The sequence below is a fragment of the Talpa europaea genome (genome assembly GCF_964194135.1).
Source record: "Talpa europaea genome assembly, chromosome: 4".
NCBI classification, from domain to species: Eukaryota; Metazoa; Chordata; class Mammalia; order Eulipotyphla; family Talpidae; genus Talpa; species Talpa europaea.
Genome location: NC_140070.1, coordinates 118,999,314 through 119,143,492, shown reverse-complemented (window position 1 = coordinate 119,143,492; position 144,179 = coordinate 118,999,314). Strand labels below are relative to the sequence as shown.

The 144,179-nt window shown below is 37.6% G+C and overlaps 2 protein-coding genes across 3 annotated transcripts; one reads left to right on the top strand and one right to left on the bottom strand.

Moving 5' to 3' along the window:
• Positions 1 to 47,607: 47,607 nt before the first annotated feature.
• Positions 47,608 to 111,684, top strand: FXR1 (FMR1 autosomal homolog 1; the record flags this gene model as incomplete). 2 transcript variants are annotated; one of them, XM_084230993.1, is made up of 17 exons in its annotated part: positions 47,608 to 47,658; positions 68,252 to 68,304; positions 72,803 to 72,896; positions 84,670 to 84,741; positions 85,146 to 85,294; positions 85,525 to 85,618; positions 86,058 to 86,174; positions 87,499 to 87,669; positions 89,603 to 89,681; positions 93,645 to 93,754; positions 98,936 to 99,022; positions 100,587 to 100,794; positions 104,012 to 104,215; positions 106,043 to 106,243; positions 106,962 to 107,042; positions 110,657 to 110,748; positions 111,514 to 111,684. In XM_084230993.1, 17 exons carry the CDS (start codon positions 47,608 to 47,610, stop codon positions 111,682 to 111,684), a joined length of 2,034 nt encoding a protein of 677 aa, XP_084087119.1. The 2 variants fall into 2 exon arrangements, with proteins under 2 accessions (XP_084087119.1, XP_084087120.1); XM_084230994.1 differs by lacking the exon at positions 106,962 to 107,042.
• An 8,550-nt stretch (positions 111,685 to 120,234) lies between these two features.
• On the bottom strand, positions 120,235 to 123,788 carry DNAJC19 (DnaJ heat shock protein family (Hsp40) member C19; the record flags this gene model as incomplete). Its single annotated transcript, XM_084230995.1, has 5 exons — positions 123,743 to 123,788; positions 123,598 to 123,671; positions 122,578 to 122,657; positions 121,699 to 121,769; positions 120,235 to 120,305 (listed from the first exon to the last, which is right to left on the bottom strand). Exons 1-5 carry the CDS (start codon positions 123,783 to 123,785, stop codon positions 120,235 to 120,237), a joined length of 339 nt encoding a protein of 112 aa, XP_084087121.1. The 5' UTR covers positions 123,786 to 123,788.
• Between the last annotated feature and the right edge of the window lie 20,391 nt (positions 123,789 to 144,179).

Below are 144,179 nucleotides of genomic sequence, written 5' to 3'. Positions count from 1 at the left end.
CAAGTTGTGGCAGAGTGGGTAGGAATACAAATGAAACAAAATCAGCCATTTTGACTATTGAAGACAGGTATTCTCTGTAGTTTTGTATGATATCAATTTTCAATATTAAAAGTTTAAACAAAATTTTAAATATTATTATCAAGTGTTTTTTAAATTGAGAAAATGGAGATACCATTTGCAGATATATTTTAAGAAGGACCAAATGGGGGGGAGGGGAGAGATCTAGAAAGAGGGTGAGTTGTAATTTAATTTTCAGTTCTAAAAGTGGTTTGAAGTATCTGAGAGATGTTCAAGGGGAGATACTGAGTAATTACATACATATAAGGCTTGACCCTTGAAAGAGGTGCTGAACTAGATACCCAAATTTAGGATTTATGAGCATATGACTGGGAACTAATACAGTTACTTAGGAAGAATATATTACTGCATAAAAACAAGCACACAGTACACTGTTAAGTACCAGGTTCTATTCAAAAGTCTTTAAATAGGGCCTCTCTGGTGGCATAGGGGTTAAGTCTGAGTGCTATCATGCTGTCACTGCTGGGGTCTGAGTTCTATCCCCCATCAGGGAGAAAACCCACATATGGTGTAGCAGACCTCTCCTGCCTGCTGCTCCCCCTCCAGAGTGTATTTCAGTACATACGTCTGTTCTATTCCCCACTCTATCTCTAGTGAATACTCACACTCCACACCTTTGGCTTATACTCCATTTCTTCTATGCATAAATAAATCAGTAAATAAATCTCTTTAAAAATGAAGTCTTTAAACATATTTACTTATTATTAATAGCAACCCCATGAAGTAGATATCACTACTATCTCCTTTATTTATATTTGGAAACTGAGACAAATTAGGATGTAAATCTGTCTATATCGAGTTTAAGCATTGAAACCAGGATCCAGACCCTTGATGTTTGTCTTTGAAAAAACAGAACCACCCAGTTTCATGATCTAAAGAGCACTGATACTTAGAGGTAGGAATGTGAAGCCAGAAAAAGACTCTGAGAAAAAGCACCAAATATATAGGAGAGAAAAGTTTGACAGAGGTGTCAATATAAACCAAAAGATGAGAATGTTCAGGAAAGGAAGGGACCAATGGGCTTGAATGGTGCTAAAAGGTCAGGAAAAATCAATGCAAAAGTTAATTCTATCACTCATAGTAAGCTCAGTGCATGACTCACATTAAGATTTTATTTTCATCAGGATACTTTTCAATAGAATTATGATTCTAACTTGAAAATTATTTTTCTAACTTGAAAGATAAAGTACTAGTTTCTACTATTATTCTTATAAGAATAATAGCTTCTACTAATATATCTTGCTTCAAGAAAATATGAAATACATAAATCCAGACACTCAAAAATAACTTAAAGAAGATTTTTCTCTGGTTAACAGTACAATTCCTTTCCAAAGGGATTCACCTTAGGATTCTTTCATATGGGAATTTTTCCTAATCCAGTTGAAATATGATTCAATTTTCAAGTCTGTTGGACATGAATTTTTTTTTTTGGAACAGTAGTATTTAATGATTTCTAATAATAGTGAATTTTTCAAGGTTGTAAATATTTTCAAGGTTATGTATTTTTATGAAACCATGGGTTAACAAAATCCAATGATTTATTTACTGCAGGATCTCTTTTTTTTAAATAATAAATTTTATTTTTATATTCCCCCATACAATTGCAAACCCCCCATTCTGACCCCAATCCCTCCCCTCCCACCCCCCACCCCCCAAAAAGTGTCTCTGGTTCATAGTTTTTTGTTGATTTTGATTTTCACTTTCTTATAGTTATTCATTTTCCTGGTCCCTTATTTAAGTTTTCTAGATTCCTGCTATGAGTGAGACCATCCGGTATTTTTCTTTTTCTTTTTGGCTTATTTCGCTGAGCATGATCCCTTCCAGCTCCATCCATGTTGCTGCAAATTGCATGTGTTTATCTTTTTTGAATGCTGAGTAATATTCCATGGTATATATGTACCACATCTTCTTTGATCCAGTCATCTATTTTTGGGCATTTGGGCTGTTTCCAAAGCTTAGCTATTGTAAATAGTGCTGCTATAAACATAGGGGTGCAGGTGTTCTTTGGAATTGATGTTTCTGTGTCCTTTGGGTAAATACCTAGGAGTGGAATTGCTGGATCATATGGAAGCTCTATGTTTAGTAGGTCCAGAAATCTCCACACAGCTCTCCATAGTGGTTGGACCAGTTTGCACTCCCACCAACAGTGTAGAAGAGTTCCTTTTTCTCCACACCCTCGCCAACATTTGCTGTTGCTAGTTTTTTTAATATGTGCCATTCTCACTGGTGTAAGATGGTATCTCATGGTAGTTTTGATTTGCATTTCCCTGATTACAAGTGATGTTGAACATTTTTTCATATGTGTTGGACATGAATTTTTAAAGACATATCTGCTGTACTTGTGTGCTATGATTTTTAGATAGTTTAGTGTTTGCTAAGATTGGGAAGAGTTTAAACTTTTAGGAAGAATGAAGTTTAAAAACTATAAAATTAGAAGGATTAACTTCTCTTGATACTGAAAAAATATCTTCTTTAAACTTTCAAATCTTATTTTCAGTTTTATGAATAAATTGTTAAGATTTATGTTATTGGTTTCTTATGGAGAATCTTCACATTCTCAGGAAAACTTTTTGTGTGAGCCATGTACAATAATAAAAAAGATTATTTTAATTTTATATATGTTACAGGACAGGGAGAGGGATACCCCAAAACCCCCAAAACTGCCCACCCTAAATAGGTTCTGCCATCGGCCTCATCAAGACAAAACATACTTTAATGTAAAGGAACTTTAATACAATTAGTGTGCAATACAGAAAAAAGAAAGAATCGGGAAGAATACAGTTTCCAAATCAAGCATCCAAAGTTACCCATCCCCTTGTGGGTAAATGCCCAGTCAAACAGTGTTGGTCCAAAGCAGGGCCTCTGAGGCCTGAAAGCCTGCCACAAGTCTAAAACACCTTCTGGTGGATACTCATAGGAAAGGGTCAAAAACTGACTGGAAGGAAAAGACCAAAATCAAAATGAAGATCAACTCTGCCATTGTTAACCTACCGACAGGTCTCTTACCCACATCTGTTTCAACCAGGGGCCTCCCTGGTGACGCAAGGGGTTAAGACACAACCTATGAAGCTAACTGCAGCCACTGCAGCGTGAGTTCGATTCCGGCCAGGGAGCAACCCACATGGTGCAGCAGACCTCTCCTGACTCCTCACCCACTGCTCCCCTTAGCAGTGCATTTCAGTTAATCTGTCTGTTCTGTTCCCCACTCTGTCTTTGGTGAATCCTCTCACCCCACCCCACCCACACCTCTGGCCTGTAACCCCGTTCTTGTATGCATAAATAACTAAATCTTTAAAAAAAATCATAGAAAGGGAGTAGCCAGCTACATGGACATTGCTCTCAGGTGAGATCCAAATCCTGGGCTTGCTTCTGTATCAAAAACTTCTTCCTTTTTTTGTTTAAAGAGTTATTTATTAATGTGTACACGAACTGGGGTGTAAGCCAGAGGTGTCAGGGCAGGGGTAGGTGAGCAGATTCACCAGAGAGGGTGGGGAGCAGAACAGGCAGATCTACTGAAATACACTGCTGAGGGGAGCAGCGGGCAAAGCAGAAGAGGTCTACAGTGCCATATGAGTTGCTCCCTGGCCAGCCGGGGATGGAACTCATGCTTCAGTGGCTGGAAATAGCTTGATAGAGCTGTGTCTTTAACCCCATGTGCCACCAGGGAGGCCCTGTACCAAAAACTTCTTAATTTTGTTTATTATTCCACCTTGGGAGGTGGGGGGGAAAGGCATATAAAATGACAAGAAAATGGTTGTGTTCTGCTTACCAGCTGCTGACTGATTAAATGAATGCATGGTGGTGAATAAAGCAGTAACTGTCACTGTAGTTTGGTGTCACTACCTTGATTCTGAGATTAAACTCTGTCTTAGCACAGCATGGCAATCTAGTGATAAGGAGTAGATGTCTACTTCTAAATGAATGATACATGTCAACAATTCCTTACTTCTGATGAAGCAAATTTGTGGGAAATGGAGCTGTGAGGAGCTAGCTCATTCTTCTGACAAAAGGGAATGTGTAAGTCAAGTCATAATAATACTGAACTAGACCACCAGTTATCAAAATGAAATTTGTGCACTCCTAAAGTCTCCAATACCCTTACAAGGAACTGAAAGGCAAAAGCTATCTTTATAATAAAACTAAGAATTTATTTTTCTTCTTCACTATATTAATACATACTAGTGGTGCAAAAGCAATGGTGGGTAAAACTGTTGATTTCTTAGGAAGAATCAAGGCAGTGACACCAAACTACAGTGATAGCTACTACTTTATTCACCACCATGCACTCACCATAAAAATAAAATGCCAGGTTCATTTAAGAATGTCTTTTTAAAAATGATTAACTTTGTTGAATTCATGTATCTTATTAATATTCTGTATAACAAAATGAGAAATATGCATAAAGCACTCTGCTGCATACGGAAAGATGATGGTTGTCTAGGAGAAGAAAATTATGCAATTGAGTTATAAGCAGAACCTGCTTATGATTTCAGGAACATCATTTTTACTTGAAAAAGAGACTGACAGGCAAATGATGGATTATCAGATTGGGTATTTCGTAGACTTTTAAATTTTTTAAAGGAACAAGTAAGCCTGTCACTTCAGTGAAAACAGCAGATGGCATTTTTGCCTGTGATCAAACATGAGAGTTCAAAAGAAAATAAAAATTGTAAAAAACTGGAGACTGGGTCTCCCTGGTGGCACAAGGGGTTAAGCACAGCACCGTGAAGCTGTCCACAGCCTCTGCAGCACAAGTTTGATCCCCGCTGGCCAGGGAGAAACCCACATGGCAAGGCAGAACTCTCCTGTCTCGCCCGCTGTTGCCCTCAGTTGTGCAATTCAGTCAGTCCGCCTGTTCTGTTCCCTACTCTGTCTCTGGTGAATCCTCTCACACACCACCCCCCTGCACCTCTGGCCTGTAACCCAGTTCTTATATGCATAAATAATAAATCTTTAAAAAAATAAAAAAACTGGAAACAGTCGTCATGAACTTTAAGATTTCTTAACACTTAAAGACTTTTCTGATAAAATTGGTAGTAATATTAATGAAAATATTTTTATTATTTTTCATTGACTTGAAATTAATTATATAATTTTCAAGTGTAATCATTACGAATCAACATGTGTATATACAATATTAACAAAACAATTTTCTGATCTTATAACAAAATGGGACAACATTCAGGAGATCTGACTTAGACTATTAAGAATAAGAATTAGTAAGAATAACTCTATGAACCAACATTTTCCCAATAATTAATGAATGATGTCACAAAATCAGGCACTAATAAAAGATCCATTCAAAGTTCATGATAAATCAGTGGATTTTAGCAAACAATGTTTATTTATATTCCAGGTTGAAATTTACTTTTAATAAATTAGCACTTGCAGGAGCTTGGTGTGATAGACAAGATAATACAACAAGGGACAGAGTAAAGTAAATTGCCCACTATCAGAAATAAACTGCTGAGGGTTCAAATTAGAAATCTGGCTTCTAAACCTACCTCTCAAGAAAAACTTTCTAATAATATTGTTCCATCTTAGTGGTGGCATTATTTCGATGCTGAAGAAGGACATGGCTCCAACTGGAGTTCCAATCATCAAAACTTAAACTTTAGAAAGAATTGCTCTACAATACAATTTCCAACTTTTAAATGCTAAAACATTTTGACAAGCTCTACATTTAGTGGAACTTTTATTTTAAACTTCATTAACAAAAATCTACAAGGAATTATATTAAATGTACAGGCAATATATAATGCACATTTTGATTCAGGAGGCCCCATTGAAGAACTGAAATCACACACATGGGAATTCAAAGATCTTCATCTAAGCCATTGAAAGAGCTAATAACAGGGCTAGCACTCACAGTCGTATGAAAACAGAGGGCAGGCCTCCCCGGTGGCGCAGCGGTTGAGCGCTGGGTTGCGAAGCTGCCCGCGGCCTCTGCGGCGCCGGTTCAATCCCCGGCTGCTCCCCGGCCACCAGAGGAGGGTCCCACATGGCGCGCAGACCTCTCCTGCCGCATGCTGCTCCCCTCAGCAGTGTACTTTGGTCCTTCTGCCTGCTCTGCTCCTCGCTCTGGCTCTGGTGAATTCTCTCACCCTCCCGCGCTTCTGACTGTACCCAGTGCATGTACAAACAGAACAAACAAATAAATAAAACATGCCTCTAAAAAAAAAAAGAGGGCAATACTTCTTACCAGATGTGTAGAAATCTGAAGAGAAAGAGAGATAAAATATAAAAGTGTAAATGAGACAATTTTCTCTAGAAGAGAAAATTGAAGGTGTCTTTTCAAATATTCTAGGATTATTGGGAGAAATGGAACTCAGTCTAATCTCCTTTGTGAAGGTGATACTATGCCGATTTAAACCAGTATTCCAGATATATCTCATTTCAACTCAGAAATATAACAGGACCGTATTATTTCATTGCCAAACCACACCTGGAATTGAAGTAAGCAAGAAATTAAAATAAAAATGGCTATGTTTTATGGGTCTGCTAATACTAAACGGCCTGTCCTGCCACCACTGTTACCTACATTTCTAAATCCTAAGCAAGGTCAAAACGGCCAGGTCAGTTAGGTACAGGAGCCCAACCCTGCACGGTGCCTTTCAAATCAATCAAGGGCACAAAGCTGGATCATGCTGGGAAGGCTATGCATCATGAGGTATGACCAGGAACGGCCAGGGTAGGGGGAGAGGGGGGCTGATGACCGATGCATAAAATGTATTCCCGATTTATACATTGGGAGGTATGACCTGGAATGCCTGGGTGGGGGGCGAGGGCTGATGTATAACAAGGGACCCCAGAAGCTGATCAGTGGAAGGCCTTGTTGATAAGATTGAAACCGAGGGTGGGGAACTAGAGCTTTATCTCAATTACAATACCAAGTCATCAAACAGATGAAAAGTGCCAGACTCACAACCCCTGATACTATAGATGACAGTGCACTTTTTCAAGTCTCACCCCTCCTTTTTTTTTTTTGTCCTCCTTCCTCTCAACTGATCAATAAAAAGGCCAGGATCTTGCTCTTCAGCAGCATCCTGCATTATGTAGCCTGCTCCACGACTCCCGTTTATCAGTGTGGTGTTGCCTGACCCAACAATGTTTATTAAAGGTGTTATCAGTGGTCACATTTTGCCCAAAATTTAGATTCAGAGAATTTCAGATTCAGCAGAAATCTTACACATAATCTACTTAATTCTCACTTTTCAAAGATGAGGAAACTGTGACCCAGAAAAATTAAGTGACTTCTTCAAGTTTTTCAGTAGTCAGTGCCAGAAATGGAACTAAAAACCACAGGCTTATTCTACCACAACTTGATCATCTAATTGCTTTTATCCTTGATTGTCTGTTTCCTCTCTGAACCTAGATTGAGGTTTTCCTAACTACAACGAAAAGGACACAGCATGCTAAAGGACTGGTTAAATAGAATCGAGGAACCCTATTTACCTTCAAAAAAAGAAGAGAAAGGTTTGTTAAATGCTAAGAAGTTCATAATAGTCTAGTCAGTTGACACAGGTTCTTAGGTTTCAATTACAGAAAAACATTATTGCCAAAGTCCGCAAGTGCTATCCTAATTTATCAGATTACTTCCTTACAAAGTGTGCTTTTGATCTATTCTTCCAAAGAAGAACAAATGTGCAGACTTCAATGCTTAATAAAGTTGAAAGCTTCTCCCTGGGGTAACTGAAATTTTTATCAAAGAGGCAAAAGACCTGGTTGCAGCTGCAACAAAGATGTGCCATATAAAGCCAAGTGGAAAGCAGTTATACATCATTGGTGGTACAGGGCCATTGAACATGGTCATATTAATTGGAATCTATTGCACAGGACATTCCACTACATGCTGGGCAAATGACCCTGAAAGTTTTGAGTCTCTCTAGTGTATTAAAAAAAAGTTCAGATGTAAAAATAATCATACAGATGGTGGATTCTCTATCCTTGAATGGGCATAGCTACCCTGAGATCTGGGTGGCTGGAAAATTTCTTTTTTAAATAATGCCCTTTGAGTGAATCCCCATATATGCATCTTCTTTTATAATCATTTGAAAACTTGTCTTCTAATAATTTCACACAGAGATTTCAGCATAGCAACATTCAAAAGAATAAAACTAATGAAACACAGCAACTTTTATATTTTCATTTTTACTTTGGTACTTCAGGAAATTTTCGATTAAAAGAGATGAGGCAGTTCAAATTGGAATTTCTTTGTTGTTCCTAAAATGAATAACTTCTAATCTAATAGAAAAATTAGAGAGATTTAAATCCAAGTTAGTATGGAACATGTTTCAAGGACATCAGGATGCAACTTTTATGCACTTGCGATTTAAATTCTTCTATCCTTAGATGCTCAAATTGTTTCTATTTGTAGGATGTGTGTAAAGATCAATCACCATGTTTGTCTTTTAAGCAGATGTCATTCCTGAACATTATCATAGCCTCTTTATCATATACCTTAAATTAAATATTAAAAGAAAACCCCATAATAAAATCAATGAGTAGCTTTAAAATGTTAGAAATATTGTGAAGATAAAGCCAACTGATTGTCAGAACTAATTGTTCTTACCATCTTTTTCTCATATTCCCAAATTTTTTCCATTTTTATAAATAAGTTGTCTAGAATGCAAATCAATAAAACTATACATGCTAAGTTAGATGGTGGTCAGAGGATGAATATCCTTTAAAAGTATCACACTTCAGGGACTCCCCGGTGGCGCAGTGGTTGAGCGCCGGGTTGCGAAGCTGCCCGCAGCCTCTGCAGCGCCGGTTCAATCCCTGGCTGCTCCCCGGCCACCTGAGGAGGGTCCCACATGGCACGCAGACCTCTCCTGCCGCCCGCTGCTCCCCTCAGCAGTGTGCTTCGGTCCTTCTGCCTGCTCTGCTCCCCGCTCTGGCTCTGGTGGATTCTCTCACCCTCCCGCGCTTCTGACTGTACCCAGGGCTTGTATAAATAAATAAATAAATCTTAAAAAAAAAAAAAAAGTATCACACTTCAAGCTGACATTCATTTACTCAAAATTGAAAGCCCCAAATTCTTAAATACATCAATCTGTTCATCAAGTCATACAATACAGGCTAAAAAGATACTATACTCTATTATGTCCAAGTTCTGTTTTCCCCTAGGGACCAACACATCGGGGTGACTGGATTTTTATGAACATATTTGTGCAAAGCAGAACACTCACAAAAGTCTAAACACAGAAATCACACGTAGAAACACATTTTCTTAAACTAATTAAACAGAATAACTAACTATACTTTTTTCCTTCCATAATCAGTGTCTCCTTTATACTTATCTTTCTACTTATAGGTATAATTTCAATGATTTCTACCTTTTGAATGATTTCTTCAGAATCAATTGCAACCCCCAAAAGATGGGCATTATAATTGCCAAAAAAAACAGGGAGGTTATTTACCACCAGATCTTATTAGGTGTGGAGAGTGTCTATATATAACCTACCTCTTTCCTAAGTATGAAATATCAATGAATGTAGCATTTAAGTTGAAGCAATATGACTCCTTGAGTCATACTCCATTGGGAAGAATGGAACTGATGAAAGACAAATGGCAAATGAAAGAGTATGATTATTTCACGATGGACCTTGCTTCCATCAAACAACTGCCAACAAAAATGTAATGGAAATGAGAAGGTTTACATGGAAGGGTCCATCAAATTTTCTCCTTATAATGAATAACTTAATCACTAGTTTCATGAATGATTACAGTAATAGTCCTATGTGGCTATAATTTACAAAAGTTAACAATATATTACAGGAATCATTTTCCCACCAAGTCACCTATGTTGTCCATTATATTTTTTTGCACAGCTCTCTACTAAAATTTACACAGTCATAATATTCTGAAGGCAAGTGAGCAACCACAATTCTGTAAATGATTTCACCGTAAAACATAGCCATAGCTAGAAAGTTGTAATGGAATATGCTCTTCCTACATTATCTAGTTTCATAAATGTATATTACCTAGTACTGTCCATACAATTTATCAGTGTGCACATTGGGTAATCAAAATAAAGAATTTTCAGCCTCCAGTTAGAGAACAAAGGTTTCGAAGCAATTGTGTTATTGCTGTATTATTTTTCTTAATGATTGACAACAGTGATCATTTTATCTACTAAAAAACCAACAAGAGAGATTTGAGGAATGCTTGATGACCTACTTAACTAAGAATCAATCACTAGCACTATGACAGAGTAGATTTGGAATCAGACATATCTAATTTGAATTCAGACTCTAGTGCATATAAATTCTACAACTAAGATCAGAATATATAAGTTCTCTAATCCTCAGTTTTCTCATTTTTAAAATGAAAATGATAATACATTTAATATAGGGTTGTTATGAGGATTAAATGTGATAATATATTTAAAACCCTCAGCGCAGAGTCAAACACATAGTAATTACAGGGATAAATGGTAGCTATCAGGGCCACCACCAGACTTTATAGTTCTTTTGAATTAGAAAAATGCCCTGTGGGTATTCAACTTGGAAAGCAGAGCATTAGATGGATTTTAGCCTCCCCTAGCTACCCCAGTCATGTGCTTCTGTTCTGTGGACAAACTACACAAATGTTCTTGGAGGTCTTGGGGGCTACTATTGATGAAAGTACCTGAAATTTCCATCATTTAAATAACTCCTGTGAATAAGTTTTTTCCATCTCCCTATGGAAGTCCCTGCTATATTGATTTTGATGGAAGTTCCTGCTTATTTGATTCAAATAAGAAGTCCTTTCTCATTTGAATAAGAAGGTGATGAGATGGATTATTTTATATAGCACCAGTGGGAGTATAAATCAATGTAATACTTTGAAGGGAAAAAATAACGTTCACTAAGAGCCTTAAACCAGATTATATCTTTTGGTCAAGTAATTCCATTTTAAGATCTTATTCTAGGAATAATCAGATATACAGATAAATATTTGAATAGTGTTATACATAATGGTGAATACTGAAAACTTTACAAACATCTGATTATAGTGAAATAAAGTACTTTGCAGCCACTCAAATTACTTCACAAACAAGTTTCAATAATAGAGCACAAGTTTACAAAATTGTTGAGTGAAATAAAGTAAGAATCAGAATTGCATATTTACGTGATTCCATTATAAAAATACATAGGAGGGGGCCTCTCTGACGGTGCAGGGGATTAAGCACCTCACTATGGGGCAATATGCAGCCTCTATAGCACAAGTTTGATCCCTGGCCTGCCAGGGAGCAACCCACATGGTGAGGCAGACCTCTCCTGTCTAGCCCGCTGCTCCCCTCAGCAGTGTATTTCGATCAGTCTGCCTGCTCTGTTCCCCACTCTGTCTCTGGTGAATCCTTTCACCCCTGCATCTCTGGCCTTTTCCCCAGCTCTTCTATGCATAAATAAATGAATTTTAAAAACTACATAGGAAAAAATCCTGGGATAAACTAACAGCAAAATATTTACAACATTTCTCCATGAATAGCATGATTGCACTTGATTTTCAATATCTTCTTAAGACATTTTCCATAGACTGAAGTTTTTTTTTTAATTAAAAAGAGTTAGTTTTAATTTTTAACTTCAATTGCTTATAACGGATGCATTAGCTCATTAACACTGATCCTTTAATGACTCAACTTAAAGGCTTTAGTGAGCATCATGAAAGAATGAGCAGATAAAAATGGTGGGAAGGAAGATAGCAGGAATATCTAAAATGGAGGTTATTCTGAATAGTCTGAATTGCAAAGGAGAGGCTAGCTGAAGATTTAATTTTGTTTTACAATGAGCAGTTAAGTAAACAGCATGAGGGATGTCTGCTTCTTGCCAAGGTGGCATAATGATTACCATATATACTTGCCTCCTGAAATAACCAACAACCAAACAAAACACATCCAGTGAAATTCATAAAGACATGAGCTTTAGATAAGAAAGTATAGTCACTTCTAAAAGAGAGCAAACACATAAAATAAGCTTTACAATTGCCCATCTTACTGTTTGGAGAGTTTCTAGGCTATGATACAAAAAGAGGTACCCCCGTGGTCTTCCTGTTTTAATGTGTTGGAGTGCAGAGTTTGAGGAACCAAAGCAGCTAAAATTTATACACCAAAAATAAAGTTCACAAAACAGAGTTCCAGAGAGGAGAAATCTGCACTGAATACTCCAGAGGTCTGCACAGGCTATTCCTAGAGTATTCAGCTGAATACTAATCAGTGCTTCTGTATAGGGAATCTACTCGGGGATGGGGAGAGTGGAAAGGGGAAAGGGGAACATTTAAAACATTAGAAGTAGAATTCTTGGAATTCACACAGGACTGGGAACAGTTCTGGTTTCCACTACTTAGATTGTAAAACATCATAATTCAATGGAAGGTTTTTGCCTCAGAAGTGGGACAAAATTAGACCAAGAATAAATACCATTCTGGTTTTACAAAAATTGATCCAGAAGAGAAAAAGAATTTCATGTGACTCAACCATATCCCAGAACAAACATCAAGACTCTTCATAAATGTATATTACTCTTCATAAATGTATATTTTCTATTCTATAAGAATAGAAAAATAGGGACCTCCCTGGTGGCGCAAGGGGTTAAGACATAACGCAGCATGAGTTCGATCCCCAGCCAAGGAGGTGACACACATGGCACAGCAGACCTCTCCTGTCTCACCGGTTGCTCCCCTTAGCAGTGTATTTCAGTCAATCCACCTGTTCTGCTCCCCACTCTGTCTCTGGTGAATCCTTTCACCCCTGCATCTCTGGCCTGTACCCCAGCTCTTGTATGCACAAATAAATAAATCTTTAAAAAAAAAGAAAAATATCTATTTTACCTACCAATTTAAAATTACAACCTTGGCATACAGTCAAAAATCACCAGGTGTTATGGATAGTGCCACTTATATGTGGAATGTAGAGAAACCAAATTAAAGGTCAGATAGAGACAAGCTTAAAAACTAACCCTTGAAAGCTGACAATAGAACTGAAGCATCCAGAGAGAGAGGGCTGTGGGAGGAGTAAAAACAAAGGACAGGAGAACAATGGACCATGGTGTTAGATTATGGGTAATTTGATGGTGGTGCATGATGATAACAATACTTTAGTGGGGGGATCCTATATTTCCAAAATACCAACTATAATGTAAGCCAGTGTTACCTCAATTCAATAAATAAGTTACCAGGTATTAGATTAAGTAGGGATATTATGACCCAAAGTGACAAGTAAAAATATTCAATAGAACTGATCCAGAAATGATGCGGATAATAGAAATAGTAGACATTAAAATATTTAATCAAAAATAAATAAATAAATAAATATGTATCTCACACATTACAAATGTGTTTTATGTTTTCAGTATGATAGAGGAAAGAATAAACATGTGGAGACATGGGAGATGTTTTTTTAAAGACACACATCAGACTTCTGGAGATGAAAACTACAATATCTGAGATGAAAAAATATACTACATGGAATTAGCTAAAGGAAGACATTGTAGAAGAAAAGATTAGTGAATAAGATAATACGTAAAGGGCCTCCCCGGTGGCGCACTGGTTGAGCACTGGGTTGCGAAGCTGCCTGCAGCCTCTGCAACACCGGTTCGATCCCCGGCCGCCAGGTGAGGGTCCCACATGGCGCGCAGACCTCTCCTGCCTCCCACTGCTCTCCTCAGCAGTGTATTTTGTCGTCTGCCTTTTCTGCTCACCGCTCTGACTCTGGTAAATTCTCTCGCCCTCCCATGCTTCACACTGTACCCAGTGCTTGTATAAATAAATAAATATTAAAAAAAAAATTGGAGCATTCTCATGAAACCTTTAAAAAAAAAGATAATACGTAAATATAGTCTATACAAATGAAAAATACAAGGCAGGGAGAGAAAAAAAAAAAACAGTAAGAACATCTATAAATTGAAGAAGAGTTTTGAGCCACCTATATAAATCTAATTAGGTGCCTAAAAGAAAGGAGAAATGGGAAAGAGAATAAAAAAATAATTAGAAGAAATAATAGTTGAAAAGTTTGCAAATTTAATAAATATCTTAAGCCCATTGATTCAAGAACCTCAACAAACCACAAGCAGAAGAAACATGATGAATATAAATAACAATTATAACAAGGCATAAATTGCTTATAACAATTTATATAAAGAAGATCATAAAATAGGAGGAAAAAAATATGAATAGATCAAAGATTATAGATTCCTCATTAGAAACAAAGGAAATTGGAAGCCAATGGAGTAACAACTTTAAATCACTAAAAAGAACAAATCATTGACCTGGAATTCTATGCTTGGCAAAAAAGGTATGTGCCAAAAATGAACACAAAATAAAATCTATTTCTGAAATACAAAAGCTGAAATAATTTCATCACCAGCAAGCAGGAGAGTACTCAAAAATGTTGTAGGAAGTTCTTCAATCAGAAAGAAAATGATAACTGTGATTTCTAACTGATAACAGTTAATTTCTAACAGATAGAAATCTGGATCTATGCGAAGGAACAAAGGGAACCAGAAATAATAACTACATGGATAATTATAAAGATGTTCTCTTGCTATATTTAAATCACAATTGACTTTTTAAAGGACAACTGACTTTTTAAAGCAAAAATAAACATTTTGTATATATGCCAAGAAAAGTACAAAGACTGGGAGGGAAAAAAGCAGAAGTATACTCTTATAAGCTTGTTTTACTAGATAAGTGATTTAATATCACTTAAAGATAGACTGTGATGGGGGCCTCCCTGGTGGTGCAAGGGGTTAAGACGAAACCTATAAAGCTATCCGCAGCCACTGCAGCACAAGTTCGATCCCCTGCCAGGTTGCCCACATGGCGCAGCAGACATCTCCTGCCTCGCCCGCTGCTTCCCTCAGCAGTGTACTTCAGTCAATCTGCCTGTTCTGTTCCCCACTCTCTCTCTGGTGAATCTTCTCACCCTCCACACCTCTGGCCTGTACCCCAGTTCTGGTATGCATAAATAAATCTTAAAAAAAAAAAAGACTGTGATGACTTTAAGATGTAAACTGTAAACTCCAAAGCAATCATTCAAAAACCTTCAGAGTTATAACTAATAAGCCAACATAAGTGATAAAATAGAAAAATAAAAATATTCCATTAATCTGAAGTAGGGAGGAAAATGAGGAGAAAAGTGAACAAAGAACAGTTGGCTCAAATAGAAAATAGCAAGATGATAGATTTAAATGCAAACATTTCAAAAATTCACATTAAATGTAGATGTTGTAAACACCCAAACTAAAAAGCAGAGATTGTGAGATAGGACATGGCTCAGTAATATCTGAAACCCAATTTAAATATGAAGTCAAATATAGGTTAAATATTAGCAGAAAAATAGACAGCATAATAATATCAACAAAAGTAAAACTGTAGATACTATATTAATGTGAGTCAAAGAAAATTTCAGAGCAAAGAATGTTTCCAGTGACAAAGGTTTCATATCATTTATAATGATATAGGGATCAATTCATCAAGAAGATAGTTATCTTAAACAGTTGTATACCTAACAGCAGTACTTTAAAATACATAAACAAAAAGTGATGAATGGAAGGTGAAATTGACCAAACTACCTTTACCATCAGAGATTTCAATTCCCTTTCCAATAATTGATAGAACAATTAATGGAAATTCAGTAAGGTTACAAGACTGTAATAACATTATCAGTCAACTTAACCCAATTGATATTTACAGAACAATTCAATCCATCACATCAGAATACACATTCTCTTCAAAGCATCTGGAACATTAACAAAATTAAACCATATATTCTGGTTCATAAAGTAAAACTTAAATTTTAAATGAAATGATACAAAATATGTTCTATGAATATAATTATTTGAAAAATCAATAACAGAAATATACCTAAAATATCCTCTAAAGTTTGGAGATTAAAAGACATATCTAAAAAACTAATACTTAAATCAATAGGGAAATCACAAAGTCTTTGCAAGTGACTTAGAGAAATGTAATATTTCAAAATACATGGGATACATCTAGAAAATATTGAGTAAAATTTATAACATTAAACAATGAATTTAAAAGAGAAGAAAGGTTTCAAATCAAGGTTTTTAAATTCTATCATAAGAAACCAGGAAAATAAGATCAAATAAAACCCAAGGTAAATAGAATAAAGGAAACAATATGACCACAACAGAAATCAACAAAATAGGAAACAGAAAAATACAGAATACATTTTTTAAAAGTTGATTATGTGAAAAATATTAAAAATGGCAGACAGAAGGTCACACTGAGCAGGAAAAATGAGAGATGACACAAATAATCAAAATTAAGAATGAGAGAAGAGGATTAACCACTGATTCCACAGATATTAAAAGGATAAGGAAATATTATGAGCAGTTTTAAATTTAACAACTTAGATGAAATATTAAAATTCCTTAAAAGATATAAACTACCAAACCATTTTCTTTGGAAACAGCAATTCTGCTCAGTAGGCAAAAGCAGGTTAGTATATAATTGAAAGAGAATAGAAGGAAGCATGGAAAATTACAGGGCACAGTCATAATGATAGTTTTTAACACCCAGAAATTTTTAGTTCCTTTATGATCAGTTCTTTAGCAAAAAGGCATCAGTAGAATCTGAGAATATAATTTTAAATGTGTCAAGTGAGATGGAAAGCATTTTACTTTTTTAATACCTTAAAAAAAGAAGTCTCTGAGCATTATATACTTTTAATGTAAGATCATAAATCAAAATTAATTTTAATTCAGTGATGGGGTAAAGTGACTGATTTCTTTTATTCTCCAGAATTATCATTCTATGAAATTTGATAAATATCTACAAAATTCATAAGTGGGCCTCCATGGTGGCTCAAGGGGTTAAGATGCAACCTAGGAAGCTGTCTGCAGCCACTGCAGCACAAGTTCAATCCCCAGCCATAGAGCTACACACTTGGCGCAGCAGACCTCTCCTGACTCACCCGCTGCTCCCCTCAGCAGTGTATTTCAGTCAATCTGTCTGTTCTGTTCCCCATCCTGTCTCTGGTGAATCCTCTCACCCCCCCACACTTCTGGCCTGTACCCCAGTTCTTGTATGCATAAATATTTTTTAAAAATACACAACATTTTTAGCAAAAGTTGACAAACCGATCTTAAAAGTAATGCAGAAATTTGAGTGACACACAATAACAAAAATAATCTACAAAAACAAAGAACAAAGTTGAACAGTGTACCTTTTCAAATTTTGAAATTTATGGCAAAATTGCAATAATAAAAACAACTTATTCTTCTTTGGAGAAGAACAAGGTATCCTTACCTTGTTCTTTCAAGAACAAGGTGAAAATACAGATCACTGAAATATAATTGAGAGTGCAAAAATAAACCCTTAAAGCTGGTTGATTTTTGACTAGGTTCATAAGATCTTTCAAAAAAGATGGTAAGGGATAAAAATGGACATTATATAATGGTAAAGGGATCAATACAACAGGAAGACATAACAATTATCGACACATATGTACCCAGTATAGCTGCACCAAAATATATAACAAATATTATCTGATCTAAAGGAAGATATTGACAGCAACACAATAATATTCAGGAACTATAACATCCCACTTACAGTAATGGAGAGATCATCCACACAGAAAATCCACAAGGAAACAACAGCTTTCAATGACAAGGGTTTAATGGATATAGAACATTCCACCCTAAAACATCAGAATACACATTCTTTTAAAATGCTTACAAAACATTCCCATGGATAGACTTTTGTTGGGACACAAAACAAATCTGAATAAATTTATGAAGATTAAAATCATATCAAGCATTTTTTCTGGTCACACTAGTATGAAACTAGAAGTCAATTGAAAGGAGAAAATCACAAATGTGGAGAATAAACAAAATATTGCTGAAAACAGAGCCCCCTTCTCAGTTTCTCTGTTGGAGAACCATCACCTTCCCATATAATCTTCTTGAGGGCCTCCGTGGTGGCTCAGCAATTAAGCACTGGGTTGGGAGGCTGCCCACAGCCTCTGCAGTGCTGGTTCGATACCCGGCCACTGGGTGAGGGTCCCACATGTCCCACATGTCCCACATGTCCCACATGTCCCACATGTCACACAGACCTCTCCTGCCGCCCGCTGCTCCCCTCAGCAGTGTACTTCGGTCCTTCTGCCTGCTCTGCTCCCTGCTCTGGCTCTGGTGAGCTCTCTCACCCTCCTGTGCTTCTGACTATGCCCAGTGCTTATATAAATAAAATAAATAAATAAATCTTTAAAAAAAATTTTTTTTTCTCACATTTTCCATTTTTTGGGTTTTTTTTTTTTTTTTGGAAAACTAATGTTTATTAGAGAGGAAACCCTCCCTTTTTCTATTTCTCTCTCCAGAGGGCTTTGTGTCATCCCTGGGTTTTATTTAAGTATTTATGTATTTATTACATCATCCTTCATTTTTGTACAATGTATGATTTCCCCTGAAATTTCCACCACCAGTTCACCCAGCACCGTAGTCCCTTGTGCTCTTCCCACCCCTGTCCTGATCCTTCTCCCTTTTCCTCCCCTACAGAATGTCTCTGGTCCATGGTTGCCTGTGATTTTGATTTTTACTTTAGTATAGTTATTTTTTTCTTTCCTGATCCCTTATTTGGTTCTTCTGCATTCCTCCTATAAGTGAAACCATGCAATATTTTTCTTTTTGGCTTATTTCACTGAGCATAATCCCTTCCAGCTCCATTCACGTTGCTGTGAACATTTTCCCTATTTTTTTAAGTTAATATAGTTTTAGGTTATTTGCAACCAAGGACACTTTTACTGACATAGTGACATGTGTTAAACTCTTTTTCTCTTCTAGTTATTTTTCTTATTTTATGGGGAGGCAGGGTAGTGGTTACTTATAGTGTGTGGATTTAACTTGTCTTTAAGAAGTTTCAGCGGACCTCATTTGTAAGCTCTAAACAGTGCCTTCAGAGCTTCAAGGAATATCGAGAAAACTAGTGAATTATGATTATGAATAAAAAATATAATTAAGATTATTAAGGGCCTCCCTGGTGGCACAAGGGGTTAAGACACAATCTGTGAAGCTCTCCGCAACCACTGTAGCACGAGTTCGATCCCCAGTCAGCCAGGGAGCAACCCACATGGCGCAGCAGACCTCTCCTGACTCACCCGCTGCTCCCCTCAGCAGTGTACTTCAGTCAATTTGCCTGTTCTACTCCCCATTCTGTCTCTGGTGAATCCTGTCACCCTGTCCCCGCATCTCCGGCCTCTACCCCAGCTCTTGTATGCATAAATAAATAAATCTTTAAAAAAAAATTATTAAAGCCTGCAGAACCTGTACCTCCTTGGTGGCCTAGGAGTTCAGTATCAGCAATATCACCACTATGACCTGAGTTTGACCCCTGGTCAGGGAGTTAACCCACATATGGCTCACCAGACCTCTCCTGTCTCACCCACTGCTCCCCTTAGCAGTGTATTTTGGTAAATCTTCCTGTTCTGCTCCCCATTCTGTCTCTGGTGAGTTCTCTCACCACCTGCACTTCATAGAAGAACACCCCAGTTCTTCTATGCAAATACAATTAAAGTAAATTAAAAAATCTGGAGAACCTTATCCCAAAAGAAACTATGGGCAATGTTCCCAGACTTTCCTTCTTAAGTCTCCCTAAATTATTTGTTTCTAAGATTGACAGATTTTATTTCTACTATATTTTGGAAATTAGATGGAATGCCCATATGTTTTAAGTAATAAACAGTAATGTATCTGTCTTAAAAACTAAAAAGAAGCTAAAAGAACTTGAATAAAGAGCACTAATTTTGTACCCAGCAGTATGCTAAACACATAGCAATTGGACCTAAATATAACTGCTATTTTCAGATGTCTGTTCAATTTCATAAGTAACATAGACATACATTCTATTATGGAAGATCCAAACAATCTCAAAGCTCCTTTCCTTTTTATAAGTATTAGCATACCCACACATGATTTTAAAATTGAGTCATCATGAATGTATTGTTCTGTGACTTACATCTTTAGTTAATTGCTATTTTGAAAAATTTCGAAGTCAGGGCCTCTCCGGTGGAGCAAGGGGTTGAGATGCAACCTATGATGCTATTCGCAGCCACTGCAGCATGAGTTCGATCCCTGGCCAGGGCGCTACCCACATGGCAGACCTCTCCTGACTCGCCCACTGCTCCCCTCAGCAGAGTATTTCAGTCAGTCTGCCTGTTCTGTTCCCCATTCTGTCTCTGGTGGAACCTCCCACACCCCACGCCTCTGGCCTGTACCCAGTTCTTATATACATAAGTAAATCTTTTTTAAAAAAAGAAAAAAGAAAAATTTCCAAGTCAGTGTACAAAGTTCATTTTAACAACTGCATAATATTCAATAGTGGAGTGCATGTAATTTATTCAATCATTTCTGTAATGGATATTCAGGTTTCCTCCAATTTTTAATTATTACAAACAATGCTACAAAGAACTATAAACATTCCTTTATTCCCATTTTTCTATAACATTAAAAAAACATTTGGAACAGTACCTAACCACAACAGCAAAATACGCTGGAACTACTCCCATATGCTTTCTTAAAGTTCTTTCTTTGATTATATAGAGAGAATTGTCTAATTTGAACAAATAGATCACTGCCTACAGGGACATTACCTAAAATAGTATGCTTAATAAATGTCTCATGTCTCAAAATGGGACTGCAATAGCTAAGTTCATGAGCTGACTAATCTGACTGGGAACGCAGGCTGGCTTTAGGCACAGTTTATTAGACCAAATTTCTTTTGCTCCTTCTTCCCACTCTTTCTTCCTTCTTCCCTTTCATACCTGTGGATATCACTAACCATTTATTAGACATATCAGAATACACATTTTAAATCTTGGTATTGCCATTAGCCACTGAGGTATATCTGTATAATAATTATTACACATGGATGACGATTACTGCTATGAGGTGTTTCTAATTTTTACAAAAAAAGACTAAAAGATCAGGTTTGAAAAGTGATTCAATTTTAAGCAGATACAGAATTACACTAGTCAAGCTGTTTGTTTTTCATTACTAGAGACTAGTATTACATTTTTATTGCCCGAAAGAAAACTCTGCCATGCTTTTCCAGTTATTATGTAGTCTATAAATAGATCTATTTTCTCATTTAGCAGAAAGGAAGCAGAAATTTGATAAGTTTTACATAAGGTATCAAATATTCCTGTGGTTCACAGGTCAACAAACCTAGCAACCACACCAAATCTCCCTCCCATATTACAGTCTGCATTAGCAGTAGTTCTTACTTTAGCAACCTAAGAAGAATATTGTAACAGAATCAAGGTCTGAAGGCAGCAGAGGGTATTTTTAGCCTTCTAAGGGTCATGTTCTGCTCTTTGCAGTTGTGGATTTCATGCATAAAAATTCAAAAACTACTTTTCCCAACTTCATAAAATTCTGAAGGCAAAAATCAATGAAAACTTCAGTGGGGTACCTAAAAGTAACAAAGTTTATAATTTTAAGTCTGATATTGCCTTCAGTAGTTATTCAACTTGTTTACCGTTGCCCTCAAGGTCTTCCTAGGTGGCAGTTGTAAAAGGCTTCTGTGATTTGGCAGTACAAGAACCCATAAAGGAATGAACACTAAGTTATTTCCAGTTAGCATGCCAGGTTAGTTATCAGTCAAGTGCAGCAATTGATAACATTCTTTATATGTGTCCAAGGAACTTTTCTAAACAAAACTACTTGCCAGGTTGAATTCAATTTAGCCATACAAAATATAGAAAACTACCAAAGGTTTTGTAAATAAATTTCTTAAAAGGTTATAAAAATTCTGGTTTTTTAAATCTAATAATACTCTACTATAGTTCCCATATTAACATATGGAGCAATTTCTTTGTTGTTTGACCAGTTGTCTTCAAAATATAGTAAGAATCAAGTTCATATTTGTATCTGCAAAAGTGCTTACAAAATTAAGAATTTTTTAATGCATTGATAAATCCATAATAGATTTTCTAATTCTGATTCATTCTAAATAATCTTAGGTAACGATCACATCTATTTAATACCATTTATGATTTATAAATGCTTTCTCAAATTTTGATTTTATGATCACAGTATTCTAATAATAGTCAAAATTTTGAAACATTTTACATTATTTCAGTAATCACAGAAAAATAAATGACTATTATTGTCTTTTAATTTTGCTGATATGTAATTTGTTTGATTCCTGCTCGGTGATAGCATGGAATTAGATTGTGAAAGGTCATTTTCTATGACTAAGATTTGCCAAACATTCACCACTGACCTCTTGGGCTGTTTCCATTTTATAGAGAAGGAATGCAAGGCATGGGGATGTTGGACTCACGCTGCATTTTAGTGACAAATCAGAATTAACAAATCATGCATTTCTGGCTGTGACTTAATCTACAAAATGATCTTAAATCCCAGTTTAGTGACTGAAGACAGAAATTAATCTGCTAATGCCATAATGCATTATTGCAGAAACTTGCTAATTTAATATTTTTCCTTAGAGGAAAAGAAAGACAACATATAAGAAATATAACCAATTAGCATAGAAAAATGTGTTCCTTCACAAAGAACTAAAAAATAGATATGTATAGAAATAAGTCTGCAAGGATATACACCACTTAATAGTAGTTACTTTTGGGAATCATGATTTCTGGAAGGGAAAACTTTGCTTTTTAAATTTAAGCATTTTTGTATTGTCCACATTTGCTACAACCAAAAAGTATGACAGTCAACAAATACTTACTGAAACTCTATAGTTTGCCAGCGCTGTATTTGGAATATATCAGTAACGAAAACAAAAATTCTTGTTGTTATGGAACGTAGATTCATCTTCTGCTACACTGGAGTTCAAAAAATAGCTGAGGCACCTTTAATTTCAGTTTAATTTAATTGTAACAGAAAAAAATTAACAGAGGAAACTGCTTTCTCAGGCAAATAAGTGATATCAAGTTTTGTTCACTCAGTTTTTATGACTAGAAGAATAAAGGATCCATGTGACTATATAAAAAGAAACAAAGCAAACAAATAAGATTTTAGTGATAGGTAATATCCAAATGTATAAATTATCTTTATCTTCAATACTAGCCATATCTTATGAATTCAAGAAATTATTCCAAAGTACCAATCACAAAACTTAAAGTAACCTCAAGTGGGGTGAGAGTTTATACTTGTAATAGAATATCATAGGATATGGTTTCTGTTGCACATTTGAGACGCATTTTACCTTTTTATAACTTGGGTGTCAGATGAGAAAAAGGAACAAGTCTATGAAGGAGATGAATGTATAACAAAGTACAGTCTGAACTAGAGTTTTGAATCTTAGCCCAACTGGTTAAGCAAATTTGCTGAACAAAATATTCTAAATATTCTAGAATGGGGCATTTGCTGCATTACAGCTGAATAAATCAAGAGGCCAAGCGAGTGCTTCAAAATCTCCCTTTAATTTAAAAATTGATTCTCATAAGACTCATATTTTCAGTTTAATATTTTCCATTATCACAAAAGTGACTCATATTGTTCCATACTTAGAAGGTACAGTACTAATTTTTATTTCTGAGCATATACATATTTTTCAAATGTCTTTCTGACATATACATGGAACACTATATCATTCATAGTGAGATTTCAATTGCATTTGATTTTTAAATGTTCTTAAATTTATACTTGAAGATTTCTCTGCCATATGCCAAATGCGTTTTATCTGAATTTGGTTTGGGATGCTACAACAAAGTTCTCAAAATGTAATATATGCCTTGCACTTTATCAGTCACAGGGAAGAAAACACTAATTTCCACGTATTTAACAATAACAATCATAGCGATTGAATACAATAAATCATACTAGAAAGAGCTATTATAGCACATAAGGTAAATCTGCATCATATATTAATTCCATTTTTATTCTGTTAATCTTGGATTTCATAAGCTAGAATACATATATTAAAAATATATGTATACCGGGCCTCCCTGGTGGCACAGCAGTTGAGCGCTGGGTTGCGAAGCTGCCCTCAGCCTCTGCAGCGCCGGTTGGATCCCCGGCTGCTCCCTGGCCACTGGAGGAGGGTCCCACATGGCGCGCAGACCTCTCCAGCCGCCTGCTGCTCCCCTAAGCAGTGTACTTCAGTCTTCTGCCTGCTCTGCTCCCTGCCCTGGCTCTGGTGAATTCTCTCACCCTCCCGCGCTTCTGACTGTACCCAGTGCTTGTATAAATAAACAAATCTTTAAAAAAAAAATATATATATATATGTATACCTCCATATCATGTATGTTCTTTGTATATTTTATGTATTTTTCTCTTAATTTCTTTTACTAGAAAACTAAGACCCAAAATAATAGCCATGGAGATTTCTAACAATTAAAAGAAGGCAATGCATGTTTCTGATGTATTTAATATTGTTATTTTTAAGTGTTAACGCTTACCAGCTAAGTATTCCAAGGTTTTTAAGTCACATTTTCCCGGGAGTGAGATGAATTATATTTTATAAAGTAAGTCAAAACATTCTTGAATCTTTTACACGAGTCTTCTAAAAGCTTCTTGGTAAAATCAAATGGTCATCCGAGAACTGATGAACTTTTTTTTTTTTTTAACTTTCTAGGATACTTTATTGTTAAGTTCTACTTTTGTTTTTACTTTCCCAAACCAGAAGTTCTACTTTATGGAGTATAAATTAAATCAAAATTAAAAATTTTGAATCCATGCCTAAAACTATTTATGAAACACAGATTAATTGAAACATATTGGAATGATTATTTCTGTTGTGTTAGGAAGCAAAAAGAATGTTTTCATTTTTTTCCAAATTCTAAATTAATTCAATGCCAATAAAACATATACATAATACAGTTACATGTCATTTTAGTAGTTTTCAATAAAAGCCAAGTGAAAGGAAAAAAGGAATAAGTAGCAATTATTGAAGACCTAAATTTGTCAGGTATTGATACAAATGTCTTTTTATTAACCTCGACTACAATATTATGACTTAGGAAATGTTACCATTTCCTAAAGTTAAGAAAGTAACTTCATTATTATACACAATTAGTAAGTGACTGCAATGCAGCCCAGGATTGCTGACTTCAGAAATTCAATTCTTAAGGATAATAGTCCCCTACCCATCTGATAGATTTTATTTTCTTGTCTCCTGCTTTATAGTTAATTTCCCATTTTCACCCTTGTTTTTCTTTTTCCTCCTTTCCCTTGGTTCTCTCCTTTTCCAATATGAATAGTGAAACACAAGAAAACAATAAATATTGCTTCACTGAATTGGGGAAAATCCATTGTGGATATTGTAAATATTTTACTTTACTTATTTTCAAATTCTTTAGGAGAGTGGTCGGACACAAGTGTTTTAAAGGATTTTATTGGTTAGATGTGTGGAGGAAATAGATGGTAAGTTGGATAAATTGAGCAGTTTTAAAGAGACTAAGTTTAACCAGCATATAGGGAAATTACTTGAGATACTACAGTAGGAGTTAGGCTTCATAACCACTGCCAGATCTACAGAGGAAGGCGAAATCATGGTTTCCAGAACTTGGAGACCCAGATTTGTAGGGCGGTGTTATCTGACAGGTCCTCTGTCTTCAGGCAATGGATGCAAAAGGTTCCCGGGGGAGTGAAGCTAGTTCCCAGAATTTGACCTTCTACCAGTTCAGACTGGGGCTATCTATAGACTTCATCCATCCACAGCAAGTTAGCAAAAAGGATGCAGTCAGATGCAAGTCTGATGCAAGTCAGATCAAAGGCAAGAGAACCTGCTGAAGAAAAGTGGAATGAGAGATCAGAGAAGCTAACAGAAGCTACTCAGCTCAAGGGTGAAACTGTAGTAGAAAGAGGCAGTTATTTCCTGTCTTCCAAAAGCCTTCATTTTTGCTAATGTCAGAAATTGCTTTCCCTGATTCAGTCCAACAGAATTCATGTAATTTATTCCTACAAATTGCATTTATATTAAGTATTTTATCTGTTCCTGGTTAATTTACCATTTTTTCTCACATTACTCATCATTGTTCTTACATTTTTACAATGTGTATTTTCTGTACTACTAGTGAAATATCAACATGTGAGGGGTTCACAGGTCAGAGGTGGCTTGGCCTTGTACTAGATAACACAAAGTTGAAATTTCCAATAGCCCCAGACTGTACTACTTACTAGCCTCAGGCAGGCTGTACTGCACAATACTTAAGAATAAGGGCTCTGATGTCTGACTCTGTTACTTGCTAGCTGTATCACATTAGGTAAATTATTTCTGCCTGTGTTATCTATTTGAAAACCATGGAGTAATGATACCATCTACCACAAAAGATAATTCCAAGGTTTAGATGAATTAAACATGTGCAGTGTGACTATAACAATGACTGACATTTAGTAGGCAGTGAAACAATGTGAGCTTTTATTATTATCTCAAAAAATGAATAGTTTTTGCCTGATGGGCTATAAGGAGACTATGTGTAAAAGTAGACAGATCAGTATAAATTATTATTAGAAAGCAACTCAAAGTAACTTTGAAATGATATAAAAAAATAACAGGAATATAGGGGAAACAAATAAGACATCAGTGTAAAAAAATAATAACAGTACAAAACACAACAAAGCAAAAACAGACAATTATAAACCAGAGACATACTGCAGGGAAGGAGGAGGGAGAGGGATCAGAGGGAGAGAGGGAGGAGCACAAGGGAGTGTGGTGATGGTGCATGGGTGCCTTGGGGAAGGAGATTCTACGGGCACTCAATCTGAGGGGGTGGGGGGAAGAAAATATGGTCTAAAAAATGTAAAAAATGATAAATGTTAAAATAAAAAAAATTAGAAAAAAACATTAGGACAGAAAACACAGATGTGTCCAATTTGCAAGCAAACAACAAACACAGAAACAAATTCATAGTATGGGATGCACATCAAATCTGCTCTACATTTAAGTTTACTATTGTATTTTCCCCATTCTATAATACTTAGCCAAGTATTTTTGGATCATCCCAAGTGACCACAAGATAGGAGAAATTTTTTTCTCCTGACTCCTCTTCAAAGCTTATCCCATATTTCAAATGTCTTGAACCAGCTGCCTCCCCTTTCTATTGCTCTAGCTCTGTTCTTATTTCATTTAATACCACTTAATTTCCCCTGCTACTAAAGACAATACCATTTTTAATTTCACAGTTTCCTAGTTAACTTTACCTAGTTCACACATAGGAACCTGGATTATTTTCCCTTCCTTGTCAGCTTTATTTCTGGAAACAATTTCTGCCTCATACAAAATGGCAGTCATTTTTTTATGTTACTCATATTCATATCTTACGTGGATCAAAAATTAACTGCATCAAAGGTATGTGACAATAGTTAAATAAAAGGGTACTATCAGTAATCTAATAAACTCAAAATTTCTATTCTATAGGTTATGACCCCCAGTAGGTCATATTAGTTTATTGCATAGATTGTGGTATTTTTTAAATTTAAATACAATGAAATAAAAATGTCATAAAAATATCAAAATGTAACCATGAAATAAGAGCAAGTATTGTTTCAGAAACTTGTTTTAGTTACTGAAGTGCATTTATGCTTGATCACAATGTGAAATGTATTTCTTACTCTGGTTTAAGATATAAAAAAAGTTTGAAAAGCACTCTATCACATTTACTTGTTTATGCTTTGAAAATGCATTATCCTATAAGGACATTTTTACTTTTTCAATTAGATTGTAAGCTGCTTGAGGTAAACACTGAGCTGATCAGAGAGAAACTAGTAATGCAGAACAGCCTCCTTCTCTACCCAACAGTGTTCAATTGTATGATAAAAAACAATTAAATGAAGCAGCTATTCCTTGATTTTGTCATTATTTATAGGACACTGGGAGCAGAAAAAATAAAATGTGGTCCCAACCCTCAGAGAGCAAGAGAAAGTTAGAAAAGGAGAGCAAAATTAAACAATTTTTAAGAGTTGACAAAACACATTGTTATATTCTGTCTCCTTACAACAACCTTGGCAAAGATTTAAGACAATTTGGTCATAATTGTGGAGTTCCAGGACAACGATTTCTTCCTCACTGGCTTTTCTTTCAGGGATCCTCATGAATGACTTAATTAATATGTTCTTAAAGTAAGGTTGACAACAGAAAAATATTTTGAAACGCGGGATTCTTCAGCAGTGCAAAAAAAAAAAAAAAACCCACAAAACAAAAAACCCTTTTTAAAAAATGAATTTTATATGCGCCTCCCCGGTGGCGCAGCGGTTGAGCACTGGGTTGAGAAGCTGCCCGCAGCCTCTGCAGCGCCGGTTGGATCCCCGGTTGCTCCCCGGCCACCAGAGGAGGGTCCCACATGGCGTGCAGACCTCTCCTGCCGCCCGCTGCTCCCCTCAGCAGTGTACTTCGTCATTCTGCCTGCTCTGCTCCCTGCTCTGGCTCTGGTGAATTCTCTCACACCCTCTCACGCTTCTGACTGTACCCCGTGCATGTATAAACCAAACAAACAAACAAATAAATAAAACATGCCTCTATAAAAAATTTAATTCTATTTATTTACTTACATGTTGTTCATTTTTGTACAGTATTATTTCTCCCTTCAGGTGTAGCCCCCATAGTTCTCCCACCACCATAGCACCCATGAACCATCACCATAGTCCCTTGTGCTCTTCTCTCCCCTGTTTTGATACCCCTTCTTCCCCCTCCCCCACTGTAGGCCTCAGAGCTATGGTTCTGCTTTCAAGTTTTGTCTTTTTCTTGACCTTTTGTTTGGAAAAACCCTTACCTTTTTCTCTAAGTAATAAGTGATGGTGAAATGAGTCTATACTTGTCATGTTCAGTATGTTTTGAGAATTTCTGAATAACTGAATATTTTATATTCTTAGTTCTCTGAATTTAAATTGACATGAAAAGCTTAATTTTTTATATCAACCTTTACATACTTATATCATTCTAAATATATGACTGAGCTCGATGTGCATTTACCAAGGGATTAGAATCCCAACTTTACCTTAACACCTATGAATGTATTTCCTCTTCTCTAAAGTAAAGATAAAGTTGTCCACCTAATGATCATCTGTTTGTAAATGTGTTTATAAAATTAATCACCTGACAAATGTCAAATTTATGAAGATTTACAAATGTGCTTTTAAATTATTACTGCCATATTTACTGACTATAGGTACATAATGTAGTTACTGTAAGATCTCAAATTAAACCTGACTTCCTTCAGGAAATAGTGTATTGCGGGCTGCCGCCCACAAGCCCATGATTATGTTATACCTTTACTCCGAGCTTTAATACAATAGAACCCTCTCCAGTCCCTATCTGGAACCTGGCTCATTTCACTGTAATAGCTTGTTCAGTCATCTTTCTGATAAAGTTCTAAGGGAAAAAGGATTCTATTGCTCTCACCACTATGTTCCACATGTGCCTAGCACATTATATACCATAGTAAAAGTCTAAAATATTTGTATAGATAATGCAAGTGATAGTTGGAGATTCTTCTCCACTTCATAATATTTTATTTTCAGTATTGAAGATTATTACTTAAAAAATTAATTTTATTGGCAGAGCTATCCTCAAGATTCTGATCACTTTTTTTTTTTTAAGATTTATTTATTTATACAAGAACCCAGGTACAGGCCAGATGTGCAGGAGGGTGAGAGGATTCACCAGAGACAGCGGGGAACAGAACAGGCAGACTGACTAAAACACACTGGTGAGGGGAACAGCGGGTGAGACAGGAGAGATCTGCCTCGCCATGTGGGTTTCTCCCTGGCTGGCCAGGATCTAACCTGCGATGCAGAAGCTGTGGACAGCTTCACAGTGCTGCGCTCAACCGCCTGCACTAATCAGGGAGGACTGATTCTGATCACTTTAGATGTCTCTTAATCATTAACATTTTTGCATGGAAAATGCAATAACAAAACAATGCCTTCACATTTCATTGAAATGCCTTCACACTACATGTGCCTATAAAACTAATGTTTTTGAATGACGTATCATCAAAAGGATGAAACTCAAGAGTTATCACAATTGTTGAGTTGCTATGAGTTTATTACATATTATTCTCCAAAAATTGTCATCATTTTCCTAAGAAGATAATTCTTACTAGAGGAGAAAACACGTTTCTGTTTCCTGGTCGTGGTAGAAAAAGAATTTTACAAAGCAAATCAGAAAAAGAAAGAAAATAAATCTAAAAGTGACTTTCAGAAAACAAAACTGAAATAAAATATCAAGACTACTTGGGTGTATAAACAATTTTTTAAACTTTGCAAGCCACTTCCCAAATGAAGTCATATATCATTTACTCATTCTCATGATGAAAACTAATTCAAGCATCATTAAAACAGTGTAATCTATTTATGGTTACTATCTTGATATTAGAGAATATATAGAATTTAACTGGTAAACTGTCAAATTCAGAGATTGAGATCTAAGCAGTATCTCCTTTTTCTCCTTCCCCACCCCCTAACTTGGGGTGGTGGTAAGGAATTCACATAATTTAAAAAAATTTCACTCAACATATACCCATCAAAAGGTTATTAGGTTCCAAGTAGAAGACTATGCCTTTTTATATATTTAGCACTTAGAAAATGCTTGAAATATTGTACATATTCCAGAAATGTGTAATTGCTGAATGAATGAAAAACTGTTTTTGTAAAAATCAGTTATTTTTAAGATTATACTAAAATTTTCGAAAATCCTATCTTACCTTCCACACAAAGGTGTATTTGGTTGCATTGATTATATTAGCCAATATATTCTAACAATGTCTGGCAGAAGAAAAAAAACCTTTATATGTGAATAAGAACCTAGTTTTATGCTATATCTCCTGCTCTTATGATTTCTTTTTTTTTTTTTTAAGATTTATTTATTTATTTACACAAGCACTGGGTTCAGTCAGAAGCGCGGGAGGGTGAGATAATTCACCAGAGCCAGAGTGGGGAGCAGAACAGGCAGACGGACCGAAAACACTGCTGAGGGGAGCAGCGGGCGGCAGGAGAGGTCTGGGCGCCATGTGGGACCCTCCTCTGGTGGCCTGGGAGCAGCCGGGGATCGAACCGGTGCTGCAGAGACTGCGGGCAGCTCGCAACCTGGGGCTCAACCGCTGCGCCACCGGGGAGGCCCCTGTTATGATTTCGTAATAGCAGTGTCTCTTTAATATTGCTACAATTCCTTGTAAATCATTTGCTTATTAATAGGAAACAATGAAAAACTCACAAAAAAAAGTTAAACCAAATCAAATGATTCATCAAAACTAAATAAAATGAAAATTTTTCTTTCTACCCTAAATTAGAGAGATTTTCTTTCTCATTTTTGCCCTACTGTATCGACCTGATTCATTGTTCCTTATACAGAAGAATCTTCCTCTCAACATCACCAAGTATACATTTAAAGCAAAACAATTTTAATCAAATTCACATGCAGATTATATGGGCCCCAGCCAATTCCTCTTATCATAATTGAGCAGAACTGTGGTAATGCCGTGCCTTATAGAGTTTTGGAATAATTTTCTTTGATGCACATTTCATATTATTATGAAATGATATGGCCTGTTTAAAAATATGCTTCATAAAACCAATTCCCTCTCCTGTCTTATTAACTCCTGAGAGGACTGGACAGTAAAATTTTTGAAAGTTATTTATTTTCATCTTTTTTACTTTGAAATTTCCTTTATATTCAAAATCAGAGAAAACATGATTAAATTTCACCTATGTTTTAATTTCACCTATGAGTATTTTTACTCATCTAAATATATTTCAAAGGTACTACAAAGATTATATCATTTGCAGTTGTCTTGCAAAATGCCTCATAGAAATGATAGTCAAAATTAGCAAAAGCAATTCAGTCTAAAATACAAGGATTTTCAGAGTAAAAGTGAAAATACTTATCATTTATTTACACATAAACTTTAACAATTTTAATGTACCATACATTCATAAATGCATATAAAAATCAGGCAGTCTAGAATAAAAATAATAATAGAATAAGTAACAATAAGCCCAATAATCTAGGAAATAAAATATTACTAGTATCACAGAAGCTCCTTTTTGCTCCTCCTGGGAAAAATCTTTCCTTTTCCTATCCCAAGAGGTAACTGCTATCTTGACTTCTGTGTTATGATTCTCTTTTTTTATCGGGAAGCAATTTTATGCTTACTGCTTAGATTTCAAATCCAAGCAACAAACAAATCCAAATAAACACATGCCTACACAAACGGTTATATTGCTGGTTATTTATACCTTTCAAGGAGAATGGAAACAGTTTGTATGTTGTAGACCTGCTGTAACTTCCTTTTTTTTTTTTTTCATTGTTTTTTTTTTTTTGTAATTTTTTTTTTTTTAATAGAGGCATGCTTTATTTATTTTGTTTGTTTGTTTGTTTGTTTATACATGCACTGGGTACAGTCAGAAGCGCGGGAGGGTGAGAGAATTCACCAGAGCCAGAGCGGGGAGCAGAGCAGGCAGAAGGACCGAAGTACACTGCTGAGCGGAGCAGCGGGCGGCAGGAGAGGTCTGCGCGCCATGTGGGACCCTCCTCTGGTGGCCGGGGAGCAGCCGGGAATAGAACCCGCACTGCAGAGGCTGCGGGCAGCTTCGCAACCCAGCACTCAACCGCTGCGCCACCGGGGAGGCCCTGTAACTTCCTTAACTGAGCTTTTGTCACAAGTCAGTGAGTAAGACCTTAGGTGAATAATAACAACATCTATCAGGAGAGTTATGCGGGTCATCTTGGAGAAGATGGAGACAGGAAGATGAACAAACATACAAAAGATCATTACTCAAAAATAATCATTAATATAGCCAAAACATGACAGGAAAACTATATACTTTTTTTTAGAAGTATATACAAAATTATAAATATACTGTGTGTGCCATGTGCAATATGCTAAATGTTTATTCCCCCCAAACTGATGTTAAAATCCTAACCCTCCTTCCCCAAGCTGATGGCATAAGAAGGTGCAGTCTTTGGGAGGTGAGTAGATCCTGCCGGTGGAGCCTTCATGAATGGGATTAATGTCTTTACAGAGGAGGTCTCAAAGAGCTCCCTCTCTGCCATATGAGGTTAGAGTGAAAAGACAGCCACGGAATAGGAAGTACATCCTCATCAGTCAGGGAATTTGCCAGCACCATGAACTTGGACTTTCTAGCCTCCAGAACAGTGAGAAATCTGTTGTTTATAAGTCCCCCAGTCTGTGGTATTTTTTTATAGCAACCCAAATAGATCAAACAATTTGTCTTGATTTATGTTAGAAAGAGCATCCAGAAGTTAAAAATATGATAGCAGAAATGAAAAAACTCAACAGAGAAACTGAAGATAAAGCTGAGAAAATCTTCTGGGGAAAAGGGTGAAAAGACAAAATAAACACTAGACAATAAAAGAAAATAATATTAGAATATCTGTTTAGGAAATATATTGTCTACATAGTAGGCACTCTTAAAAAGTGAGAACAGAGGAAAAAGGGGGTGAGAAATCATCCATTAAATCATTCAAGAACATGGCCCAAAAAGACATGTGGAACTAGATCGAAAGATCTTAGCTGGTCTAGTCTATAACTATAAACAGATCCATGCCAGAACAAATCAAGAATTTCCAGAATGCTTGAGACAAAAATATTACAACTTCCATAAATAAAAGAATGGTCCCATAGAAAGGATAGGGGATTAGAATTGCTTTAGACTTTTCAATAGCAACATTGGAAATAAGAAGATACTTGAGCAATGTATTTCAAGGTTGGAAGGAATATGATACCTGAATTAGTTTTATAGTCAGCCAAGCTACCATCAGCTATAAGAATAGAAGAAAAAATACTTCAAAACATAGAAAAAATGTAGAAGGGCCTCCCTGAGGCCTACTGTTGAGTCTCATTGTTTTCACCGCTGGCCTGAAATCCCTCCCTGGCCAGGGAGCTAACCCACATATGGCACAGCAGACCTTTCCTGTCTCACCTGCTGCTCCCTTATCAGTGTATTTCAGTAAATTCGCCTGTTCTGCTCCCAAGTCTGTCTCTGGGAATCCTCTTGCACTCTACACCTCTGGCCTATACTCCAGTTCTTCTATGCAAAAATTTAAAAAAAAAAAGAAAAAATATAAATATAAAAATATTAAAAAATATTAAAAAAATGTAAAAATTGAATTTTTCCCCCACATTCTAAGGGAGGAAGCAACTGAAGAAAAATGTGGTCTTTCAATCACAAGTTGCTCTAATCCAAGATGATGGTGAAGGGTGATTTCAGGATGATAGTTCTATTCTTGGTGAAGAGTAAAACCAATCCAGTTTAGAGGAGGCAAAAAGAGAAAACATTGGGCCTCCCTGGTGGCACAAGCGTTAAGATGCAACCTGTGAAGCTATCCGCAGCCACTGCAGCATGAGTTCAATTCCTGGCCAGCCAGGGAGCTACCCACATGGTGCAGCAGACCTCTCCTGTCTCACCTCCAGCTCCCCTCAGCAGTGTATTTCAGTACATCTGCCTTTTCTGCTCCCCACTCCATCTCTGATGAATCCTCTCACCCCTCCTCCACATCTCTGGCCTGTACCCCAGCTTTTGCATGCTAATAAATAAATCTTTAAAAAAAAAAAAAAGAAAACATTGTTGACAGAAACTTTTTCAAGATGAACTCCTTAGAATATTTGTTATGAATGAACTTCTGGAAAGGATATTTAGACAATTAATGAAGTTAGTTTTGGGTTGAATTGTTAAGTAGCTAGAACAGTAAGCATGTTTTTAAAAATGATTAAAAGCTGTAGGAAACTTATAAAGTCATCCCAGAGGGCCTCCCTGGTGGCGCAGGCGGTTGAGCACAGGGCTGTGAAGCTGTCTGCAGCCTCCGCAGTGCCGGTTCGATCCCCACCGGCCTCAGAGCAACCCACATGGCAAGCAGACGTCTCAGTCTTGCCCGCTGCTCCCCTCAGCAGTGTATTTCATCAGTCTGCCTGTTCTATTCCCTGCTCTGTCTCTGGTGAATCCTCTCACCCTCCTGCGCATCTGGCCTGCACCCCGGTCTTGTATAAATAAAAATAAATCTTTAAAAAAATAAATAAAAGTCATCCCAGAAAAGAATCCTCATTTACTGTGGGTGTAGAGTACAAAGCTCCTTCAAGTCAGACAAGAGCAGGATGCTTGATTGCCCTGGGGCAATAGGTAAACATCCCAGAGACAAGACCCGGACCACCCAGGGGGCCTGTGACTGATGTGCTTTTTGCCCCAACAACTGTCTGATCAGTGGGAATCCTTGTTAATATGATTGGAACCAAGGATGGGAGTCGGGTGTATATCTTTGGACTCACTCTCCCTCAAGCCCAAAATCCAGTGTTCTGTTTGACCCAGCTTCTGTCAATAAAAAGGCCAGCATCTTGCTCTGGGGGGGGCATCCTGCATTGAGCATCATCCTGCATCCTACAGCCTGAACCAAAACTCCTGTTTCTTTTATCACTGTGGTGTTGCTGACACAACAATTTAACTTGTGACCCAGCTCTTATTTATTTTTCCAACTTAAATTCCAGTAAGACTTAATTGGAGGAAGAACAATGGAAATTCTACATGTGCAGTAGAGAAAGAGAGATATGAGCTCCTTCATAGTGGGAAGCCCACATACTATTTAGGCATATAAGAGATAGTAAAATAATAATCTAAACCACTAAGTGTGGTTGTTGCTGGGAAAGGAGAAATAATTACTAAAGAAAGTTGGGCACTGCAGTTTCTAAAATTCCTTGACCCAAATCAATTGATCCTTTTCGCCTGTTCTGTTCCCCACTCTATCTCTGGGGAATCCTCTCACCTCCTGCACCTCTGGCCTGTACCTCAGTTCTTGTATGCATAAATAAATAAATCTTTTTAAAAAAATAGGTATAATTTTTGACAAAGAGAAAAACAAATGGAGATATGTAATTTTTCAAAGAAAAGAAAGTGTATCCTGTGTGTTCTATAGATACTCCAGAACTAAGTCTGAGATCTAGTAGCACCAGTGGTAACTGAGAGAAATAGCAGTATGTTCAGAAGGTGAATAGACACAATTTGATTCTTTTTTTTTAAAGATTTATTTATTTATCATTTATTTATTTATACAAGCACTGGGTACAGTCAGAAGCGCGGGAGGGTGAGATAATTCACCAGAGCCAGAGTGGGGAGCAGAACAGGCAGACGGACCGAAAACACTGCTGAGGGGAGCAGCGGGCGGCAGGAGAGGTCTGGGCGCCATGTGGGACCCTCCTCCGGTGACCGGGGAGCAGCCGGGGATCGAACCGGCGTCGCAGAGGCCGCGGGCAGCTTCGCAACCCAGCACTCAACCACTGCGCCACCAGGGAGGCCCGCACAATTTGATTCTTAAGATAGATTCCTGTTGAGGCTCACGTTATCAAACCATCTAGTTTAGCCCACCAAGTTGATTTGGTTTTAATATTTTTCATCTAAGTGGTGGTCTCCCAAGCAGGATGTTGTCCATTAACTGTGAAACTGTTTACAAACCAAGCAAATCTTTATTGGTCAGTCAAAAGTTTTTTATAGGCACTAAGTGGCAGTAATTCCTTTTAGAGTTCCTGAGTCAGTTTTAAAGGAAAAAAGACTCCCTGCCTTTCCTATATTTCCTTCTTGCATTCCCCTGGCAGTATGGTCGCATATAAATTATTTCTATTTCCATACATATGTGGAACTCTTCTGGACACTGCTATTCCCATGAGAATTTTCCTCTGATTATCATTCTAGACATTATAGCTAGTTGAGATTTTAAGATCATTTTATGTCCTTCAGTTATTGGAATGGCTTCAATTAATGTCAAGTTAGCTAACTAATGTCAGAGAGCAAGGTATCAAACACCCCTGAAATGGAAATTCTCTAGCTCAAAGTCCCAACAGTCTTCACCAGGAGGCATTCACAAGTTATTATCAGCACCAGTATACATCCCACACAGAGCCACTGCACAGGGAATATGTCGTCATCTCATTGCTGCTGCTATCCTACATTGTGTGCACTCAGGCAATGTTATCAATTTCCATGTCCAATTAACATTGCTTGAAGGGAAGATCTATATACTTTCTGTTTTACAATATGAGGAAGGGAAAATGTCCCTTAGTCAGACACAAAATGTTCATCTCCAAAATACAGTAAAGACCCAACCACGCCATATAAAGACTGTTCAAATATACCATTTCTCCTATATTTACCTCAATTCCAAGAACCCTTATATTACTAACTATAACTTCTATTAGGACTCCTTCAACAAGTTGCATTTTCAAGGTGACAAAACTAGACAGGGAATGTTAATTTATATAGAAATTTAGTTAGAGCCACCTGAGCCTTTGTAAGTCATGTACTTTTTAATTTTTCCAGTGTCATTACTAGAAGTAGCCCACAGACTTTAAATTAAATTAGGGGTCTTTTGTTGGAATTCTTTCTCTTGTATATCAAGAAAAGACTATAGAAAACATAAAAGAATACATTCAGGTTGGTCAGGAAATTCTAAAGTGAGGACTCCATTGGAGGCAAAACATAATAACCCTTTTAATTTAGAAAGGAGAATTCCACCTAATAGATTGTCTGGGCCCAAACTGAATTGCAAAAATGAATGTTTTTTCAGCCAATGGTACCAGAGTCATATGCTCTGGAGAACTACAGGAACGGGGTGCAGAGTGAAGATTATTGGCTTGAACCTGAGACTCTCAATATAGAATAGCTGGAGTCTGAACCAGTGGGTGAAACAGGCAGGATTACCTGTGTTGCCTTATAGACAAGGCTAAGATTACTTAAAGGTGAGGATGGAATATCCTAAACACCAGCTGCCCGACCCCTCACAGCAAAAACCAAGATAACAAATGAACACTTGCATAAACGAGTTTTTGCACCTGTTGCTAACAGGTGCTAATACTCTGCTGGAAAAGAGAAGAGAACAACTACCAGCCTGTGACCCTTTATCAACTAAAGTCCACAGCCAGCAATGCATGTAATACTCAAAAATAGCATAGGGGTGGAAGCTGACAGGAGACTGAGTAGCTGGCCTCGGAGGAGAGAATCATTATGGATCCCCATACAATTCTGGCACAGTAGGAATCTTGAATCCCTACTACTCACTGGAGGTTTTCCCCTTGGTTGCCCTTCTGCCCTGGTCCCTTTTAACCTGCTACCCATGACTATAATAATTCTTGGATTTCCTAAGCAGGTGCAAAAGCAACAGTCTGAAAATCTATCCCTATAACAATCCATAAAAGCTAAAAATGAAGAGACAACATATCACAAAAGTTGGAGCTAAGAAAACTCTGACAAGATTCTCAATCCAGTGGAACATTAGACTATACCTGAAGAGGAATTCAGGTGACAATTACAACATTTATGGAATACAAAAAAATAATGGAGGATATAAAGTAGCAGCATAATAAAGATGAAAATATGAGGCAGTTTTAAAAAGTAGGAATTAGACCTAAAAAATACTGTAACCAAAGTAAAAAATACTATTGAGGCCCTCAACAATAGACAAGTGCAAGCAATGGAGATAGTTATATATATAATATGTTTTATTATATACATGCGCAGGCACACATACATATTTAATGCAATCATATTCAAAATAACAGCAATACTTTTCAAAGAAATTGAACAAAAATATTGAAATTTATATAGATTTACTAATGACCGCAAATTGCAAAAGCAGTCCTGAGAAAAAGAGAGAAATAGAGGTATCATATTATCTGATTTCAAACTTTAAGGAAACAATACTAAAATCAATATAGTATCACCACAAAAAAGATGCATAGGGCCTCCCTGGTGGCGTAGGGGTTAAAGACAGTGCTATCAAGCCATCGCTAGCCACTGCAGCATGAGTTCGATCCTGACTGGCCAGGGAGAAACCTACATGGCACAGCTGACCTCTCCTGACTCGCCCGCTGCTCCCCTCAACAGTGTATTTCAGTAGATCTGCCTGTTCTGCTCCCCACTCTCTCTGGTGAATCCTCTCACTCTCCATACCTCTGGCTTATACCCCAGTTCTTGTATGCATAAATAAATAAATCTTGGGGCCTCCCTAGTGGTGTAAGGGGTTAAGACATAGCACTGTGAACCTACCCACAGCCATTGCAGCACGAGTTCAATCCCCGGCCAGGGAGGTGACCCACATGGTGCAGCAGACCTCTCCTGACTTGCCCACTGCTCCGCTCATCAATATATTTCAGTCGGTCAGCCCGTTCTGTTCCTCACTCTGTCTCTGGTGAATCCTCTCACCCCTGACACTTCTGGCTTGTATCCCAGTTCTTGCATTTATAAATAAATAAATCTTTAAAAAAATTTTTTTTTTAAAAAAAGATGCACAGATCAATAGAATAGAATCAAAGCTCAGAAATAAATCTACATGCATATCAGTACCTAACCTGTGTTAAAGCAACTATAACCATACAAAGGAGAAAGAACAGTCTCATTAAAAGTTAGAGGTGGTAGGGGCCTCCCTGGTGGCACAGAGGGTTGAGCGCAGCGCTCTGAAGTTATCCATAGCCTCTACATCATGAGTTCTATTCCCGGCCTGCCAGGGAGAAACGCACATGACGCGGCAGACCTCTCCTGCCTCGCCTGCTGCTCCCCTCAGCATTGTCTTTGGTCCATCTGCCTGTTCCTCTCCCTGCTCTCTCTGGTGAATTCTCTCACCCTCCTGCACCTCTGACCTGTACCCCAGTTCTTGTATAAATAAATAAGTCTTTAAAAAATAATAAAAATAAAAGAGGTGGGAATAAAAAATAAAAGAATGAAGTTAGATCATTCTCTAACTCCACACATAAAATAAACTCCAAATGAGTTAGAGATTTAGATAAAGACCTACAGAAATAAAATATATGGATAAAAAAATGGTAATTTGTTCCGTGACTTCAATGATAAAGATGTTTTTGGAAATTTGACCCCTCTGGTAAGAGAAGTAAAAACAAATAAAACTGGGATTATTTCAAATAAAAAAGAATCTGTATAGCAAAAGAAAATACAAGAGTATTAAAGACATCCCTAGGAACCCTCCAAACCTGCCTGCTTTAAATAGGTGCATCTGGGCCTCCCCGGTGGCGCTGCGGTTGAGCGCTGGGTTGCGAAGCTGCCAGCAGCCTCTGAGGCGCCGATTCGATCCCCGGTTGCTCCCCGGCCACATGGCGCGCAGACCTCTCCTGCCACCCGCTGCTCCCCTCAGCAGTGCACTTCGGTCCTTCTGCCTGCTCTGCTCCCCGCTCTGGCTCTGGTGAATTCTCTCACCCTCCCGCGCTTCTGACTGTACCCAGTGCATGTATAAAACAAAAAACAAACAAACAAATAAATAAATAAATAAATAAATAGGTGCATCCACTGCATCAAGACAAAACACATTCTAGTGCTTAAGACCTTTAACAGAAAGAAACTTCAATATAATTAGTGTGCAATAAAGAGAAGAAAAGGGAAAGACAAAGAATATAGTTTCCAAATCAAACACACCCAAAGTTACCCATCCCTTTGTGGGTAAATGCCCAGCTAAACAGGGTTGGCCCAAAACCGGACTGCTGAGGCCCAAATGTCTGCCACAACTCTAAGGCCCCTCTGGCGGGGACCCATAGGATAGGAGCACAAGGGGCCACCCAAGTCTGGAAGGAAAAGAGCGAAATCAAAATCTAGATAAATGCTGTCATTGTTAACTTCCGCATGGGTCTTTCACCCACATCAATTTCGAGAGTCTTCTTCCATGTCCCCCAAGTCCTCCTCCCTGCTCAGCTCCACCATTTCCTTGTAGGGCAGGGAAACTGCAACTCCCCTTTCCCTGGGGACCACCTTCTTACACTCCTATTGAATGGGAGAAAATATTCACACAACAGTACTGGGGTAGGTAAAGTATCAGGCTTTTCTGCCCTCCCACCATTGGGCTTAATGTTGGATCCTTGCAGCCCTGAATGCGCGCCTAATGGTGGACACCTGGAGTAGGATGTGGGCATCATAGGTGGGTACACCTGGGCTGAGAGACTGGGTGTATAAGGGTGGCGCAGCAGAGTGCAGTGGTGGTGGTGTGGTGTCGAGGATGGAGGGGTGCTGTGGAGAGTGACAGAGCGCGACGGAGTAAAGTGACTACAGAAGGCAGAGAGCATGAAGACAACAGGCCTGCTAGAACTGCTAATGAACCTACACAGTATGGGTTGGTTGCGTTACAAGTACTTTCAAAGGTTAATATCCAAGATATAGGGCCTCCCCTGGTGGCGCAATGGTTGAGCGCTGGGCTGAGAAGTTTCCCGCAGGCTCTGCAACGCCAGTTCGATCCCCGGCCACTGGTGAGGGTCCCACATGGCGCTCAGACCTCTCCTGCCGCCCGCTGCACCCCTCAGCAGTGTACTTCATCATTCTACCTGTTCTGCTCTCTGCTCTCATCCTCCCGCGCTTCTGACTGTACCCAGTGCTTGTATAAATAAATAAATCAATAAATCTTAAAAAAATAAAAAATAAAAAAAATCCAAGATATATAAAAAACTCACATTATTCAATAACAACACAAACAAGTTAATAAATGGGCAGAGAGCTGAAGAGACAGGGGATATCTAGGTGAAGGATAAGTGATTTTGAGGCTTTTCTGCCGTCCAGCCATTAGGATTGATGATGAATCCTTGTGGTCTTGAATGCATGCCTGATGGCAGACACCTGGAGTAGGGTGTGGGCATGCATAACTGGGTACACCTGGGCTAAGGCTGGGCTTACAAGGGTGGTGTCACGGGGACACCAGTAGAGCAGAGAAGCAGAGACAACTAGAGAATGCCTGAGAGCCCAGATAGAGTGAAGACTTGCTGGGGGCTGGGAGGCCTGCCAACCTCCCAACGCCTCCCCCCAGCACCCCTGCCTGCTGCTGTGTATCCAGTAAATCCCAGTAAAAGCCTGCAAAAGCCACCGAGGGCTCCAGGACTCTCTCCTTCTTTACCCATGTCTGCTGGGATCATAGAGATCCTGCACTGTGCCCATTCCTGCCACTACAGCAGGTCACTAAATATATGAAAAAAAATTTACCATCACTTCCAATAACAGATTCAGATCAAAATCATAATGAGATACCACCTATATCCATGAGAATAGAACATATTAAAAAGTCCTCCACCAACAAGAGCTAGAGAGGATACAGAGAAAAAGGAAACAGACTGTTGATGGGAATGTAAACTGGTATAAGCAGTTTATGGAAACCACTTTATTGTTTTATGGAAGGCAATCTGAATTATACCCTAAAAAAGTAAAAATGTAAATATTGTGTGACCCAGCAATCTCACTCCTGGGCATCTAACAAATGTGAAAACATCAATGCAAAAAGCTGTATGTTCTACAATGTTCATAGCAGCATTGTTTACAATAGCTGAGAAATGGAATGAGTCTAAATGCCCATCAGTACACAACTGGATCAAGAAGATGGTATATTCACACTGTGCAAAACTGTTCAGCCATAAGGAAAGATGAGAGGCAGCCAGTTTCAGCAAAAAATGGAAGGAGTTTGAGAGAATTATGTGTAATAAAGCAAGTCAGAATGCTAAAAAGAAATACTGGACATTTATGTAACAGAAGATTTAATTAAGTAAAATATTTACTTTATAGAAACTGGTGTACATCAGTGAGCACCATGAGGTGTCTGAGGTTCAGAGGGAAAGGGGAGGAAAAGGGACAAGTGGCTACAAGGGATAGTAAGGGGTGGGGAGTATAAAACTCTTAGAAAAAATTTCCTCTTTGAAAATTTTTAGATTTCCCCCCCCATGGAAATCTCCTTTTTACTCTAATAATTCATTATCTTATGACACAGAGTTTAAAGTAGAAAGCATAACTAATTCCATCTAATAAAATTTGTAAGCCTTTCCCATTAATTTTAATTTTAGAGACTTCCTAGCTGTTTGAGGGAGTTAATGTTAATAATTATTGTTTTACTACTAATTATTAATTCACAGGAGAACTCCTTGGATTTCTGTCAAGAGTGGGAGAGACCCATATGAGGCCCTCTCTTGGAGAGGAAGAGAATGTTGCAGAAAAATTTACTTCAGACCTTTGAGAGCAATTTCTTTCTAGTGCCCCAGTAGATTGCAATTGAGACATCAATTTCTGAGCCAGCATTTGATAATAGACTCCTATGAGGGCACCATGCTGAAGGTCCATGTTATTTTGGGTCTCTGGCCCTTGAGTTGTTGTAGTTGTAAAGTTAATAGTTTGGTTGCTTTTTCTTTACCATCTTGTTTAAGGTGCTTTCATAATGCTCGGCCAGCATCCCGAGTGTCCTAAACCACGAGTCCTCCCATGCAATTTTCTGACCTTTTATCAATCCACTGATCTCAGGAGATATTCTGTATAATGAGTGCAATTAGAGCAAGCTGGGTGACACCTTTTTATTTAATGGAACCGCAAATAGGAAAAAAATGGTTTCAAATGCATTATATGTCTGTCATAGTGTTACAGAGCAATCCCGATATAAAACAGGTTGCCTGACTACGGGTCCTCACAGTCAGGGAGGGACTTAAAAGGGACTTATTAATACTTAAGTGCAGGAACACACAAAAGGTTAATAAAACGCTTATTTATAAGGGAAGGGGAAATGAGGAAATATACAATTCAGGGAGAAAAGAGGGAGATAAAGTCTGAAATGTATCCTACCCATTCTGCCGACTTGGAAAACCAATGGCACGCTGAGAGCTAGTGGAAAGCCAAGAGCCATGAAGCCAAGAGAGAAGCCCAAGGCCCAGGTGTCTGATTTTATACAAACCTGGCAGCTTAACTCCGCCCTCGGACCCCAGCAACCCTCCCTTTGGTAATGATGGGATTTGTCATTTCCAGTGTCTTGATGGCTCTGGTTTGGAGTGGGGGTGGAGTCCACAAAGTCTGTATGGAATTAGATCAGGACATCATTTCCACCAACAATAGATTCAACCTGTTTGTTTCTAAGAGAAGACCTTAGGATTTACTTGTAAAGGTTCAGCTGTTACTATGTAAGTTGTTTCTTATCACTGAGCTGTTGAAAACTGTGGATCTAAAATATGGCTCTTGGGGTTTTTTTTTTTATCTTGCTTCCGGCAACTAACTTTGAACTTCACTATTTTCTTTTAACATGTATAAAGCTGATAAAGCTCTGGCAGACCTGGGACATAGACCCAGAAAATGACCTTACATTCCTCAAAAAACTTTTATGGTTCTATCTAGGTTTAGGAAATTCTCTAATTATGGCTCTTTGTTCAGTTTTTTACCGCAGGGTGAGGAGATACTGGATGAGGTTCATCTGTAACCTTGGGAGGTTTTATTTTATTTATTTTTTTTTAAATAGAGGCATGTTTTATTTATTTATTTGTTTGTTTTGTTTATACATGCACTGGGTACAGTCAGAAGCACGGGAGGGTGAGAGAATTCACCAGAGCCAGAGCTGGGAGCAGAGCAGGCAGAAGGACTGAGGTACACTGCTGAGGGGAGCAGCGGGCGGCAGGAGAGGTCTGCGCGCCATGTGGGACCCTCCTCCGGTGACCGGGGAGCAGCCGGGGATCGAACCGGCGCCACAGAGGCCGTGGGCAGCTTCAGCAACCCAGCGCTCAACCGCTGCGCCACCTGGGAGGCCCATGGGAGGTTTTATTTTAAAAGATAACTCTCTAATACTGTTTTGGAATGGAAAGACAATTAAGATCATGAATTAGTGGTAAAAGGGATGGGTCAGGGAGCAGTAGGAATCAAGTCAGTCATCTTTTGTTTTAGGTAACTTCTTGTGCCTTTAATTTTTTTTTTTTTTAAGATTTTTTTTTTTTTTTATAGACGCATGCTTTATTTATTTGTTTGCTGGTTTGTTTGTTTGTTTTGTTTTTATACATGCACTGGGTACAGTCAGAAGCGCGGGAGGGTGAGAGAATTCACCAGAGCCAGAGCGGGGAGCAGAGCAGGCAGAAGGACCGAAGTACACTGCTGAGGGGAGCAGCGGGCGGCAGGAGAGGTCTGCGCGCCATGTGGGACCCTCCTCCGATGGCCGGGGAGCAGCCGGGGATCCAACCGGCGCCGCAGAGGCCGCGGGCAGCTTCGCAACCCAGCGCTCAACCGCTGCGCCACCGGGGAGGCCCCTGCCTTTAATTTTTAATTAGCCTTTTGTAACCAGCCTTTTAAATGAAACTTACAGTCTTGAAGCCTTTTGTAACTTCTGCATAACAATCAAAGTAGGCAGGCCATTTTAACTGCAGAACAGGTTATCAGAAGCACTGGAGGGGATGGGGGCAAAGGGTGGAAGGGATATAATGGACTATGGCAATGGATTATTAGTACCTTTGCAAAGGTCTGAACCTGTACAGTGTTGTAAACCAATGAAATCTTGATTAAAAAAAAAAAAAAAAAAAAAAAAGGCTGGCCTCCCTCATGGCGCAGTGGTTGAGTGCTGGGTTGCGAAGCTGCCCGTAGCCTCTGCAGTGCTGGTTCTATTCCTGGCCGCTGGATGAGGGTCCCGCATGGCATGCAGACTTCTGCCGCCCCGCTGCTCCCCTCAGCAGTGTACTTCGTCAGTCTGCCTGCTCTCTGCTCTGACTCTGGTGAATTCTCTCACCCTCCCACGCTTCTGACTGTACCCAGTGCTTGTATAAATAAATAAATAAATCTTAAAAGAAATAAAATAAAAAAGGCATTTCATTTTGTCCTGAGATCTCTTATTCTCAAATGCATTTAAGAGTGATTTTAATTAGAATATTATCCATAATGGCCATTGTAATACTAACTCATTTTTGGTAAAATTTTGCCATGGTTTTAGATTTCTGTTACTTTCAGACTATAATTCTCAAACATAAAATAAGCAGCTGTGCAGGAAAAGTGGAAGATACAACTCTGGACCTACATGATCCCATATCTTTTAGGTAGGCCTTTGAGTTTCCTGGAACCAAACTAATCCATAAGCCCATTTGTTTCTGAGTTTGACTTTTGAAATTCTTCTAGCAAGAGCATTTACCTCATTTGTGCATTAACAGAAACCAATGGTAATCAAGAAAACAACTGTGTAAATCATTAGTAACTAATGAACAAGGGTGTGGGTACAAGATTTAACCAGTAGAGACCTCCCCCATCAGGCAAGGGGTTAAGCACTGCACTGCAAAGCAATCCGCAGCCTCTGCAGCAAGAGTTCCATCCCCAGCCCACCAGGGAGAAACCCACATGGCAAGGCAGACCTCTCCTGTTTTGGCCCGCTGCTCCCCTCAGCAGTGTATTTCAGTCAATCTGCCTGTTCTGTTCCCGCTGTCTCTGTCTGGTGGATCCTCTCACCGCTCCCCCCCCATCTCTGGCCTGTACCCCAGCTCTTGTATGCATAAATAAATCTTTAAAAATAAAGAAAAGAAGAAAAAATAAACTAGGGTATTATATACCCTATGGATCATAATAAGATGTTGTATAAAGTGTTGGGAAGAAGCCCTTAATGGTGATTATAAATCATTGATAGGTATTTCATTTGTTTACGTTTTCCTCACTAAGATCAACATTTTCAAATGAACATTGTGTACAAACCACTAAAATAATGAGCATTTTTGCAGCCCCTATTTCCTTTCTTTCTTGTCTTTGGAGACATGTTGGTCCAATCTTATATATTTTTTAGAAACTCTCCCCAGAAAGCATGGGTCGGTGGGCATTTCCCGGCGAGTATGGAGGGCCAGCAAAGCATCCTTTCAAAAAAGCTTTTCTGTTAAAATTATAACACAGAAACAAAAGTGTCCTAGTATCATTTCCAAAGGCCTAGCCTGCGGAACAAGTTTTAGTTCTCTTAAAACAGATAATCAAAGTATCTGTGTCTGAATGCTTATTGTATTAGGGTACTCTCCTAGAGAGTACCACTCGGAGAAAAATCAATCAAATTGATTCTGCTTTGATCCTATTTGTAACTTCGTATGCACTGCAGCAGGGGTAAACGAGGATTCTGCTCTTTCCCTGATTACTTCTAACAACGGGTATTAACTTAAACTGCTGCAGGTTGCGGAAAAACCCCAAGTTGAGAATACTTAAATTGGCTTTTACACAGATAAAGTGGTAACAGGTAGGGAGAGGACTCGGCCGAACCGAACCGTGTGAGAAAGCGCGAAACTGTGGATTTGTGTCAAGAGAAGGGCACTGGTTTCTAAAGAGCAAGATGCAAGAATGTGGGGCACACAGTTGACATATTTTTACGTCCCTTTCTCCCCCACAAAGATCGTGCCACTGGGCAACTGGGGAGCCCCCAAAGTTGACCCCCCCAGGAGGGCAAGCTAGCCCAGGGTTAACAACACTTCCAGAAGTTTAAAGGCAGAACGCCCAAGCGAAGCGCCAAGCGAGCCCACACGTGCGGCCCGCAGGGTCCACCCAGGCAGGTCATTCTCGGGGGGCAAGAGGTCCCGAGCGGCCCGACCTGGGCCCGCAGCGGGCGCTGAGGGGCGGGGACGAGGGCGGGTCCGCAAGGTCGCGCGATTGTGCCGGGAGGCGAGCGGCGCGCGGGCGGCGGCGGGCGGAGACCACGGCAACTGTTGTAAGCAGCGGAGGGATCCCACCGAGAGAGTCGGGACTGAGCGGCGAGACCCCGAGGGTGTGGGGCGGGGGATCCCAGTCCCCGCCCTGTTTTCCCCGCCCCTCCCCCCGCCTCCTTGACGCCCCTCCCCCCTCCTCCCCGCTGGTTGGAAAGTTTCTAGAATCTCTTCCCAGCGGCCTTTGCGGTTCCAACATGGCGGAGCTGACGGTGGAGGTTCGCGGCTCTAACGGGGCTTTCTACAAGGTACCGACCCTTTTACCGCTTTGTCGGGGCTTCCGGGGGCTGGGGCAGGCGCGGGGGAGGGTTGGCGGCTCCTAAGAGTGGGGTTTGGGGCCGAAAAGGACAACCAGGCCAAAGCCGGAGGCCGCTGTGTCCCTCGCTTCTCCTTCCTCGACCCGCGGTTTAACGGTCTCGGGGGCCCGGGCTCCGTTATGTTTTGAAACAAGAGGTCGGACACCTTTTGCGTTTTCCTACTCATGAGCCTTAATTTTGGATGCTTGTGCGGCTTTAGGCGGGCGGAGGAGGAGAAGCCGAACGGCTGCCGGGCGGCCGAGAGCTCGCCGGGAGCAGGCCTGAGCGCCTGGAGGTGGGGGAGTCGCGAAAGGAGGTGGTGGGATTGTGTGGTCGAGGCCGCTCCCCCGCCCCTTGGCCTGTGCCGGGCGGGAGCGCCTCGGCCCGCAGCCCCGACCCCTCCCCACCCCCTGGGGGGGGCACGTCGCGGAATCCTAGGAATTCACCTTTGTGCTAGGGTTTGGGGCTAATAAACTTTAGAGTCCGAAGGGGAGAGGGTACCGGATGGAGGGTTGGAATGGAGCGAAAAGTGGAATACCTTGAAATGTGGCGGGATGAAATATTTTTGCGGCCTTTGAGATTGGGCGGCGCCTCAGCCCCTCTGTTACGGAAGAAAAGGCGAGAAGAGTTCAGGCTTTGAAAAAGGAAGCGTTCCCATGTGAATTGGATCGGGGGAGACAGGTGGGGAGGTGGCTAGATTCTTTGTATCACTTGGCCGGTGTTTTGGGAAGGTGTTTTCCCCACCCCCCCACCCCCACGGGTTTTTTTGTTTGCTTGCATCGGGAAGGAGGCCATGCATTACTATGGATTGGTGCTGGTGAACGGAAGAGGAATGGAGTAGGGGCTTCAATTGTTGGGGTCACATCACTGAGAATGAAGTCCTTACCATTTGGCTTTTGCCCCTATAACAGGCCTTTCTGATTCTCCCTTTTTCCTAAAGTATGCCACGATGTTACAAGATCAATACAAGCCTCCCCAGCTGTTGTCTGTCAGTCATTCTCGCTAAGCCAGCATCTCAAATGTTTGAGAGTCCTGGCTATTTTTATGAAGGGCCTTCTCCTAACACAGGAGTGAGTATTGTGCTTACACAGTAAGTAGTAGTAGGCTCTCCGGGTTTCATTTCATCGTACCTTTTGTCCCAGAGGACTTATTTTTGTGGTGGTTAATTTCCTGTTTTTAGCGTTTTTCCTTTTCTAGGTTAGGTCTTAGTTATGTGGATTTGGTATAGCTGTGTCACGTGGTAATGGCATAGTGGGGAATCACTGTTGGCTTATAGAGGATCTCTAAGCTTTTTACAAGTTTAAATCTCTTTAGGTGGTCAACATAAAAACTGGTGGAAAGTAGTCTTTTACTGTGTGACAAGTTATATTAGCAGTGTAGGTTTAAAACGGTGTCAGAGCACTTAAATGAAATTCCAGTAGATATTTCATTGACTTCTGTTATTGCTATCTAGTGGTTGCGTTTTCTTAACAGCTGCAGATACAGTTGTGGTACTGTGCATAAACTGTTAAACTTTTGTCGAGGGTAGAAAGGTTTATCATTTAGTATCACTCTCCCACTCCTGAGTAAGTTTCAGATTCCTGACTAATTGGCTATACAGTTCTTGTAATGGAGGTGTGCACTTTTTTCCTGGTACATTGAAAAAAAGAAAAGGATTGCTTTGCTTTATTTTTCAATATGTAGATGATAGAACATTTTACATAAACCAGGTGTTTTTTATAGCAGATGGGCTGCTATACAAGCTACATTGGATAAGATTTTGAAATCAATAGTTTGAAAGTTATTTAGTAGAGATTGCAATTTTTTTTTTTTTTTTTAGTATTATTTTTTTTTTTAATCCCCAGCAAATCAGGCATTCCTGTTTGGAACTTTTAAAGTATTTATTGTTGATCTCTATCCAAATTTTCAAATCTATTGATTTTCAACCTTGGTGGTGTTAGCCATTTCTTTCTAACAAAGCAAGGTGGGGCTTTTTTTTTCTTTTACTAAAATAATTACAATTAAATATGCACAAGCAGTTTGCTATTTTTAACTATTTGAATTTTTGAGATTAATTTGCATATGGTAAGAACACCCCTTTGTGGGTGGGTGTACACTTACATGAACTTTGATAAAACACTAGCAGTTTTGTTACCATCACCTCTGTGACATAGAGATGGAATAGTTTTCTCATTTACAAAGTTGCACTCAGGCCTATTTATTAATAGTGTCTTAACCCCCAATTCCTAGAATGTTTCTGTCCCCTCATAATTTTGCATTTTCCAGAATGTCCTATATGTAGTCTCATCAGTGACTTTTGAGTCTGGCCTGTTGCATTTATTGTAGTAGCAGTAATTATTTTAATATTTGATCAGTGAGAGACTTTTTTTTTTTTAGGATTTGTTTATGCATACAAGAGCTGGGGTACAGACCAGAGATGTAGAGGGGGGAATGAGAGGATTCACAGAGACAGAGTGGGGAACAGAACATGCAAACTGACTGAAATACACTGCTGAGGGGAGCAGCGGGTGAGTCAGAAGAGGTCTGCTGCACCATGTGGGTAGCTCCCTGGCCAGCTGGGGAAGGAACTCATGCTACAGTTCCGGAAAGCTTCATAGTGTGGTGCTTAACCCCTTGCACTTACCAGCGAGGCCCATGATCAATGGGAGATTTAGAAGCTTTCAGGAAAAACCAACGTTGCCTTGAGATAACTGCTATTTATGTTTTCGTGTCTTTTCCCCCCCACTGGTGTTTCAGTGCACAGATGATTTCTGATTTCATCCCTTTACTCCCGCCCGTATATACACTTGACTAAAAGTCAAGTGTGAATGCCTTGAAAGGAGTGTTCTGTACACACTGATAAAAGTTTTTCTTGTGGAGCTGTAACTTCATCTCATTGGAACCAGTGAGGAGCTGAAGATCTGATCGAAAATTGAGATTTTTTTCCAGCAGGATTTGCACAAGTGATGGCTTGAAAAATACATAGCCCTGCTTTTTGTACTTATCAGTGGATCTAAACTAACTTGATAAAAAGGTTGGTATGGTGGGCTTCCCCTGGTGGCACAAGCGGTTGAGCGCAGTGCTGTGAAGCTGTCCGCAACCTCTGCAGCGCCGGTTCCATCCCAGCTGCTGGGGACGGTTTTTTAAAAAAAAAAAAGCTTGGTATGGTCCTGTTTGAAACTCTGTAAGTTTAGGTATGGGAAAGAATGGGAGATAGGTTAATTAAACCCTTGATAGGGGATATAACTGTACATGAAAGTATGCATTCATAGCTTTTCCTATCTGAAACAACAATTTAGTTATATTGCTGGTTATTTTGGGGTGCCTTTTTTTTTTAAGCTTTGCAATAGAATTTATGGTCTGTGTGATTATGTTAAGTTGTATAGACTGTTAGCACAGTCTTATTTTAGAACATTTCCATTACCCCCCCCTCAAAAATCTTGTGTCCATCTGGAGTTATTAAAGTACTTTTTAAAAAAAAAAATTATTCATTTAAGAACTGGGGTGGAGGCCAGAGGTATGGGGAGTGAGAGGATCCACCAGAGACAGTGGGGAACAAAACAGGCAGATTGACTGAAGTACACTGCTGAGGGGAGCAGTGGGCAAGTCAGGAGAGGTTTACTGTACCATGTGGGTCATTTCCCTGGCCAGTTATTGAACTCTGTGTCTTAACCCCTTGCCCCGCCAGAGAGGCCCTAAAGTGCTTTTTAACTGATGTATATGAAATTAAGCATTGCAGCTTGCATAGCCGTGGGCAGAATATAATTTAAATAGAAGTTGGATGTAAGTCACTCATTTTCTGGCTTATGTAGAGGAAAGTTTACGTGGTGTTCTAAGGAAACATGTACTCTCTAAGATGCTAAAATTTCAGGGCTTCTTTATTGTAGATTTAATTACTTTTAGTTAACTGATTCTGAGTATCATAATAGTTTTGTAATTTCCTTATTTTGCTTAATTTAATGTTAGAACAAATTTGAGACTAAATTATGCACTGGGTTTATTATCACTAACCGTGCTCCATAAAGTTACATTAAAGGAGTTGTGTTCTGAGTGTGTACCGTTTTTAGATTTAATACAGTATATTGTGTTGATTTCCTTGTAGAGATAAGTAATTGAGGAAAGATAATGGCTGTCTTAATGATTGCTGTTAAAAATATGCAGTTCCAAGTATTTTAAAGATAATTTTTAACTACAGATTTTAAAATGTGGTTTTTTAAAAGAATGTTAAGGAAGAATTAATTGACAAGACAAGTCAGTTTTTTTAAATGAACTATTTTTCCTGTAACCTTTATTTTAGTATTTCCGTAACAATAATATAATTATGAAAAATCCGAAAAGCAATAAAGGAAAAAGAAATCTACACAAAGATATGTTGTGAAGAGTTTAGCTTTATATACTTAAAGAAAAAAAAACTTTTTTCCCTATTTTTACTTTTAGGCACCTATGTATTTTCTGAATCATCAATTGCTAGTATGTGCTTTCTGTTAGATAAGTTTATTGTATGCTATTAAGTCTATACATGTTCACTTAAGTTTCTGCTTTTTTCCTGATTTTCTTTTTTTTAAAGGATTTATTTATGCATAAAGAGCTGGGGTACAGGCCAGATATGTGGGGGAGTGAGAGGATTGACCAGAGACAGAGTGGGGAGCAGAACAGGCAGATTGACTGAAATACACTGCTGAGGGGAGCAGCAGGCGAGACAGGAGAGGTCTGCTGCACCATGTGGGTTACTCCCTGGCTGCCTGGGGATCGAACTCATGCTACCGAGGCTGCGGATTGCTTCATAGTGCTGTGTTTAACACCTTGTGCCACGTGGGAGGCCCCTCCTGATTTTGTTCTTTCAAGGAATCCATGGAGTATATTATCTCCATTGTACATTTTAAGAAATTGACAATAATGATTAACTTGTCCAAGATTACACTCCACTGAAATGAGATTTAAGTCTAGGACTTCTCACTTACAGTTGCCTGGGTTAATATAGCATTAGAAGTTCTTTAAAAGGCAGTGGGCTTAAGTTTTAATTAGACAAGGCAGACAGTTGACTGGATCATAACTCAAGAAGTGCGTTTTCTGCTACAGTGTTAAGGATGGAGCAAACCAGCGTGGGTTTGTTTTTGTTTTGGTAGTGGGAAGAACAGTATTTGATGATTGAGCCCTAATTCTTGTATTAGTGCATTGTGAGACCTTGGTTTTTCCATCTTCAGTATGAGGCAGTTAGATTTCTTTCAACACAACCTACTAAGGGGTAGAATCTGCTAGGTATATGCTAGTTCACTAAGATTCCATCTAGCCTTTAATACTAGTAACTATTTATTGAGTACTCGGGCTCCATTAGAATGTGCAGGTACGTTATGTGAATTTCTCTTTTCAGCATCTCAGTCAGTGAAAAACAGTGTTAGCCACCAATTGAGGAAACTGAGGCTAAGCAAATCAAGTCCATAAAATTAATGAGACTGATTCAAGATTCAGAGTGATCTTTAAGATGCTAGAGAGCCTGATGTCTTTAACCTTTATAATTTGATTTCTTTTTGAAATAGCTGTGTGACTTCCCAAATTATCAGTTAAAAATTATTACTAATTAATATATTAACAATTAAAAGGAATGACTTGGGAGAAATTATTTGTTTTTACTTTACAAAAATTGGCTATTTCCACTATGGTAGCCACCAGTCATAGGGCTAAAGTGTAAAGTGGTCTGAGTTGAGATATGTTTTTGAGTGTGAATTGTATACTTGATTTCAGAAACTTAGTATAAAACACAATTTAAAAATACTTTCAGGCCTCCCCGGTGGCGCAGCGGTTGAGTGCTGGGTTGTGAAGCTGCCCGCAGCCTCTGCAGCACTGGTTCGATCCCCGGCTGCTCCCCGGCCACCGGAGGAGGGTCCCACATGGCGCGCAGACCTCTCCTGCCGCCCGCTGCTCTCCTCAGCCGTGTGCTTAGGTCCTTCTGCCTGCTCTGCTCCCTGCTCTGGCTCTGGTGAATTCTCTCACCCTCCCGCACTTCTGACTGTACCCAGTGCATGTATAAACAAACAAAAAAAACCAAGTAAAATAAATAAATAAAAACATGCCTCTATTTAAAAAATAAATAAAAATACTTTCAAGTATGTTGAAATACTTTGGATATGTTGGCTTAACTAGGCGATTACTACAGTTTCACCTGTTTTTACTTATTTTAATATAGCTACTAGAAATAAAAAAATTAGTTATATGGTTCAGTTTATAATTTCTGCTGGATAGTTCTGATTAATGCCATCCTTAGCTGTTAGATATATAATGTTGATTACATAACGTATTTTGGGAAATAATATGAAATGCATTAATATGCACATAAAAGCTCACTCAAATGTTTTTATATGGTGGCATCTTTTGCTAATCTTACTGCTTAGTATTTTTGAGCATCAAGAAATGCTTCAGAAGAGTCTTTGGTAGATAGTTAGCTAATAGTAAGAAACCGTGTTGTGATGGTTCTGTCAAATTTAATATAAACAAAATATTTACAGGTATCACAGTCTCTTCACAACTTATTCTCACATTTAAGAGGCTTGAAAGTCATCACCAAATTGAGCCAACATTAAATTTCAGTTAATAAATATCAGTTGTGAGCCTCCCCTTGTGGCGCAGCGGTTGAGCGCTGCAGCCTCTGCAGAGCCGCCGGTTCCATCCCCAGCCACCAGTGAGGGTCCCACATGGCGCAACAGACCTTTCCTGCCATGCCCACTGCTCCCGTCAGCAATGTATTCCATCTGTCTGCCTGTTCTGATCCCCACTCTGGCTCTGGTGAATTCTCTTACCCTCCTGTGCTTCTGACTGTACCCAGTGCTTGTATAAAAAATAAATAAATAAATAAATCTTTAAAAAAATAAATATCAGTTGTTTCAACTTGTCTCTCACACTTTAGCCTCAGGATTTTTTGCTTAGCTCTTTTGGAGGATGAATAGCAGTCTCTGACAGTGGTAACTGTTGAAGTTTATACTTATTCTTTGCAGAGGAACCTGGGTTCCTTTGTCAAGGTTTCTTCAGGTTCAGGAATCTTTCAGACCCCTCTCTTCATTTCTCATTTTGGCCAATTTGAGTAAAATGTTTCTCCTTTCTTGCTTCATAATTTTGCTTTTTCAGTTTTTCAGGTTATTTTAAAGTCTTAAATTATAAAGTGACTTGATATGTGTTCTTAAGTATATGTTAGGTCTTCTGTACAAATTTATTGGAACTCTTTGTTGGGGGGAAAGGATCCTGAACAGACTCCACAAACAGGTTTTATGGACCCACCCCCACCCCAGAACAAAGGGATTCAAGACACCAAGGACTACAAATCCCACAATGTCACCACCACTGAAGGGAGGGTTGCTGGGACTTAAGGGTGGAGCTAAGCAACCAGGTTTGGACATCTGGGGGGGGGGGGGGGCTGTCTTTGGTTTTTCACCAGTTTTTTGTGTGCTGTTGGGGTTCCAGATCAGCAGAATTGGCAGGACGCCGTCACCAATTTATTTCTCACTGAGTTGTTCATTTCTTCATCCCCCCCCCCTTTAAAATTTATTTATTTATTTATACAAGCACTGGGTACAGTCAGAAGCACAGGAGGGTGAGAGAATTCACCAGAGCCAGAGCAGGGAGCAGAACAGGCAGACTGATGAAATACACTTCTGAGGGGAGCAGTGGGCATGGCAGAAGAGGTCTGAGCGCCATGTGGGACCCTGGCCTGGCGGCCGGGGGCTGCGCCATCAGGGGAGGCCCTCTTCATTTCCCCTTTTTGTAAAGAAATCCTTTACTACCCTTTTTATGTGTACCTGCAGTTGAGTCTCATTGTAAGTTCCTTTTAAAGTGTGCGGGTGAGGACCCACAGTTATGCCAACCCATTTCACATTGGGGTTGCCCTGTAACATCTTGACTTCTGGAAACTCTGATTTGTTGTGTAATCTTAGCATTCTTGCATATACACAAAGCTAACTATCTGATTCCTTTTTTATTTTATTTTTTTAAAGATTTATTTATTTATACAAGCCTGGGTACAGTCAGAGGCACAGGAGGGTGAGAGAATTCACCAGAGCAGAGAGTAGAACAGGCAGAGTGACGAAGTACACTGCTGAGGGGAGCAGCAAGCAGCAGGAGAGGTCTGAGCACCATGTGGGACCCTCGCCCAGCCGGGGATGAAACCGGTGCTGCAGAGACTTCGGGCAGCTTCGCAACCCAGCGCTCAACCCCTGCGCCCCCGGGGAGGCCCCACTATCTGATTCTTATTTCAAACTGAATTTAAAATCTTTTTAGGGGTTATGTGTTAGGCTGGTCCGGTTAAGACGTTGTAACAGAACTTTTTTTTTTTTTCCCCAAGATTTATTTATACAAGAACCTGGGGTACAGGTCAGAGGCGCGGGAGGGTGAGAGAATTCACCAGAGAGAGCGAGTAGCAGAACAGGCAGATGACAGAAGACACTGCTGAGGGGAACAGCAGGCGAGGCAGGAGAGGTCTGCGCCATGTGGGTTTCTCCCTGGCCTGCTGGAAATCGAACCTGCATTACAGGGGCTGCAGACAGCTTCGCAGAGCATCGCTTGCTGCACACCCCCCCACCCCCCAGGCCCCATTGTAACAGAACTTTATGCTTGCAGAGAACTATAGGGAACTTCATCTCTCCAACAGGAAGAACTGATGATAGTTTTGGGTAGCTATAAACTTGTGAATGTAGCATGCTAAGAGCATTTATTACTAGTATGCAAGCATAGTATATATTTACACTTTCTTACAAAATGCTAACATTTTCATTGTCACTTTAAAATTTAGAATAATGTTCAGTATTAATGAGTGCTAAAGACATACCTTGAGTAATTTTTTTCCTTTAACAGAACTTACTGCGTCATCGTGTGCAGTGATTTCTGTAATAAGTGATATAATTAATAAATTGGCATACTTTATTTTTATAATGTATCCTTTAATTTGAAATGACTTAGTTATGTAGGGGTTTTTTGGTAAATATTTATGCATACAAAAACTGGGGTACAGGCCAGAGGTGCAGGGGTTAGAGTATTCACCAGAGACAGTGGGGAACAGAACAGGCCAACTGACTGAAAAACACTGCTGAGGTGAGCAGGGGGCGAGTCAGGAGAGGTCTGCTGCGCTATGTGGGTAGCTCCTGGCTGGGGATTGAACTAGTGCTGCAGTGGCTGCAGACAGCTTCATAGGTTGCATCTTTACCCCTTGTGCCATCAGGGAGGCCCAGGAATTATTTTATAGTGTAATAAAATTTCACTGATTACTTCCTAAAAGATTTATTACTTATTTCCTCCATTGGTGAATCTCAACTCTACATCCTTGCCAGAAGTGGGTTTTATAATTTCATTGTCATGTTTTAAAGACTATTTATGCATACAAGAACTGGGGTGTAGGCCAGAGGTGCAGTGGGGTGAGAGGATTCACCAGAGACAGAGAAGGGAGCAGAACAGGCAGATCTCCTGAAATACACTGCTGAGGGAAGCTGTGGGCGAGTCAGGAGAGGTCTTCTGTGCCTTGTGGGTAACTCCCTGGCTAGGTATCAAACTCTTGCTGCAGTGGCTGGAGATAGCTTCCTAGGTTGCATCTTAACCCCTTGTGCCACCAGGGAGGCCCAAGTTTTATATTTTTTATATGCTGAAAACTTTTCTCAGTAAGGCTCCCACATTTCTAGTTTTGGTTAAAACAACCTGTGTCCAGGTTAAACATAAAATTTCCTACATTTTCTTCTAGTTATAAACTCATCAATATAGTTGCTGTTAACCATATCAACACTTAATTTTGAATATTCATAGACATTTGTGATAGCACATTGTAGTAAATAATCTTTGTTTTATAGGGGAATTACTATTTTTTTCTTCTCAGTCAAATCGCTGTCACTTCTAGGACTGGGATGGGACTATGGTATTTAACATCCAGGAGAACTTGGTGCCATTCAGGGTTGACATAATTAAGAACCTCCTGATAATTGCTCTGAATGTCTCTGGGATTCTCTGGAAAGACCATTCAGAGTTCTTGGGGACAGGAAGAGAGGGGAGGGAGTGTAGCATTGTGACTTTTGGAGCAAATAAAGTCAGTTAGGACTCTGCTTTCTTTACGTTACTGCCCAAGACCCTGTCTTGTTTCACCTACCACATAGTAGTGGATCTGAAACAATCTTAGTTTCTTTAAATAGTAAGAATTTATTTCTGGGGCCTCCCTGGTAGGCTGGGGGTTAAGTCTCAGCCCTACTACCTTTATGGCCTGAGTTAGATCTAGCCTGGGAGATAATCCACATATGGCTCACCAGACCTCTCCTGTCTTGCCCACTGCTCCCCTTAGCAGTGTATTTCAGTCATTTTACCTGTTCTGCTCCCCACTCTGTCACTGGTGAATCCTCTCACCCCCTGCACCTCTGGCCTACACCTCAGTTCTTATACGCAAAAATAAAAAAAAAAAAGATTTTAATTTCTTTTCCTAATAAGGAATTCTTTCTGTATCTCTTTTTAACTATTACACAATCCAGAAACAAAATGTTTTATATTAAATACTTTAAATTACTTGCAAGAAAAGTTCCAGGAAGATTTACCATGCTATTTAAGGGAGGAGGGAGTAGTTTTACTTACTTCTAGCATACCTTTGAGTGCCTAAGAATACCTTAGTTTTTAGTTAAAGATTTAGTTCCCTTGGTTTACAAACTGAGAAACTTTTATATATAAAAATACTTATTATAATGATGAGCACCTGGATCTGAGAGCCCCTAAAAGCCTTTCTCAACATAATACTTTCTCATTTGAAGGCAGAGAAATACCAGAAGTATCATTCTAGATGCATTAGAGAGAAGTTAGCTTATTGTACAAAATAAATGCCTTAGCGACTGGGATATATGCTCTTAGAATCATAATTAAGAAATACTGCTGTTGTATTCAGTTTTCTTTTTTTAATCTCATAAAATAAGTCATGACACTTGCAGGTTGCAGGAAAGGACAACAGTTGATTCTGATTGTTGACATGTTGATTTGAGGTATAAAGTAAGCAATGGGTGCAGATGTTTGTCTTGTTAAAAGGGTATAGGTTGTTTTTCCAGGTATAGATCTGGGCGGTGGAAGAGCAAGGTACTTTAATTGTATCTAATGTGTCATTTGTAAGAGACACTAAGAAGAAATGTTAATTGGTGTGGCAGTTTTATCTTAGAGTTCTTATTTAAACATCATCTTTAAACATTTGCATACATATAAGGGAAAATAGAAGCCAAATAAAGTTTGATTAAAACATCTTCACAGTCAGAAGAATGTGTTTCTTCACACAGTATCTTCCTCAATACTTGGAGTGCACTGATGTTGCAAACGCATTTAAAGCGCTCTCCCTTTTAAAGAGCTTTCCTCTGTTTATAGTCAGGATTTTCTTTCAAGAATTTTCATCCACTATGCATATTTTGATACTAGTGCTTTCTTGATTTTATCAGAAGGTGTCAACAGTACAACCTTTTGGTAAGAGATCAGTCTTTCATAAAATGGTCCTTCATTGGTTTTCTGACTGAGATCATAGAAGGGTTGCAGTCAAGTGATTGCCACAGAAAATTCCAAGCAAGCTAAGTTTGAACGTGTTTAAACAGAGATGTAGCCTGACTACCATATGGTTGTCAGCTGTTCTATGCACCCTTATTAATTGTAAACAGCACCCTGACTTCAGAGATGCAGAGTACTTAGGAATTGAAGGAATGGAAGGGGTCCAATTGTAAATCAGTAAATTGATAATTGATTAGAGGCTAACAAGTGACTTTCAAATTCTTGGTGGCAGTTTTCAAACAAAAACCTGAGGTGAATTTCACACAAATTATGCTATTAACTTTTTTGTCACAAGGGTTGTATTTTTGTAAACATTGTAATCCACAGCAGTAAACTTGGACTTGATATAGTCAAGGAAAATGCTTAGTTAACCCATTCAGAAAGAAAAGCTCTGCAGGATCTAACAAACACTGAGCCCAGTGCATCTAATGTGTGATTTATTCTCATGTTTATTTTGGGAAATACAACATTATACCATCAATTGCAGTATTTTAACACATTGGAAAAGGCATCAAAAAATGTTGTTTCTAGCTTTTATGCCAAATAAGTAGAAGGGAAAATGAAAATCTGTAAATTTCAGTTGATGTGAAATGCCAGTGATCCTGAGAAAAACATTAAAAAATAAAAACATTGATAGACATATTAAAGCTAGAGTGACTCTTAACTTATATCAGAATTTTTTTTTTTTAAGATTGATTTATTTATGCATGCAGGAACTGGGGTATAGGCCAGAGGTGCCAGGGAGTGTGAGGGAATTCACTAGAGACAGCGGGGAACAGAACAGGCAGATTGACTGAAATACACTGCTGAGGGAGCAGCAGGCAAGACAGAAGAGGTCTTCTGTGCCATGTGGGTAGCTCCTTAGCTGTCCGAAAATCGAACTGCTGCAGTGGCTCGTGATAGCTTGATAGTGCTATCTTTAATTCCTGCACTACCAGGGAGGCCCCTACATAAGAATATTCTGTCAATAAAGTTTGAAGGAAGCAGTGACATGAGAATTTTTTTGCTTTTGTTTGCTAAGATAATAAATGTAACTAGAAGTTTGATTCCTGACCAATTCTTCTTGCTTCTACCATTTTAGATTATTGTCATAAAAAACCTAATCTTTTTTTTGAGGAAGGTTGTACTATTTTGCCCTCCTTTTGCTCAATCTCTTACCAGTCAAACTCTCCTCTAAGAATTTTGAAATTTCAGGTTTATAGCTTTTAGGGTATACACCTTGGGAATTTACATCTGGGCTACCATTGTGAACTATGTAATTGAGGATTTTAAACTGTGTGGTTTCTAGTAGTAGGTTGCTCACCTTTAAAGTCTGTTTTCACCTTTATAAGGAACATACATCTAGTGTTGCAATAAATTGTAGTAATAGGTCGGTCATTAGTGGGATTTTGAAAATTTTGAAATGATACTTTGCAGTCAAAGCCGTTACCTAGCCTACATATGTTAGTTCAGTGGAAATGCTCTCAAATTAATGCCTCTTAATAGATTTGTAAGTCACAACCCAAGAAAGACCTCTCATAAAATGATCAGATTTGGATAAGTTTTAGATAATATTGCTCCCTGGGTCTGGAAGGTCTAATAAAATAATTTTTTTTCCTTCAGAATCATTAAGTAATTTTTGCAGAGCCAGAGTCCTTAATTCATCTGTTTTCACTTAAAAAAAAAAAAAAAAAAAACTATAGTTACTGGCATCCCTGATGGCACAGGCGGTTGAGCGCTAGCACTGTGAAGTTGTCCGCAGCCTCTGCAGTGTGGGCTTGATCCCTGCCAGCTGGGGAGCTACCCACATGGTGCGGCAGACCTCTACTTCCTCCCCTCTGCAGTGTATTTCAGTCAGTCCACCTGTTCTGTTACCCGCTCTTTCTCTGGTGAATCCTCTCACCCTCCCACCTATATGGCCTATACCCTGGTTCTTGTATAAATAAATCTTAAAAAAAAAAAAAAGACACTATAGTTATCAGTTTTTCCATTTCTGGAAAGCATTCATACCATGTTTCTTTCTTTCTTTTTTTTTTTTTAAAGATTTATTTTATTTATTTATTTATACAAGCACTGGGTACAGTCAGAAGCACGGGAGGGTGAGAGAATTCACCAGAGCCAGACCGGGGAGCAGAGCAGGTAGAAGGACCGAAGTACACTGCTGAGGGGAGCAGTGGGCAGCAGGAGAGGTCTGCACGCCATGTGGGACCCTCCTCTGGTGGCCGGGGAGCAGCCGGGGAGCAGCCGGAGAGCAGCCGGGGATCGAACCGGCGCTGCAGAGGCAGCGGGCAGCTTCGCAACCCAGCGTTCAACCGCTGCGCCACCAGGGAGGCCCAATACCATGTTTCTTTAATCCCCAGTCTTGGGTGAAGGGGAGTGTCATTTTTCCCCCTAATCCCATAGCCATCAAGTCCAGAAACTTGATTTTTTCCAGCTGCAATGTTCTGTAATTTAAAAAATGTATCCTTAAGTTAGGCAGATATTTTTTTGCATTTTGTTCTTTGCACAGGCCACTTAAGCTGCCACCTCTCAATTGCCAAACACCTTATACAAATGTTAAACAAAATGAGGTTGATCTTTATACTCTGATGAGGGAGATTTTACAAGATATTTGGAAGGATGAAAATTAAAGTTCAGAGCAAATTGTAATACATGGGCAACATATTAAAGAAGGTTTATATCAGTGTATTAAACTTACGGCTCTTTTCTGTGAATTTTAAGCTTGCTCAGATGCTTTTGCTAACTCACCTGAGACTTACAAGTTGGGAATTTAACTGTTGTGTGTTGATTCATCCTCCTTGTATGTGATGTTTATCACATTTCAACTTTTAGGTAGTATAAACTTTTCCAGCTTTTTGTTTGTGATTTTTTTTTTTTAATATATAGTCAGGCTTTTTTTTTTTTTAAGATTTATTTTATTTATACAAGAATTGGGGTACAGGCCAGAGGTGCGGGAGGGTGAGAGGACTCATCAGAGACAGCGGGGAACAGAACAGGCAGACTGACGAAATACGCTGCTGAGGGGAGCAGCGGGCAAGACAGGAGAGGTCTGCTGGCCATGTGGGTTGCTCTGAGGCCCGCTTCACAGCGCGGCACTCAACTACCTACGCCACCAGGGAGGCCCATTTTTTTGTTAGTGATTTTTAGTGGGTTTGCATTTTTGGTTAGAAAGGCCTTCCTTACTCTAGTCACTTATTCATGAATAATAGAATGTTTATAGGTCTTACAAAGTTTGAACTTTCATTTATTTTTGGTGACCATCCATTTTAATTTTCCCCCCAAATTATAAATGTCTTAATATCATTAAAAAATAATCCGGTCTTGGGCCTCCCCTGGTGGCACAGGGAGTTGAGCACTGTGCGTGGTTGAGCACTGCACTGTGACGCTGTCCACAGCCTCTGCAGCGCCAGTTCGATCCCGGCCCGCTGGTGAGGGTCCCACATGGCCCGGCTGACCTCTCCTGTCACACCCGCTGCTCCTCTCAGCAGTGCATTTCATCAGTCTGTCTGTTCTATTCCCTGCTCTGTCTCTGGTGGGTCCTCTCACCTCCCACGCATCTAGCCTGCACCCCAGTTCTTGTGTAAAATAAATCTTAAAAAAAAAAAAAAATCCAGTCCTTCCACTATTTGTAATATCCATTGTTTTGAAATTTTTTTAAAAAGATTTATTTATCTACACAAGCATTGGGTACAGTCAGAAGTGTAGGAGGATGAGAGAACTCGCCAGAGCCAGAACAGGTAGACTGACAAGAAATACACTGCTGAGGGGAGTAGCGGGTGCCGCAGGAGAGGTCTGTCGTGCCTTGTGGGACTCTGCCATTGGCTGGGGATCGAACAGGTGCTGCAGAGGCTTGGGGCAGCCTCGCAGCCCAGCGCTCAACCGCCGCGCCACCTGGGGAGGCCCTGAATCTTTTGTTTTTAAAATTTTTGTTTTGTTTTGATTAAAGTACATTTTAATATTTGGTAGCTATTGGGCCTCCCCTGGTGGCTCAGGCGGTTGAGCGCCACGCTGTGAAGCTCTCCGCAGCCTCTGCAGCACAAGTTTGATCCCCACCGGCCTTGGACTCAAATGCACACTGCTGAGGGGAGCAGCGGGTGAGACAGGAGAGGTCTGCTGGGCCTTGTCTGTTGCTCCCTGGCTGGCCAGGTTAGGTCTGGGGATCAATTCCTGCTGTAGAGGCTGGCAGTAGCTTGATAGTGCTGTCTTTAACAAACCCTATTCCACCAGGGAGGCCCAGGTTTAGGTATAATTTTAAAGTAGATTTTATCATTTTATAAACTTACTCTTCTCTCACCAGGAGAACTAAGAATATTTCAGTGGAATCCATTTTAGAGGCATCTTGAAACTGTTATAATATCAGGATTTTTCTGAGAACTTGATGTGGCTTACTTATATATTCCTAGAATTTGTGTTTAGATTCATTAGCTGAGTTTCAAGATTTCTCACATAAATCTTAGACGTTTTTTATTGTTGTTAAGGGCATTGCTAGGACTTTATTTTGGTTTCTATCATAAGAATATTTTTCATCTATTTCCCAGCTGCTTGTTGATTTTAATGTAGAAACCTAATTGATTATTGGTTAATTTGCTACCTTACTGAAGCTTTAAGTTTAATTTTAGCTAGATACTTTTGAAAAAAAAAAAACACTTCAGATAGTGCTTTCATTGCTCAGGAATTCCTGCTTAACTCCTTATGGCATTTTTTTGTTTTTTTTTCCCTATATGACCTTCGATTGTTTTGTCAGGAATAATATTCTGAGATACTTTGATTATGCTCAGATGTGTTATATCCCCTTGTTATTACTTAATGATGCTTATTTTAAATTGTAGTTAAAGATTTCATTTGTACATGTGTTAAACTGAGTGAACAAATTAGAAGAATTTTATAATGATGCTTTATAATGATATGCAAATATTTGCATATGTGTAGGAAATAAAATAAATCTCAAGGATTTTCTTCTGGGAAATATTGGGTCAGATGAATGTTAAAAGGAAGATACAGTAGGAGACTAAATCCCTAAAGCTTGCATAGAGTTAAAACAAAAGCTCTCTCCCTGTGCCATGTGTAGACAAATGTACCTGTTATTTAGTGTCTCCAGAGTCTCAATGATCTTGTCAAAAAACTAGCCCTGCCATTTCCTGTCTTTTGAGAGTACAGGAATTTAGCATCAGTCTAGTGATTTTTTTTTATAATTTATTTTATTTTATTTTTTAAGATTTATTTATTTATTTATACAAGCACTGGGTACAGTCAGAAGTGCTGGAGGGTGAGAGAATTCACCAGAGCCAGAGCGGGGAAGAGAATAGGTAGAGTGACGAAGTACACTGCTGAGGGGAGCAGTGGGCGGCAGGAGAGGTCTGCGCGCCATGTGGGACCCTCACCTGGCAGCCGGGGATCGAACCGGCATTGCAGAGGCTGTGGGCAGCTTCACAACCCAGCGCTCAATCGCTGCGCCACCGAGGAGGCCGAGTCTAGAGATTTTTGACAGTACAAAATGCCTTTAAAATTGTTGACTGTGTGAAATAGACAAAAGTTTATAGAAATCTGGCCATTAGAAGTACCTTATACATAAAATCTAGGATTTGGGATTAGACCATGTTCCCTTTACTGTTCATTACAATTCAGAAACATTTTAGGATCTGAAGGGTATTTATAGTGAAAGTGAGTGTTCAGAACTGTATTTTTTTCCTTAGACTTTTGAAAAATGTATCCAAACAAAACTGATGCTGATGTTTGTGCTGGAAGTTAAATGGGAGTAGAGGTGGGAGAGATATTAAGCATTGATTTTTAGATAAAAAGGTTTCTGTTATAATGAAGAGTAGAATTTCCTAGTGGGCTTGAATTCTGATTTTGAATTTATCTTTTTGTTGTGTAAATTATACAGCAAAAATATTAATTTGTGAAACTTTCCAAACTGCAAGTGTGATGAGCTGCAATTGTCAAAGCTAAAAATATGGCTAACCTTTGATGACAAAGATATTTTAATATTTGGAAATTGTCAGTTTCTGACATACTCTTTCGTGTAGAAATGGCAAGGGTGTATACTATTGACTTGCTGGTGATATAACTGAAAGCGCTGACCCAAAATAATTGCTGAAAGTGAATGTTTAGGTGAACTAGAAATAGAAAAACTGGCCAGGCTGTCATTATTTATAGCACAGTCCAATAATCAGAGCTTGAACTGGAATGGCAACTCACTTTTTAGCTTTGGGAGGTGAAAGAGGGATAAAAAAGTCTTCAGAATTTTAAGACAGGAGCTATTATAGTAGCACCCTAGAAGTCCCAAGGAGGTATTCTGAGTTTTAGACCTCATCTGGGATATTTGCATGAAATATTACATAGTAACTAATCAGTTAATAAGCAGGTACTTGGAGTTGAAGAGACATTAGGGCCAAATTACAAAATAATAGAATTGAGTAGCAAATGTGGGAGGAGGTCACTGAGAGACTTTTAAATTTATGATTTACCTACATTCTGTGGTTGATTTATCCTACTATTAAAGAAACTAAGAGAACAGATTTTATTTCCATCTGTTACTTTCTTCTTTCCAAGACTCTGTATGTACATTTCCAGATTTTTAAGGTGATAATGGTGATTTGCTTGTTCTTTGAGCTTTTTTTTTTTTTAAGATTTATTTATTCATGCATACAAGAGCTGGGGTACAGACCAGAGGTGTGAGGGGTGGGGTGGGGTGGGGTGAGAGGATTTACCAGAGACAGAGTGAACAGAACAAGGGAATAAAACAGGCGTATTGACCGAAGTACACTGCTGAGGCGAGCAGTGGGTGAATCAGGAGAGGTCTGCAGCACCATGTGGGTAGCTCCCTGGCCTACCAGGGCATGGAACTTGTGCTGTAGAGGCTGCAGACAGCTTCATAGGTTGTGTCTTAACCCCTTGAGCCACCAGGGAAGTCCTTGTTCTTTGAGTTTCTACTGTTCAGTCTTTCTTTGCTGATTTGTTTGGAATAGTGTCTGACATACAGGAGGGAATTTAAATATTAGTAGTTGTTGCTTTGTTTTTTAATAAGGTATTCCCATCTGTGTAAATTTCCCAAATTTTATAGCATTGTGCTCTTTATTCATCTAGATTTATGCCATGAACTTCCTTTAGGATTATTTCAGAGGACTTTAGTGAGGAAGATGAAATAAACAGATTTATTCATTTCTGCCATGTTTTAACCAGGTACTGAAAGTATGTTTGCTAGTTTTTAGTGCAAATCCTGGAGTTCAGTGTGATAAACATGTTGTAATAAAGAATGTGCTAAGTACCTAGTGGTTAGGTTCCAAGTGTATTGTAAGCATTTGAGTGAGGTTGAGAATTTTGCAGTGACAATTGGCAGTAATAAGAATTGTTTACAGAAACATCAATTCCAAAGAACACCTGCACCCCTATGTTTATAGCAGCACTGTTTACAATAGCTAAGCTTTGGAAACAACCCAAATGCCCAAAAATAGATGACTGGATCAAGAAGATGTGGTACATATATACCATGGAATATTACTCAGCATTCAAAAAAGATAAACACAATCAATTTGCAGCAACATGGATGGCGCTGGAAGGGATCATGCTCAGCGAAATAAGCCAAAAAGAAAAAGAAAAATACCGGATGGTCTCACTCATAGCAGGAATCTAGAAAACTTAAATAAGGGACCAGGAAAATGAATAACTATAAGAAAGTGAAAATCAAAATCAACAAAAAACTATGAACCAGAGACACTTTTAGGGGGGTGGGGGCGGGAGGGGAGGGATTGGGGTCAGAATGGGGGGGCTGCAATTGTATGGGGAATATAAATATAAAATTTATTATCTTAAAAAAAATAAATAAAATTTCAGCTAAAATGTCAAAAAAAAAAAGAATGTAACTAGAAGATACATAAATATGAAAGGAAAAAAAAAAAGAATTGTTGTTTAATGTTACTTGTAATTATGCAAGTGCCAAGGACTGTTTGCCCCAGGTTATATAGTGGTAGAGTAAGAATTTGAACAGTTATTCTACAACTAAATCCTTTCTTCAGTGTATTATATCTTTTTCTTTCAGTTATACTAATCAAATGAATAAAAAGACTGATTTCAAAATTAATTCTAAGGCTAGAAAAGGACTAGTGATTTTTTTTTTATTGACTGTCTTTTATGTTCATTCCAAAATGGTTTTAAAGCATTTTGTTCACCATAAGCCTGTTTCGTTTTTGTTTTTGTTTCTTTAAGATATTTATTTATTTATTTATTTATTTATTTATTTATTTATGCAAGCACTGGGCACAGTCAGGAGCACGGGAGGGTGAGAGAATTCACCAGAGCCAGAGCGGGGAGCAGAGCAGGCAGAAGGACCGAAGCACACTGCTGAGGGGAGCAGCGGGCGGCAGGAGAGGTCTGCACACCATGTGGGACCCTTGCCCAGCAGCCGGGGATCGAACTGGCGCTGAAGAGGCTGCGGGCAGCTTCACAACCCAGCGCTCAACCGCTGCGCCACCGGGGAGGCCCACCATAAGCCTGTTTTATCATAAATGGAGGAAGAGAAGTTGGTAGGGGAAATGAGGTTAAATTAATAGCAAGGCAAGTTTTCAAAATCTAGCCAGTGCCATTTACTTATTTTTATTACCGGTATTTGTAATAAGAGTGAGTTCTTGCTCTCTGTTAGGTGCTTAATTTTTGTAATTTCATGAGTTATGATGAACTCAAGTTAAAACTATGCCCAAGAATGTTTAACTGATAGAATCAGCCTGGCATGTAAATCCTGACAGTCTGACTCTAGAACCTGTGCTGCATACTGCTTTACTCAAGTTTTAGTGTTAACTAATGCCTTTGATGTTTCAGGAATATGTTTTTATGTTTCCTCATTCCGAGGTGATGATACTGTATGAAAACTGAGGTTCAACGACGTTAAATATCTTACAAGGTCATATATCTCTTAAATGATGGCAATAGAAATCAAATACATATCTAATTCTAAGTTCTCTGTTATTTTCGGTACTCCATATTGTCTTTGTATTTCTTATATAGGCTTTTAGAGTTAATGTTCCTTTTAATTGAATGCTCATATGCCTTTGTTTTTTTGCAGGGATTTATCAAAGATGTTCATGAAGATTCCCTCACAGTTGTTTTTGAAAACAAGTAAGTTGTTTATTGATGGAATTCTTAATTTTAAAGACTAGAGGTACAAACTATTTGCTTTTAGGTGTTCTGAATTGGGAAATGATTTTGCTCTTGGGTGGGGGTATCTTTGGTTGTTTATCTTAAGAATTCAAAATATTCTAGCTTTGATAACTCTTCTCCTGCTTCCCCCCAATTTATTTCCCTTTTATATCATGACTGTTTTCTTTGCCAAGCCATATGTGAACATGAGTAAGTAGTTTTTGCAGAAGTAGATAGGGTTCATGAAATTATAATAGGCTTAATTTTTTAAAAGGAATAATTCTTTTTTTTTTTTTAAAGATTTATTATTTATTTATACAAGCACTGGGTACAGTCAGAAGTGCAGGAGGGTGAGAGAATTCACCAGGGCCAGAGCAGGGAGCAGAACAAGCTGACTGACGGAATACACAGCTGAGGGGAGCAGTGGGCGCCACAGGAGAGGTCTGTGTGCCATGTGGGACCCCCGCCCGGCGGCTGGGGGTTGAACCGGTGCTGCAGAGGCTGCGGGCAACTTCGCAGCCCAACGTTCAACCGCTGCGCCACTGGGGAGGCACAGTAGGCTTAATTTTTAATAGCTTCTTGAGACTCATTAATAAGATAAATAGTTTTTTGGAAAAGACATATCCAAAATAATACAGTGAATTTTCAGAAAATATTCCATTGAATGTAAAGTGTGAAAATGAAAAACCAATTTTACCTCCTACAAAGAGAGAATTTTTTTCCTGTTGGCCAGCCCTTAAGAATTTTAGATTTATGTCTAGTACTTTATTTTGTCTCACCACCAATCCATAAATCCTTTTAAATCCATTCCCCACCCCACCCCTTAGCTTCAGAAACTCACTTCATTTATTAATCTCTTATAGATTTTTTTTTTTAAGATATATTTATACATACAAGAACTGGGTTACAGGCCAGAGTTGTGGGGGGTGAGAAGACTCACCACAGGCAGAGTGGGGAACAGTACAGGCCGACTGAGTGAAATACACTGCTGAGGGGAGCAGCGGGTGAATCAGGAGAGGTCTGCTGTGCCATGTGGGCAGCTCCCATGCTGGGAATTGAACTCGTGCTGTGCATCTAGCCTAATAGGTTGTGTCTTAACCCCTTGTGCCACCTGGAAGGCCCCCTAATATCTTCTAGTTTTTGTAAATATTTTATCTGTCTGATTGTCCAGTATTTGTTTTTTTTCTGACTTTACTGCACATAATTCCCTTTAGTTCCCTTCAGTTTTCCTGTAAATGGCAACATTTTTATCTTTCCTTATGGTTGAAGACTAAGTATTCTATTGTGTGATTCTACCACATCTTTTTTTTGTTTTTAAAGAGTCATTTTACTTATGAATGCTGGGAACTGGGCTACAGGCCAGAGGTGCAGGGAGAGGGGGGTTGAGAGGATTCAGCAGAGAAAGGGAAGGGCACAGAATAGGTGGATCTATTGAAACAAACCACTGAGGGGAGCTGAAGGGAGCAGGGAGACAAGACAGGAGAGGTCTTGTCTGCACCTGCACCAGGTGCTCCCTGACCTGGGATTGAACCCATGCCCCAGTGGCTGGTGACAGCCACAGTGCCTTGACTCCATCCCCTGCACCATTGGGGAGACCCTTTTTATTTAAAATTAAAACAATTTTTTAAAAAAGATTTATTTATTTATTTATACATACATACATACAAGCACTGGGTACAGTCAGAAGCGTGTGAGGGTGAGAGAATTCACCAGAGCCAGCACGGGGAACAGAACAGGCAGATGAAATACACTGCTGAGGGGAGTAACGGGAGAGGCAGGAGAGGTCTGCGCACCACGTGGGACCCTCACCAGCGGCTGGGGATCGAACCTATGCTGCAGAGGCTGCGGGCAGCTTAGTAGCCCAGCACTCAACCGCGGCGCCACCAGGGGAGGGCCTAAAACTTTTTTTTTAAAAGATTGATTCATTTATGCATACGAGAGCTGGGGTGTAGGCCAAGAGGTGCAGGGTGGTAAGGATGAGTGGTTTCACCACAGGCAGATTAGGGAGCAGAAAAGGCGGATTGACTGAAAAACACTGCTGAGGGGAGCAGCTCCTGGGGAGACAGGAGAGGTCTGCAGTGCCATGTGGGGTTAGCACCCTAGCCATGGGATCGAACTCATGTTGCAGATAGATTCATACTGCTGATACTTAACTCCTTGCACCACCAGGGAGGCCCTTTTTCAAAAAAGTTTAAGGTAAATGCAGATCGTTTTTCAAATGACTACACCAGTTTACATTCCTACCAACAATATAACAAAGTTCCTTTTTCTCTGATCATCCTCTCAAGCAATTGTTTTTGTGGGTCTTCTGAATATGTTTCATTCTCACAGGTGTGAGATGATATCTCATGGGTTTAACCTGCATCTTCCTTACAAGAAGCAAGATGAACATTTTCCCATGTATTGGCCTGCATATCCCCTTTGGTGAATCTGTTTAGCTCGAATGCCCTTTTTTTAATTTTTCATTGTTGAATTGTATTAAATTTGAATATATCTTGGATATTAACTCTTTGTTCATACCAAATTGTGAATATTGACTAATTCATTTGAATATCTTTTTAATCTACTTAAATTTTCGTCTGCTGTGCAAAAACCTTTTAATTGACATAATGGTAATTATTTTTGTTTTTCATTTTCCATAGTGGTTGATTTTTCAGAAACATCTTTATCATTGATGTCATGAAATAACCACCAATGTTTTCTTCTATGTATATGATTGCTACAGGTCTAAGGCCTAAATCTTTTATCTGTTTTGAAAATTAATATTTGTGAATATGCTTAACTTTTATTTATATATATATATATTACATCATTTTTTTTTAAATGCATACAAGAACTGGGACACAGGCCAGAGGTGTGGGGGTAGGGGAGTGAAAGGAACCACCAGAGACAGAGTGGGGAATAGAACAGGCAGATTGACTGAAATACACTGCTGAGGAGAGCAGAGAGTAAGTCAGAAGAGGTCTGCTGCGCCACAGGGGTAGCTCCCTGGCCCGGGTTCGAACTCGTGCTGCAGTGGCTGAGGACAGCCTCATAGGTTGCATCTTAACCCCTTGCACCACCAGGGAGGGACACCCCCCCCCCCCCCCCCCCGCGCGCGCCATAGAATTTCCTTCACCATTGCACCCATCCACCATCACCACAGTCCCCTGTGCATCTCCCTCCCTTCCTCTAATCTCTCTCTCTCTCCTCCTCCCATGCAGGATGTCTCTGATTTATAATGCTGTTTCGTTGTGTTTTGTATTGTTTCCCCCCCCCCCGTTTTTTTCTTGGTTCTATATTCGTATAAGTGAAACCACCCAATATTTTTTTTTTCCTTCTGACTTATTTCACTGAGTATAATTCCTTCTAGCTCCATCCGTGTTGCTGCGAATGGGATTAGTTTATCTTTTTTGACTGTTGAATATGCTTAACTTTCAAAACGCTCGAATGTTGAAATGATGTTGTAGATCTTCCAGATGTCAGGTAGTAGTCAGAATAAGTATTGTATCTTTAATCACTTGAAATTAATAAGAATTAGTGTCAATTTTATAGGTACTTTATGGGCTAGATAGTATTGAAACTTGGGCTTGATTAGGAAGGGTTGTAAAGGAATTTTGTATAATTGAAGGTCAGAAATGAACTGTTCAACTTTTAAACTGCTGCTGACTGACAGGGAAACAAATGTTGAGATGATTTCTGTCTATGTGCAGTTGTCATTTAGGTAGTAATGATGACAATAAAGAATCCAGGAATCTTTTACTTGTTTACTGCTGTTTACCCCAGCATTGGTAGATAGAAGCTATAGGAATATTTTATGTGCTGCAGGTGTGCCTTCCAGACATGTGAGTTGGCTGTTAGGGCATACGAGTAGCAAAGAATTTAAAATTTTATCAACTCAGCTTTTTAAAAAAAAATATAAAAAATGCCAAACAACACTTAATTTGTTTTAATACATTTATATTTGCTGCAAGTATTAAAAGTAAACATTTTTTTAGTTTTAATTATAGTGAATATGTTCATTGTAGAAAAAATGAATGTTTGGTTTTTCTGTAAACATGTATATTGAAAAAGAATTATGCACTTTATATTTTATAATCTATGAAATTGTATTCCTTTGGATGAGTGATATATTTATTAAAATGTTTAAATTGATTCCATTACTGTTTATTGACCACAGTGTAGGTGTGACATTACTTTGAATTTAACTTATTGCTATGAACTTACCTATTTTATTTGCAGAATAATGTACGTATTGTTCTGTTATGATTAATAATTTGAATATAATTGCTATTATAAAGTTAAAAGCCATGTGAATGAATCTGTTCTACAACAAACTGCTTGGAAAAATACAATACTAAGTTGTAGTTCTTGAGAGCACGTTAAATGACAAGTTAACAGACAAATGTACATTGCTAAGCATAGAGTATCTAGCTTCCACATTAGGTACTGTTAGAATAATATATTTTAAAATATAATTCCTTTTCTAATCCTTCAGTTGGCAGCCAGAACGCCAGGTTCCATTTAATGAAGTTAGATTACCACCACCACCTGATATAAAAAAAGAAATTAGTGAAGGAGATGAAGTAGAGGTATGTATTTGTAAGTTTATTTGCTTGCCTGCCTGTACAAAATAATTTTTTTTTGTAGGAGAATTTGTATAGCTGATTGAGAATAAATCTTAATTCATTTCCTCTATTTCTACTGGTCATGACTGTGTGATGTTGCAGTGTTTGAGTTTCAGAGTTAGCACGGGGATTCATGTCTTCTGCCATTTTTAACTTTGTGGCCTTGGGCAAGTTACTTTTACTAAGTGAAGATAATTTGAGGTTAAGGATGATAGTGCATTTGAACAACTTTGCATGGAGCATGGTGCACAGAGAACTGTGTGGTGTTGGATGCTATTTTCCTTGTTTCTGGTAATTAAAATTTGTATTTTTGTTAAATATTGATAGTTGTCATGCTTTAATATAGTGATCATCAATACAGTTTACATGTAATGTGAAATTTTATAATTAGTTGTACTGTTATGTTGAATATTTTACAAATGTCTGGAATAATTTAATAGCACAGAAAAACAAAAAAGAAATAAAACAAAAATGACTTGCCAGAGATTGACAATACCTCTTATACCTCTGTTCTTGGCTTACATATCATTCATTCCCAGGTTCCATGATCTCCCTCCCTTACCCTCTTTTAAAATAAAAAAGTAATCATTTTGTACTGCTTCTTTGTATTTTTCTTTGTATTTTGCTTTTTTCACACTTAGATAACCTGTTTTTTTTTGTTTTGTTTTGTTTGGTTTTTTTTTAAGATTTATTTATTTACGCATACAAGAACAACTTGTATGGGGTACAGGCCAGAGGTGCTGGGAGTGAGAGGATTCACCACAGACACAGTGGGGAACAGAACAGGCCGACTGACTGAAATACACAAGCAGGAGAGGCCTGCTGCATCATGAGGGTTTACTTCTTAGTGGGGGGTTGGATAGCTTCATAGTGATGAGACTTAACCACTTGCACCACCAGGGAGGCCCACCTGTCTTTTTAATATTCTACCGTTGTTGATTGATAGGTCTGCTCTTACTAACAAAGCAACCAGGAAATGTCAAATAGTGGTGTAATGAGTTTGTTGAAGATAGAAATTTTATTATTGATTTTTAAGAAATTGATAAAGTACCTCTTAGGGGCTCATGTTTCTCATAAGGAATTGACTTGATAGTGTTGAGAGATTTTCATGTGTCACTTTTGCCTGGGTTATTATGTAAGATGGGGTGGGGAACTAGGAACAAAGGAGAACCTCTGCTGTTGAGCTAGTTATCTAAATGCTTTCGTAAACACTGACTGAATAGTACAAGCTTGGCACCAGACACAGGTCTGAGCACTTATAAATGGACTCATTTTATTCTTCCTAATTTTTAAATGGTAACTTTTGAGTTCTTCCTGGTAATTGTGGATGTTAAGCTAGGAACCAGGAAATTGAGCTGCTTTAAATTCCTGACAGCCTGATTGCATTTCTTTTCTAAAATGCTGTCTAGATTTTAATTACTTGCTTGTAATTTACTGTGTACTTTCTTGCTGGGTCTCATAACATGCCACAGATAATCTTGTCATGGAATAGTGAACGTACTCCTCAATACATAGTCTTCACATGACTCAGTTTTTTCCTTTGACAATTGGCTTTACCAAAATTTGTTCTAAATTTTTTTAGAATTAGATTTTATCACTTTACCATTCATTTATAAAACTGTCATTTCAGAAATACATCTTCATACTGTGACATGCACGTGCTTCACTCATCACTAAAGCTCCACTGTTACTACTCTGTCACTTTAACCCCTTCTACCTCCCATTCTCTTCACCCCTCCCCTTCTCCTCTGGTAGCACCCTATATTTCACTGAATCTGAGTGTAGGGTACTTTGTGGGATGCAATGAATTGTAGCATCAATGCTTCTGATTCCTACTGTACCATGCTAACTTGCACTTTAGACTCTGGTAAAAGTGTTTAATATTACATCCTTCCCTAATATCTTTCTATGAAGATGGATAAAAGAACTTGATTGTTTTTCAAAGTTTATTACTTTTGGAATTCTGGTGATCAGTTTGTTCAGACAAGTTACCAACTTGGTTTTGGAAATGCTCAAGAAGTAGAGGTCAATTGTGACAGTTTTTTTTCATACATTTTGTTAAGAAACTTTCTGGTAGTTTCAAAAGATTGGTGGAGTGCTGGGGCCATTGTTAGAGTGTGCTTTCCCTAATTCCAGTTTAAGGATGTCCTTTCCAGTAGTTCCTGGATGATCTGTGTACCCCACCTCCCTAATGTGTATAAAACATTGATGTTAGAGATTGGGTGACTCGGAAATTATTTACCACAGATTATTATATTTCATTTTGTTTCATGATTATTTCTGGTGAAATTTTCTCCTTAAAATTGTAAGAATCATCTGAAATCAAGATGTTATTTTTTTCACTGTTGAAATTGATATAAGGAGGAAGTTTAAAATTAATCTTGCCACCCACGGAAACGTTTTTGGGGGGTGAGGCCAAGATGTTATAATTCTTTAGTTAGAAATCTACCTGTGTAACCTGGAATGTTTAGCACTTGTAGTTAGTGTTTTATATTTTGAAGCAACTTCTTCTTATTAATCTGTAAATTTTTATAAGTCTGATAAAAGGATGCTAATGTCTTAAGAATTTTCATGTCCTTGATCACTATTAGTAACAGCATCTTTTAAATCTGTTTATTGGATGCTCAGTGCCTTGTGTGGTTTTTTTGGGGGGTGAGGGTCCATGTTTATAGTTTTTATAGGAAATCTTTGTATTTTATCTGTTTATACTGAGTTTTCTCCCCAATTTTAGAAAGACTGTTGAATGAATGGCTTTTGTTGTTGAATGGCTTTTGCTGCTAAGAAGTTGTTATTTTTATTTAGGTCTGCCAGGATTTTTGGTGTGGCCTCCAAGATACCCTTCTTAGTATTTCTATAGGTATGAATTTAAAATTAAAAACAAAACTTTTTTTACTGTAACTGAACTAAAAGCAGAAATGAAAGTAGAACTTCTGGAAGAACCATTTCTTCTTGCTGCCTCTTGTACTTTTCCTAGAACTTGACCTATCACTGGGCCTTGAGTAGTAAGAGCTGGGTCTTTGAAGATATCCTGATGAGGACTTTGTTTTTTAAGGATTTATTTATTTATGCCTTCAAGAGCTGGGGTGTAGGACAGAGGTTCGGGGCTGGGGAGAGGGATGTGAGGATTCACCAGAGACAGAGTGGGGAGCAGAACAGGCAGATTGACTGAAATACGCTGCTTGAGGGGAGCAGCAGGCTGAGAAAGGAGAAGTCTGCTGAGCCATGTGGGTTGGCTCCCTGGCCAGGGATCAAACTTGTATGCAGTAGCTGCAGATTGCTTCATAGTGCTGACACTTAACCCCTTGTGCCACCATGGAGGCTCCCTGAGGACAGTTTTGTTTAAGGAACTGTCCATATCTTGTGGATATGAGGTGACTGTACTTACAAATTTTTTTTTTTTAAAAGATTTATTTTTGTTTATACAATAGCTGGGGTACAGGCCAGAGACGTGGGAGGTTTGAGAGGACTCACCAGAGACAGAGCAGGGAGCAGAACAGGTAGATGTACTGAAAGCACTGCTGAGGGGAGCAGTGGTTGAGACAGGAGAGGTCTGCCACGCTGTGTGGTATCTTCCTGGCTGGCTGGAAATCAAGCCCGTGCTGCAGAGTCTGCGGAGAGCTTCACAGCGCTGCGCTCAACCCACTGCGCCACCAGGGAGCCCTGTTACTTATGAATTTTTACAAAGGACAAATCTTTGAGCTTTTCACAGTTTTCATTTTGCTGTTAACTTGTAGGAATAGCAGTCAGTTCAAACAATGATAGAACGTTTTCTGAGGTTCATCATCAGTGTGTTTCAGGATGACCACATTGCATCAGGGTCAGCTCCACCTTCCTGGGTTTCATGAACTTGCCCATTTAAACAACCACTCAAGTCTACATCTGAAAGGCTAGACTTTTTTTTTTTAAAGAGTGCTTAGGACAGGGCATATTTTTTAGGATAATTTTTAGTGTATTAAATCATTGGCCATTGTTTCTGCTAGTCACAAGTCTGTAATAGTAATAATAATAGTTAATATACACATGCTTTTTAAAGCATATTGTTTCATTTTAACATAGCAGCCCCCTGAGAACCTGTTCTAAACCTGTGCATACTTTATTAACCTTTCCAGTTTTCTGTAGCCTAAATATTGGGAAGTAGATAAGCATTATTAATCCTGAATATTAATCTTTACTATATCTTGCTGTGTTCACAGGGTGTTGCAAGTTTTAAGAACCCCTGTTCTTTTTTGGTGTTAGGAACTCTTCCTCCTCTTTGAAGAAGGGGAAAGGTGACTGATAAAGCAATTAGTAATAAGGTTTCCACAAAAGATGATAAGGGAGAGAGCTTTTTGTTGAGGTCTTAAGGCATTACTTAAAGATCCAACCTTAAGACATTTTCATTCTAGAAGGTCAGGAATGGTTGAATATTGACAGTTTCGTGTGGTTTACTCTGTAACATAGTTTTGCTATAAAAATGTTCAGCTACTTGAGGCTTATGTTTCAGTTAGCTTATGAGACCTCTATAAAGTTATAGAAAAAATTATAAAGTAGTATTTTCGTTTAAGTGTGACCCACTGATTTTGTAGGGGAGCAAAAATCTGTCATTTCAAAATCTTTGCAAAAGGTCAGAAGATTTTTTTTTTCGTAAAGATTTATTTATACAAGAACTGGGGTATAGGCCAGATGCGTGGGAGAGTGAGAGGATTCACCAGAGACAGAGCAGGCAACAGAACAGGCAGGCTGACTGAAATACACTGCTGAGGGGAGCAGTTGGTGAGACAGGAGAGGTCCGCCGTGCCATGTGGGCATCACTGCTGCCGGCTGGGATTGAACCCGCACTGCAGAGGCTGTGGACAGCTCCATAGCGCTGCGCTCAACCACCTGCACCACCAGGGAGGCCCGCAAAAGGTTCTTTTTGTAGGAGGGACTCTGAAGGCTGAGTGGAGGCTGCCTTTTGAAAAAGACATTTTGTGGTGGCAGTACAAATTATAGTAGGAAGTTGATTTTGAAAGCTCTGAAATTCAGAAGTTGATTTTTAAACCCAATTATTTGACTTAAAGTGGTGGCATATATTTAAAAAATCTTAACAATTAACAGTCAAAGTTTTTTCAATGTTGTTTAATGGTTGACTTTAAAGATTGCTAAGAAAATGATGTCTTGGCTTACACCATTGGAGTTAGTAGGAAAATGAAGAGTTCTTTACATTATCTTAAAATGGGTATATAATATGAGAGATATTAGAAGGAAAGTAAAAATTTTTTTCTTCAGTGATTTTACATGTGAGATGCTTTGTATTTAAGTATAGACAACTGCCTTGTTTAGCAAGTTAACGCATGTTACATGGGAAGCTTGATATTTCAAGCCAAAATAAAATTTTACAAGTTATTCTGAGTTTTCCCCATGAGCTTAATATATTTGATGTTAAAAACTTGTATTTTAATGATGAAGTTTTCTGGCTGAAGTATTAGCAAGTTTTTGTTTTTATGACATGTTTTTCCTTTGTCCCATCTTTTATGGCAAATTGTCAAGACTTCACATCATACAGGATGTTTTATTTCCATTAAAATTTTATTGCTTTACCTTTTGTTTTCAAAACTTAGATAAAGTTTGGACCTTAACATGCTTCACTACCCCTCCATCAGGCTTCATGAAGGCTGATATGCCGTCACTTTTTCCCTTCTGTCCCCACCGCCCTCTCTGCTGGTAACCACTGTGGTTTTTATAGAATCTGAGTTTTTATTTGCAAGTTTGTTTTTTAGATTATATTCCACAAGTGAGAGAAACTTTAATTGTATTTTACTTCCTGACTTAGTTATCATAATCACCTCAAGTCTCATCCATATTGACCCAAAAGGCACCATTTCACCTTTTTTTACATAGTCCATATTATCCCACTGAGTATATATGTTACAGTTTCTTTATCCTGTCATCTGTTGATGGGCATGTAGATTGATAACCGTGTCTTAGATATTGTTGAGTAATGCTGCTATGAACATAATAGTGCGTAAGTCTTTTCCATAGTAGTGTTTTCTTATTCTTCAGGTAAATACCTAGCAGTGGTATTGCTTGGTCATATGGTAGTTCCATTTTTAGTTTTTTAAGGCATCACTATACCCTTTTTATATAACGTGTGCACCAGTTTCCATCAATGGTGAATTTAACGGTCCTTCTCCACAACCCCAACACTTGTCTCCAGTCTTTTTGATGTAGCATTCTCACAGGGCCAAAGACCTGTATATTTTAATTAAAATGTTGGGATAGGTGCCTTGAGAGAAGTTAGGCAAAGGCAATAAGAATAATTCAAGATAGAATATTTTCATTGTATAATTTTTAAAATTCTGTATGTCCACAAAAGTTACATTATACACGTGGCTTACTTCTTATCTTTAAAAGTATTTGGTTCCTAGCAACCCATTGGATATTTTTAGCTGCTTGTATTTAGAATCACTCCGAAATGTCAAGTCCATGGTTAGTCTTAGTTCTTTGGAAAGGTTCATACATTAAAGATTTTCTTGGGGTTTGCCTATTTTCCAGGATTTATGAAATCCATTGTTATACTAATGCACTAATATTATTGAATTGGTAGATAAATTGCATTAGTGTGGTCTTGATGTTAAGTTTACTTTCCTAATGTACGCTTTCTTCATAGATGATGAGATGAAATGGTGGTTAATGAGAACAGTACCCAATAACTATCCCATCTAGTAGGAAAATGGGCCATTGTGGTTAACTAAGTATTCAGTTTAGTGGTGAGCATTATTTTGAAAATTTTTTATTGTTAATTTGGTGAAAACTGGTAAAAATTCTCTACCTTTGGTGTTAATACTATTATTTCTATTTGGATGTAAATGTCAAAAGTATAGTTGAACATTTATAATGTGACATTTGCATCCAGATTGGAATTTCATTTTGATTACAGTTTGATTGTGTGCAACAATTGAGAGATCATTTTGCAGTGAGATTTGACTTGAAGTGATTTCATAAAAAGGGTCTTGAAATAGGTTTTTGGAATACTCCTTGAACCTGTAGCCTTCAGTCTGAGTATTGCTGTTTGCACATTTCTCATGGGCAGTTCTTTGTCGATTGCTTTTTAAGTTCTTCCTTGGGCCATTCTTTTAAAATCTGAAATGCTGCTTTGCAATAGTTTGGAGATTTAAATGGAATGTGAAAATGGAATTTCTATGAAGTGCCCTTACTGCAATTGCAGTCAAAAATAAGTAGCCAATGGGCCTCCCCTGGTGGCGCAGCGGTTGAACGCCAGGCTGCAAGGCTGTCTGCAGCCTCTGCAGCACCAGTTCGTTCCCCGGCCGCTGGCAAGGGTCCCACAAAAAAAAAAAAAAAGTAGCCAACATAGTAATCTAGGGCATAATTTTCATGATTTTTTTTTTAACATTATGATGGGTTTTTTAAGTGATTTCTTTTTTTTTAATTGTGACATTCTCCATTTTTATCAAGAATATGCTTTGACTCGCAGAACTTGAGTGGAGCCAAATTCATAGTGTTTCAGTTCAGACTCTTAAATTTAATTGACTTTGTCTTTCAAGGGTAAAATCATTAATTAAGCTTACCAGAGATGGATGTAAGAATAAATGGAATATGGCATTTTAATGTTGCATGAGAAAGTTTTAAGGCAGTCCAGAATGGTTTCTTCTCTTTCCTGCCGGTAAATTTAGATGTAGGAATCCAGATTCCCAGAAGATTATCTGTGGTGAAAATAAAAAATAGAACAAGAGATTTAGGTACTATAAAAGCATGGGGTTTTTTTGGTGGTTGTTTGCTTGTGTTGGGTTTTGTGGTTTATTTATTTTTTTAACCTAGCAACTTGAGGCCTCTATCCAATATAGATCAACAGGAGATAACACTAGTCTGTTTAGCTGAGCTGCCTTTTTAAGAGACTGCTTGGAATGGGAACTTTTACCTATTCAGAAATCAAAAAAATAGTCATTAGCATTTAATCATTTGGGTTCAGCAGACCTTTTTTTTTTTTTTGAGTTTGAAATCCTGCTTTCTTTTTTTTTTTTTAAATAATAAATTTTATTTTTATATTCCCCATACAATTGCAGTCCCCCCATTCTGACCCCAATCCCTCCCCTCCCGCCCCCACCCCCCTAAAAGTGTCTCTGGTTCATAGTTTTTTGTTGATTTTGATTTTCACTTTCTTATAGTTATTCATTTTCCTGGTCCCTTATTTAAGTTTTCTAGATTCCTGCTATGAGTGAGACCATCCGGTATTTTTCTTTTTCTTTTTTGGCTTATTTCGCTGAGCATGATCCCTTCCAACGCCATCCATGTTGCTGCAAATTGCATGTGTTTATCTTTTTTGAATGCTGAGTAATATTCCATGGTATATATGTACCACATCTTCTTGATCCAGTCATCTATTTTTGGGCAAAAGCTTAGCTATTGTAAACAGTGCCAGCAGACCATTTTTATTGTTTTTCATATTAAGACATCATATGATTTTATAGCAGTAAGAATAGAATGGTGGTGGCCAACACTGATTTTTTTTTTTTTTTTTTTTTTTTAGTTTTTTACATCATTGTTCATTTTTAAACAATATTTACTCCCCCCCACCCTCTCAGGTGTAGTCCCCATAGAGTTTCCTTCACCAATGCACACGTGCACCATCACCTCAGTCCCCTGTGCTCCTCCCTCTAATTCCTCTCCCTCCTCCTCCCCTGCAGTATGTCTCTGTTTATAATTGTCTGTTTTTTTGCTTTGTTGTGTTTTGTACTGTTACTATTTTTTTTACACTGATGTCTTATGTGGTTCCCTTATATTCCTGCTATAAGTGAAACCATCCGATATTTTTCTTTTTCCTTCTGGCTTATTTCACTGAGCATAATTCCGTCTAGTTCCATCCACGTTACTGCAATGGCATGAGTTTATCTTTTTGATTGCTGAATAATACTCCATCGTGTATATGCCACATCTTCTTGACCCAGTCATCTATTTTTGGACATTTGGGTTTTTCCAGGTTTTACCTATTGTAAATAGTGCTACAATAAACATAGGTGTATAGGTGGTCTTTTGAATCAGTGTTTTTATGTCCTTTGGGTAGATCCCCAGTAGTGGAATTGCCGCATCATATGGAGCAAAAAATTGCTCCTTTTTTTTTTTTTTAAGGTTTATTTATTTATACGAGAACAGGGGTACAGGCCAGATGCGCGGAAGAGTGAGAGGATTCACCAGAGATAGAGCAGGGAACAGAACAAGCAGACTGAAGAAATACACTGCTGAGGGGAGCAGCTGGCGCGGCAGGAGAGGTCTGCTGTGCCATGTGGGACCCTTGCTTGATGCCAGGGATCGAACCGGCGCTGTAGAGGCTGCGGACAGCTTCACAGCGTAGCACTCAACGGCCTGCGCCACCAGGGGAGGCCCAGTAGCTCCATTTTTAGTAGACTGAGGAACCTCCAGACAGCTTTCCATGTGATTGGACCAGTTTGCACGCCTACCAGCAATGTAGGAGAGTAGGAGAGTTCCTTTTTCACCACATCCTCACCAACATTTGTTGTTGCTTGTTTTTTTGATATGTACCATTCTTACTGGTGTAAGGTGGTATCTCAGTGTGGTTTTAATTTGCATTTCCCTGATTTTTTTTTTAAAAGATTTATTATGTGTACAAGAACAGGGCACAGACCAGAGGGGGAGGGGGAGGTGAGAGGATTCACCAGAGACAAAGTGGGAAACAGAACAAGCAGATGGACTGAAATATACTGCTGAGGGGAGCAGCCCGAGAGTCAGGAGAGGTCTGCTGCACCATGTGGGTAGCTCCCTGGCCTGGGATCCAACTCGTGCTGCAGTGGCTGCTGATAGATTCATAGGTTGCATCTTAACCCCTTGCGCCACCAGGGAGGCTCGCATTTCCCTGATTATAAGGGACAACTTGGATATTTTTAAACTTAAGTATGGCAAATCTGTATTTTCCCTGTTTCGACAATACATCTATCTTTTAAGTTCTTTGTTACTGCTCATCAATTATGCATATAGTGGAACATACCCGCTTTATAAATATATTTATAATGAGTTCTAGCTTATCATTACTAATGGTTCCTCTTACCACTTCAATCCTCAGAATGCAATATGTAAGAATATTTTGGAACTGTTGATTTCTAATTTTATTGAACAAAATCTAGTCATATTTGTATACACAATTGCTTTTAGCGTCTTCACTTATGAATTATATCAAGTAATTTTGAAGCTTTATTGTCTGAGATTCTGTTTATAATTTCACAGTCGTCACTAGCATCTAGAGTGCTATTGTTTGTGTCTTTACCTCAGCCTTCTAATTTCACTAATTGTGAAAGTTCTAAGTTTACTTTTCTTTAAAATTAGGCATGAAAAATAAAAATTCTGAATTCTAAACTGTTCAACAATAATCAAAGTCTAAGAATGGTATCTCCAGTCTTTTTATTTTTTTGGAAAGATTATTAAACTGGAGGATGTTTCAGTTCACTGTAGTATTCTTCCAGGTGGTGATATGACCATTCTGTTTTCTTGAGACTTTTTTTAAAAAGTATAATTGATGCATGAAAATGAGATGGCAAAGTGTTTCAAGATAGAGGAAAAGTTAATTAAGATCATTAGATTCTATCTTAGATTTATAAAAGGGTCTCTGATAAATACAACTGAAAAATGGATGACTTTTATTTTAATAAAAGCAAATTTTTGTATTTTGGAAGACCTATAAGAAAGGACAAGCTATGAAATAGATGTGCTCATAAAAGAAATGCAAATGTTAAAATTGAGTTCAGGTGGAGCTGATCGTTGGCATATAGTCTTATATTTCCTCATAGCTTTTTTTAAAGATTTATTTATACATACAAGAACTGGGGTACAGGTGAGAGGTGCGAGGGGTCAGAAAATTCACCAGAGACCGGGAACAGGACAGGCAGACTGACTGAAATACACTGCTGAGGGGAGCAGCATCGGGCGAGACAGGAGAGGTCTGCTGCTCCTTGTGGGAAGCAGAGGCTGCAGATAGCTTCACAGTGCTGTGCTTTAACTCCTTGCGCCACCAGGGAGGCCCCAGAATTATTTGCCTGTTGGTGGTAGTTTTTATTTATATCACAGATTATTAACTTGTATAGCTTTCTCTGGCCATCTCTTCAGGGTCAACCTCAGTTTCTGTGATCGTCATTTTTGAGGGGGTACTTCTTACTTGTGTCTTCACAGTCCCTTTGCCCCCAGTTTTCCATGCATTACAAATATATCAAAGAAGCTGCATAAGAAATAGCTCTAATCCCTAATGGAAATTTTCCTAATCTGTAATATTAAAGCCCTGATAATTAGGTAAACAATATGCAATTTTTTTTAAAGATGGATTTTGTAAGATACTCCTCTGCTGTGGACTAAATGTGTGTAGGTTTTTATTCAATTAGGTTTCTTAGCTAGGGAACTAATGTCCAATTGAAGGACATTAAAAATTGGGTTTATCGTGTTAAGTTCTTATCCATCTGATAACTGAGGTTATCACAACGCAGTACTTGAAAATGAACAGTATTGAGAGAAACAGAAAGACCCATGTTTTATAACACTTACGTTTAGTAAACCTGTATGAATCTGGAATTTGATTTTTTTGGAGCAAAGTTGCTTAAAGTTTAAGTGTATGGAACCACAATTATGTTTAGTACACCTATTTCAATAAAACAGCATTCTTGATTCTTGAGTTCACTGGGATTTGACATTTATAATAAATCATTATTTACAATGTTGAAATCTTTTGGAATAAATGGATATGGTAATTTTCCCCCCTTAGGTATATTCAAGAGCAAATGACCAAGAACCATGTGGATGGTGGCTGGCTAAAGTTCGAATGATGAAAGGAGAAGTAAGTGATGCTAACACCTGCTTTTGTGATTGTTTCTAAGGAAATACCCCAATGGCTGGTTTTGTGTCTAAAAACGCACTTCAGAAATAGTGGATCACACTTTTAAAAATGAATCATATTTTTAATTTCTATTTGTGTCTTGAATTTGCAAATACCACAGCTGCCTTTGAGAGGTACTCCTTGAATATGTGATGGCTGCTAAGGTCCAGCCTTGTGTAAACCTGTTACCTAGTTTAGGAAAGTCAGATTAATGTCTGCCTAAGCTTTGCTTAGTACTTGTGCTGCAAAGGGGAGGAGTGGTGGTGTCAGTCTACTGGTTAAGCTGAGCACAGTAATTAGAACTTCATTTAAAACTCATTATTTTTGTTCAGATGGGGTTTTTAAAGTTTTTTGATATCTTTTAGTTTTATGTCATTGAATATGCTGCTTGTGATGCCACTTACAATGAAATAGTCACATTTGAACGACTTCGACCTGTCAATCAAAATAAAACTGTCAAAAAAAATACCTTCTTTAAATGCACGGTGGATGTTCCTGAGGATTTGAGAGAGGCGTGAGTAATTTTGTTTACTATTGAATTGCTTTGTGAATTGAGAGGATTTTCAGTGGTACAAAAATCTTTTTTCCCCGAACACCAGTCAAAAACTTGCAATAGAAAGTCTTTCTAATAACCAAAGTTTTAATGGGTGTTATAAAAAATGAAATATTAAGTTAGCAGTATAACTGCCTTCTGAATTTAATCTGTTGTTGAGATGTCTTACACATGAATTAATTTCTTTCTAGGTGTGCTAATGAAAATGCACATAAAGATTTTAAGAAAGCAGTAGGAGCATGCAGAATTTTTTACCATCCAGAAACCACACAGTTAATGATACTGGTAAGATAACTCTGTATTTTAAAAAGGTGGTTGATGGATATGGCACAGATTTTATATAATTAAGTATTTCCAAAGATAATCGCTAACTTGGTGCAAAGTGGATTAATACATTGTAGGAGAAAAATCTTGCAGTTAAAGATGTTAGTCTTGTTAAACTCTTTTGGAATAAAGAAGTAAAATGAAATTCTTAATATGATAATCTTACCACAAATTTTAATGTATGAAAACCTGAAGTTTCCTCCCACCAACCATAATTTGAGTAACAGACCTAATAATATGGAAAATCAGAGAAAAAAATGACTCATAGGGTATTGTGGGGGAATGTTCGGTCAGAAATGTGGAAGGTCAGAATCAAGGAATGCTTTATGTGGAGGGGGTCATGTTTGTATTATCTAGATAAACTATTAAGTTTTTGGGTGTTTAACTTCTTTGTTTCTAGTCTGCCAGTGAAGCAACTGTGAAAAGAGTAAATATTTTAAGTGACATGCATTTGCGAAGTATTCGTACAAAGTTGATGCTTATGTCCAGAAATGAAGAGGCCACTAAGCATTTAGAAGTAAGTAGATTTGCTCCTAAAAGATATCTTGTATGTCCCATTAAGTTTCATAAATATATTATTCAAGTTCCCTGAGTTAAACAACTTGATTATTAGGTAAGGCAACTTGGGACCTGTTTTGTGACTAAGCCTGGAGTCTTTGTGTCCTTAGAGAATTGATTTTTTTTTTTTTTCTATTTCTGTTCTCAGACCATAGCCTTTTGTTTGCAAAACGCTGCAGAGTTTTTTGTTGGGACTTGGTAAATGTGACAGCGAACTTAGAAACTCATTAACAATATTCATGAGAACTATATTGTTAGTTCTTATTTACTCTGTCCTTAATCTTTTCTTTTTTACCTCTTCCACCTGTCAGTCATGACACACTTCCATTAGTAACTAGTTCACTCTGACAGTTCTCCTGTAAGGGGTTGGAGGACACACAGTATGTTTTTCAAAAGACCATGTGATTGCTTCTCTATCTTGTGCTAAATTACTCCTGTTTTCCCCTCTTCTTCATTGTCACACTATCAGGAAATTTGTCTTATTGCCCTGAGACTTGCCCCTCCTTCTCCCCCCCAAAACACATATACCCACACACTTTCTTCGAGAAATTGAAGTGTTTATCCGTAATACAGATTTTTCAGTGCCTTTATTTATTTAAAATGATAAATTAAAAGGGATATGCAAATAAGTTTTAAAACATAAATCATCTGTTAGAGAACTGACCTATGTCATTAATTCTGGAAAATGTTTCAGAATTATTTTTCTATGGCTGTGATTAAATAGGTTGATCAATTTTTTTTCTCTTCCCATTATATATGATCCAAATGAGTTTCCTTTATTCCTTTTGTTCTTAGTTTTTCTTATTTGTGGCAGAATACACAACATAAAATTAACCATCTTAACTGTTTTTAAGTGTGTAGTTTAGTAGTGTTAACTATGTCCATATGGTTGATGGAGCAAAACAATCCCCTGTTCCTCCTTTCCTTCATCTTCTGGCAAATGTACTCTTTGCTCCTGTACATTTACTTTAGACTTCTAAATGCCACTATGATACTTTTAGGTATGACATACCATAGGTATGTCATGTAAATGGAATCGTACAGTATTAGTCCTTGTGACTAGTTTATTTAAGCATAATATTCTCAGTGTTTATCCACATGGTAGCATGTGTTAGAATTTCCTTAACTGAATAATATTGCATTGTTCACATATATAACATTTATATTTTCCTCATTTAGCAGATTTGGATTGCTTCTATTTCTTTATCATTGTAAATAATGCTAAGCAAAAAAAGATTTATTTTGATCTTTAATATTAAATTTTTATTTACCTCTTTTACTAGTGTACAAAACAACTCGCAGCAGCTTTTCATGAGGAATTTGTTGTGAGAGAAGATTTGATGGGCCTGGCAATAGGAACACATGGTAGTAACATACAGCAAGCTAGAAAGGTTCCTGGTGTTACAGCTATTGAGTTAGATGAAGATACTGGAACATTTAGAATCTATGGAGAGGTAAGCTGTGCTTTGTCCCCCCACTTCAAGTAACTATGGTAACATTTGTTAACTGTGATCCCAACTGGGTTTCCTTTATTCCTTTGTTCTTGGTTTTTAATTATGGCAAAATACACTTAACATTAAATTTTTCTTAACTATTGTTCGAGTCTATTATCTGGAATTGTAATATCCTAGGAAAACACTAATATTAGCTTAATATATAGTGTGTGAATGTGTTATGTATATTGAAGTCGATATTGTGTAATGGGGGAATGAAAGATTGAGTAATGTGTACCATATTTTAAATACCTTAACTCTTCTGAATTTGAGTTTTATGTGCGCCACAAATAATTTGCTCATATATTATTTGACTGCTTTGTGTCAAGCATTCAATAGCAGATAGCATATAATAGAAGAGCTTTTATAGAAGTTGAATTTGCACAATATTTTGTCACTGGTTAATTTGATAGTTTGAGTACACAGTAAAATAATCAATCTGAAAAAGAAAATCAGGGGCCTCCCCTGGTGGCACAGGTGGTTGAGTGCAGCGCTGTGAAGCTGTCCACAGCCTCTGCAGCATGGGTTTGATCCTGGCCGTCAAGAAACCCACATGGTGTGGCAGACCTTTCCTGTCTCGTCCACTGCTCGCCTCAGCAGTGTATTTCATTCAGTCTGTCTGTTCCCTGCTCTGTCTCCGGCGAATCCTCTCACCCTCCCACGCATCTGGCTTGTACTCTGTTTCTTATATGCATGAATAAATAAAAAAAATCTTTAAAGAAAACGAAAATCAGGCTTTTCATTGAGACTGTGCTTCACTATATAATAAAGTGAATTAGGCTTTTGTGGTGGTGAATTTAACGAAGTAACTAACAATTCCATTCTCCCTGAATTGGAATTATGCTTCTACCACTTGAATGGGCTTGGAAAAAGTTACTTTCCTGCATAACCTTTCCCATTGTAAAGTGAGAATAACAATAGTGCTTACCTTAAAGTTTATGAAATGTTTTTAGTTTTTATTGTATATGATATAGTAAACATGCAACACACTTGATCTGCGGGTGTTAAAGTGTAAACATTAAAAATGGAAAGTTAACTGTTAGACTGTGAGTTTTCTTTTACCTTCACTCTGGAGAAGGCCCCATCTTCTTGTTTTTAAAAATTGTATCTTAGAAATTACAAATTTGAATAATGTGATTTGTAGTTACTTTAAAAGTGAATCTCTGCAAAATCAGTTTTTAAAGTCATTTCCAATTTTGATAATGAAAAAGACAATGTAGATGGCTTAAACAATTTGAGAAACTTGTCTTTAACATTCAACTAGAGAAATAAAAAACTTGGAATCTAGACCAATATATGTAGGCTTTGGTTAATTTTTTTTTTTTTTAAGATTTTATTTATGCATACAAGAACTGGGGTACAGGCCAGAGATGCTGGGGTGGGGGGGTGGTTTGAGAGGATTCACCAGAGACAGAGTGGGGAACAGAACAGGCAGACTGATGAAATACACTGCTGAGGGGAGCAGCTGGCGAGACAGGAGAGGTCTGCTGTGCCATGTGGGTTGCTCCCTGGCTGGCCAGGGATCTAACTCATGTTGCAGAGGCTGCGGATTGCTTCAAAGTGCGATGCTTGCACCACCAGGGAGGCCCGAATTTGGTTAAAATTTGGCTAACATAGGCAATTTAAATTCTGTCGCTAATTTTGTTACAGTAGCTAATGTTTTAATTTTAATAGTACTTTCCTTCTAGCCTTTTAATGATTACTCTTATTTTTTTTTTTAGTACTTAATGAATTACTTGACCTAAAACATCACTTTAATGGGATAGGCAGAATCTGTACTATAGCATAAACATTCACATTCTTCTCATTTTCTTGTTTTGTTTTGTTTTTTTTTTTGGATTGTGGGTTGATTCAGGGTTGTATTTCATGTTTGTTTTCTGTCTCCTGCCTACAGAGTGCTGATGCTGTCAAAAAGGCTAGAGGTTTCTTGGAATTTGTGGAGGATTTTATTCAGGTTCCTAGGAATCTGGTTGGTAGGTACTTCTACTAAATGTTAAATACTGTTACATACAGTGACTTAACTGAAAATTAGTGTTGTGTTGTATCTGATGTTTTTCACTTAGAGTTATAGATTTTTTTGGATAACACTAGTTTTCATTTTTTTTTTAGTGAAAACATTGTCATTTGTTATCTCATTATTGTCATGTTCAAAAGTAAAAGTTTTCTTCTGTACAGGGTGACCCTCTAATAAGACCCAGTTTGTCATTACAGTTTAGTTTTTCTTAATCCTTTTCCTCCCTTGGGTTTTTTCATATTCTCATCTCTCATATTTTTTGGTTTCATTCATATATCCATCAGACTTGTCATAGTACTTTTTGAGAAGGTGTTTGTGATAATTTTTTTCTTTTGTTTAGTGCAGAAGAAAAAGTAACAGTGGATTAACAATAGGGTAATAAACTTCTACACAGTAGGCCCTGAATAAATAATAATTGGTTGTTGCAAAGGCATAGAATAAGGTAAGAAGTCATGGGCAGGAGAGAAGGCTGGTGATGATATGAGGGGAGGTTTCACTATTAAGCTTTTTTTTTTTTTAAAGATTTATTTATGTATACAAGAACTGGGATACAGGCCAGAGTTCGGGGGTGGGGCGGGGGTGGTTGTGAGGATTCACAGGAGACCGTGGGGAACAGAACAGGCAGACTGACTGAAATACACTGCTGTGGGGAGCAGCAGGCGAGTCAGGAGAGGTCTGTTGGGCCATGTGTGTGACTCCCTAGCCAGGATCGAACACATGTAGCAGTGGCTGCGGATAGCTTCATGGGTTGCGTCTTAACCCCTTGTGCCATCAGGGAGGTTCCCTTTCACTATTAAGTTCTTGAAACCATTAACGAAAACTATTGTATCCATGAATTATCAGTTAAGTGACAAAAGTTTGAGTCAAAGCTATATGTTCCATTTAATGGGATGAAATTTTAATAGCTTTGCTTCTTTGTCCTTTACATTGTGTTATTTGTCCTTGCAAATGCAGTTTTGGAAAATGGAAAAACTTGGATCATAAATTAAATACTCTGATTTCCAAGAAGTTTAATATAAAAATAAGCATCAACATTAGGTATTGACCTTCACTAGGAGGGGAATGGGTTTTTGTCACCTTTAGTGTCACTTGTTATTCACTTTCTTGAAAAAGTTTGAGTCCATTGATACATATTCCATCCACATTAACATATAGACCATTCATATGTCTAATTCATATTCATATGTAATCAGGCCTGGCCTGCCTTTAGGAAATGATTTCTTTGCTATAGGTGTGTTATATATAAAATCACGTGAAATGGGGAAGAAAAATCAAAAAAGGATCCATTGTGAAAGTTGGTTTGTTTTTTTTTTGGGGGGGGGCAATAACAAGTAATGTAATCTAGGACAATAGCCTGCAAGACAAGAATATGTATGTTTTCTTGTTATTCAGCTGTTATTTCCATAAACTCTCCAGTTCTGCACAAACATTTGCATAGCTATGACATACTGCCAATAAAATAAGCTCTACTTTTTCTGTTTTGTTAATTACCGTAAAGTGAATTGCTGGAGAGATGAATTGAGATGTTGAATAGAAGCTTAAAGATTTTTGTTTATTTTTTTTAAATGGTAAACAAAATGTTACTGACTGTAATTGTCAAATGAAATCCTCTGACAAGAAAGCTGCTTTTTGTTTGTTTAAATAATACTCAGTTATTGACACCTATCAATACTAACATTGTGGTTGCTGCTTTACAGAACATAATTTAACTTACGTTTCTTCACTTGTAAAAATGATTTGGAGATGAGTGTGTGCGAGGGAATCTGTTTTCTTTCCAACCCAACAATTCAAAGAAGATTGCCTTGGTCTTCCAGAGTTTGTGGCATTGTTAATTTTGAGTAAAAATTTCTGATATTTCAGAAATAAGGAAATAGGATAAATTGGTAGTTCTTGGATTCTTTATTTCTTAATTTGTGCAATGATGATGTGAGTACCTGTTTTGTGTCTTTTTTTTTTCCTTCTACCCTGTCTTGGTACTTTGGTGATATGGGTTGTTTGTGTACTCTTTAGAAAGTACACATTATAGCAATTATTATATATTGGTGAAATACTCAGAAGTAGTGTGACAATTTCACTTGGTGATTGTTTATAATAATACTACATTTCCCTCCAAAATATTTTATGGGTAAAGCAATCTTTTGCAGTATAGTATATTCTTAGTCCAAGTGAAAGAGAAAAAGAGGACTGAGAAGTAAAAGGGAATGATGACCATTGGTGGTAAGTTCAGAGAGAATTTCCTTATATATTTGGTTCCAAGAGTTCTACAATTAACCATTTTTACCTCTTCCAAATCAAAAGAAAACTTAGGTAAACATTGACTTGAAAATGAATTGAAATATTTCACCTCCTGGAAGCCTTCCTTAATACTTCTCTACAATGTCCCTTTACGCTCAATTTATACTACAGGTTTGCTTCAATTTGTCAATATACTTTGGAATTTAAGCTCAGAAAACAATTACTTAAAATATTGATGGTCTCTGGTCGTACTAAAAACTTGAAGGTAGGTTCCTGCCAAGGACCCCAGAAAGGTGATGGAGGTGCACTCACTGATTGTATATAGTTCATAAGAAGGATGGGACAAAGATTCTGGGGGAGGGACTATAGTCTTTCAACCTGAGGTGGTGTTTTTACTGAAAAGTTATTTGCTGCTTTTTAGTGGGCTTAAAGATGGAGTTACTACTTGAGCTTCACTGTGTTAACAATGAGGGTTGCTTTTATGTGCTGCTGCTAGGGCTGATCAGAGAAGACATAACATGAGAATTCCCTGCCACGCTCCATGTTTTTTTTATTTAGAACTTGTTCAGTTGCTTTAAATTTAGATTTCTAATGAGGGTGGAAGTTTCAGAGTAGGGACAAAATCCTATAATACTGTCTTTTCTGTATTGACTGGCTTACTGTTGTAATTGTTCCCTTATTTATTTTTTTAATGGTAACATTTCTCAAGCTTGCAATAGGAAAAACTTCCATTTTAACTCCTTTCAACAAAATTAATTTATTGTGGAACTAGATTGTTGAGGATGTGGACAAATACAGTATTGCTGTTAACTTTGTAAAAGGGTATATCTGTTCCTTATAGTTAACTTTACCTGAATATTTACATCTGTTACTAGGTAACACTACCCAGTATTGCTTTGTTATTTTATGAGTATATATTAATCTTTATAACTAATAAGTTCTAAGGGGAAAAATTTTCATGCCTCCCCTTTAGTTTCTCCTTTAATTATCGCATACTCAATAATTGCCGTTAGATAGACTTACAGGTTAAGTGTGGAGAAGATAAATAATTTGAACTTTGTCATTTTATATTTCTTATCTAGCATGACAGCATATATACATGGGTACTGTATTTGCATAACTGAGACTTAAAAAAATTCTTGGTGTAAATGTAAAATACTTGCTAAATGTAAATATTTTTATTTCAATGAAGAGACTTCATTTTCAGTGTATCTTCAAGTCACAGATATCTTCTGAACAAATAGAAACTTGAAAATAAAAGCAGTATTGGTGGATTTGTTTATTGCTTGACTTAATACATATATAATAAACATAATGTGATTAATGCCAAAAGTTTTATTTCCCTTTATCCAAGTTTTTGAAATGGTTTGGACTTGATTTTTAAAAATAGAAAAATTACATAGGTCATTAAAACATGTTTTAGACTTTTTATACGGTTTTATGTTTGAGCGTTGTCAATTAGTTAATTGACAATTAATTAATAATAGCCCCAGGGACACTGGAGTGAAGGAACTTTGAGAACAAGGATGAGATTCCTCAGTAGTCTGTTGGAATTACATAATTGAGAGCAAAAAGGTGTCACTTGACCTGGTTTTTATAATTTGATAATAAGCCATAATTTTGGGAGTGGGTGTTGAAAGGATAGCAGTATTGGTTTTTAACTTAGTATCTTTTCTCTTTATTAAAGGAAAAGTAATTGGAAAAAATGGCAAAGTTATTCAAGAAATAGTGGATAAGTCTGGTGTAGTTCGGGTGAGAATTGAAGGAGATAATGAAAATAAACTACCTAGAGAAGATGTAAGTATTTAAAATGCATTTGCCTGGTTTTTTTCATTTTCTGTTCTTTGCTGACTGATGTTTACTTTCATTTTGGAAATCATTTTGGAAATAGTTGTATCTGGTGAGCCAATTAACACTGATGTATTTTTAAAATTCTGTTACTTATAATACTGCTTTTATATTTAAAAAACAAACCATCTTTCAGTTGTAGGTCTTAGGTTCTTCGTTGGTTACTCAGTTTTTCATTAAAAAGGCCAGTTTTTGATTGAAGGTTTTCAGTTTGATAATTTCACAGTTTTATTTTTTTTTTTTTGAAAGGGTTTTTTTTTTTTTTTTAATAGCGGCATGCTTTATTTATTTGTTTGCTGGTTTGTTTGTTTGTTTTGTTTATACATGCACTGGGTACAGTCAGAAGCGCGGGAGGGAGGGTGAGAGAATTCACCAGAGCCAGAGCGGGGAGCAGAGCAGGCAGAAGGACCGAAGTACACTGCTGAGGGGAGCAGCGGGCGGCAGGAGAGGTCTGCGCGCCATGTGGGACCCTCCTCCGGTGGCCGGGGATTGAACCGGCGCCACAGAGGCCGCGCGCAGTTTCGCAACCCAGCGCTCAACCGCTGCGCCACCGGGGAGGCCCTCACAGTTTTATTTTTAAGAGTGTTAAAAGCTTTAGAACTTGACACTCAACAAATTAGTCTGTTTTAAAGGAATTCATGATAATAACTCATGCTTTTCTTCAGCGTCTAAAAGCTTGGTGCTTTTTAAAATTGGAGTCTTAAAGCTTTTATGTTGCTGATAATTCTGTTTTCTGGAATTTCTTAATTAGTATCTCTTTTTAAAATCAAATGTTAATATTTTACCCACTGTGCTGTTCTTTATTCCTCATACATCCCTTTAAGGATATTTCAGCTTTTTGACTTCAGTAGTCAACTCTGTATACTCAACTTTGTATGCCTAACTATATAAGTCAGAGATTATCTTTGAGTATCTTCCAGAAAATATACAATCACAATTTTGCACAGTATATTTCTATTTGGAGCATTTGTTAGCCTGTTGGATACAGTTAGTTTAAAAAAGGAAAACCATAGACATTTAACACTAAGGAATAGTCTCACAGTATTTGATGTTGTAAAGACAACTTGTTTAAGCTAGTTACTTAGAGTGTGAGGATAAATATACACTTAAAAAATAAATTAGGAAAAACAAATGTCTTACAGATGAGTACTTGGGTATTTTCAGTGATTTCATCCTATGCTATTTCAAAAAAGTATTGTAAAACTCAAGGAACTTTCACTTTTTATACACTTTCCCCCTTTTTTATTTTAATAGGCCTTTGAGATGGATGAAAATATGTGGCGTTATAATATTATGATTGTTACTTTATCTCCAATATATAAAATAATGGTAGCTCATTTGACATAGAACCACCACCTATTGGTTTGAAGATCAAGGTGTTTATTGTATTGGCCAGGAAAATTTCTTAGGGTGATCCTAATATGTAGTCTTACCTTAGTTGGATTTGTGCTGGTTGCTTTCTAGTAGTATTTACCATCTTGTTGGAAATTAAATAAAGTTTCTGTAGTTGTGATCACTACTATATTTCTGTGCTAGGGTCAAGAAGTACAAATGCTTACAGAGAACCCAATCAGATTATGTAAATAAGTAAGCAGGTTATGATGTAAAAGATAGGGAGAGGAGAGGATAAGTTGTCTTTCTATAAAAGAAAAAGATACTCAGCTTTAATTGCTATTTGGGAACACATGTATGTGTTGCTGTATCTTTGGCATTTTTAAGAAATGCTGAAACAGTCTCTAAAATTTTCAAAACATTGAGTGTTAGAAAATTTCTGAATGTTGGTATTGATTTATCTCAGGTCATTGTTTCACAATTTAAGCTGTCTCAATCCTCTGGGGACTCAGTTCTTTTACTTCGAAGTGTTTGGTGACAGACCACTAGCCTGCGATGCCTTTATCACCTGTATACCATAACAATTATTGTCTGTATAATTGGGTATTTAGTGATTTTTTCTTTGAATCTTTCATCAGCCCCTGTTCATCTTAACTGTCTCCTAGCCAGGGAATGAACTTCTTGAAGTCAAGAAACTAAATCTGAATTCTCATATTCTTCATACTTCCTAGGCACTTCACAAATACTTTTTAAATCATCTAAAGTTTTTAGAAATTAGATTTGAGGTTTTAATTGTTAAATATGCATATTTATATAAAATTTATAATAACATGGAAAGGTACAGTGTGAAAAATAATTGTATCTATGTCTTGTCTATATCTCTCTTCTGTGTCATGCCTAGTACTTTTTAGGCTGTTACCAGATTGCCTTTTTGTGTCTCTTGGTGGACTGCTTTTGTCTGTTTTACATAATTTTTGTCTTTTATTATTGAGCTGAAAATTCACTTACAGAAGACAAAGCTTAATTTTGTCATCCATGGATTTATTGGTGTTTTTTAGGTCCGCATTAGTTAGAAATCTGTCATGTGATCTGTAATGCTTAGAAATTAAGAAATTTAGTGCTTTTTATTTAGATATAACTATATATAACTTTGTATTTCATGTTTTCATATATGTGGAGAATATTTCTTGTTTCTTCTGGGTTGGCTTTTATTTTTCCTGGTGCAGATATGTAAATTTTTTTATATTGGGTTTTTTTTTGGGGGGGGGGAAGGGGGGCTTCATAACTTACAAATTGTGCAGGTTTTTTGTTTTTTATTTTAAAGATTTACTTATTTATACAAGAACCGGGGTATAGGCCAGATGCATGGGAGGGTGAGAGGATTCACCAGAAGATAGAGCTGGGAACAGAACAGGCAGACTGACGAAATACACTGCTGAGGGGAGCAGCGGGCTTGACAGAGAGGTCTGCTGCACCATGTGGAATCCTCCCCTGCCCGGCAGGGATCGAACCGGCGCTGCAGAGGCTGCGGACAGCTTCACAGCACTGAGCTCAACCGCCTGTGCCACCAGTGGAGGCCCACGAATTGTGCAGATTTATGGCACTTTTGGTGTAGTTTCTTTCCTGTTTGTAGATCATTCAGAAATCCACTTATATTTTTGTTCCCCAGTTTGGATTTTTGTGTGTGTGTGTGTGTGTACTCCAATTGGAATTTTTTGGTGTAAGTTATCCAGATCAGAGGTTTTTTGTTTTGTTTTGTTTTGTTTTTGTCTGCTAGTTGGTTGTCCTGATGCCATCTAGTAACTATCAACACTCAGTTTAATATTTTTTAAAAATCCAGAAATTTCACTGAAATAACTTAAGGCCATACCATCCTGAATGCACCTAATCTCTGAAATCGCTCTTAAATGAATTCATTCATTGTAATCATTTACTCTTGAAATGTTTTTCTTACTATGGCTATTCAATAGCCATTATTCCATAAAATGTGTCTTTAAGGATTTCTTTTTACCTGTCCTTTGCTTTGGAGGTAACAGTGATAATTACAGGTCAGAGTCAAGGCATTTGTATAATCTTATTCCTTGTAGATCATCTGTCTGGAATGACTATTTGGTAAAGTTCTGTTAATATTTACTTTAACCACAGTACTGTTTTTTGTGATTCTGAGTTTCTGCAACCTGGTATGGCATAATTCACGTTCAACTTTATATTCCTTTGTTTTTTATTCATATCACTAGTGCTATGCCATGAGATCATTACACGAATATTGAGTATTTTTTCCGAGATTTTGATTGCCTTTATAGCAGAGACTTTATTTTTATTCTTCAGCCTAACTTTTGACAATTGGTGTGTTATTTGGAATTAACTGGACATGAAATTAGCTGAAACAGTTGCTGATTTTGTGACTTTGGGCAAATTGTTTTCACAGCTCAGTTTTACTCAGTAAAACTGCGTAAATTTTTCTCAAAATTACCTCTTAATGAACATTACAAAGAAAAGTTATAGAATACATGAAATAGAATGTGGTATGTTTTTAAAATTTTCTTACATTCCCTTTTTCTTGAGGAATCATTTTTACTGATTTGGCATCTTTTTGTCTGCATATGAATGAACATAGGATGTATAATTCCTCACACATTTGAGTCCCTTGTTTCATGCCTTCAGAGTTGTAATTAGTTTTTTACAGTCACTACAACTTTCTGTAAATTATGTGATACCTTTGTTCTGTACTGTCTTTAGACTGCTTAGCTGGCCCTTAGCCCCTATCTACTTTTTTGATTTCTCACATCTAAAATTTACTAATTAAAAAAATTAGCTTATAAACAAATCATTGCGTAGTTTCTTATATAGATGCAAACTTTTTTGAGCCACATTTAGTTCTTATTCAGAACCTAAAATTCTTAAGCCCGTCTTTTAAAATAACTATTAGGAACTATTCTATAAAAGCAAGAAAATGAGCAGAGACACTGAAACTAATTTGGGGAGTTCATTTTGGTTTTTCTCACTATCCAGTATACCTTCCACTTTTTTTTTTAAAGATTTATTTATTCATGCATACAAGAACTGGGGTACAGGCCAGATGTGCGGGAGGGTGAGAGGATTCACCAGAGACTGAGCGGAAAACAGAACAGGCAGACTGATAGAAATACACTGCTGAGGGGAGCAGCGGGTGAGACAGGAGAGGTCTGCCACTCCTACCTTCCCACTTTTTAGATCCTCCTTTCGAAATTTGGCAAAGTAAACTAGGTCTGGTTTAACCTGTGACTAAGTATTTACCCACATCATTAATTGCTTTATTTTATATTGTATAAATAATTTGTGCTCTATAATGGTACTTGAAGTATCCCATCCAATAATACATAGACATTTAAGATTTTGTTTTCTGAGAATATATTTATCATAGGAATAACTTGGGCAATGCACTTTTTTTCCTTTAAGCAGTTACCTGTAAGTTGATATATTTAGTCTGGTAAATTCATGCCAGTTTGAAGGAAATACAACTTTAAAAGTTGATTTATGTACCAATTGGATTGTTGGGTTATAAATTAGAAAACCTGACAGAAATAGATTTCTTTAATTAAAATTTTTAGCACACTAAAAGCTAGCCCAAATTTATTGAAAAATCTCAGTATTTCCAAATTATAGTTATTTTCAGCAATTTGTTTTTACAATTTAAAGTTTAATTGCTATATAATTGCTGAATGATTTAGAAATTGGTATATCCAAATTATTTATTGATATGTCAAATTTAGACTATTTTAAAATATTACATACTGAGGGCATTGTGTTTTCTTACAGGGCATGGTTCCATTTGTATTTGTCGGCACAAAAGAAAGCATCGGGAACGTACAAGTTCTTTTAGAATACCATATTGCTTATCTAAAGGTTTGTATACTGTTCATATTCTTATTTCATTGTTGCTCCACAAATTGAAGTTAGACATCATTAATTTTATATTTGGTCATCGTAAATTTCAAATTAAAAATTTTTTGTTAATTCATTTTCAGTTATATTGTTTTTCTACTTGAGTTTAAAAATAAAGGTTCTTTTTTCATAATAAAATTATTGGCCTTATGTGTAATGTTTATCTTTCCTCTGACCTTTATATTTCTTTCTCTTTTCCTTTTTTTTTTTTACCAGAAACCCTATATATTTATCTTTAAAGATTTATACCTTTTTTTTTTTTAAAGATTGATTTATTTTTATACCAGAGCTGGGGTACAGGCCAGAGGTTGGGGAGGGGGGTGAGAGGATTCACCAGAGACAGAGTAGGGAACAGAACAGGCAGAACTACTGAAATACACTGCAGAGGGGAGCATCGGGCCAGTGAGGAGAGGTCTGCTGTGCCATGTGGGTTGCTCCCTGGCCAGGGATCGAACTCGTGATGCAGTAGCTGTGGACAGCTTCATAGGTTGTGTCTTAACCTCTTGCGCCACCAGGAAGGCCCCTTTATTTCTTTTCTTACTGTTTAAGAAATGGTCATTTTTATGTTTCTGTAATTAGTCTCTTATTTATGTATCTACATGTTCTATTTTGCTTTACCTTGTTTTTTTACATGCAAATAAGGCTTAGAACTAGGAGTGAAGTTGTACTTTCTTAGTATCTGTGGTATTGAATCGTATGCACCATCTCTATAGATATCATTCTTAATCATTTTTTCTAACATAGTCTGAGTTGATAAAGAGCAAGATTTTAGAAATGCCGCAAAAGTTATTAAAAGTTGAAACTGTCATTTTCTAATCTACTACTTATTCTTGTTTTTCTTGTTTAGAGTACAGTAATACCCTAACTTCCTGTCTGTAGGATGTTATCCTTTTAGTTACTCATCATTCCTGCTATGCTAATATTTTGAAAGCAACTCCTATAATGTCATTCCTTTTAAAAACTCCTTTTATATAATCTCAGTTCAGTCTGGTATTCTGAGCTTTGTCTTCCAGTACTCTATTACCTTTAGCCAAGAGTTTTACCTTCATATTCTGTAATGCCCTTAATTTTCCAATGACCAAATGTAGTAGTTCATCTGGGTCACAGTTCAGGTATCATTACTTTGAAAGGAAAGTACCTTTTTAATACCTTTCATAGAGGGTACTCATTTGGCATAATTCTAACTCCTTGAGGACTAACTGGTAATATGTAATTATTAGCTTCTTAATAAATAAATAGGTTACTTTAATGGTTGTCTGATAACAACTGCCCTCGGAGGTATAGAGCTCTTGTCTTTTTTTATATTGTATGTCTGTGGCACAAATAAGGCATCAGTAAATCTTTGGTGAATTGAGTCAGCGAATCACCTTGTAAATTGTGTTTACTAGGAACACAATTGTACTTTATGAAAACCTGTGAAAGATCACAGCTTCTTTCTTTGGTAGGGAATGTAACTCTTAGTTCTAGACTTTAAGAAGACAACAAGTTACATATAAAACTTAAACCCTTTTTATTTTAATTATAGGAAGTAGAACAGCTAAGAATGGAACGCCTACAGATTGATGAACAACTACGACAGATTGGTATGGGTTTCAGACCTTCTTCCACCAGAGGGCCTGAAAAAGAGAAAGGATATGCCACTGATGAAAGTACCGTCTCTTCTGTACAAGGTTCTAGGTCTTATAGTGGAAGAGGCAGAGGTCGTCGGGGCCCTAATTACACCTCCGGTTATGGTAAAAAGCAATTTTTTTACCCTAATATTTCTAGTTTAGGTGCTCCAGTGCAATTTGCTTGTTTACTTAGTCCATCACTTGACTTTGACACTAGGAGACAGATCTGAGATATGTTTTAATAGTAGCTGTGTCACACATAATGATAATAGAAAGTATATAATTCAAGCAACTAGATAATGAAATATTCTTTTGTTAAATTGGTAATTTATAGTTATGTTTATATGAGAGACTTGTTTTCCAAATATTTCCTTCGTACGGTTGTGTACATGTCCCAGTAATAACCAGTAATGTTAATAGTAGTGCAGCTAGGAAGCTTCTTTTGCTTATCTTCTAAGAAAAGTTTGGAAAAAAAAAAAAAAAGCTAATCACTGTGAAGATTACATTTACCAAGTCTGTACTTCATTCTAAAATGATACGTAATTGTTTCACTAAACAGTCTTGAGTATTAGCATCTTACATCTGGTTGTGAAATACATTTCACCGACAGCTATATATGAATATTTTCTATAATTGATTTCATTTGTCAGCCTGGGGTCTTCACCCATGTGGGAAGGGGCTTATGGATGATTATGTCAACAATTTGCTAATCCTAAATTCTCACTCTTCTTCAGCTTTGGGGTTGTTTCATTTTTCTACATTTGGACTTGGATCTTATTAGAGACCTGATATTTTATTCTTCTTAATTTCTTCTCTTTCTCTTTCCTTGTCTCCTCCACTCTGCTGTGCTGATGCTAACTGCTTTGGGAAAATATTTCAGCAGCTTTTTGAAAACAGAAACCATTTGGGGAAAACCAAAATACATGATTACAGTATACAAATTCTACATAATTCTATTATTGATGGAAGGATCATCTAATGATACCAGTTATATTAAATTTGTACTAACTTTCATTTGCTGTAGAGTTGGAAGATTAATCCCTTTCCTTTTGTGTCCTCTTATTTCCATGTTATCAAATTTCTTATTTTTTATTTGAAAGTAAATCCTATACTGAACCTGAAAAGCAAAATCCCAGCAAAGTAGAAGTGCTCAGTATGTAAAAAGCCAAGAATTGCAAACTATAATGGTTTTCTTAGAACTATATAAATCCAGTGAATAAATAGAAATTAAGTATATACTGAATGATTTTAGAGCTGCAGTTTACTAGTACAACTAATCAGGTTTGGTTTTTTGGATGATGGATTTATTGAAAAATATTTGTAAGGTTTTGTGGGAAGTTCGCTTATTAGGTTACTGCCAAAGTACTTTTGTCAGTGATGATAAGTTTACAAGAGACTAGTAGAGGCATAAGATCTGGATTGAAGAACACTATGGAAATTGTTCAGTAGATGGCACTCTTACCTCTGAGTCATTGCAGAATGTTAACATTGTATTTCTTGAAATAGCTGTTGAACTTAAACAGTGGGTTTGAGAGAAAAACCATTTGATTTGGTTATAGATGTTCTTGTGCTCTGAATATTAGAAGGGGTTTTAAGTGCTAACATATAAACTGTATAAAAAGCATTTTCTCAGTATAACATCTCTGAAATCAGTATGTGTCTTATAATGGGTGATGTCTTACAGCCTCAATTGGCAGCATTTCTTTACTAGCACAAAATATGTCTTGAAATGGGTGGAATGTTGGATTTTTTTTTATTTTAGCATACATGATTATTGAAAGTATATGAACCATACTGTAATTCTGTACCCAGAGTATTAGTTTTTTATTGGTGTCACAACATGTCAGAGTTAATGGTTTGAACAATACAAGTTTATTATCTTAGAGTTTTCTAGGTGAAACATCTTAAGAGTCTCAGCTACAAAATCTGACTTTCAGCAGAACTGTATTCTGGAGATTCAAGGGGAGATTCTATTCCTTTGATATTTCTAGTTTCTAGAGACCATGCCCATTATTTGGCTTATGACCCCTCTCCCCTTTCTAGTTTACGAAACTAGTAATTGGATGGGGGGGGGGGTCTGAGGGGAGGGGTCAGGGAATCCTTATTCTGCCATCTTTCTGGTTCTCTGCAGGTGAGAAAGGTCTCCTGCTTTTTTAAAAAAAAATTGAGATATAAATTAAATACACAACATTGGTTTTCTGATACTAAAGTCCATGTGGTTAGTTTGGACTTTACCTAATCCAAAGGAACCCCCTCCTCCCAACCCCCATGTTAATATCCTCAACCTTAGTCACTTTTGCAAAGTTTTTTTTGCCACCTAAAAATATTTAATGGTTATTTAAATATGAATAAAGCAGAACATTAGCCAGTTCATTAACCCTTTTCCCTTCTTAAATTTACTCTATCTGTGATCTACTTAAATTTATGATTTGCCCACTCCCTTTAATTATATTGAATATTGGATTTAGGTTAAGCTTCAGAAACCTACGTAATTTCCTCTGACACTTAGTACCAGAAATTCTGTGGAGTCTTTAAAGACCAGATATTTATCTTTAAATTTTGGTAATGGTTTCTGGCAGGGTTATATATTTGTAAATAAGTGATGAAGTTCTGACGCATACTAAAGGTTTTTCACTATGTGTGAAATGATAAATTGCCATTATTTTAGCATGTCATGACATCAGTTAATAAAGTGCTTTTTTTGTTACTTGGAGAAATAAAGTGTTTGGGAGATTCATTCTTTTCCGTGAGATTGTTTCCTAAGACTCAAACATGCATAGTAGAAACTAGGTATATTGTTCCTAAAATATACTTCAGGCTAAGTATTTAATCCATTCTATGTCTAATTATATCCACATTTAACACATGTGGAAGAAAAAAATAGGATTCATTGGAGAATTGTCTTTAAAGAAGAAAGGAAATTGGGTAGGCTTCACTCCTTAATCTCCCCCCCTCCCCCAAAAGCTGTCTTTCCTTTGAGTAACATTTTCATGTTTCTAAGTAGTATCAGGTGCTATATTCTTAGAGGCACTTTCTAGACATGATTATTTATAGCACTATTTTATGTACTACCAGTAAAAATACACGCCCAGTTAATGAGAGACCATCAATTATGAGAAACATTCTGATTTCAGAGGTTTATTTAAAATGTAGAAAAAATAAAGTGCCTCTTTAGATTGAATGAAGTACTGTAAGACCACACCAAATAATTGAACTATTCAATTCAGTCAGTAGGATTATTTAAATAATGATTTGCAAAAAATAATTTGAAAAGTTTGATTTCCCTTTTTTTTTTTTTAAAAGAGAAATTTTACTGGCTTTTGTTATCTTCTTTTCCAAGGAACAAATTCTGAGCTGTCTAACCCCTCTGAAACAGAATCTGAGCGTAAAGACGAGCTAAGTGATTGGTCCCTGGCAGGAGAAGATGATCGAGAGAGCCGACACCAGCGTGATAGCAGGAGACGCCCAGGAGGAAGAGGCAGAAGTGTTTCAGGGGGTCGAGGTCGTGGTGGACCACGTGGTGGCAAATCCTCCATCAGTTCTGGTAGTCTTTTATATACTATGTCAGCATCCTGTCTTTGTAAGCTGTATAAGTTTATGAAAGTTAATTTATTTCCCAGGACCACCCATTTTTTCAAGTTTCTCTTTCCACTCATTGTCTAAGGAAATCAGTGGAACATATACAATGTAAGGAAAAATTTATAGAATGTTTCTTAGTGAAGATTTAGCTGGAATATTCAGGTTAGAGAAACTTGTTAGCTAATGGTTTAATTGTTTAATGGTAGGATATTTGTTCATTTCTTTAGTTGGTGAATAATTGCTAACTATTTAGTAATTAGAACGTTCCTCTTCCCCCCCCCTCTCCTGCCTCCTAGAATTTTGGGGTATGTATTTGTTTGCCAGACAGATCCAGAGACTTTTAATTAATGCACAGAGATCTAAATACCTTTGTATATTAAAAAATTAACTGAGAAGTATTCTTTCCTATTGGCACTACTTTGTAAATAGGAAGAGACCACTTAAATTTTAATGTTTGAGGACTTGAGTGTTTAAAGGAGTAGAGATTGGAGGTGTTTAAGCAACTTTTTTACTCTTGTCATTTTGAATTTTTTAATGATGTAACAAGTGTGGTTTTTGATTTTAGCATAATGGAATGGAGAGGGGACAACTCAGGGAAACATGGACTAGATTTTATCAGGCATATAACTTTAATCATTTATACACTAAGAAAACTATTCTAAATGTCATATGCTCTATGAAAATGTATATAGTCTTAAATATTAGATAACCATAGGCTTAAATATATACCAAACGTGTTTACCAATCAAAATCTGCTCAAACAAATCACAAAATTTAGGCGACATTTCAAAAGGTATTCTCTAGTTCCAGTGATAGTTCTTGACTCCTAAAGTTTACTTTACAGTGTTATAGGGAAATGGTTTTTATAATTTACTACTAATTCACTATTACTAAGGTTGTTAAAATTACAGTATGATATGATGAATTGCAAAATAAATGTGCTTTACCTAGTGTTTATGATTAATGGATAAACTTAGTGTCTTTTGCAATGATGCTAGCTTGATAGCTGTTACCAAAGGAAATTAGAAAGGAAATATCGTGATTAGGTGAATTTCTTCTAAATTTTGATTGGTGGAGGCAATAAATACACATAGGTAAGATGGGTAATTTTTTTATTAATTATATCTTAAAGCTTCTCTACCCCCACCCTCCCTTAACCCACCTTCACTCTTTTCTCTGGAGATGGGACTACTAGTCAACATTCATTTCTTCATTTTCCTATTACCAGTTAAAATTTCAGCATTTATAAATCTCTTTATTTTTGTGTGTATACTTTTTTGATTGCTTCAGTTTATAATAATGGATTTCTGTGTCATTGAGTGCAGGTGTTGAGTGTTATTTGGAAGTAGTCATTTTAGCAGTACAAAGAAACAGCAGTCACCTTGAACTCAGTAAGGGGAATAAAAGCTCACTCTTAGAATTATTTCATTATTAGCTGAATATTTCTTTTCATTTTTATTTCTCTAGCCTCTGGACAGGAATAGCTAGGAATGTGAATGTCAAAATTAGCATGTAATAATGCGCTATTTCCTGACATATTCTGAAAACAAGTCAAAGAGAAATGGTAGGCTGAAATGTCTGCTCATCTTCTGCTTTAATTTTTCATCACCATTTGTAATTTTCTCATATTTTCAAGGTTAAAATAATGATATAGAGAACATTTGAGGGCTATATTTTTATTGGGGAAAATTTGAAGTTTAAGATTAATTTATATAATTCAATATAGATCAAAACATTCCTTATAACTGCAGCTCTCTTAAACAAATATTTCTTGCCTCTGACATGCATATAGTGCTCAAAGATCCAGACAGCAATCCATACAGCTTACTTGATAATACAGAATCAGATCAGACTGCAGACACTGATGCCAGCGAATCCCATCACAGTACTAACCGTCGTAGGCGGTCTCGTAGACGAAGGACTGATGAAGATGCTGTTCTGATGGATGGAATGACTGAATCTGATACAGCTTCAGTTAATGAAAATGGGCTAGGTATGTAAGCACTTAGGGAAAAGATATATATATTACTGTATGATGCTGTTACTGTATGATGCTTTTTTCATAAAAGAAAAATACAAAAAAATTCCCCAAACAAGCACTTCGCATATTGAAGTTTTCTTGGTGTTTACTTCAACAAGGTGTAGATAATTTTGTGTCTCTCTTACATGTCTAGTTCTCAGATTTGTAGAGTAAAAATATTTGAAACTGAGAGGTTTTATTAAAAGTGCCCTTTGGTGCCATTAAATCGGTATGAATATTCAAACTACAAGGTATTCTCATATTGTTCCCAAACTAGACTTGGGCTTTCAGCTTGCCTCTTTAAAACTTAATATAATTAATATAAATGACACTAGTCAAGGTATGTATATTGAATAGGCATTTATTTCCAAAGGGCTAAAAAGTCATTAACTTTGGCAAATTTAAACTATGTTGTAGAGGAAAAGTTTATTCCTTGAATGATGGTGATTTAAGTCTTAAAGAGTGTAAGAATTTAAAGCCTTAAATTTCCAGATAATTACATTTTTGATCTATTTGGAATGCTTAAAAGTATACAAAAATATATTTCCTGTCAGTAATGTATATTGTTTTATCTGTCTTGTTTAATGAAAAGGTTCTTGTTCCCCTTTCCTTAAATCTTTGAAGGAAATACTTTTTTTTTGTTTGTTTTTGTTTTTATCAGAATAGTTCATGGTAAACTTTGCAATTACAGATGATAGTGAAAAAAAACCCCAGCGACGCAATCGTAGCCGCAGGCGTCGTTTCAGGGGTCAGGCAGAAGATAGACAGCCAGGTAACTTGAGTGGACCTGTTGACAACACCAGGTCACAAGCATGAAAAAAAATGTCATATGTCTGCTTTCTAAATATATTATATTTAACATGTACACATGTGTGCATATACATTCAAGATGTGCATTGCATAAATTACTCAACTAATAAGACTACTACTCTTAAGAAAATGCATTCTTCCTTCACACTATAAATGTTTAGTAACCTGTCTAATTGAACTAATGTTGTGTCTCAATTTTTGACATGGAAATACCGTTGAGAAACTATTATTTTGTCTACTTGGCAGACTCTTCGAATTTGAGATGAGGCTTGCCATCCCAGGGACTAAGTTGTAGATTGTGATTGAGGTTGATTGGCAAAACTGGGCAGCTTTTTGCATGGTGCCTGCTTACTATATCTGAATTCAGCACCTCATTATTGTGGGAATTATAATACCCACATTTAAAAAAAAAAGTATAAGAGAAAAATATTTGAAAGTGTCTTTTTCTTATTAAGAGGAATGCATGTTATGTTTTGTTTATTGTAGTGTGATACCTTTTCCCTTACACCTACTAACTACTCAAATTAATAATACTTACTTAGTTTTAGAATGTTATTTATTTTAAGTAGTAATAATTTTTAGTGACTTCAAAGAAAATTGTTTGCTGTGTCTATTATTTTGAACATAATTCCATTTTCTGTGTACAGAGAATCACATGTATGTTCACAATGAAGAAATTGTGTACACCAGAAATAAACCCCTTTTAAACATAAATCAATTTTGCATTCTTTCCGAAGCAAATTCTTTCATGTCTTTTCCCCAAATAAATTCCACTATCTTTAGTATTTTAAGTTTAATGGTTGTAGACATATTAGGGAAGATAAAAGATGTTAGTTCCCACTATTGAAAAAAAGTTTGTTTTAAAGATAATTTGTAAATTTAAAAGGGATTAAATATTGACAAAAATTGAAAAGTTTCCAGGAAATGTTTCTTAATATTCTTTTTCCTGTCTCATTTATTTTAGATCAAGGTACTGTAATTCTTTCATTTTTTGAAGGCAGTACAAACAGTGAATACATTTTCTGGCTATACTTTATAAATATGAAAATTCAAACTTTATCAGTATGGGATTAACATAAATAACATTAACTAGATGAATTATCACTAAGTCATTTTACATAAAAGGAACAACTTAGTGGGTGTGTTACAGAACAGGCAGAGATTTCCATATGATGTTAATTGGGGTTTTCAATAATTTGACAATGATTTGTAATGCATTATGCATTTATTCCTATTTTACTCTGATTTTTTGAATTACCAGCTTTTTCTCTTTAAATTCCTTGCCTTCCTTAACGTCCCTCTTCCCACTCATCACGGGGAGGGGGGGGGGCTAACCAAGATAGGATAGGTGGAATAAGCTCATCATTTTCTCCTTGTCCCTGGGAGTAGTTCTAGAGGGACAGCCTCCACCTAAAGTTAATACCAACGTTCTTTATATATTTAAGACACACACTCTTGTTTTCATCTGCTCAGAATTCCTTGTTACTTTTAGTGTAGATTAAACAGTGAATATTTATAACTAGTGGGTTGTCGGAAAAGTCATGATTTATTTTTCTGTTTTTCAAGCAAAATTGCGTCATGATTTTTCCTACAGCCCAATATATATAGAATGAAGCAATAAACTGGTGTCCAATTTATTAGCTTATATATCCCTTAGAAGAAATTCTGTAGTCCAAACTATGCCACACAAATTGTTTTGTCTTTTCCCGTAGATATTGCAAGTATTTTTTATTCGCTATTAAATTTCTAATTGATTTGTATTATAAGCACTGACTATTCACAGATTTTTACTTGAATCAATTGAGATTATTTTTACTTTTACCTTCCTTTTTGGGCACTGGTATGATTTTTACCTTTCAGGTAATAAGTGCCTCTTAATTTACTTGATAACCATTTCATTATCAGTTTGTCTATGCATAATGGATGAAGGCTTCCTAGAATTGTTTCATCACTCTTAGGTATTCAAATTTATCAGTGTGTCTGTCTGTGCTGCAGGGTTTCCAAGCAGCAGAATTCTTCCAGTTGTGTCACTGAGGGCTGATCTTTGGCAACAATGAATTCATTGCAGTGAATTCAGTGTTCCCCAAACTGGAATCATTCCTAGAATGGTTTTGTCCCCATGTATGTGGAGATAATAATGAAGTAGACTGTGATAATATTTCAGTTTTAGAAACTGTTAATGTATTCATAAATTCATTTACAATGAATTTAAATAATTTTAAAATTCTCCAAAATAAGCACCCTAAGTTTCATATAAATTGGAAGAGGCAGTTTTACACGCAAAACATCTTTATTTAGTGGTGTTTCTAATAAGTGGTTTGTATTCTGAAAAAGTTGTTTCCTTGAGATTTTAAAAGACCAATTTTAAGATCTTGGATCTTATAAATGGTAACATGTTAACTCATGATTAAGAAAAAATGAATTGTAACTAGCTTTTTATTATAAAAATGATTTAAGTGTTTTCATATAATTTGAACTTGATGGACCAATTCTCATACCTAGTAAACTTTAAATAAATAATGTAAAGTTTACTTCAGTTTTCATTTTTTACATATGACCTTGCTCTATAATTGAAAATAGGCTATATTACACATAATCTGGCAAGTTTTTTTAGTTTCTGATAAAAAAATGATTCTTTGAAAGAAAGGTAATTATTTTGATACTTCTTTTAGTCAATGAATTCTAAATTTCAATTCTTTGAAGAGAAAGGATAGAGATAAAAAACTGAGGTCCAGTCAGTAGACCCAAAGGTCATTTGTTGTATTTGGATTGGCGCCATAGGGTGTTAGCTTGGGATAATCTTTTTCCTGAATCACTATTACCATCCACCTGCTTCCTTGTGCACACGTGGATATTCATGTGTGCGTGCACACACACATACACCAGTTCCTTGCATACTGGCAAAGTGAGTAGGAGTGGTTATTGAATTCATGGTGACCATTTTCACACCACAATCACTGTCCACATTTATTTGGGTGATGGGCTTTGATTTTGAATGAGCTCATAGTTCTTTTACTTGAGGTCACTCAGAAGAGTTTCTAGTGTGAAATGTTAAAAAAGGAACCATAAAATAGCACAAATGGGTATCTTGTGTTTTATTTAAAAATAAAACAACTAATGTATGTTTGAGTGAATCTCTTACATCTTTGATGTAAGTTTTCCAGTTGAAGTATACCACAATATGAGTTACACCAATTTTATCCCATTTTTTCCCCACTTATAATTGCAAACACTCTCTGGGCTTAGAATGCTGCCTTTTCTATTCTTGGATTGTGGATTTCTACATCAACCCACAACCACAGACTCAACCAGAAGCAGATGGCTGGATTCTTGTGAAAGAGGACTTTAATCTAGGGCTCCTCAATGTCCAGCTTAAAAATTTGCTGTTGTCAACATTAAATCACAGGCCAATTTTTCAAGCTTTGTTTTTGGTTGGAGGTGGTACCCAGCTTAAGAAAATTTTGAAATTGGGTAACCCACCACTAGTTTAATAAAAAATTAAAAATATTCTTTATCCATAAATAATCTTTAGAGATTTTTTTTCAACACCTGTAATTTTTTTCTCATCTTCAACAGTCACAGTTGCAGATTATATTTCTAGAGCTGAGTCTCAGAGCAGACAAAGAAACCTCCCAAGGGAAACTTTGGCTAAAAACAAGAAAGAAATGGTAAGGAGAATTTAACCTGTAGGTTCTATTGTTTTGGTTATATATTTTTTTCTTTTTTTTTTTTTTTTTTTTTTTTTGGGTATGATTTAGCTTTATTTTTACTTTTTAACTTACTGTCTTATCACTTGTTTCCCAAACTAGACAAATAATTTTAAAAACGACTACTCTTGATTTTGTTCATGGCCCCAAGTAACTGAACATATGCATGCTTGAGTCTGAAATTCTTTTCAGTTAGAACTTGAAATAGCAATTGGAAAAAATCGTTCTGCCTACGGATACTGGGCATAGAGACTTGCTTAATTTGTGGAGCAATAGGCTCTGTACCTTTTCTCAGTGATGGATATAGACTTTTAAGATTCAGTTCTTTTAAATGCTTTAAGGGACTTGATAATGTGAATGCAAGCTTCAGAATAAAAGGTGAGTAAAACAGGTGGTTTATTTGCTCTACATAGAGTATTAACTGTTTATGTTCTTTTACATGGTGTGTACTCCAGTGTTTAAAATTAGGTACAATTTCAGTAAACAAGTCCAGATTCTTCCTGTGGTTTAGGTACTGTTAGGTACTGGAGATAAAGAGTTGAAAGATTCAGAGAGTTGTGAATATATTGGTATTTGCTTTGAATTTTATTAATGTTTTAATTCTTTGAGCCATTGTGGTATGTGAAACTAAGACTTATTAGCTAATTAATGTTTATGTAGTTATTTTCCTCCTCAGCTATAGATTTCATTTATAAAGAAGTTGAAAAAGTTGTCTCCCTTTGGCAGGCAAAAGATGTGATTGAAGAGCATGGTCCTTCAGAAAAGGCAATAAATGGCCCAACTAGTGCTTCTGGCGATGAAATTTCTAAGCTACAGCGTACTCCAGGAGAAGAAAAGATTAATACCTTAAAAGAAGAAAACACTCAAGAAGCAGCAGTCCTGAATGGTGTTTCATAAACTGAAGAAGTTCCTAGTTTACAGTTCTTTTACATTACATTTTACAATAGTGCTTGTACAAGCTTGCCAAAGATAGAATATGGATCGCCAGTCTTTACATCGCACTTTCAGTTCCTCCATTTGGAATTCAGAAAGGGGAGGGATCCTGAAGAAATCATATGTTAAACATACTTTGACACCTACTGTGTTATAAAATATATCATCAGATGTGCCTTGAGAATAGTATATGTAACATTAAAAAAAGTTGCTGGCTATAGGAAATGTTATTTTGTTTTCAAAATATGGCAGAGATGGGGGGAGGTGGGAGGGGTGTGGGATCCCTAATATTCTTTATGAAAGCATTAGCTGCTTTTGTTACATTTTTAATAATATGCAACCACTTCTTCACCTGAGGAAAACTAGAATGAAATGCAGTCTAAAATATTTTGCACTGAATTGTAATTTCATTAGTTTAGTCTGGAAACTGGTCTGTCTTAATGTGTCTCTTTTTAAATGCTGTATGTAGAGGGAGATCTGCAGACCACTGGAATACATTTGTTAAACTCATCTGCAGGGACACTGGGTGATATTGGCAGTGACTGTTCTACATTGAGGCTTTGTTTGGTTTATTTATTAAAGTGTACAGTATTTAAAAATCAAACATAGCTTTAGTTAAAACACTAAGCTGAATTAGTCATGTCCAGGCATAACCTAAACTACTGAAAAGATCAATTTCCAGAAGGTTTAATTCTGTATAATCTACATGTTAGTCTTCAGTAAGGTATCTTTTTTCTTTTTCCTTTTTTTCTTTTTCTTTTTTTTTCCTTTTTTTTTTTTTTTTTTTTGGATTTTGGTTGTTTGATGTGCAATATGTTTTTGTATGCAGGTAGTAAATAAACTTTGATCTTCCATTTGCTGATTTTTAACTTTCTACTTTTTATACCAATTGTTACAAAGTAGTTGGAGCTACTTATAGATGTAGAATAGTATCCTGACTGCTTTTTATAAAAGCATCTATACTTGCTCACAAATAGTATTAAAACTTGAGTTGGTCAGTTAATCATTTTATAATGATCCTCTGAAATCCCAGCACTTAGAATTTTAGATTAGGGCTTGCGAATTGATTAGTCATTTGTAGTTAGGAAAGTATTTGTACATAAAATTCCAATAAAAAGCAACTTTTAGAAGGCACTGCAGTTTTTAACCCAGAATGACTTTTGCCTTTGAGGTTTTGCAAATTATGATGAGCAATTTTTAAATAAGGATTAGGCCACCAGTTAGCTTTTTTTCTCAAGGAAATAATTTTGGAGGCGCTCATGTTAATGATTGAAAATAAAAGTTTTCAGTATATTTTTTGACAGATGACTTTAGCAAGATGAAGTACGTCGCAATGTTTTATTTAAAAAAACAATGGCACATAATTTTATGAAACAAATTATAAAATATCAAGTAATTGTGGATTTATGGGAGGGTTTTACCCCACAGTATTATGTGGACCACTGAACAATAATGACCACTTTTTGTCATTTGGCATCTGAAGTTTTTTATGTGCATAATTTGTGCTAATTTGTTATGTGCATAAAGATGTTGAATGATTTTAGTTGACAATGAGTGAAAGAAATTTCAGGGTGTTTAGAAATGTAGTGTTTGCCAGGTCAGTGAACATAAAAACCTGGCCCTCAATTTTATAGTTGAGGTTAAGATGTGATGGTATTAAAAACTTTTTGCTAAAATTCTGAAAACTGAGAATTTTTAAGGTATGATGCGACTAGTGCCATCCTTTCATTTTGAATAACATTACCAAGAAGTTGATGCCCTTAATTTTAAAAATCTTACTATGCATCCCTCCCAGAAGCAAGTAAAATTGTTGACTTTTTAATTTAGTTTTCTTTAATAATTGGATTATAGATTAGCTATAAGGTACATGAATTTTCATCATTTTCCCCAATGGTAAAAATGGTATAAAGAAAAAACTTAATCCACGTGTAGAATATATTGACTAAAATCCCTCTTCCATAAAGATTATTTCAGTGGGAATAGAAAGGGAAGAACTCAAGTGAATATAGCAGCAGCAGTTCTTTAAAACTAGTTACCACACTCTAGGAAATACTAAGATTTCATTATGTGCAAATGACTAAACTTCATGTGATTTCATTTAGATAGGCTCGCTTTGGGGAGGTAAATAGCACGTGCTGAGATTCAGAAGTGAAAAGCCTACTCCCCAAAGGTTAACTACCACCGTTGATTCAGATAGTCTTCCAAACTTATTTTAAGAGGGGTGCATATCTTTTTGGCCACTACATCAGTAAGACAAGGTGTTGCTGTGGGTTAGTTTGCCAGTATATACGAAAGAAAAACAATGAAGCAAATAATAAAAATCTAAAGGTCTTATGCAACTCAAATTCTGTTTCAGCACATATGTGAAATGAACTAAATCATGAAGTGTAGGAGCTGAGATTACAAACGGTGTCTTTGAGTTTGGGATCAATACTTTTAAGCTTTCAATAAAACTTTACTCCCAAAGTTTATGTGTATTATTAGGTTAGTCACCATTGGTAAAATTATAGTAGTGGTAAACAGAAAAGGTAATTTAAAATATGTGGAATTAAGCAGCATATCCTACTGGTGAACTCATGTAAACAGACATTGCTCAGGGCTGAGTGAGGTTATTTAAATAACACCGTTTTATAGGTAGGTGTGCAGATGCAAGCAAAAGAATCAAGGAACAGGGAAACTGAGCACTTAGTGATAACAAGGCAAACACAGCTAGTAGCTTTATAGTTTGGATCCCCTTTAATGCCAGCCATTTTTGTGCCTCTGGTTCTCATCACCTGTATGCTAAAGGTATTTTTGTAGCTGTTGCTGCTGTAAGACTAGTGTTAGGGTTTCTGCAGTTAGTATGTTAACTGAATGTTGCAGTTATACTGGAAAATAGTAGCATTTGTGTCCTCAGATTGACACTCTGAGGTTGAACTGCAGCTATTAGGATACTTAAGGCTGTTCCTATTATGAACTTAGATGAATAGAAAACTTGCTCTAATGTAGTAAGTTGTATGTTGGATGATTGCTGGTTATTCAACATGACAAAAGTGTAATTTACACTTGGTTCCTACTTGGATTTGAATTAGATCTTTGGGTTTGGCAAAAGGCAAAAAAAGTAGTGTATTGTAAAGTCTCATTCAATCTTTCTACCATTGCTTTTAGGGGTTTCAATCCCCTATATTCTCAAGTGAATTTGCCAACACCTTATTAGGATGTATGGTTAAATGGGTAGCAGTCATTTATAACTCATGATAAAACAGAGTACTTGGGTTTTGTTTTGGAAACTTGTAATAATGCAGTAATTACAGTCTACTATTGCTAAACTTTTGGCAACTGGTGGTAAATCCAAAACTCACTCAACCACTGGTTGAAAAATAAATTATGCTGAATCGTTGGAAACTACCAATAGTAGCCCATTTTTGACCCACAAAAGTGGCATTTTCCTGTTGATCAAGCTAATACTACATTTTCAAGTATAATCCTTTAATCCAGCAAAAATCCAATGTCCCCAAACCCTTTATGTTGATTTGGAGATGCATATAGTTTATAAGGAAATATATTCTCTTTTTGAAATGGGTTTATCAATGTTTCACTTTAGATTCAGGTTCATCTGTATTCTTTACATTTTTAAGTACTGAAGTAAGATGTGTAAAAATGCCCCTGGAGAAAGTGTTGCAGCATTGTAAAAGTGTTTCCATCTGTTTATTGGCCTTTTTCTTCCTTTGTTAATTTGAAAAGACGATGTTGGTAGAACAGAATTGGGAGGTGTGCTATCTTTTTTTTGAATTCCATCCAACTAGAAAGGACTAGACTAGTTGATCTCGAAAGGATTCCAGTATTGAGAATAGTTATATGTGGGACCCTGGGTAACAACTATTTTTAAGTACTTTCAAGAATCAGGCTGAATTAATCCCAGCCATTTTTTTTTTTTAAAGATTTATTTATTTATACATACAAGCACTGGGTGCAGTCAGAAGCGCGAGAGGGTGAGAGAATTCACCAGAGCCAGAGCAGGGAGCAGAGCAGGCAGAAGGACCGAAGCACACTGCTGAGGAGAGCAGCAGGTGGCAGGAGAGGTCTGTGCGCCATGTGAGACCCTCCTCTGGTGGCCGGGGAGCAGCCGGGGATCGAACTGGCGCTACAGAGGCTGCGGGCAGCTTTGCAACCCAGAGCTCAACCGCTGCGCCACCGGGGAGGCCCTAATCCCAGCCATTTCTAACTTGGCTTTATGTAATCTAATACACAAAACAAAGGCAAGATTATTTTTCACTTCAAGTTTTAAAAGCCCCACTGTTAAGCATACTGTTTAATAGTTTCTTAAAATTGTCTCAGTGATGCGTGTGTTATTTTTGGGGATGAAATTACAGGGATATTTTCTGAATGTTTTATACCCTATTAGTGGATTGTAACGTACCTACTGATTTTCTGATTTATAGGCCATTTTCATTATTAAAATTTTCCCTAGATTTCCCAAGATGAACCAGTTTATACTTAATTGTTGTCTGGAGCTTATTCCTCAAACTCATTTTTCAATTTGCTGTTTTCTGGTTGTAAAGAAATTTGTACACAATACATATGAAATTCTATTAACTGAAACAATACTAAGGAAACAGTGTTAAACATGTTCCAGATTAAACCTTAACACTAGACTCCCTTGTCATTGGGTTAGGAATAGATAACATTGAATAGAAGCTCTTCCTAATAAAGAATATAGGCTAAGGCAGTATGTGTCTCTAAGTAGTTACACAGCATTGGGAAGAACAGTTGCCAGCAACAAAATGCAGAGCTTAAGTCATTCAAGTTTTTGGGTACTCAAGCTCTAGGTTACTCTCAGCCCAGGATCCTTCAACCAAAAGCTAACTCTAGCATTTTTAAGTAGTGTTTGTTACTTTACACCAAGCTTATAGGGCTTTTCTCTTATTTGAAGATTATGAATTAATTTCTAATTTTCCATTGGAATTAACATGTTTACGGGATAACTTAAGCTTAATAACATGTGACCCTTCTGCACACTTCTGAATGCAGAACAAACTCTAGGTAATAACCAGTAGAAAGATGTCATATAACTTCTCAGTGAAACAACTCAGTATTCTAGTGTAAGGTATTGAAGCTTACAAAGTAAGTTGACTATTTCATTGAAGCGTTCCCCTTCAGTGAATTTTTTGAAACCTTACTTTAAAAAAAAAATTTTTGTTTATGTATACAAGAACTGGGGTGTAGATCAGTGGTGTGGGGATTGAGAGGATTCGCCAGAGACCAGAGTGGGGAGCAGAACAGGCATGTTGACTGAAATATACTGCTGAGGGGAGCAGTGGGTGAGACAGAAGAGGTCTGCCAGTTATCTCCTTGGCAGGGGCTCGAACTCACATTGCAGGGGTGATAGCTTGATAGCGCTGTGTCTTTAACCCCTGTGCCACCAAGAAAGCCCTGAAAACTTATTTCTGATGTAAGGTTTTTAAGGTAGAGCATAAATTTTCAGTATGCTGAATGCAGTATAGCATTTCAGTATGGCCATAGTTCAATAGTAACTTCAGCTTTTTTTTTTTTTCCTGTAACTTAAAATAAGCTTGTTATTTTCCAGTGGTTTTGCTGCCTCCTACTATTTACCGTTGTGATTTAGAACAAAGCAAATAATAGCATAAAAAGCCATATAACCAGACTTACAGACTGTCCAGAAATTACATAGGTATGGACTTATATTCATACAAGAGTTTTCTCTTTTTTAAGTTGGAATGGTTTTAGGTCAAGATACTGATCTGCATAACTAGATGATTTCTTTTAAAAACTTCCATAGTAATTGCCATAATTTGAAGTTTATGCAAAGAGAATTTGATACCTTCTGGAACCACTTACTACTGCCTATTTTCATGCCTAGTAAAGCAGTTTTTATAAAAAACAGTGGAGAATTTATCCAATAATACCAACCCAGATCTGCCAGTGAAGTCAAAAGGGGAGGCTGCCTATATAGCAACAGACGTCTCTGGTATGCCAGACCTAATGTTAGGAATTTCCCCAAATTATATGTTGAGGACTTGTTCTGACAAACCACAAATGAACCTAGTGGTAGAGATGACACCCAAGACAGTTTCACTCCCCTGTGCAAGCTTGGAAACCCCTTTGGCTTTGTTTCTTTATCCATAAAATTTGGAGAAATCTTCACAATTTTCAAATCGGCCATTCTTTTCCCTCTTAACAGATGAAGCAGGAGAACCCTAAACACACAGATGGTTTGCTCAAAGCTGGCTGACTGTTAATTTTGATTTGAAACCCGCACATCCTCTTTTCTCGTGGTGTGTTCAACCATAGTTTCTTTCCTTTTAAAAAAATTTAAGCACCCACTGATAAAAAGGGTCCAAGCTAGATGTGTAAAAAGTACAGACTCGAACTCAGTACCAACATCCCTGGGTTATCAAACTAGGTTTGAGGAAGATCAGCCTTCCACTACGTTGCTTTGTGTGTTACTTAACCTAAGCTTTAACCTGTAAAATGTACTTAAAAATGGTAACTAGTCTACTGGTATACAGGGAAAATGCTACCTCATGGTAAGTCAATAAATGTCAACATTAACACAGTATTTGGTAATAAAATAAATATTAAAAGATGAAGACCCTTGGGCCTCCCTGGTGGCGCAAGGGGTTAAGACGCAGCCTATGAAGCTATCCACCACCATTGCAGCACGAGTTTGATCCCCAGCCAGGGAGCTACCCACATGGTGCAGCTGCTCCCCTCAGCAGTGTATTTCAATATGCCTGTTCTGTTCCCCACTCTGGTGAATCCTCTTACCCCCACCACACTTCTGGCCTGTACCCCATTTCTTGTATGCATAAATAAATATTTTAAAAAAGAAAGATGAAGACCCTTTAAAGATCATAGTTGGGTCTACCCACAGTGATCTAAAGCCCTCATATAGATGACTTTTTCCAAAAAATATAAATTTGCCTAACAGATAATGCATTAGGGGTTTCTTTTACTTCAAAAAAGGATTACAGGAAATAAAAATGATTACTGTGAAAGAAAACTACTTTTGCCATGCTGCTTAGTATTTTAAAGTGCTTTCCACACAGTATGCTGTTTGCATTAAAACAATTTACATTGACAACATTTAAGTTTTCCTCTTTAGAGTTAATGATTTCGGGTATATTTTGCTTTTGTGTTTTAACACTATCTTCCCCTTAAGCTTTTGTTTGTAGAAACTTTGTTTTGATTTCTGAAAACGCTAAAATAAAAGTTAGTAAGCCAGAATACAGTTGATCCTCATTACCAGCAGATTCCTTACTTGGGATTTCACCTACTGGCTAACATTTCTAAATGCAACATCAGTCCTTGTGTTTTTCTGATCATTCATGGATGTGCCCAAAGTGTTGCTCTGCCTTGTTTGATCTTTCATACCATAAACAAGTGTCCTTTTTGTGATAAGTGTAGTATCAACATTTTCACATTTTTGTTGTTTCTTGGATAATTTGTTTAAAATGGCTTACAAATTCAGTTAATTGCTGCCTGATGCTCCTAAACCCAAGGCTGTGATGTGTTGGCATGACTTAGTGTTGTTGCTGGCTGTGAGTTCAGTGTTAATGAATTGAGATGAAATGTGTCTTTAAATAGAAAAACAAAACAAGGTTATATATTGATTGGTTGACAAAAACTATTTTGATGGGGCTCACAGGAATGTTTATTTTCCTTAGGACAGTGGTTTAGTACAACTTTACAGAATGTAACTTCTAATAAAAATCAGCTGTACTTTCATGCCTCATTGCCCCTGGAAGTAACTGAAAAGATTTATCCTACACAAGAAACCTGACTGCTTAGGCTAAATCAACAAATGGACTTTATTGTATTTTAGAAAAGGAAATATGATATACCTCAACTACATCAGACTAAATATTGGTTATCACAGAATATTTAAAACAAGTCCTCTGATTGAGATCCTTAAATATTTTGTTAGATTAATAGCAAATTAATTTATATGTCAGTTATCAAGTTTTTAATGCATGAAATGTGAATTTTGACAGTGGTATTATATACCTAAATACTTTCTTAGGTCAAATTTGTGTCTAGAGCTAAATTTAAGGTGTCAAGCAACTGGCTTAGTTTCTGTGTACCTTTAATAACTTTTCCTATATGAATTAAGTCATGTTTTCCACATGGTACTTTCATTGCCAGTTCATTGGTCTCCCATTAAGACTGGGGAACTTACTGAAAACAGAAATTTTATGTTCACTGTGCCTTCAAGTAGGTACAAAATTTAATGAGTAATGAACAGTATTGTTATTCAAATTGCATTTGTTTATCCATAACTGAGTATTAATGTCCAAATATTTATGATTTACAAATAGCCTGATTTATATTTGCATCAGTTACTTATAATGATCTAAAGCCCTCATATGGGGCTCAATTTAAACAAAATCTTATCCAAAGGCTTTTAGTTTATGCTAAATCATTTTTAAGATTTATAGCTTTGAAGCATTTTATTAAAAAGTTGGTATTTATACATAAACAGCTAAGAACTTAAAATTCATTGTAACATTTACTTCATTTTTTGGCTTGACCTTCTAGTAAATCTTTAGCTTCATTGATTTTGGCTGCTATATAAGGAGATCCTCCTATAGAAAGAAAAAAGCAATAGTTATGGATTCTCAATTTATGATTTATTCACAAATCTCTGCTTATCTGAAAGGTGAAAATTAGTAGAAATGTTACTTTGACTTTTTAAAAAAATGACTAACACTACATACAACTGGATCACCAAATACATGGTAATATAGATGTGACCAATGGGAAATGAGGTGATTCATGAGGGGGATTTCCATAAAAAAAATGGCACATTCTTAAAAAGCATAAACATTCAAAAAAGGAGGGGGGCTTAAAATGACTGAAACAGCATAAGTTAACTATTCATGATGAGTACAAGCCATTAGTGAACACCAGGTTTTCACTGTGTTAATTTAAAACCATTGTGTTCTCAGAGGCTGCTTTTGTTGGAAAGGCCCTACTTCATTTTGGATGCTTATTTCTGTCCTTAAGTTTTTTCCTGTTACTATTTCTTCATAATGTCATCTATAGCTTATTTCCTACTAATGTGCTGGGACAGTGATTCTTAAAGTATGGTCCTCGGTACATTAAGCATCAGCATTAATAGGCAGGTTGGTACAAATACAAATTTGTGGAAACCAAGCTAGACCTGCTGAATCAGAAAAGAGGCTATGAAGTTAGATAGTGAACAGTCACATCCCTGTAACAACTCAAAGCCTTTCTTAATGAGAGTCTTCTATGAAAGTAAAAGGAGCACTGGAACATGAATTCTGTGATTTTATATGTTGGTACACCAAGGAATTACTTGCTTTTAACACAGCTAAGCCTTAGATATGTCTCAAACTCTTAAATAGATTCTGTAGTTTCTAACTAGGTAACCTCTAGTTCAAATGTCTAAATGGACAGGGAAGAATTACATTTTTACTTTCTTGAAATTTATCACCTCATTTAAGAATGCAGACCAGGTAAGAAGGGACTGACTTATTGGTGGTGGGCATAGTATGACACAGAGTTGGTGAAGAGAAATTGTACACCTGAAGTCTATGCAGTGTTGAAAACTAAAGTTAGTTCAATAAAAAGGAAAAAAAAAAAGTTTCCCATAAAGATGAAAAAAAAATGTAGACCCAAATGTAGACCCCCCAAAAAAACCCCAAAAACATTGTAGTAGCAGTATTAACACTGTTAGAATCACATTTTAATCCAATTGCAGATCTGTAAACATAACTAATCTGTAAACATAACTAAGTAACACAATTTTTTAATCACAGTAACTAGATCCAATTATTACTGTAGAAATGTTTTCACAAAGAATTTGTACTTTTAAGACACCAAAAGCAAATTGAGTCTCCAGTGCTCACTACAGATTGAGGCATTTTCTCTATAACTAAGATGACATAAAATCATCCATTCATAGCAGCTAGTCATTCCAACAACATGTGTAACAAGAGTGTAATAACTACTTACCCTTGTCTGGATGATTTAAAAGCATAATTCGTCGATGAGCATCTCTTATTTTTCCTTTATTGGCAGTAGGGCTAATTTAAAAAGGAAATGGTACGTACTTCAGACTTCTTGTGGATCACATAAAATAACTACAAAAGGCCAGTTAAAGATATTGTGAAACTGGGCCTCCCCGATGGCACAGCGGTTGAGCGCTGGGTTGCGAAGCTGCCCGCAGCCTCTGCAGCGCCAGTTCGATCCCTGGCTGCTTCCCGGCCACCGGAGAAGGGTCCCACGTGGCGTGCAGACCTCTCCCGCGGCCTGCTGCTCCCCTCAGCAGTGTACTTCAGTCCTTCTGCTTACTCTGCTCCCCGCTCTGGTTCTGGTGAATTCTCTCACCCTACCACGCTTCTGACTGTACCCAGTGCTTATATATATATAAATAAATAAATAAATAAATCTTTAAAAAAAAGATTGTGAAACTATTATAACATGAAACAACAGTATGAAAAGCTTTTTAGGAATCTTTTCCTTAACATAAGATGATACTCTGAATCAGGGAATGAAATTGCTCAATAAAAATAGAGTTAAACGATGATAATCACGATAATAGTCTTGGAAAGGATGGCATGTTTAGGTATTTTAAATGCAGCATTTTACCACAAAAAGTGATATATTTTAGAGAATGTCATTGAGGACTGTAATTATGTAATTATCTAAAATCTCTCAATGAGTTAAAAAGTGGCTATGTGCCAGTGTGCCTTCTCATTGGACTCCTGTGGGAGTGTTAAGACCTTAAAAACGATAATACAGTAACTATCACCTAACAAAAGAGAGAAGGCCTTTAATATATTCACTCATAGGTTTCCAGTTGTAGAAAAACGAAATTATAAGTTATCTTACCTTACACCTAATATTAATGCTGCTTCCCGTTTTGTCATTTTTGGTTCAAATCCACCTCTGTAATAGCCACCACTGAAAGCCTGAAAAAAAGTTGCTTTAAAATATTAACATTCATAGAACCAGTAGAAAAACAGACTTTCCAGAGAACTTTAAGGGTAATTCCCATGGAATTTTAGCTTTATAAGTAGTGATAAATACTTTACTGATCATTATACTGATCACTTATTCCCAGGCAGCGTTGAAAACATAAGAGAACAGTGCCTCAAAGCCACTTCTAAGAGTGAAGGGAATGTTATTCCAAGTTAACCATGGTCTAGAATTTTTAGTTAACCAAGTTAACCATGGTCTAAAAATTTACCTCAAAACATGAATGTATTTTTGAACAAGATGTTCCCCAAGAAGAGGATTTAGAAATCTTTCAAAACAAATGGTTCAAGGCAACTAGTAAAACTTCTAAGACTGATATGTACTGACAAACTCAGGCTATAGAGTCTTCTCACTTTCTGTCACAAATCATGTAAGTAAAGCCATCATCCTATTCCATCACATTCAATCACAATAAAAAGTGAACACTCAATAGTCTTGTCAAATTCTTTCTGAACTGTAATCACCATACTCTATAGCCCAGTCAACTGCAGTACTACCCAAGTATGGAGTGCCAGAGCTACACAGTAAGAATGGATCACTTTAGATCCCTAATCCCGCTATACTTGCCATGCAGGGCAGATGAAGGAGGTCAAGAATGTTGACGGTGATGCCAAAGTTAATAGAATATGAACAATAAAGTGATTAATTTTATATGGCATTGTTAACATCTCTACCCTAATTCTTTTTCAAATACATTTGATTTTTTAGCAGCGCCATCACAAAGCTCAGAATTTCTAAATCCTGTGTGAAGCAAAGAGGGGGGGATCAAAGCAATCACTTAGAACTTTATGTATGTTTGGAAATTTACCCTCAAGTGTGGCTCTAGGCTTCATACACAAGTAGCAAAGAATTAGAAAAAAATGTAAATCTTACAGATTTTGGTAGGCTTTGAAAAACTTGTTTTACTTGAGGCTCCATATGCTTCATGGCTTGCAAAACATAGCGGCCTAAAAACAAAAGCAACACAATAAACAAATCCCCAATCTCTCCTACTTCCACCCCAAAGGCATAAACAAACCTGCAAATCCTGCAGCAGCAATGGTCAGTCCAACTGCTACCATGGTACTGGCCTGGTAAGGGAAAGCAGAGTAAATACTTAAGTAGTCCCTATTCGTCCCTGTGATGCACACATTCTTGCATCCCAACTCATTACAAAGTTTATTTCAACAGAACAACTTTCTGGGTGATCCTTTCAAAATCATAGCATCTTTGGTAACAGCCAATGCATTGTCAAGGTATGTGATTTTCACTATGGAAGAAAAATGCTTGTCGACTTGCTTGCTATTTTTATGAGCTGTGGAAAAGGCAGATGTCTCTCCCTTTGAAAACCTTTCACCTTCGGGTTTTGTCCCTCATGATTACAGGAGACAATCACTGCTAGCAACAGCCACCGGTACAGATAGAGCAAAGTGGAGAAAGTGCTGTGAATACTTGTTAAGCTGACGGCAAATATAATCAAGTTCCGTTTCCACTAATTTCCGAGCCTCTGACAACCTCCAACCTTGTAAGAGTTTTGGGGGAGCAGCGCCTAGCGCCCACAGCCCGAGATCGGTACACCAGGGCGCGGAGTCCCTTAGGCGCGTCGTGTGTGAAGCGCTGACCCGAGAGCAGCGAGCCCCCCGCTCCGGCCCGGCGGCTGTAACCAGGGGGCCCCGCACGCCCCCGTCTAGAGCCGCTCTGGGGAGCCATCCTCCGCGCGTCTCCTCCGCGCTCTCCCGGACGACGCCTGGGCCGGAATTGGGCCAGGAGGCAGCACGGCGGCACTCACCATGGCTCCGGCTCAGCTCTCCTGCCTCCACCGAGAGCGCGGCTCATCCCAGACCAGAGGCCGCGGCCACCAGCCCCACGTCCCCGCCAGACCCCCGCGCGGCCACCGCTGGCCGGCAAAGCCCGAGTGCAGGCGCTGCGGGAGGTACGGCAGTGCGGCCGCAAAGCGGGCCGGAAGACGGAAACTGTCGTAAAAGCGGGACCCAGAAGGGGAGGGAAAGGTCGCTCCAGCAGCGGCGGGTGGACAACAGCACTTTGGATTGGCCGGGGGTGTGGGCGGGTCACCTCCTTTTTGGGCTCGAAGGAGGGGCTGCCCTGGCTTTTGCCCTTTGCGCCGCGACCCACGGTGTTTGGAAGTTCCAACCGGGGAGGCTGTTGGGATGGGAAGGCTTCAGCAAACGCTCGATCCTTACAACGTTTTTCTTTCTCTTTCTATAAGTACCTCCATTTCCCTTTTGTTTCCTTTTTAAGTGTCGAGGAGAACGAGTATCCTCAAATATGCCTTAATAGTCCCACCACGGAGCCCAGTAAACTAGTAAGCCAGTGTAGCAAACGAGAAGCTGTTCCAGAAAACCATGCGAACAAACCGTGTTGTGGTTTATGGGTGGTTCGGAAGCAGTGTTTTATTTCAAATAATTCTATTTAAAGACGTGACTTTATAGGACTTCGTGTGAGTGCTGTGGAGTTTTGTAGACTGGGAGCACATCTTCAAAGACACAACATTCCTGATACTGGAATCAGAACTGAAAATGCTTTTTAAAAATTCTATACCGCACCTCAAAATGAGAAGTAGGTTTGGTTTTGCCATTAAAAGGCATCAGTTTCATATATTCCTACACAAATGCTTGAGAAGAGAAAAATAGTGGAGAAAGCAATGGAAGTTTTACAATGCAATGTTTGGATGATCAAAGTAGGTTGGAGTTACTGTCCATTTAGAACTTAAAAAGTGTTAGATATTTCTTTTGTTGGCTTTGTTTTCCTCATCTTCAAAAAGACTGCGTTTGGATCTCCAAACATTCTGCTGTTCCTGAGTTTTGTACTGTAACTTGTTAAATAATCCAGCACTAAGATATTTCCATTAAATGAACAAAGTCCTCTTTGCCAATCTTTTAACTTTCAATAGGAGAAACAATTTATAGGGTGAAAATATTCTAAAAATATTTGATTTGGTTGAAAAGTATTACCCAGTAACTACAGAAGAAATAATCAAGTGAGGCATAAGAGCGTGGGTCTAAATTGATCAGAAACAAGTCATTGTTGCCTGAAAAACCTTATGTGTATTTTTGGTATGTACAAACTATATCATGCAGCTTAATTGAGAGATAGGCTACCAAAAAGAAGCCCAGCTTTAGGAAACCAGGCATGGGCAAAACATCTGGACATTTGAAGTTGAAGTGGCATAGCTCTGTTTTTAGAGAAAAATTAAACAAGATATACAATCTAGCTCTTGCACTTAATAGTTGTGTTCCTTTGGACGATTTCTAACTCTCAGATTTCTCATTCATAAAGCAAGGGTAATGATGACCACCTACCTGAATTTTGGTGAGAGTAGAGATTATGTGGTGTGTTGTGCACTTAATTATCACTCAGTGTGTGGCCATAATTATGAAAAGTCAGTGTGTAAATTGGTGTGTTGCAGAAATCTTGATAACTAAAACTAAATAACTAAATAACTAAAACTTGATAACTAAAACTAATCTTGATAACTACCAACTAAAAGCCTAGAAAGTACCTTTAAGAACATTTAAAATGTCCATCAACTGCCTAAAAATCATTTATTGCTTTTTTGTTTTTTTGTTTGTTTGCTTGGTTTTTTGTTTTTTTTTTTTGTTTTGTTTTTGTTTTGTTTTTTTTTTAGCTTTTAGAGTGCCAGCGTTCCTTAAATTATGACTATAAAACTTCAGTCTTCGAGGAAGGTCAGTATCTTGAAATCTGTATCTATTTGATCTTCACATTGCCTTGCTCCTCTGTGTGTAAAATCTCTTCTGCCTCCCTCTTAAAGGACACCTATAATTGCAGTTAGGGTCTAGCCCTATAACCTAGGAAAAAACTCTCCAGCATAAGATCCTTTATTTAATCAGAGAACCTTTACTTAATCACAACTCCTTAACTGTATGCAAAAGACTTTACCACATAGGCTAACACTGACAGGTTCCAGGTTTGGGGACCTGATATCTTTGGGGGCTGTTATTTAATTTCCTACAGAGAATAAGAGAAGACAAAAGAGAGGACTAGAAAAACAAGAGAATGAGAAAGGTCTCAAGCACATTTGCTCAATTTATTCTCCCAGATTTGTCAATCAATAAATCACTTCTTGGGGAATAATAAGTGAAAGGTGAGTGAGAAGCTGAAAATGTTCTTATACTGTGGCTTTCAAACACTTTTTGACCATGACCCATAGTAATAAAAACATTGTATAATGACACAGGGAGCAAATGCATGCACACACACACACACAAATACACAGTATATTTTTTTTAAATTTTGATATAATACTTATTTTATGAGATGTGTGCTGATCTTTTCTATTTCTTAAAAAAGTTCCTGGGAAACCCATTAAGTTCACAGTACACTTATTGATCATGATCTGAAGTTTAGAAAGCATCATTCCATAAAAACCAAAAAGATTACCTGGAAATATGCCAGGCAAATAAGAGTTATTTTGTCCAAAAACCTGTGCCAGACGTTTTATGTAGATTATTTTATTTCACTCCATGATAGTAATATTTAATTTTTTTAAAAAAAGATTTTTATTTTTATTTATTTATATATACAAGAACTGGGGTGTAGGCCAGAAGTGCAGAGGGTGAAAGGATTCACCAGAGACACAGTGGGGAGCAGAATAGGTGGATCTACTGAAATACACTGTTACAGGAGCAGCAGGCAAGATAGTAGAGGTCTGGCTACCCCAGTGGGTCAGCTTCCTGGCTGGGGATAGAACTCATGCTTCAGTGGCTGGCAATAGCTTGATAGCACTGAGACTTTAACCCCTGCTCCACCAAGGAAGCCAAGTATTTACTTTTGTTTTGCTGATGAGGCTATTTTGCCAGGTATTAATTGTTGTTAATGAGATTGGAAAGATGTCAGGAAGAGCAAGCTGGTGGCAGGGGGAGATTGTGTGTGGCATGTTAAATTTGAAATATCCAAGGAGTGTTTTTAAGTAGGCATTTGGATATACAACTCTGGCATTAAGAGAGAGGTATCAGCCAATAGATGGCCTTCAAAATCATACAATAGATAAACTTGTCCATTGCATGAATGGAATGAGGAAGAAAAGGAATAGGGCTGTGTTTTGTGAGACTGCCATATTTAGAATTTAGGGAGATGATAAAAATCCAGAAATTTAGGCTGAAAAAAGGTGATAAAAAGCCAAGTGAGTATGGTATCCTGGGGAAGTGTTCTTGAAGGAGCTGAGTAAAATGCTCAAATAAAAGGACAACTGAGAATTGACTACTAGAGTTCACTAATGTTTTTTTTTTTTTTAAGAAAAGTTTCTATGTCATGATGGTCAGAAAAGTCAGATTGCAGTGGAGTCAAGAGAGGATGGAGCAGAAACAGTGGCAATATGGGTTTAAAGACATCTCTTTCAAGGAATTTTGCTGAAAAAGGAATTCAAGAAATAGGTAGTACCCAGAGGGAGAAACACTATAAGGAGAGTTTTTTGTTTTTGTATTTTTAAGATGGAAGAAATAGCAGCATGTTTATCTACTATAAAAATAATCTTATAGAGGGGAAATTTTGACAATTTACATTAATTTATATAATTTTAAAAATGAGAAGAAAATGTAGAGATTATTTTCCCCCAATAGCTTTGTTTTATGTCTAATAAAATAATATTATAAATAGATGTTTTATAAATGATTGAGTTTTCTAAAGCTTGACATAGACCAGTAATTGCAAAACCTTATTGTCTACCCTACAGATATATATATAATGTTAGGGTCATGAAATGAGAGGGTCTTGAAACTGCTTTTACCTATATTTACTTATTTTCTTTTTTCTTATTTTTTTTTTTAAGAAATTGTCTCAGATCTCCATTAACGGCATCTAAGTTCCCACTAGCAGCCATTTATTCCAGGGAATCTTAGGCAGCAGCTTACATGCTGCTATGTTCAGAATTAAATGACATTCAATAAATATTTCCTTCCTTTCCCTTCTCCTTCAGTTCACCCTTTTTTTATCTTCCCCCTTCTTCCTTCCCTGCAACGTTCCTAGTATAGTCTGACAGTCTATCATTGGAAATTTGTCCCATTGTCCTGTGTTTGGATATTAACATTCATGGTAAATGATCATACTGATCTATGATCCACGGACTCCTCTTTTAATTGTTTTAAGAGATCCTTTGCTGTTATGACTTGTAAAAGCGATACTTTAATTGGGATGCAGAAAGGAAGGGAAAAAAAGATTTAGACTAAGAAGGTCCAAGGCCAGTCTTGGGTAAGAATCATGAAGATCTAGGGCATTAGGGAAATGAAGGGGCTGAGGGGTAGTTAGAAGGGAAGCCTGAGGTCCAGGGACTCTTTCCTCAGTCTCTCAGATTGGCAACTACATCAGGTAACCCTGCTCTGTCCTGTGGTCATGCTGTAACAATTTGTAACTAGTTCTCATGTGATTTCTCTCTCTTTTTCTCACTGTGTTTTAGTCTGACTTCCTGTTTTCCTTTCTAATTACATGAACTGTTGTCCTTTTTAATCTGGAGCATGCAACTGGAGACCAGTCAGAGAATTGCAATGTTTTTGACCAGAGTGACATCTGGGAGGCATGTATTTCTGGATAAAGGCTCTGCCTTTTTCTTTCGCTATGAGGAAGTATCAATAAAATTGAGGCACTCAGATTTTCAGGAGAATTGGAAATTGGGATAAGTGAAGTGCTTTTTCTCACTAAGAGATTTCCCACTGCTCCTCTGTTTTGCTCCAATGCTGCATGTCTTTTCTGGGTTGCCTTTCTTGATCCCTTTTCCCTCCTTGGTAGTCAGGGTTCTTACTTGTATATAGCAGTTTCATGCATCAAATAAATTGAGCCCTCCCTGCTGAGCTGTCAGCAAATGGAACTGACCAACACAACATTCAGTGCAAGTGCATCTTGTTCCTGGGCCAGATAGGCAAGCATAATTATTTGATTGCTGGAAACTGCCACTAAATGAGGGTGAAATAGTGGGTCTGAGATTACTTGATGAATATTATTAATAATATAGTGTCATGCATAAATAACATAGTGTCATATGAAACAAAGCTACACTGAAGGATCTGTCTGAAGTTTCATTTTTAAATTACATTTTCAGGAAACTAGGTGGTTGAGGAGATGAGAAGTAATAAAGCAAGGTATCTTTATGCACTAGTTTGAGAGTTACAGTTAGATCTAGGCTGAAGTTCAAAGAACATGTATTGCTGTCATGCTATCTAGTGACCAGAATGAAGCATGGGAGTCATCTCAGCTAATTGTCATAAAAGTCACATTGCTGGGCCTCCCTGGTGGCAGAGGGGTTAAAGTCTCAGCGCTGTGAAGCTATTGCCAGTCACTACAGCATGAATTCAATCCCCAGCTAGGGAGCTAACCCACATGGTGCAGCTGGACCTCTCCTGTTTTACCTGCTACTCCCATCAGCAGTATATTTCAGTAGATCTGCCTGTTCTTCTCCTCACTCTGTCTCTGGTGAATTCTCTCACCCCCCCACACCTCTGGCCTACACCCCATTGCTGTAGTGCTCTACTATGAAAAACCATCTTTACTCTCATCATTAAAGTCCTTGAAGAGAGGCCATTGCAAAAACTCCTGGAAATTCTTTCTAGCATGTGATAGCATCAGTTACTGCATCGTCAGCTTCCTTAACCCACTTACCACAGACAAGCCTGTACATCTCCACTTCTTTGTAAGCCTCCTAGTTTTCCAAGTGCGATTTGTCACCATTATTATCCAGGTGTGCCCTGAATTTTACTGCTCTTGGATTTTTACTCAAATCATTACCTCCCTTCCATGTGCCTTTCTCTCCTTCTCTGTCCATCAGTTCAAGACCCAGATCAAACGTATCCTCTATGAAATCTTTATTCATTCCTCTGCAACAGCTATCCATAGACTTTTTATGTAAAGGGACAGATAACATTTTAGGCATTGTAGGCTGTATATAGTCTTTATACTCTTTGTTTTGTTAAAATATAAAAACATCCTTATCTTGTGGATCTTTCAAAAACAGAGCACAGGGTGATGTCTCAAGGTCCGTAGTTAGCCAGTTCATTGCCTAAAGTGATCACTCCCTTCTTTGAACTTATGTACAGTTTTACTTGTATAATATGTGTTACTTTATCAGTTTTAGCTTTGTATAGAAATTGTATAGAAATTTTTGGTATACAAGTATTTTCTCTTTTGGATCCTTGAGAATAGAAATTATATACATTTTTACTCCCTAAAACATCTATTATTATATCTAAATATAGAAAGTACTCAAAAGATAATTTTAAAATGAATAAATAAATTATATTATCTACCTGCAGGTTTCCTTAATTTGGCTGTTGTGAATGGTGCTGCTGTGAACAAAGGCAAGCACTTCAGCTTATGTTTAGTTCAGCTACTACTTCTTCATTAGTTAGGTTAGTTAGTGTTGCCTCATCAGCATTCCAAAAAATTGTTGAAATCCCTCCTGCCACCAAAATAGTCTGTTTTCTTTCTTACTATTTTGTAAGGTCCGAGGTCAGGGCAGGGATGGGGCAGAAAAAGGGGAACTTGAAACTGCTGCCACTTGCATTCTGGAGACCAGCTAGAGCTGGACCTGATAAGCAGCGATGAAAAAACAACCAGTTCTGAGAGAAAAAAACTTCTTTGAAAAGCATCTTTGACTCCGCATTCTCCACTGTGGAGTAAATGGTTTTCAGGCTTTTCTGCCCTCCCACCAATAGGATTGCCCTGCCTGATGGAGCACCTGATCATAGAAAACCTGCTCTGTGTCCCTTCCTGCCCCTACATCTACCTCCTGCCAAGACCAGACTCTCTGCCCTACAAAAGCTTACCCTCATCCCCCAACGGGTGAGATTTCTCTGGCCTCCATGGGGGTCAGGTGAACCTCGCCCAAGAGCGCAATAAAATCTCTGCTTTTCAGAAACTAGGCCTGACTCTCTGTCTTTACTGTGCCAAAACCTTCCACTTACTATTTTAGTCCTTCTAAGATCTGCTTTAAAATCTGCACTCTACTGATTTTTTAAAACACTTTTTGGACAGGATGTATATGCATGTAGCTAATCTTGTAAGGAAGCTTAAACCTACATAGAAAAATTCAGGTTAATTCTGTATATTCTAAAAATATGTAATTTTCACGAGAGATACTAGAGTTTCCATTAAACATTACTTAAATGAAAAGGAGAAGTTACAAATTGAGATGCTTTTAAGTTTTAAATTCATCAGAAATTCCAAGTGGTAGTGTGTTGGGGCTGGAGTCATCTATCTTGCTTCTGGTTTTCCCACAAAACACTGCATGGCACAGCGGTTGAGCATGGGGCTGCGAAGCTGCCTGCAGCGTCTGCAGTGCAGGTTTGATCCCCGGCCACTGGCGAGGGTCCCATGTGGCGCGCAGACCTCTCCTGCTGTACCCATTGCTCCCCTCAGCAGTGTACTTCGGTCCTTCTGCCTGTTCTGCTCCCCGCTCTGGCTCTGGTGAATGCTCTCACCCTCCCGCGCTTCTGACTGTACCCAGTGCTTGTATAAATAAATAAATAAATCTTTTAAAAAAACAAAAATCATTGCATTGCGTAGAAGGACATATCTATTTTGAATAGACTTGCTGATCTCTGTTTAAACAAGAAATGATAATACTTCTCATTAATGGGATAAGTCATTAGGATTGTAATGACATGCCTCATTATATTCAACAAGTTTGTTCAATTCATTATTTTCTTAAAATATTTAATTACCATGGTCAAACATTTTGGCTTAAAACGTGTGTGTGTTTATGTGTGTGTGTGTATGTGTTTATACATATCATTTAGGTTTATGTGATATAATCCAAGTTACTGTTGTGCCTTGAGGGGATTAGCTAAATATCTATTTGGAGTTCTTAGGGACATTGTATTTTGTAATTCAATACATACTACATATTACTGTATCTATTTGTGCGTGCGTGTCTTATTTCTCCTGAAGAACTGAGGACAAACATTATGCCCTATTTGCCCTTCTGTGCCTACAAAGTCACTAACGTTATGCCCTATTTGTCCTTCTATGCCTACAGAGTCTGGTACATAGTAGATAATTAACTGGATGTTGGTTTAAAACAAAATAAAACGGGAAAATTTTTCTTGAGAAATTTTCTTTTTCTTGAACTGGGCGACTTGCCTTATTTAATAAATGAATGTGTTAATTTTTTAATGTATAATATAAATGTTATTAACAATCTTGTTTTTCTTAGATACAACAGATAATCCAGTGACCCAATTTGAAAAAGATACCATGATGTCAGTGAGTAAATGCCCACTTGGTGCAAATATAAACAGATTCTCTTAAAAAAAATCTTCTAGCAGGAACATAATTTATTTCCCAAATCTTCCAAGCCCTTAATTTTTCATCAGGTTGAACTACTTCTGTACTGACCCAGAACCCTTTAGTTACCCTTAGAACCCAGGTTACTATAAATGAAACTAGTAATTACAAACAATTTTAAAATTTGTTAAGTATTATATTCATTAAGCATTTGTTATTATAGGGGCAGGATGGGACAGAGCAGGATTTCTATTATCTGAACAGAAGAGACCGGCAAAGGAGAATCCTGGAGCCCTCAGTGGCTTTCGAAGGCTTTTATTGAGCTTTTACATGTAGTGCAGCAACCAGGTACACAGCAGGCAGGGGTTCCGGGGGGCCAGGAGGACGGAAGGCCAGGAGGCCACTAGGCCTCCAAGCCCGGGGCAAGTCTTCACTCTGGGCCTCTCTCTGGCTTTCTTTTTCCCCTTCTCTCCTGTTCTTTCTCCTGCCTCTGCGTCTCTTGGAGAATATCTTAATACTGAGCCATGGCCCACATAAGTAAATAACACAGCTTACAACAATGTAACAACTGCAGGTGCCACATCAGGTGGAGCAATCCTAATGGTGGGAGGGCAGAAAAGCCTGAAAAACAGTTGCCCTGCAGTTATTTATAAAGTTATGAGAAAACATCAGTGCACAGTACAGGCCGATGCCTCATATGTTTGGTATTTTGCAGTCTGGACTGGGAAGCATGATCTTCATATGAGCTCTCCTCCTGATACGTTTCAACTTCACTTTCATATTTTTCAGATCATTAACTTAATAATAATATTTACCGCTTGGTTTGCCAGGGAGTAAGAACTAATAACCATCATGATAGAAGCTGACATCAATTGTATTCTGTAGACAATGATAGATATTATTCTTTTTAATATGTACAGTCATATAGGGAATTTAATGAAGCAGTGAAGTACATTTTGTTATTTTGTTGTCAATCTGGATAACTGGTGTTCACAGCTGTCACTTAACCAGATTACACAAGATAAACCAGTTAATAGGAGGCAATATCGTGATCTCAAACTGAATTAAGCAATGTCATTTAGTATAGACACATAGTTGTTACGATTGGTGGCACTTAAAAAAAAAAAATAAGTAGTAAGTGAAGTAGAGTTTGATCCAGGATCTATTTTAATCCTAAACCTGATCTTTCCAATGTAATAAAAACAATGTATGCCTGGTGTTGAGTTTCATTTTAGCACAGATTTGCACTGAAATGAGCAATAGTGAAGTAAAAAATAATATAAGCAAAAGCAACTATACATAGAACTCGTTGAAATAAATTAAAGTATTTTGGGCCTCCCCAGTGGCGCAGCGGTTGAGTGCTGGGTTGCGAAGCTGCCCGCGGCCTCTGCGGCGCCGGTTCGATCCCCGGCTGCTCCCCGGCCGCTGGAGGAGGGTCCCACATGGCGCGCAGACCTCTCCTGCTGCCCGCCGCTCCCCTCAGCAGTGTACTTCGGTCTTTCTGCCTGCTCTGCTCCCCGCTCTGGCTCTGGTGAATTCTCTCACCCTCCCGTGCTTCTGACTGTACCCAGTGCTTGTATAAATAAATAAATAAATCTTTAAAAAATAAAAATAAAATAAAAATACAGAATCTTTTACATGGAGATAAAGTAAGCAAGAATTGGCCATTTATTAGACGAGTCTTTTATATGTTTTAAATACTGTTTTAAGATGATCAGAGCTAGGTGTAGCCACCCAAGGGGAGGATGTAGAGACATGCAGAGTTTTTTTTTAATTTTTATGTATTTTTAAAGATTTATTTATTTATGCATATAAGAACTGGGGTGCAGGCCAGTAGTGCAGGGTGTGGTGGTGGTGGTGAGAGGATTCACCAGAGACAAAGTGAGTAATAGAACAGGTGGACTGACTGAAATACACTGCTGAGGGGAGCAGCGGGCGAGTCAGGAGAGGTCTGCTGTACCCTGTGGGTCACCTCCCTGGCCGGGGATCGAACTTGTGCTATAGTAGCTGAGGATATCTTAATAGGCTGCGACTTAACCCTTGGTACCACCTGGGAGGCCCCTAGCATCTGGAGTTCTGCCTTAAACCCATTCTTGAAAGGAATCCTCTGGCCTCTCTCTGGCTGTGCCTCTTTCTATGAGTGATGAGTTTGTGGGACCAATTGCCGCAGACCAGCCTCCGGCAAAACGTCGTGTCAGGGGTTCCTGAAAGGATGAGACGGCCTAGGCGAAAACGAAAGAACTGAAACTTAAGGGCTGAAGGGAAGGGGATGAGGTAGTGAGGAAACACTAACACTTGGATGAGGTGCAAGTATCTTCTGCCGAGAGACTCAACAGGTCTTTATTTATTCATTTTTAGTAAGCAGAAAAAAAAATACATTGTCATGTGTAAAGCAGAAACAATTAGTGTATTATGTTCCCATGGGCTACTGGCTCCTACGGGTCCCAGTTAGACGGCAGCCTTCAAGGTTAATAGATAAAAAACCAGACCTAACACTAAAACTTATTTTTTCAGCTAGACAATTATCTAAGACAGTGGATAGCCGCCAGTGCATCCCTATCAGCTAAAGCCTAAGCATCAAAAGACTATTTTATTCACATGGCCTTCAGTCAGAGACCAGCTGCTGCACAGCTATCAGAACTTTTTCCACCTACAAACTTCTTAACTCAGTTAACTTCATTTAAAAACTTTCCTAAGAAACTTCTAAATAAAAGGAACTTCTAAAAAAGCAAAAGAAGGACATACTATAATAGTTGTGCTGGTTTGCTTGTCAGATCTGCACAATAAATCATCTCCCATTGTCAAGTGGGCCAAATTGTTTAATAACTAATATCTAAACAGGTAACTGTCCATGCCAATTGCTTGCAGTCTACTGATACATATAATTTATTGCCTAATGTACTTTTCTGATAAATTTTTCTCTTTTTATGACCAAGAACAAAAAATGAAGGAATGTTAGATCTTCAGCCCCACGGTGTGAGGCACAACGAATCTTCAGCCCCACGGTGTGAGACCCTTTAGCTTCGCTGCTTGCCAGTGTCTTATCTGGCTGGGGCATCAAGGCCTCCTGCAGCATCCAATGACATGTTCTCACTTGGAGACTTTGTTTCCCTTTTTTAGTCATAGTATGGGAACTTTCTTGTTGAGATCTCTTACTTGAACAGGTAAAAGGGGGGTGGTGAAAAGAGAAGGTGCAGAAGGGTGAGTTTTGTGTACAGCAAGGAGCCTCCACTTGCACTTTTACCCAGAGCCTCACAAAAGTTAGGCTTGGGCCTATACTTCCTGATGTTCCAATCCTTTTCCTGTCTTTCTATTGCATTACATTTCCCAATTCCTGTCTTAGATCTAAGTTCCCCTAGGCAGGCTGTGATCTGCTTTTAACTCTAGACAAAGGTCCTTAATCATGACTTCACAGCTTTTCAAAAAGTCTTCGAACTTGAATGGGAAAACATTTACACTTTTATTTTCACTAAGTTCTAATTGAAATTTGTCATTTTCCTCCGTTATGAATGTAGGCCAAAAAACCCCAAAAAACAAACAAAAAAACACCACACACACAAAAAAAAAAACCCTGCACAATGATATGAGCGGTCCCTGTAACTTTGCCATCAATGGAAATCACAGATATTTTTACAGCATTTTAATATTATAGGTAAAACTTAAAATAGCATACATCAAAACAGAGTATTTTGAAATAACTTCTCATTTAATGAGTTAATAAAGAAGTTTACTTATTACTATAGTGTCACAAATTAAAAACAAATTGATAGCTTTATTTCAATATTATCTGTTCACTTCATAATCCTTTATATTTTATTTGACATATTTAAAATATTCTGAAAGGAGCCCATAGGCTTCAGCAGACAGGAAAAAGCATCAGTGGTACAAATAGGATTAAGAATGTCTGAGATACTGAAATTTGGATTTCCTTGTCTCTCTTCTCTCCCCATCCCTGCTCACCTCACGCAGGGACATCCCCGTTAGCCACAAACCCATAGAATCTAAATATCTCCTGGTCCTTGCTCAGAATTTGGCCAGGATAGCTCTTCTGGGACCCTGACTTCCTCGCTAAGTTCCCTAAAGCCCCACTGTCTAGCACTGAGCATTGTTTCATGTGGCCGTTTGAGTTTGGGTCATTTCCTTGGTATGATGTTTAGACACATATCTGATACTGTTTCTTGGGAGTCACTCATTGTGGCCTCCACAGCCTCCTGGTTTATGTAGGTTAATTGTCTTTTCCTTCTAAGAGTTTTTTCCTAAACGTTTCTATACAACCTTGCCAGAAGGACATGTATATAACTTGGTCATTCAATGAGAAAATTGCCCCCGCCCATCTGCCTACCATGGACTTCATGTTCCCATATGAACACATGGTATTTTTACTCATCCCAATTTTGACATTATGGGCATGACATTTTTTTTAAAGATATATTTATTTATGCAGTCAAGAGCTGGGATACAGGCCAGAGATGCCGAAGGGTGAGAAGAATCACCAGAGACGGAGTGGGGAACAGAACAGGCAGACTGACTGAAACCACTGCTGAGGGGAGCAGTGGGCAAGACAGGAGAGGTCTGCCCTGCCATGTGGATTGCTTCCTGGCCGACTGGGAATCAAACTCATGCTGCAGAGGCTGTGGATTGCTTTATAGTGCAGTGCTTAACCCCTTGGACCACCAGGGAGGCCCTGGGTATGACTCTTAATAGTCTTCTCTGATTCAAGTAGTTTCAATGACACTTAGCTCCTGGTCTGCTCTGTTGTATTCTCTTTTCCTTCCACCCTCTCTACCATTCCTATTAGTTTTTGAAAATATTAATTTCTCTTGCTTATCAGTTTGGTTTGACCTAAACTGGAAATTTGGTCTTCCTTGTGGAAAGTTCAGTTCTTCTAACCTTATCCGGCTAATTGGAATTTGCCCTGTGCAAACATGATTCAAGAGTCAGCCAGAGATTTAGATAATTTGTACACTTAATTTGTGATACTTCTCTGGTTTTGTTTTTTTGGACTGTCCTTTCTTTCTATATGTTGTGGTTATCCTGAAATATTTTCTTAACACATCAGGCCAGAAAGACTATGTTTCTATGTAGTTTGTAGTGTTCAAAAGTCATGTACTTGGGTCTCAATTCTTTGCTTTTTGAATAATTGAAGAGGAATATTTGAAGTGTGGTTTAAAGCATCATCTAGTAGTGGAAATTATATTGTGTATTTACCATATATATTAGTCTTGCAGAGTTTCCATAACAATAACATAGAATGGGTGGCCTAACCACAATTTATTTCTTACAATTCTGAAGGCTGGTAGTCTAAGATCTGAGTGTGAGCAGGTTTAGTTTCTTCTGAGGCTTCTCTTCTTGGGTGGATGGCCACCTTCTTGCTGTGTTCTCACTTGGACTTTTCTTTTGCATGCACATTATACTGCTGACAATTTTTCCTTTTTTATAAGGACAGCAGAGCTGTTTATTAATGCCTCACTTTTAAGATCTCATTTATTCTTAATTACCTCTTAAAAAGGCCCTATCTTCAAATATAGTTACTTTGGGAGGTTAGACCTTCAACATATGAATTGGGTGGTACTATTTAATGTATAATAGCATCTTTTTGGTCTCATGATGTATCTGAGATTAAGAAGAGTTGGTTTTTTTCTTTCAGGCAGATATGTAAAACTTAAAAAGAAAAAGAATCATAATGAATTTCCCCAAGAAAGCACCTGAATTATCATTGTCACGGGCTACTCTTAGATGACTGACCGTTGTATACTAGAGCTTCCCTTGGGTTTGCTTTCCTTCTAGTGAAAACAAAAACTTAACTTATGGAAGCAGTCAATTGAAATATATCCAGCTCATGACTAGACCTCTTCAGAAGCAAATCAAAGTTTACAGATGACTTCCCTACTCTCCTTAAGTAGTGTAAATAGAGGTGCTGTTAGCAATAAGTGATCCAAAATCCTTAGGAGTTATGTTAGAGAGAGAAATTAAATTGTTCTATAAATGTCATTGTTTTGTTTTAGATAGTATCTGAGAATTATATATCTCACTATATCTGTTGGAGAGTGTTCATTGAACACAAATATTTCAGACAGTGTTGTCATGCTGCTCCAGCTATACCTAGTTATGGTAAAGCTAGTTAAGTGCAGTGTCTTCAGGTTGCATATGTATTCTTGATTCGTGAATTCATGGTTATTAAATTTATAGCAACATGCCACCTTACTGTCTGTTGGTCTTCTTTTTAAGAAATTGGTTTTTACATGATGCTAACCAGGAACTCATATTTGTCAATTTCTAGACACATAGGCTCTAGAAGGGGACTTTGTTGTTTCACTCTTAATGCCATGTCATGAAGATAATACTTCCCTAGCCAAAATATTAGGACTCATTCTTCTGATTATGGGATAGAAAAATTGAGATGGAGACTATTCCAGCAAATCTAGGGTACATGATGAAGTATATGGTAGCTATCAGGACAAACCTAAGATGTCTGGTAAAGAACACCTGGGTATAAAGTATTGTCTACTGACACTGAGTCAAGGAGTGTTGTTAATGCACATAAAATCAGTTTTATGACATTGGCATTTTGAAAAAAGAAAGGGTTTATTTGAGAATCAACTGACAAGAATATAGGAGTTAAAACTCAAACTTGTCCTTCCTCCCAGGAAAGGGAAGATGTTTATATCTATTTTTTTGTGAGTAGGGTCGGGAACTGAGTTCTCTTGGCTAAGGAGCAAGCTAAAGTCAAAGGAATGTAGGCTTTGTTGAAGTTCAAATTGACCCTAATGGGGAGACGTCCTTTTCAAGTGATTGGATCTTCCTGGTGGATAGATCCCTTGCCTCTGAGGTGGTCCTGATGGTCCCTTTGGTAACATGCAGGCCTTATGGGTCATATCTGAGCATCACACTCTGTTGCTTTTGTGATAACAAGCTTAACATATATAGTTAAGCACTCCTGTTTCTTTTCATAGTGGGTTAGTCATGGTTTCACTACTGGTCATACTATTCCAAGAGAAAGACTCACAGGAGAAATAGTTGATACTGGTATTCTGTATGTCTTTACGACAACTTCAGGAAAAATCATAAAACACCAGAGGATTCTGGTTAGTCAAGACCTTGATTAAATTAAATTGATTAGACTATCCTTGGGAAGTCCTCAGCTTCCAGTGTACTTTTTTGAAACCTGTGACCAGTATTAACTTTGTTTTTCACTCTGTTTGCAAAAACCTTTTAAGTAAACTAAATGAATCTTTCTTTTGATTGTGTTTCTAACTGAATTACCATCTGCTATTTGGAAATCATAATTAGTTTGAGATTTACATTTAAATATAAATTGTGCACTATCACACTGATTGGTCTGAGTCTAGGATAAGGAGAAGAGAATTATTCTTATAGTTTGGTTTTATTATTCACTCCAATGCTTCCTCTATTACATGTATCTTAAGAACCTTGATTGGTATATAGAGGCTTCAACTGCTTATTATTCTTTCCTCAGCCCCTCATATTTGCAGCATCCCTCATTCATTTAGGACAGTTTTAATTTCCATGGCCACTATGGTTTCTCTGTGCTTTCTTAAAGGATAACTGCCAAGGTTGATAGGTTCAAATTGGACTTTTCTTCTTAAGTGCATTTATGCATTGCCAAGATCTTCCTGCCTCCTTACATGCTTTTGATTTTAATGGTTGATGCACTGCCAGTTGACTCAAGGACCAAGCAATTACAATAATGTCAGCCCTCAAATCTGATTGTACAAATCCAGAACAGTATGCTACTTTTCTTTGTATTTAAGGAATGTAAGAACAGTGCCCAGGAATCAATTTAAGAACAATAGGCTGTTGAGTTAAAGCATCATTATCATTAAAAGGTATTTTTTACAATGCTTGGCATTTTTCAGTGGATTCAATGATTAGATCAGGGTTCTGAGTCTACTCCTGCCATGATTTATTGAATCTCCTTGGGCAAGTCACCCTAATACCTTGGAGCAGCCTCATTTGTAAAATGAGGGGTAGAACTAGTTGTTTTTCCATATTCTTTCAGGATCTTAAATTTTATGGCTAAAAATATTATTCTGGTGAAAACTTTTCAATTTAACCCCACTTTTATGAATGAAAATGGAACTATAGTGGGCGTTAACTCAGGATTATGTAAGTCTTTTAAGAAATTGATTTGAATGCCTGTTTCTTTATCCACCTCTACACTATTTATTTAAAACTTGAATAAACTAAAAACAACTTTTAGGGGATAAATATTTTAGATTCCTAAAATATTTTGAACTAAATTATTTACTGTAAATATTTAAGAACATAATGTTATGCCTTAGTTTCTTACACTTTTAGCTCCTTCAAAAATTGAAGGAAATTGAGGGCCTCCCTGGTGGCACAAAGGGTTAAGGTGCAACCTTCGAAGCTCTGCAGCCACTGCAGCACGAATTCGATCCCTAGCCAGGGAGCGATCCACATGGTACAGCAGACCTCTCCTGACTCTCCTGCTGCTCCCCTCAGCAGTGTATTTCAGTCAATCTGCCTGTTCTGTTCCCCACTCTGTCTTTGGTGAATCCTCTCACCCCTACAACTCTGGCCTGTACCCCAGCTCTTGTATGTATAAATAAATCTTAAAAAAATATTGAAGGAAATTGAAAAGTTAAGCATAAACGAAATAAAATATTTCAGTTATTAAACTGGATGATGTTTTGCTGAAACCAAATCAACGATTGAAAGTTGCTTTTGAGGGCCTCCCTGGTGGCACAGGCAGTTGAGCACAGTGCTGTGAAGCTGTCCGCAGCCTCTGCAGTGCCGGTTCGATCCCTGCTGGCCTCAGAGCAACCCACATGGCGAGCAGACCTCTCCTGACTCACCTGCTGCTCCCCTCAGCAGTGTATTTCGTCAATCTGCCTATTCTGTTCCCTGCTCTGTCTCTGGTGAATCCTCTCACCCTCCTGCGTATTTGGCCTGTACCCCAGCTCTTGTATAAATAAAAAAATAACAAAAATCTAAAAAAAAAAAAAGAAAGTTGCATTTGATCCCAGTTGTTATGGGGTAGGTTTCTTTGAATTTGGCATAACTAATTAAAAATGCCATGTTGTGACTCAGCTTTTCACCAATTTTTTTTTATTTTATAGGAAACTGGGGTGTTATTTGGCCTTCATTAAGTACAACCATGTAATTTACTTCCTTAATCAATTTTTTCTTTTCCCCTTTAGCTTTTCACAATTAAGTAAAGTTAGTGCCAGTGTGAATGTAGCACAGACATGGGCACCAAAGCCATGTGACAAAAATTAGTTATTCCTTTGCTCCTCAGTAATTCATATGCCAGCTAGTTGTATGTACCAGATCTTGTTCTAGGCACAGGGGATACAGCATTGAATAAGACTGCAACTCGCTCTATCCTCATAGAACTTATGTGAGTCTTGAAGATGGTTTGGAATATCAACTTTAGATTATTGTAAAGTGAAAATGGAAATTAAAATATTACTGTAAGAAACCTGACCCTTGAGAATATGTCTGTGGCACGTTTGTAAGATGTTCATGGATCGGGCCTCCCCGGTGGTGCCGCGGTTGAGTGCTGGGCTGCGAAGCTGCCCGCAGCCTCTCCACCGCTGGTTCGATCCCCGGTCACCAGCGAGGGTCCCACATGGTGCGCAGACCTCTCCTGCTGCGCCCACTGCTCCCCTCAGCAGTGTATTTCGTCGGTCTGCCTGTTCTATTCCCTACTCTGGCTCTGGTGAATTCTCTCACCATCCTGCGCTTCTGACTATACCAGGTGCTTGTATAAATAAATAAATAAATAAATAAATCTTAAAAAAAAAAAAGATGTTCATGGATAGAAATTTGAGAAAGATTTCTCTATTTAGTTTCTTCCTCTTGTATTATCTGCTTCCTAACTTTAGTAATCCATTTGAAAATGGAATAGTTTATCCATTTTTCAATTTTTAGTAGAATTTTAATTTACAAAGAGTTTCATCCTGGACCAATAGTATTGCTCAGTGAGTTAAGGCAGGGTGGTAAGATGGAAAGAGCATCTGTTCAGGGGTTTAGTCAGAAGACTGGGATTCTTGCCTTGTCGTCATTAGTGGACTGTTGTGACTCTTTTTTTGAAGATTTATTTATTTATACATACAAGAGCTGGGGTACAGGCCAGAGATGCAGGGAGTGGGGAGAGGATTCACAAAGACAGAGTGGGGAACAGAACAGGCAGACTGACTGAAATACACTGCTGAGGGGAGCAGCGGGTAAGACAGGAAATGTCTGCTGTGCCATGTGGGTTAACTTCCTGGCCGGGGATTGAACTTGCACTGCAGCGGCTACAGACAGCTTTATAGGTTGTGTCATAACCTCTTGCACCACCAGGGAGGCTCCGGACTGTTGTGACTTTGAGGAAGGCATTTAAACTCTCTGAATTTCTTCTTCACCTTCAAAATTGCAAGGGGAACCTGGAAACTGATTATATTTTTTTTGGGGGGGGGAACCATATTTCTTTGAGAATCAGATGAATGCCTTGAACCTTATATGTACTAAATTGTTTACACACACAAAAATTTGCTTATATGTTTAAAGGATGTATGAATGGCCAAAGGACAATATTGGTTAGAGAGGTAACTACTATTACTATTTTGTCATAAATACTTTCTGTTCTTTTAGAATTGAAATATTCTGCTTCCCCCCATCTTAACAATATATTGTGGAAATCTTTCCATGTAAAACGTTCTTTTCTAACATAATTTTAATGGATGTTTCAAAATATATTTAAGGAGTGATTATCAGTGGACATTACAGTAGATACTTGTGTCTATTATAGAGCATCAAGTCTCCCTCTTTTTTAAATATATTTATATATATTTTTACTTATACAAGAGCTGGGGTACAGGCCAGAGTCACGGGAGGGTGAGAGGATTCACCAGAGTCAGAACGGGAGCAGAAAAGGCAGACGGACCGAAAGCACTGCTGAGGGGAGCAGCAGGCGAGACAGGAGAGGCCCGCCCCACTATGTGGGATTCTCCCCGGCTGGCGGGAATCGAACCAGCACCGCGGAGGCTGCAGACAGCTTCACAGCGCGGCATTCAATCCGCTGCGCCACCGGGGAGACCCTCCAGTCTCCCTCCTAATGATAATTGTATCACAGGTTTTTTTTGGGTAAAACCTCACTACTCAAGTTTTTAGCCATGTGTTTTGGGTGAGATTGTTATATATCCAGTATGGTTACATATTGTAATCAAGTTAGAGCTAGTATGATGCTTTTTCCCAGCACA